Genomic DNA, 124,107 nt, shown 5'->3' with positions numbered 1-124,107 from the left:
CCTTTCAGTTAGAGCATGTTAGAATGGCTGCATCAGTTCACAATCCCACCAGTTGGAAAGTACAGTATGAGATTCGATTTTTTAATGCCAAAAGCAGCCGAAATTCACCGAGAATTGTGGGAACTGTATGGTTCAAGTGTAATGAGTGGTGAAGGAAAACTACAGCAATGGTTTGCGTTCACACACAAAAGAGGCAAAAAGTTCAAGCGAAGCGTATCTGTTGCCAGTTATTTTCTAGGACCAAAAAGGTGTACTTTGGTAGATTTCATAGAGCCAGGGAAAAGAATCACATTGCAGGCGTACTGTGTATGTATTCTTTACTTTGTAACTGTTTTTCTTATACAGGGTCCGTTCTGAAAGTATCCGAACTTATTTATTTGCAAACAAGTTATTGATGACAATTACAACTGCTGTCAATATTCTTCAATGTAGGTTCCTTCAGCCTCAATACAGCGAGTATAGCGACTTTTCCACTGTTCACAGCAGTCCTGCAAGTCCTTGACTGACACCCTCTTTAATGCTGCGGTCGTGGCAGCTTGAACCTCTTCAATTTATGCAAAAATCTTACCCTTGAGCACCCTTTTGACCTTGGGAAACAAAAAGAAGTCAGCCGGTGCCAAGTCCAGGCTGTAAGGGGGATGAGGCATCATTGCCATGCGTACGTTGGCCAAAATCTCACCTACCAACAGCACTCTGTGAGCCGGCACGTTGTTGTGGTGAAGCACCCACCTGTCGGCGATGTCAGATCGGACGCACTGGACCCTCTGTCGTAGACGCTGAAGCACTGTTTTGTAGTAAGCTGCATTCATGGTGGTCCCAGCAGGTACAAACTCTTTGTGTACGACCCCCTTCGCATCGAAAAAGACAAGGCGCATTGTCTTTGATTTTGACATCCTGGCCTTCTTTTGACGAGGGGACGTGCGGGTGTGCCATTCTGAACTTTGTCTCTTGCTTTCGGGGTCATACTCGAATAGCCAGGTTTCATCCCCAGTTATCACTCGGTCGAGAAACGTTTCGTCACCATCCAAACGTTCCACAATTTTGCGGGCAATTCGCACACGACACTCCATTTGATCGTCCATTAAAATCTTCGGAACAATTTTTGCACAGATTTTGCGCTTTGGTAACAATTTCAAAAACTTGCATTTTCGCCAGTCCCACCTCCTCTCCAATCATCTGGAGACTTAAATGCCTGTCTTTGTCTAACAGAGCTTTCACATGGGCCACATTTTCCTCCGTTTTTGATGTGATTGTTGTTCGTCCTCCACATCTCCCGTCCTTCCTTGAACGCCGTGTGCCATGTGTAAACTTGCATGTTGGACATCACTTCCTCACCGTAAGCCTCCCGTAGCATGGTTAACGTCTCTGTAAAGTTTTTTTTCAATTTAACACAAAATTTCACAGCGTAGCGCTGTTCCAAAGTGCACTCCATTTTCACCAAATCCACCAACTGCAAATTCTCGACACGACGTTTTTTCCGTGTACACAACACGAGCGATTGCACCTCAACCACTGCTCGCAGGCAACTGAGCAAGGCCTTGTTTTGAAGGTTAAGATCCCCACTGCCACCTGGCACAGCTTACCTGAACCCTCAACTGATTCTCGCGCCGCCATGCGGACAGTTCGGATACTTTCAGAAGGGACCCTGTATAATCAAGTCAAAACAAGATGTGCCATACAAAAACATTGATGTGTAATGCTACACTTAGAAACATGATAATGCTAGATCACACACTATTGCTCGCACACACTAGACAATTCAGAGGTTCGGATGGGAACGTTTTGATCATGCCTTGAATAGTCTGGACCTTGCACCTAGTGACTGTCATGTCTTCTTACACGTCAAAAAGTGGCTTACATCTGAATCATTTGAAGAAACAACATGTTGAAAATGGCAGAGTTGGATTGGCTGAAATCCCAGGTGGCAAACTTCTATGCAGAGGGTATAAATAAAGTTTGTTCCATGGATCAAAAGTGCTTGGAACACAATGGTAACTATACTGCTGGACAATGAAAACCGGACACTTTAATATTTGACATCTGAATTGCAATAACAGCTCGCAGGTATATTACAGAATGTTCGGCAGATCATGTAGTACCATATGCACCATTCATAGGCTCGGACTTTGTTTATGCATTCGTACTTAATTCAGTTTCTGCAACATTTAGTTAGCCCTTGTACCAGAGCTTTTATCGACCCATTGCGTTATCACAAAAAATGCAAGTGTCCGGTTTTTTTTGTCCAGCAGTATATATTAAAAAATGTAGTGATTATATACTTGTTTGTAACCACTAATACAGTGTTGATGCATTCTTTTCTTGTTTGATATAATCAATTGGCCCTTTCTTTTGAAATGCACCTTGTATTAATCTGTTTTTCGTTATTTTTTTAACAACTTTTATTTATTATTTTTAAGCATCGGTATCTGTATTGGTTCAAAGTTGTATTGGCTTAGCCCTAAACAAAACCTTATGCAGTACTTTATTGTTGTAGGATTTATGGGACAGGACTGTGAAATCAACGTAAATGAATGCGTATCAAATCCTTGTCAGCATGGAGGAACCTGTTTGGATGGTGTTGATAGTTACATTTGTCACTGTGAGAGAACTGGGTATGTATTCTTTACTTTGTAACTGTTTTTCTTTAATCTTATATATAAGGGTAAATCAAATATTAATGGGAATTTATTTTTCATAATTTATTGAATCAAATGCAAAAATATATATACAAATACAAAACAAATGCAGTTCTTTTCTACATAGTTCCCTGCAACTGAAATGCACTTTCGCCACCGGATAGGGAGTTTGGCAATCCCATTTTCCCAGAAAGTCTACAGACGTGTGTGCAGCCAGTTGCACACGAACTCCTTCACTCCTGTATCATCCTCAAAATGCTTACCTCCCAGTGCTTCTTTCAGTAACCCAAACAAATGATAGTCACAGGGATATAAGTCTGAACTCTTTCCCTTCTTTCTCATAACAAGCCAGGAGCCTTTGGAAGATTTCCAGTCAAACATAAATGTGCTCCTCAGTGAGGAGGCGTGGAACCCATATCGAAGAGATTTTTTGGTAACCCAAGTTGTCATGAATGATTGTGTGAGCACTATCATAGCTTATGCCCACTGCAGAAGAAATTTCACTCACTGTTAAGTGACTGTCACCTTCAATAAGGTTCTGAAGACCCTGAATGTTTTCCTGAGGGACACTTGTCCTTGGCCGCCATTGATGTCTTTCATTTTCCACAGTTTCTTGTCCTCCCAAAATATGTGCCATTCATAAACACAGGTCTTTGAAGGGATGTACTTCCCAAACTGAGCTCGAAGTCTCATCAAAATTTCAGCTGGTTTTTCTCCTTCATTTGTAAGAAATTTGATAATGATGTGTTGTGCAACGGACGTGTGTACCTGTTGCTCACTCATCATGCTACTGACTGATTTGGAGAATTGGCAAGGATTCCAGGGAGGAAACAGACTCTACACACCCCCACCATCATCACCTCAAGGCTACAGGGTTATACCACACTTTCCCTGGCCGTGCAATAAACATTCCCATTTATATTTGATTTACCATCATATATCTTAGATATAATCAGTTAAGGAATATAAGCTACCTTGGTAAGTAAGTGGATAATGTTGTACAACATACAATCCTACAACTGGCTTTCCAAGTTTGAACCGTGGCCTAGGGTTGTGTAGTATTAATTAAATGTTGGTATACAGTCGATATCAAAACTATAATTTCAATTATACCTAAAATATCAATATTAACAGTATCAAAATATCAATATGGACAGTATCGATGTTGACAATAATATCTAAATCTTTCAGTCTGACATTTGAATTGTTTTATTTGGGGAAACAGAATCATGCTGTTCTTTGGATGTGCCCAAGTGAAAAATGGAGCCCCACAACACAGTGGAGTTGTTCACTCCATACAGTCTGACCAGGGAAGATGAGACTAGCCGGAAAGTTTGATTCCAAATACAAGAGGGGAAGCAGCTAGAAGCACTTGCAAAACTATACTGTGGTATTCCATAATTTGTAAACATCTGTCTTTGCATTTGCTGGTGACGTTAGTACTCCTGAAACTTAATTGTTGTTCCTACAGCAGACGATTTTTACGAAAACCACTTCCTGACTCTCATACTCTTGCTGCGGTCACCCCTGTTTTGCCACTCAACATGTCCAGTTGGCACATGCCCACTTCTATCCATTGTCTAGACTATGGCTGCTGGACAATAGTCTGTTTATAGTTAGGGATGTGAAGCTTTTGTTTTAAGGATAAAACCGAAAAGTTGAGGAAAGTAGAATATAGCGTTTAAAATGTATTTGGGTAGGTTATGGCAGCAAGTTTTTGGTGTTTTGAAATCACAAAATAATGCAAATTATGCCATTTTTTCAGAATAGTGAATTTTGCACTTTAATGCAAAATAAAAGCCATGAAATATGTAATATAAACTGGAGATAATACTTCTTTTAAAATAGTTACCTGAAGCAAAATGAGTTAGTTATTTTTAGTCTAGCTGCTGAAAGTTCCATTCAAAACAGATTGTCATGCTTCATTTATTGCACTCCCTGGCATGAACAAGGCCACTCAGTAACTTAGCCAAGCAAACCTGTCTTCACCCCCAACCCCATTCCCAACCTTCCCTCTTCCACACTTTACAACATTAACCTCCCCCGCACACACCACTTCACCAATCACAGTTTTCAACAAGCCTGGTTAGAGAACCAAATTTATATGGACCTACTATATCTTCAATCTGAACCTAGCAACTCTACAAGTTGAATTCACTTCTGTTTCCACCATTTTTTTGTGTCTGAAGTTGCAACTCGCACACATTGAAATTTTAATATTTTCCAGTGTCTGGTGTTTCCTTCTTATTTTACCGTATATACGTTTCCAATTTTCCTTCTTATTTTATATACACAGTGAATCAGAAGTAATACAGACACAAACTGAAATGGTTGAAAGTAGACGATAGTAGAAGCAAAAAAGTCTCGGGGTTGGTCGTAAACGAACTGCTTGCGACATAATTGTGAATGTATGCTTACGATCTGCCACATTTTTTCAATGAGATAGCCATTTCTGGAGACAGAGATACCAAAAGTAAATTATGATGAATGACACAATTAATTTATATTACAACTAGCAACTTAAACACATTAAGGTTTTCCAACTTAGATTAAGGAGATAACGAAGACAATAAAATTAATAACAAGAGTGACTGGCATACAGAATTGTGTTATGTAATAATGTGTATTGTTTCAAAGTTCAAAGACTATGCATTACTACTGTGAAACTTGTTACTCACTGGTCTCTAAAAATATTAAATATATGTACAGTTTTGTAATAAATCCAATATCCAAAATTAAGTTCAACAAAATTAGGAATTGTTATAGCAGTTTCTGCAACAATGCCATAGAATAAATATATAGATAATATTTGAAAATAACATTAGTATTCTGTTTTCTATCTTTGATTATTTAAAATTTTTAAAATTATAAATATTTGTTCTACAGGTACAGTGGTATGAATTGTGAAGCCAACATAAACGAGTGTGAAAGTAATCCATGCATGAATGGTGGGATTTGTTTTGACAATTACGGAGGCTACACGTGTCAATGCACCGGAGGGTATAGAGGACAGAATTGTGAAGTGGTAAATATGTTTCTTGCAAATATAAACTTTAAAATGTACTTCCAAAATTTGGTTATTATAAGAATATTCAAATTTCAATTTTAAATGTTATTACTTTTGTATCAGTTTTAATATTATAAAAGCATGCAATGAAGATCTGCTGGTGTACGCAAAATGACTCCATGACTCTACACAGAATTTAATACATTGTGGATAGAAAATTCATTGAAGTGACTGGATATCATGCATACATTAAAACAAAAACCAGTAGAGTTTGATGTGGATACATTTTTCTGAAGATGATGAATCTTCTCTGTGTAGACAAACTTCTCAATATAACATTATGTAATAAATAATAATAGTGAAAGATGTAATTTGAGGACTGGTATTTGAAAATGACTAAGTCTTTTGACTGACTGACTGACTGACTCCTACATTTTATACTGATATGCCTTTTCTTTTCAAAATAATTTTAATCTCCTTAAATCGTTTTATCACTTGACTCTTATCTCAAACCACAGTGCACCCAAATTCATGATGAAAGCTGACTTTTTATTTAACCCATTAAAGCAGTGGTCCTCAATCTTTTTCAATCTGGTATCCATCTTGAAGGATATTACACTTCATGGGACCAATAAGCATGGGTGCTAGCAGAATTACTTGTAGGGGTGTCCACCCAGTTTATAATTGTATTTTTGCTAACATCGAGTACATTAAGAAGCCCTCTTTTACACTTGCTTAAACATATTACACATATTTCATTCTAGAAAAGTAAATATGTAATTTAAAATACTAATTTTCTCTAGTCTAGCATCTAACTAAACATGCATGCTGAAATTGAACACATTTTTTTTTTACTCACTGAACTAATGTGAGGTTTGGGGCGGGGCTACCTTTCCTGTATGTTGTCTTGTATGTTGTAAGCTTAAGTAGTAATTCAGAGTGTACGTCAAGTCTATTTCTGTACTTGCTTTTCACTTGAATCAGAGATAAAAATCCCTTTTTAACACAAATATGAGGTGGAGAATGGCATGAGCAACTTTAATGCCTTACCCAAAGATTCAAGTTACTTACCTCTTATCCAAAACTTTGTTAAGTCTGAATCTAAAAATTTATGTCAGGGCTTGAAGATGAAGCACGAACACTTGATTCATCATCACTCCCAGAACAAACAGTTTCACTCACTTGTGCTTTTTTTTTTTCAATGTCCAAAATTTTAGCCACTTACCATGCTAGAAACTTCAGACAGAAATTAACTCAATATCAAATGAACTGGTCACTCGTGAGTTGTGTTGTGGAGTCTACAATGAAAAGTTCCTTTTGAATCCTAGAATTCCATTGGTTAAAAAAGAAAAGACTGTGACTGGTGTGTATACCTAGGTATAATAAAAGTGTGTTTTCGTGGCTTTGTGTGATTGTTGTTGCACTGACATCAAACATTATAGCTGTAGTGCACGTGAAGGAGGAAAGAGTGCCAATTTCCAGTGAACTCTTAAAACTGCCAAAATTAATTTGTTCATAGGCAGTTAGTTTCATAATCCAAGCAGTCTCGATAGCAATACGAAATGATGACAGTTGACACCTCTTGGCAACCACAAACACACCGGTCGGAAATATCAAGCAACACCTTAAGTCTACATGCATGTGACACACAGATAATTAAGATATCATTGCTGCAACCGAAACGAGGACCATGTCAGGGAGCATAGCCCCATTCCAGTTTGTAATCCAAAGTTGGTTGGGCAGGTCTGAAACTGGAGAAAAAAACACCTTATGAAGAGTACATGTTTAATAACACAAACGTATACTTGGATACATAAAAAACATTCCCTGATGCACAGATGACAAGGGATAAATATGCATGAACACAACAACGTCGTTGAGTCATGATGCTGCTTTCTCAAAAGCAAGTGTTGCCAACACCTATTTCCCACTTTAAACTGTAGGTCCAGTCCCGATTAGCCTTACTGTGCATAAAGTGGACTTAAAACAACAAATCAATCCAATCCAACACCTATTTATTTAACAATTATCATTCACAAAGATGTCTTGGCTGCCATATTGGATCCAAGGACATGGTGGGAGCCAACAGTGGGTGTGAATTACAACACCTTTTCTTCACTCATTACACTTACTTCACACAAATCTCTGTGAATTTCAGCAACATTATGACCTTTGGAGTTAAGAAATTTAATCATGAACCATACTTCTCAACAGGCAGGATTGTGTTTTCTTGCAGCCATTTTAACACACCATTTTAACACGATCTAACTCATAGGATAACCAACAGCTGACTAGCAAAAATATGACTCTTAGATCACCAATGGACCAGTTGATATTATTGCACAGGCATGATCGGATCACTGTTGCCAGTCACTTTTTACAAATAATCAGCCCTTTCTTTTGAAATGTGCCTCATATTTATACATTTGAGACTGCTTTATATGTAACTCAGTTCTGTATAATTCTGTTTTGTACGTAAATTGTAGGTCCCAGCAAAATATAACCTAAAATCATATCAATTAAACGTTATTTGAACGTAATGCATTTATACGTAATTCTGTGTTATACGTAATCATTTTCATGAAATACAGTTGATTTGTACGTAAACAAGCTACAACAATGTCACAGAAGTATACAATTCTTGTTGTTACAAAAACACAAGGTGAGTTTTAAATACTGGACAGGATAGGGTGGTCATGGAGGCAGTCGGTCTAGAGTTGCAAGAAAGACGATAGTGGCATGGTGGTGTCACAGAGAAGGCAACGAGAGGCAGCATGGAATCAGAGGAGAAAAATTTGCTGCAGTTGTTCAGAATATGAGATGCATTTTCTTTAATATGTAATTGCGATAAGAGAGTACACGTTTAAAAGATGCCATGTTCTGTAATGAAAACCGAAAAGCAACAGGAAAAGTTACATGCTTGACCAGAAAGTAAAATTTACATAGGATGGGAAGTGGACGTTAATCCACATAGAACTTAAACTGAAATAGCTACAGACTTAGGCATCGCTTATACCACACTTTGCACAATTACTAGAGGCACATATATTTGGTAAATAAAAAGGGAAATTTCGATACAAAAACCAAGTCAATTTCGGGTTCAAAAGCGGTAAATAAAGTAAAATTTTGCTGTTATGGTGGTGAAAAAGCGACATATAAAATTACATTATGGTTTTAAAAATGTGAATATAATCCCAAATTTTATTTGAAAGTCGCTCTTACAACACAAAATAAATATATCCCTTCTAATAGCACATTTGTCATTACCAATATTAAGTATATTCCTGAATAAAGGGGTCCATTTTTGCTTCTCAAATATTAACAGCAGAATTAGTCAATTTTCCATGAATTGCATAACTGTCAGGATAATTCTGACTTCAGAAAGTATCGTGTTGGTAAATAAACTCTAAATTTCGTTTTTTAAGAGTCTATTTCGCATTTTGCAGTTCATTTCACATTATTTTGTGACAAAACAGGGTAGGAAAATGCACCTTGCACCTTTCAGAAACATGAAAAATTAACATTAAAATGTGTTATTTCATATTTCGTGTTTTCATCAAAAATGAAATATGCATGCCTCTAACAATTACTCATTAGTAAAGGAAATGCTATTTTAGTCAAATTTTTAAAATTTGGTAGTAAATCAACAAAACGAAGCCATCAACAAGAGGGAAGATATGCAGACTTGGAAAAAGTGCTTCTTACCTGTAAATACATAAATGAAACTTTTAGATTCATTAATTTACCACTTTATGACCAAAATAACCTGTATTACATGTATCTTGTTCCTGAAAATAGATAAAATTGCAGTATTTTAAGTGATATGACATGGTATCTAAATCTGATTTGTAAGTAAATCTCACTTATACTTATTATTTTCTCTTCACCTTGACATACATATAACTCAGGCTCATCTGCAGATATATCAAATTGCTAAAATGAGTAATTTCACCGATAAACTGATACACTGATATACCTGTATCAGCCAATACCAATAGGGTGCTGAGGAGTATAAGGGGCGACCTTCTTCTAAGGCGTCCAAAAGTCAACCTCACTTCCACGCCGTGGACATTTTGCAGACGAACGAGGCTCTGGCAACTGGCACTATGGCCAGTATAATTCTGTGTCGCTGTCCTGTGTTTTGTCATTATATGTGCTGAGTGCTCCTTTACAGCCTCAGCTTTTAACCAAAGTCAGAAAATGTTAAGATTTTAGTTGTACGGCATTACAGTTATGCCACTTTATATGGTAAGGGGCTGGACATCGTATAGTGTGACGGGTGCAAGATAGCCTTAGTGCTAACACACCCAAAATTTTAAATTGAAAATTAAAAAAAAAATTCAATAGGGTGCTGATTAATCTGTCCTGTCCCTAATATAAATCCAAGTCTGAAGAAATGAACACTGTTGTAAGTTGAACAATTACCAAGAATTTAAAAATTATGAAACTTTTCATTACAGAGTTTAGACGAATGTGCATCTTCACCATGCCAGTATGGTGGCGTATGCATAGACAAAGGTGGCTATTATGAATGTCACTGCCGCCCAGGATATTCAGGGATCAACTGTGAAGTCAACATCAATGAATGTGAAGGAGTCACATGCCCACCAAATTCCATGTGTGTGGATGGAATCAACATGTATCATTGTGTATGCAAATCTGGATATCCAGGTATGTTAAACTGCTAAATACAATGAGGTAAAGTCCAGCCCCACTTAACCTGTAACTGACACACGAAAGAAAGTTACACTTAAGACACACCTGAGATCCTCGATCCACCTCTTTATTTTATTTTTTATGTACAGAGAAAGTAAAAAAAAATACAAAATATGTACATGCTACCTTGAAATGCATTCATTGGAAGTTCTAACAACAGTATGTTCATTATGATAAAAAAAAATATATATTCACATTGAAACAATTAGGTACCATTTTGACAAATATATTTACTGCATGACAAACTTAAACTCAAGAATTAGTTACGTCAATCTCTCCAACCTTCATATGTGAAATGCTCCAATGTGCCAGTAATTAAATAGTAATATCTGTTAGGGGATCATTCAAGATTGCAGGATGACCTTTTCCTTCACAATGCTCGAATGTAGTTTGTTGGATGTAAAAATCATGTTAACACAAAAAGTAACACTAACAACACACTTGGGTCCGGGAGACCCAATGTTAGTTGCTTTTGTCACATTTAGTACCCTCACAACGTTAACCACTCCACTGGCTTGGAGAGAACAATGAACCAGGAGGGTAGTCTGCCAGTCACGTCATTGCTGCCAACCACTTCGTCTGTAAGGCAAAACAAATTTCCATCAGGTCCTTAGGAGCCAACTGTGTCAGTTAATCTTGGAAGGGCCAAGCTATTTTACACCCGTGGAGAGCTAAGTGGGGTACAATTTGGACCCCCAACGAATTTTTATATATGTTTATGTTTTGTCTTCAGTCTGCATATAAAATATTTATAAAATCATTGTTATAGGCTTTTAATACACACAGGAGGTTTCACAAAACTCTAATACACAATGAGCTAATTTGTAAACATCATGAACGTAACTTCCTTATACTCAGTAATAATTCTCTCAGAAATCATATGAACAATACAATGTGAAGAGAATAAAGTTGAAACATCTTTGAACATGCTTATTACAGTTGTAAATATTTGAATTTTCATTATTTTTGCATAGAATAGTCTTTGCAAATCAATTTGTACTATGCAGAGCAGGTGGAATCTGTATTTCTATCCTTGCTTCTTGGACAAATAGAACCTTTACCCCCATTTTCTTCCTGTTAGCTCACTCAATTTTATCTGTTGTCTTATTACTCCAAGAGTTGCCACAGCTCTCATATCATGTGCATGTAGATTAGGAATTTCGAGAAAGTTTAAAAAAATGTTACATGAAGTGCTAAGTGAGGCAAATTTTATACCCCAGCGAAGAAATATTCTCTTAAAACAGAAATTGATATTTTGTTTCAGTTGAGACTTTATTGCTCTATTTCTCAATTATTTTAAGTCCACTATAAAAATTACCGACAAGCAAGAAACACTACGTTAAGAAATATTACAGAAAATTACAGTTGCAGGACAAAATGTACCCTGCTTGGCCCTCGATGTGTTAAGGGGATAAGATTACAATTTCATATAACATGCATATTTGCTTCAGTTCTGTTAAGTTCTCGTGAGTATTAGAAAAAAAGAGAAAAGTGATTTGCAGGTTACAGAATTCTCCTCACATTGCACTTGTAAGCAATCTTTAAGTCGATTAGTAAGCTAGATGAAGCTCATTGGAAAATAAAACTCTCACTTTTCAATTTTAAGTTTGCACTATCTAGAGTAATGAGTATTTCATGATTTCAAATGGATGAAAATTGTGTTAAGAATATGTTACTGCATATAAATAACACTTTCTTGCAGCAATTAAAATTTTTTGGTGTTATGGCATTTGCAAAAAAAAAAAAAAAAAAAAAAATATCAATGTCCCTATCTTTAAGTATTCAACATGCATGCACGAACAACAGAGGCGACACGAGAGACATGTCGCTTTATATTGAGCCAATCAACAACAAGGTTTCACATCATGTGAAAAATTGACTGTTATTAAGTTACATTTTTTTAATGTTCTGATTATGTTATATGTAACATTGGTATTCATTTTAAGGGTGGTTTGAATTTATCACTTTATTTTTTCCCCCAAAGTTCTTTACAGCTTTCACTTGAAAATTTTGATTTTCTCAAAATTTCATAAGGGGCTGTAGCCACATCAGCTCCCCCAATGCATGAATGGAAAGAATAATGGTTGAGGAAGAATTGGATGTTACAAAAATGCAGTTTCCTCATCAAGTATTCGTTACTGTGTTAGGTATCGTATTGTATGGAAGCAAAATGTTTGAATTCTAGCCAAAGTTGTTTTTTTAATTTAGTATTTCTTTTCTTTTAGGAATACCTCCAAACTGTACTGAACTCAATTTGTGCGAGGAAAACTCTTGCTTAAATGGTGGCACTTGCATCAACACAGGAGGATACTACAACTGTTCCTGCATGCCAGGATATACAGGTTAGTTGTCATTCATAATATATAGTATCTGTGTTTCAGGATATGGACTTTGCATTAATGCTAGGAATGGGGTAGGGCTAGTGTTGGGTGATATATTGCGATATTGAAAAAATATCATCCAGGTGATATCAACTAGACGATATATTGTCATGATATTTTGGTGATATATATCATGATATATATCATGTCGACGATATATCATCATGGTATTTGGTGATATACGAAGGAGAGTAAGTCATGGAAAGCCAGTAATAATTCGACATTCGAAGGATGTATTAAAAATTTGTTATATACAACTGAAAGAGTATCTATTATTTATATTTTGTTGGTAGGAATCATGAAATAAAACCCAAGCAACCCTGTAACATACACATTTATTAATGTACAAGTTACAAAAACCGGTCTGACCCTGTGACATACACATGTGGACATGTTACAAAAACTTGTCTGATTATGACAACCCTTCAAAAGGTCAGACAGGTTTTTGTAACTTGTACATTAATACATGTGTATGTCACAGGGTTGCTTGGGTTTTCTTTCATGATTCCTACCAACAAAATATCCATAATGGATACTCTTTCAGTTGTATATAACAAATTTGTAATACATCCTTCGATTGTTGAATTATTACTGGGTTGCCATGACTTACTCCCCAACCCTCATATATCATGGAAACAATATATTGCCTATGTCACGATATGGAAAAGGTATTGTATTGTCTGCAACGATATTTTCTGGATGATATATCATGATATCAAATTTCCAATATTATCCATCCCTGATTTCCATGTGTTTGTATCAGTAAGTATCAAGTCAAATTTAATCACCTATACTAGCCAATACTTTTGCAGATTGGGAATTTTGCTGGGTCTGCAAAAATGCTGTGTGATATTTTTCAGAAGTCCTGGGGCCTCCCTGATGATTTAATGGTAACTTCATCACCTTGTAATCAAGGGCTCCCAGGTTTGATACCCAGTGGAGGCATAGTGCTTTGGATCCCACTTTAATCTGTAAATCCAGTCCCAATTAGCCTTTATGTGTATAAAGTGGACTTAAAATAACAGACAGAAAAATTCCAATAAATAACTATCTGTAATTATGAACATTTTTAACAAAACTGCTCGACTGATATGGTATAATCACAACTAAAATCTATATTTTAAAGATTGTAAATATTGTGAGTTACTTTAAATTGTTTTAATTTCCAATTGTAAGAATTTGTATGGATATTAAAAGCAAGTAGTTACTTTACATATGAAACTGATTTATTGATGCTCTGTTAATCCTTAACCAGTTTTGTGGATAAATTGAGAATTGTAATATGTTAATATACAGTGCTTTTCACGCTCGAGTCATCCATGCCGTGCAGTAAGAGCACGTCTGTCGGCAAATTTTGCATAACTGGAACTGCTAGCTATGGAATGAAATAAACTCATACAATTACATTACAAGAGTGTTAGAAATGTTGTCCTCCTGAATTCACACATTTACACAAAATGTAATTTTTGCTAACACGTATCAGTTCCTCATCCGAAATTGTTTCAATATCTCTCCTGATATTTTCTTTAAATTCTTCTAATGTATGGCTTCAGGTTTAAAAGCTTGGTAGCTCACCATGCAGATGTAATGGAAATGTCTGTTTCTTATGCGAGGTGCCAGAGGAATTTTTGAGGAGTATGTTCCAATTGTGCTCCAACATCATGTAGTTTCTCCTTTTAGAATCCAACCTAGCTTACTCGGGTTTGAACTCGGATCATGTAAGAAATTAAGCACATGTCATTTCACTCTTCGCTTCTTGTCAAGAACAGACCTCGTTTCCCTATATATTTGTTCACAAGTTTTTGACCACTGTCTCAAAACACCTTCTAACTTCTCTAAAATAATTCGTAATGACATAAGAGTCGTACATAAAAATTTGTTATTTTTAAATTGTACGTGTAGTGTGGCATTATCAGACTGCAGAAAGCACCAGTAATATGTAAATTAAAACAAAACAATCTAAAACACTTGTTAACACCTTAAAACTTCACAAACATGTGCAAAGTGGATGCCAGCTATCTAATGAACTGACTCGACAAGTGCCAAGGTCAGCATTCAGCTGTTGTCCAAATGCTGGCAGATGTGCTCTGACTGCCCGGCATGCTAGCCACTGCTCACAGACAGACGACTCAACCGTGAAAAGCACTGTAGTATCTATTTCCTTTAATACAAGATAAATGGAGATTTACAGTAGCTGGTAATTCAAGTACACCTACCTTTATCCATGAAACTTACTTATAATGCTTCTATTAATTACTGTGACACTGGGGAACTTATTGCTTTACTAACAGATACATTAGTATTTTGTTTACATGGATTCAATATACTATTGCATTTTACAAATAATAATTTGAATTATGTACTTGGAGTCCACCAAAATCAACTTATGAACATACCTCTGTACCACAGGATAGTCATGAGGTGATATGGTAGAGTTGAGCCAATACCTAGATAGGAATATAAGATATGTTTAAGATAAAAGTTATGATGAAATGAGGAAAATACCACAGCTTCATAGTGCCACATGTTGAAAGTTAAAATTATGATGTTTCACATGCTGTTTGAAAAACTGGACCAAGCACCCTTGCAACTGTCAATTCTGGATGCAGAATAGATTAGATGAAGTTCAATATGAGAAATGTGCACCGTTCTGCAAAGATCTGAAATATACACACAGTGCAGGATATGCATAAGAAATGTGTTTCCTGCCTGTTCCATTTATATGGCAGAGTGGTATGCTACCCTCAATGCACTGGACTTTGCTGACGTCAATGCTCTGAAGAAAAGCCTGAATTGATTCTACCAGTGTGCTTCAAACACTGGAATTGTCGAATTCCCGGCATCCGGTATTGCAATGTATCTTTCGACGGCTCGTGTCCTTATTTGCCAATGCTGATGCCTGCAACTGCTGGGTCCCTAGTCATGTGTGCATAAAGAGGAATGAAGCAGCTTATGCTGCCACCAAGTCTGCTGATGCAGATGGCGATGTTCTCATCCACCTTCTGCCAGCAAGCGACCTGCAGAATGTTTTTCATTGTTACCTTCTTGACACTTGGCAGGAAGAGTGGGATGTGGTAACGGGGAACAAGCTTCACACTAGTAATCCCACCAAGGGGGCATGGTGTTCCTCGTCCCGTCCTTCTCATCGAGAAGAAATTATTCTTACTCGACTGCATATCAGACACAGCCATCTAACGCATGCTCACTTGCTGCAAGAGCTGTACCCTCCGATGTGTCGTGTTTGTAATGCCATTTTAAATATTTATTTATTTAGCAAAGATCCTTAACAGAACAACTCTTGGCATATTGCTGAATGTGCCGATTTTGCTTTCCTCAGGTAGACTTTTAATCTTTCCAGCTGTTTGTCATCTCTGTTGGGCAATGACAACATGTTATCACATGTTTTTTAGCTTTTTGAGAAGATCTGATCTCTTCCACTGTCCGTGAAGAATCTTTTGGTATTTTTTTTAAAGGTCGTTTTACAACCTTGCACTTTTTTATGTATAAAGAAGTTTTTTTTTACCGAATTTTTGCATTTTTATTTTACCAAAAATATGTGCCTCTCGATATGAAAATAAAGTACAATGTGATGAAAACATTGTCTCGGGCTCACCAGGTGAGTTGTGGAAAAGGTTCCAATCTCTCAAGAGCTAATGTCACTCTCATCTTCAGGGTAGAAGTGAAGATGAGAGTGGCATTAGCTCTCAAAAGCTTAGAATATTTTCACAACTCACCTGGTCGATAACCCAAGAAAATCTTTTCATTGCTAGGAAAGCTTCAAGACTTACTTAACATGCAACCTATTGATAATTTTTCCATGTAAAATTCAGAATTCATAAGAAGCTTGCATATACCAACTGTCTCGTAATAAGCATGAGCTTTTGCATTTTTTAAAACATAACCTACTTTGAATGATGCAATACCATTTAGTGTTCATGAACCAGATAACAATTTATAAAGCAGTAAACAGTATGTTTATAAAATAGAAAGGATTTTCTTTTTAATTTGTGCTGAACAAGTTTCAGCCTTTGGGTGTTTTGTCATGTAATCATACTCAATCAGTTCAAATATTTGAAATCTGTAATATGAATGTTGTTGTAAATCCTGTACTTTTGTTTACAGTGCTGTTGTTTAATCTGTGTTAATTTTTAATTTTAAATGTAGCTTTCTTTGATAATTTTTGACCTTGGACTGAAATAAGCATGAACAGCAATTGTCAGAGATAACTTATGCATTATTTTGACATGTAGGGATAGCAGAGATAACTTATGCATTATTTTGACATGTAGGGATAGAATAGATGTAATATACCATTTTGTTTGTTGTTATAATTATTCTCCAGAAAATCTTAAACTGAGTTGCTTCTGGTAGGTATATATTACAATGTGCAACTCAATTTTTTTCACTATATTTCAAGGAAATTCATGCACTAACATGAGGTAGTGCTGCGTGCTTGTTTGTTAATTGTACATATACTGTTTGTGTCTGTTTTCTATGTAAGGTGTGCTTTTGTGCGTGATGCTTTTGTTTTGTTTTGTTTTGTTTTGTGTTGTTTATTTGCTTTCTTGCTTAAGTGATATGGCTGGATCTTGAACCTGCATAATTTTCTTTTCCATCACTCTGGTCATTCAGAGAACTTGGGGTGAAACCAACTATGAGCTGGAAATTGTACACGATGCCAAGAGGGCACACATTGAGACAATAATGATAATAATAGTAATAATAATAAAGCTAACTCTCTGCTTTGCACTGTACAAGGAGGGCACATAGTTTTGTGCAGGTTGGGGTCAACACATTCTTGAGCTCTGCCATACTACAGACAGGGTGAGGCAAAATTCCAGCACCACACTTTTAATTTGAAAATGACTTGATGGAGGACAATGAAACTTCGGATATGGATAATGGGGGTGGTGGCCATCTTGAAAGCTTCCACTTTGGAATTACCTTCATATTTTCAAATGGGAAGGGGATCATGTGACACATCATTTAAGATGTGCGTTTTCTCAGTTATTTTTCCCCTAACTTATTTAATGAGAATATTTTGACAGTTGAGGTTCACATTCACACAGCACAGTTCATTGCTAGAGGTCCTGGGTTCGGATCCCAACCTGGGCATGTGCATTCTTTGTGAGTGTGCCTACAACAATTTCATATCATCACTCATCCTCATCTTCGCATTTAGCCAAAAGTGGCACAAAAGCAAAGTAAACTAAACCAAATCAATCCATCAAACAATTCCTTGAAATAACAAAATTTCTTACTAATATATTAATTTGGAAAGATTTAAATTCCAAAGTAGTAACGTATAAAAGTTAACTAGTGGCATGCATATTTAATTTTTGACAAAGACACAAAAAGTGAAATAACACATTGTAATGTTAATTTTTCATGTTTTTGAGAGGCATCAGGTGCATTTTGCTACCATGTTTTGTCACGAAATAATGCGAAATGAACTGCAAAATACATAATAAACTCTTAAACATGAAATTTGAGGTTGATTTACTGATGCAACACCTTCCGAGGTCTGAATTATCCTGTGAGTTATGCAAATCATGGAAAATTGATTAATTCTGCTGTAAATATTTGAGAAGCAAAAATGGACTCCTTTACACAGGAATAAACTTAATACTCTAATAACTATATAAACGTGCTATTGGAAATGAAATGTTAATTTTGTGTAATAAGTATACTTTTTAAATCAAATTAAGGTTTTCATTCACCATTTTAACACTGAAATGTCATTTTATATACTGCATTTGATCCTGAAACGTGCTCATTTTTTGTACCGAAATGTTGATCTTTTATTCACCATAAATATGTGGCTGTAAAGATAACTAATATAATCAGAAGACTTTAAGGTCATGTGGTTTGTCATCAATGAACAAAGATCCATCTTGGAAATCTGGGAACTGATTCAGCAAGCATGTAATTTCATAGTTAGTTTCATCTTTCATTGTTTTTCATTCTGATGTTCTGATTGTGAAATCTGTGACACAGCACATGTATTCAGTGTGCTAATTATAATAATTAAATGGTAAAAATTTAAACTAGAAGAGTTTTGAAAGAGACACCCTGTATGCATCATTCTGAAAAAGTACTTTCATCGAAGAAATGTAGTTCCAAGGCAGGTTGAAGGTCCAGCTAACCCCTTAATGCAGCATGTTGACCTTCTGCTTTGTGTTGATGCACTCGTGATCTTTCAAGGTGCACGTTGTGAGAAAAGCATAGACTGGTGCATTCCGTCACCTTGTAAAAATGGCGGGACATGCACTGGCAGTGCTGATAATTATTCCTGTGCATGTCCTGAGTTCTTCACTGGGCCAACTTGTGAAAGGCAAATTAAGTGTGATGATTCTCCCTGTCAGCATGCTACTTCCTGTCAAGATTATGTAAGTATTTGCAATGTTTTACAGTTGTGAATGGAGTTCCTATATGCTTGCATGTGTGTTGATATGTGCACAAGGTGCTAATATAAAGGTTTCAAATATTCTATGGTAGGGAATGGGTGGAAATTTTTTTTTATACGTAATATCTGCAGATGACTAACGTGAAGTTAATCAACAAAACTTGGATTTTGGTATCTACACATATATTTGGAGATTTTGCATTTCAGAGAGAGTATCAAATTATCCAAATTAAATGTGCATAAATCATAATAATATTTGGTTAGTAGAATTTGCAGCAAAATTTAGTATATGTATACGGTGCTTTTCGTGGTCTAGTTGGCTGTGGCATGGCTGCTAGCACAACGGGAAGTAAGAGCCCGTCTGCTGGCAAACTGGATGCAACATCTGTGTAACTGGAACAGCTAGCTATGTAATGAAATAAGCTCGTACAACTACATTGACAGTTACCATTAAAATGAGTACGTACCTTGTTACAAGAGGTGTTGGAAATGATGTCCTCCTTTCTTGCACTGACCCAACATTAATTTCCCATTTCTTTGATACTCTTTTACTTCCCTCCTAAAAAAAAGTTTTTTGTTGAGAAGCAAATATCAGTTTTGGCCCTAAATTTCAGCTATTTGCATTAGAGATGGTAGAAAAATGTACAGAACATAAAATATACTGAAAACAATGTTTTTACCCCAGCTTTCTACCATTTTTCTTAGCTGAGTTATCATTATCATCGCAACTGCCTGCAAAGGCCAAAAATGCTGGATAGCCTTAAACAAAAATGGTCGCCATTTTCAAAGGAAGACAAATTATAAATATATATTTTTTTTTCTTCAGTTCTAATACAAAATTTTTGCTAATGTTATTATACAGGATGATCATTTATACTAAGGGTTGGGAAAGAGATAATTGTTTGCAAATTGTTCATCTATCTCTATCTTCTTTTTGGCTTTATACAGTGGAACCCTGATTTTACATTTTCCTGCCTTATACATTCAATCTTAATGGACCCAAGAGAGCAAAATGTTACAAAATTTTCCTCTATTTTACATTTTCCTGCATTCTAAGGTTTTTCAGCTTGGTCCCCTGAAAAACATAAAATCGACGTTCCACTGTATTTATAAAATTTTCACTTTCACTTCTGAATAGCTTTATGTTTTTTCACTATTTGTTTTGTCATTGCTTTTGTGTGTTCTTATCTGGTGTTTGATTCACTTTCTATTCAGTGCACTGTGTTTGTTTTAGCCTGGGGGTTTCTACTGTAAGTGTGAGCCAGGTTGGATGGGAACAAATTGTGACCTGGATGTCTCTGAGTGCCAGTCAGACCCTTGCCGCAACGGGGGCAATTGCACCGATTTAATCAATGCCTTCTCTTGCCAGTGCCCATTGGGCTTTGAAGGTATAGTGTGCTATTTTGTTTTTATGTACAGTGTGTAACAAATATTCCATTCTTTCTTTCAGTTGTGTATCAAGAGTAATCATTGATCATTCATATTAACAAAATTGGAATGCTATACACTAACATAAGGAGTTTTTAAAAAATTGTGTTTTTTTTACAGTGTGTTTAACTTTAATGTAAAATGTTTCTCTGTATAAAGTGGTGTGTGTGCGTGCTTATATCTGTGACCACTGTCACCAGCTTCACTATGAAATAATAAGTTTGTGTTTTTAATCCTGTTTATCTACTTACTTCTCCATTGTTACCTGATCTTGAATATGTTTATAGTTTCTTGTAGTTGAGGGGTTCTGGATTTGTTCCTCAGGGGTGCATTAACGTTGGTTCAGATCCCACTTCAAATTATAGGTCTGAGAGTCTCCCTGATAGCATAGTGTTAATGTTGTCATCTTGTCATCAACGGGGGTCCTGGTTCCAGTGGTGGCCCAAGAGGACTAGGTGGGGATCATAACCTTCTACCTTTAGTTCAGTATTCCTTAAAAAAAAAAATGAATGTCAAAGGCAGGGAAAAATGCAAAATGAGGGACGACTACTACTAAAAATATATGTATATTTCCCTCCTTTTGAAAATCCTAGGCATGCGAGTGCCTGGTTTTATGCATAGTGGAGGCTCATAGTGTTTGGATTCCACTCTTAACTGTAGCTCCAGACCGGATTAGCATATCTGAACATAAATTGGACTTAAAAACAAAGTTTTGAAGAAGGAGTATTGAAATTTTATTGGTTGCTGCCTTGTTAATCACATAATATCCGATGAGGTTTTCAGCAACACTGCCACTTCAATGGATGAATGTATAGAGTGGTAAACTCATGATCCTATGACTGCAGGTTTTGGGTTTGAGTCCTAGTCCAAATGTTGCAAATAGCCAAAAATGTCTCAAAATTTTTTTAAAAAAAATATACAAAACAAGTAAGATGGATGAGATGCACCAATTTTTATACCCCTTTCTTCAATGGACACACCTGAATCAAAACTAAATTTCTATGTAGTACATCTCATGTGTTTGCCAAAACAGAAAGCAGTGTTCAGCTACACACTGGGGGATACTTGACACCACCTATTTCATCACCAATCACCTTAGCAAATGATACAAAACAAGCAACTAGACAAAGTAACATATATGGAATATGAAGAATAATCTCTTATTTCCTCTATTGTCTCCCTGATGGTGCAGAGGTAGTTCATCACCTTCTAATCAAGGGGTCCCAGGTTTGATACCTGGTGGAGGCACATAGTGGTTTTATCCCACTTTAAGCTGTAGGTTCAGTCAGAAATTAGCCTTACTGTGTATACAGTGGACTTAAAACACTAACTCAACAATCTCTTATTTCCCAGAAGATTGGCCACGCATTAACAGTATAAATGGTAAATGTGATCTATATGAACAATTATTACTTCTTGTTTTTTAAGTTATTTTGATTTTATTATGTTACTAACATCTACAGTGTACAAAAAAAGAAGAAAGAAACTGAATTACCTTTATGTTTATTCACATTGCCCTCATTTTATTAATCTTTAAAATTATTGATTTTTTCAGTTATGATATAAAAAATGAAGGCATTAATTCAAAACTGTACATTAGAAGAGCATTTTTTTTCCTTTCCATGTTTTTTTTTTTGTCTTCACAGTTTTGCACCTGATGAGCGTTTAAAAATAGGCGATGAACCATGTACAATGATTTTGGCTTCGTTATTAAAGCATTTGGTTTTATTAACCACAAAACAATATTTTACACAATCCGTGCATTTGCCTTCATTCACATTACCGACATCTTACCAATCAACAAAACAGAATATACCCTGACAACGTGCAAGTTGTCTTGTTCTTCTTGAGAGTGTAATATAAACCTATCATTCCTCCACAGAGTACAAAAAATATTATAATTGCACTTTAAAATTCAATGCAAAAGATTCTCCTTGTCACTACATCGTATAGGAACCTTCAACATTTAAAATGCAGGTGTGTAAAATAAACTTACATTACATTGTTGAATAATACGTAAACTGCATTAAATTTTGGAAAATTTGCAAACTGCGTTACATTGTTGAATATTACGCAAATTGCATTACATTGTTGAATATTACGCAAACTGCATTACATTGTTGAATATTACACAAACCACGTTACATTGTTGAATATTACGCAAACCGTGTTAAGTGATAAATAATGAGCAAATCGCGTAGAAGTGATTAATAAAGAGCAAACTGCGATAAAAGTTAAGAATATATGAACTGTAGTTTCTACAGCAAGTTCCTTTTTTAGTCCACCAAAATAATCAAGCTTCTGTAGTTTATAAATATTATACTCTGGTGTAATGATCACCATTCTGATGAGTATCACTTCGATTTCAGTACATGTATAATTGTGACATTATTCTGGATTGGCAGTAAGCTGTTAATGCCATTCTTCTTTATCAATTGAAAGCAAACAATATTTTACCTAATAACGATGTAATAATAGTTTGATGAAGCAGTTTATGTACTTCCATTTTTTCCGTTAGTTAATGCACTCTAATCACAGAACACAACAAATAGTAAAAAATCACAAATAATATCCAACCTAATAAGTTTTTCCCTCTGCTCATTTCAGAGTAGCTTTGCCAATACTTGTAACTAATTGAACAAATAGATAATGTTGTGTTGTTAGTAAGGACTAAGTTGATGATTCATTGAGCAAGATTTCTTCACAACATTGACATCTCACCGAATATTTTGATTAATAACCTTCTTCGAAATTTCCGGGACAAATTCTCAGGTACATAACCCACGATGAACTTTGTGACAAATCCTGTCTTCCAACCCATTTTTCGGTCGATTCTTCCTGTAGCAATGAAGCAATGTTCTAATTGACAAACCTTGTTGTATATCCAAATAAATTGTGTCCAATCCTGACAGTTCTGTCCGCTGAACCATGATTCCAAAACAATAAATTCATTTCACGTGCTAAGGTTAGTGTAATCCAAATTTCCATAGCTGGTTCAAAACTTAAATATTAAATAATCCTTCTTTTATCCATCCTACCAACTGTGCCATAATGGTGAGCGTTTAAAAATAGGCGATGAACCATGTACAATGATTTTGCCTTCGTTATTTAAGCATTTGGTTTTATTAACCACAAAACAATATTTTACACAATCCATGCATTTGCCTTCATTCACATTACCGACATCTTACCAATCAACAAAACAGAATATACCCTGACAACGTGCAAGTTGTCTTCTTCTTCTTGAGACTGTAATATAAACCTATCAGCACCCTTCTACCCATAAATGCAACAAACCAAGGTACACAAAGTGCTCAATTTTTATCACTTTCACCACCCTTCATATTCGTTCTGTCATAGACGTCAGCCTTCAACCCAAAGACACTTGCTGCTCCTTGAGTCTTGTATCTAGGCACATTTGCCAGATTTGTGGTGGATTTTACCTCAGAATCACTCCTTATCCAATGAAAGCTCTTGATTTCACCATTATCACAGGACACCACTAATGTCAACAACTGTTTCTAAGCAGTCATTATCTGCCCACTATTCCCATCAGTCAACACATCTCTTCTCAAATGTTGGGAAAGATTCTACATGTCAGTTATGCACTGTACCTTATTCCCCAAACTCAACCTAGCTGCTCATTGATCATCCCAACTTAAACCCCTTTTTCCTTCCTTCTCTGATCCCAGTCGCATATTTCCAACATTTTTCATTCCACCTACCCACCATCCAGGAAACAGATAAACACTGGTGAAAGCACCCCTTTGTCTAATACCTATTGCTTTCTTCTCCCCTCACTTGGCTTCACTGAAGTACAAGGTTGTCCGTTTTTTGGTAATTGAAAATGCAGACAGACCAAGAAATATGGAAACTTTCATTTTGTGTGGTGTTTACTGTTTCCTCCCATTTTTATCCACCTCTCTAACTCCTTTCCTTTTTCATGCATATGTATGTGTTTGTGTGTGTGTGTGTGTGTGTACATCATATGTATGTATGTATGTATGTATGTATGTATGTACATGGAATATACAGGGTGTTTCAATTTATCTCAGCCCCTGATTTGTGCTTATGAAAGTCAAGCTATTGGTGACTTCATTGGAGATGGCGCCACAGTCTCTCTAATCCTTGCGTGTTCTTGGTTTGGTTGTTGGAGTTAAAGGTGTGTCAGCAACAATTCATTGCACAGTTTTGGGGTCTGGAAACCATGTGCAAAGTCTTCCATTCAATAGTTGCTGAAGCAAATGAAAATAACAGGAACATTGTTGGATGTGCATGAAGAAGGACATGCAAAACTGCCAGAAGCAATGGTGCAGGCAGTGAAAAACAGATTGCTGACCTCACCAAAGAAGTTGTTGCGTGGACTGTAGCAGGATATGGGAGTTTCCACAAGCACATGTCAATGGGCTGCCAAAACGTAGGGAGGTGTGTGCTGTCATGCCTTGATGCTTATGGCGACCACTTCCAACACTCTCTGTGACATCACCATGCTTCTCATACACCAAGATATGTCCGTAGCAAATTTCATTACATTATGACCAATAGTTTGATTTTTGTAAGTGAAAATCAGGAGCCAAGAGCAAGTGAAACACCCTGTATATAATGTTAAAATTAGACCATTAAGGATGTTCATATATTGGGATATAGTTTAATTTTTGGATGCCTGCTGGTGCATATGTTGCACTAACATGTGCACAAGGTCCAAACTCCTGTGAGTCCAATGTATGGATCAGCACCACATGACTGCATTTAACATGTAATTTCTCAAAAAGCACAGATGATATTTCAGTTGTTTTCTTTTCATTTATTTATATTCATATAAATGCATGATATACTCAAATTTCAACACAATAGGAGTATTGGAAGTTTGTTAAAGCCAGTTTTATTTTTTATTGGTTAAGAATTTTCAAATACATAGGATTTTTTAAAACAAAGAATGAGGAACTATTCATCATAGCGAATTGAAGTTTACTTTATTTTGGATTGGATGGCTTATCCCATGATGTATTGGCATGTATGATGTTTTTTTAGCATTGGTAATATTTTTTTTCCTTTTTCATAAACTATTATCAACACAACTTCATCTTTTCCACTGCCCCTTCCCCTTATCTCCCCTCCAGACCTTCTGGTTCAGTATCTCATAATCTCTAGCAACCAACCACCATGTAGGTGAAAGCAAGGTCACTAAGTCACTTCACATCTACAGGGAGAGTCTGTGGAATGGGAATGACTTGCTGAAACCTTGCCATTTTAGGATTGTCTTTTTGTTAGTGTTTTATATTATGTATGAGGGTTGTTCCAAAAGTTTGTGGACTGAGATCACTATTCGGAGTCCGAGTCAGTACGAGGGTTGGTGTGAGTTCCTTTTCGAAATAGCGCCCTTCACACTCTTTACATGGATTCCAGCGATGCACTACCTTCTCAAACACATGTTGCAGACCATTTTCTGAGAGTCTGTGTAAGGTAGTGGATGTGACAGCTTTCACTTCCTGATCCGTGCTAAACTTCCTTCCATGTAACTCTCTCTTAAGTGTTGGAAACGCCCAGAAATCTCAGGGTGCGAAGTCTGGTCTGTATGGAGGATGGTCAATTTTCTCCATGCCACATGTGGCTTAGCGGTATCCTGCAGGAGAAACCATTCTTCATGAAGCAGTTCAAGTCTTTTTTTGTGAATTGCTCCCTTAGTGACATCTTGCTACACCAACATTCAGTTTAGTTGCCAATTCACGAAACGATAAACGTCTATCTTCTTTCAACAATGTCTCTGCTTTCACAATGTTCTCATCGTTCAATGATGTTGATGGATACCCACTTCTCGCCTATTCCTGCACATTGCGTTTACCTTCCTTAAAATGCTTCCAACACTTGAATACGGCTTATCTGCCCATTTCTTCGGCACCGTAAGCTTCTTTGATTATCTGAAACATTTCCTGGCCACTTTTGCGTAACTTCACACAAAATTCAATAGCAATCCTTTGTCTGTTAGTTATCGGTAAATCATTCTCATCCGCCATTGTAATACACTCTGCAGTTCGACTTTTATAGCGAGCAAACAAACAACAGCTGCATGTTGGTTCACTCGTATATTAACAAAGCATACCACAGGCTATATTCATGTGCAACAATCACAGACTCGGAATCAAGTCTAGTAGAAGGCTGGGGCCATACCTGATCACGTGGTCCTTGACGTCAGGCATGACGTCACGCGCGGACAGATCGCTCTACGCTCCGGTTTCGCAGCCGAATCAAAGCAGTAATTATGAACAAAAAAGAGCCGTAATTATGCCCAGAAGCTAATTGGGAGTGAATACACAGACTTACTTAGGATCCGACATAACGTATGTCCTTACAGTTGGATTACACAGCCATTTACGCACACATTTTATCGGTAGTTTATATGTCGTCACATTCCTCTGTGAAACATTAGGTTTCATGTGAAATTGCGGTTAATACACCTAGTAATGCATTTTGTTAGGGCAGAAAGAAAAATATATATGTTGAATGCGTAAAATAATTTTGTTAAATAAAGAAAGGCAGAAAGCCAAAATTATGGATAAGTTGAATATGTAAAAGAAAACAATCTCGTCTATTGCTCTCTTTTAGGAGTGAGAGAGGAGCTGTTTTCACTTAATTTCTTCAAATTTGGTAACTTTGCTTCGACTATTGGTATTTATTTCTTAATTAATTTTCCTTATTCAGATTACAATTCTGAGTCTTATGAATCTTTGAACTACACAGGGAGGAATGTGAGGAAGTTCCGTGTGTATTATGTAACACACACTTTAAAAAACTTTTCACTGATCGAAAACTTGAGACATAGAACTGAAGAAAGTCGAGGGTCACTTTATATACTTATACGTATATATAATCAGTTGAATGTCGAACAGGGGTGCCCACAGGCGGGTATGTGAAAGCTGGTTGAGTCCACTTAACTTTGGGGGGGGGGGATTGTAATGAAAATTTGACTGAATAAATAATAGAACAATGGAGGACGGAAGTTGAACTACGTTGTCATTTAAGCATCACTCGTATATAAATAGCAAGTTGTGTATTTTGAAGTGTATGGTAGCCTGATGTTGTGTAATGAGACTACTGGTATCGCAATCCACTAACAAGTCTCGTTAGATGCGATGTGTTCAGTTATATATTGTCGCCCGCTGTTTTTATTTTTTCATCGGAGATCACGACACGTCACAACACCTCACTGAAGGCATTGTGAACTGCAACACCTCACAACCCACCAGGGTGCGAAATCATTGAAAACTGGTGAGAGGGAGAAAGTTTGTAACCTACAACCCCCCTCCCCACAAACATATGTGTGAATTATACGATGTACATATTTGTAACTTAACTTTTAAAGTTATTAAAAGTAAAAATAAATTACTCAATTAAAATAATTATTGTGATTATTAATTAGAAATTAATTTGTTACTTTCATACATATCAGATAGTGTAAAGCAGCTAACTAATTCCTTTATTAACCGGTTAAAGATGTTAATAAATTATGGCAGTTGAAGTGGTTTTATTATGTGTAAGTTTTTGTTTAGTTTGTGCACTATGTTAATATAAATCAGTTAGATTTCATAGTTATTATTGTTTTGCATTCTTGTTTTACTTTTACTGTGCGTATTGATGTAGATTTGTTAATGATCTCTTGAGACAGAAAGCATTCAACACTCACAACTACACTAATTTGTGTGTGTTTTCAATATTATTCTTAGTAAAGTATATTTGAAATTAAAAGTAATTGCTTATCTTTTCATTGTTATAACAAAAACTCTTTCCCCCGGGAAATTTTTGGTGTTTTTTTTTTGTGGCCAAGATTGTTGGTGGGGGGGGAATCCCCCTCGTCCCCTCCAGGATTTCGCACACTGAACCCAACAATCCAGAAATAAAAGAAGAAAGGAGCGAAAAGAACAAAACAAATCAGCCTTTCCACGTTTCTTGCCATATGGGGTAAAGACTCAGCTGGGTTTTGTCCACCCAATGACGTCACACCCGCGGCAGTCGCGAAAAGAGGCGTGTCTGACCACATCCTTTCCTTCTAGTAGTCTTGACTCGGAATACATAGAATCGGCGCAGTGTTGCCAATCCATGAACTTTCGGAACCTCCCTCGTAGTTGTATGAGTTTTCATGAGTTCTAAGATGACTAAAGAAAAAATGTCCTGAAAATAAGGATGCAAGAATATTTTATGATTGGCAGTTGCATTTAATTTACACTTACATGTGCAATTTTACATGTGATAGTTGAGCCAACCACTCTTTTAATCTTTAGCCACCCGAGCCTCTTTCACATGTAACCCCCTTGCTGCCCGAGCCGATTTTAAGCAAAATGCAGAGTTTTATAAAAATGACTGTAGATTGGATTGCCGTAGACAGACAAATGATATATAGTTTTACTCGGAATGAACCATAGATTCGGACTATATAAAATTTATGCACATTCGGCGTATATATGGAGAGAGGGGGGAGGAAACTGAAAATTTCAAAATTTTTGAAGAAAAAATGGGGGTTTCACCCCCCCTACCCCCCACCCAGACAAAAAGTACAAGACATTGTAACAATACACATGGAAATAATCGCTGGAGTGTTGGGACAAAACGACATGTCTGCATGCTACTGACTCAAGTCTCGAATTTCAACAAAATGTGTAGTTACCTTCAAACAATTGTAGATCGGACGCTAATTGCCATAGACAGAAAAATGATATATCGTGTTACTTGGAATGAACCATAGATTCGGACTATATAAAATTTATGCACATTTGGCGTATATATGGAGGGAGGGGGGGATGAACTTGAAAATTCAAGAATTTTTTTGAAAAGAATGGGGGGTTTCGCTCCCCCCATCCCGACAAAAAGTACAAGACATTGTAACAATACACATGGAAATAATCGCTAGAGTTTTAGGAACACGAAAATAATTGCACTATTATCGTATGACCAATAGAACATGACTTGTACCCCCAAAACACATGTCTGCATGCAACTGACTCTTTGAGAATATACGTAAGTGCACATTTGGTCAAAAAGTCATTGGAAAAGAAGTACAAATATGATGTCTTTTGTTCTTACCTCTGCTGCTGCTGCAGATCACATTGCAGCAACTTGAAAAACATGTGCTTGGCAACAGAGACCTGTTTTCGTCTTGCTTTTGAACTTTTCTTTGTAATAGCGCAATTTTCCTCAACCCCTCTTCCCCCTTCCCCCCTTGTGGAGACGCGGGGAAAATTCCTTGTGACCTTGAATACCGAGAAGCAAACTTTTCACCCATCTAGTTTCCAGTGGTGGAAGAAAAGAATTGCTAACAAATCCGGCCTTTGTGTGTCTGAATTATTTTTCCTTGTTCGACACCAAGATGTGCAAGAGTCATAATTGTTTAATATGTGTGTTAACAATAATGTAAAAGAAGAAAATCACAAATCCAGCCAAAAGTAGCGACATTATAACGTAAAAACTACAAGCATGCTAGAGGATCTCGATCGAGATGCTGAGGATGCAAGGGGTTACATGTAGGATCTCTCGATCGAGATGCTCGGGATGCAAAAGGTTAATATTTTTTTCTTGGGGAAAGGGGGAGGCTGGTTGGGGAACAGTGAAAGAAGAAGGCAGACTACCATACTGGAAGAATGGATGTTCACTTTTTCTGATCTCTTCCATCATCCTCAACTGTGGATGACTACTGGGAAAAGTGCTATGTAATCATTGGAAAGTTCCGTTTGTAATGTTCTACACTTATTTTTTTGGTTTATTTTCCAGGAAAAATCAAGAATCATATCACCATGTCACCATGAGATTTGCTCATGTTATTTCATGTGATGTTAGAGATCTGTGCTTTCAGATAATTGTAGGAGATTGACTGTCATAAATCTTTTTTTTAAAAAAAAAACAATCAATGGAATATTGCAACATGAATTAAGTTTTCTGATCTAACATTTTCAAAAAAGTTGATTTTTTTTATTTGATTTAGTTTATTTTACTTCGTGTTTTTTGTGCCTCTTGGCTAATTTGCGAAGATGGGGATGAGTGATGAAATGATGAAATTGATGAATGGACATTCACAAACAAACAAGCCCGACCGGGATTCGAACCCGGGACCCTTGGCGTCGCAGCGCGATGTGCTAACCACTCGGCCACAGGGTCGGGCTCAAAAAAAGTTGATGACACTTTACATATCATTTGTTTGTGTTGCAGTTTTACTTTTTCTTCATATTCTGTAGTACAGAAGTAGTATTATTTTATATTTGCTGTTCATGTTTATATTTATTGTGCATAGCTTTTAGGCTTTTATGGCATATTTGCTAGTTTTTAGCACATATATATCCTTTGTCTAATAATAATTGCTAGTAGAGTATATTCATAAGGCAAATTAAGTTTTCAGTGGGAGTTAATCATGTTTCTTGCCCTTAGGAAAAACATGACATGCACTTTAAAATTCTATAATATTCAAATAGGTAGAAAATTAGAGCTGAAATGAAAATTATAAAATCTTGTTTATACCTGTGCTTCCTTTCTGTATGATTTTCTATTTCAGTCTCAACATTTGATTAATACTAGCACAGCAAATGTGTTATGCTTGTAGTAGTTGAGAAGAAAATGTTACTGGTTCATAACTTCTAGTTTGTGCACATGTAATACCATGCTTGAAAATATGCTCATTTCCTACAAGCCAACAAGATAGAGCAGAATTTTGGACTTCCTTTTCTACATGCATCAAAATATGTAACTACATGACAACCTTTGTGCTCTCTTTTATTTTATTACTGCATTGATCCTTGCCTTATTATCTATTAAACAACGTGATCATTTTTCATGTGATGGTATTTGAAAATGTTCAAACCTTGTTTTTCAGGAACTATTTGTGAAATCAACATCGATGAGTGCTTGTCAAATCCATGTCAGAATGGAGGAGCATGCGTTGACCTGGTAAATGGATACAGCTGCAACTGTAGTTCTGATTTTATGGGTGATAACTGTGAAAGTGAATACAACATTTGTTCATTTTCTCCATGTTTGAATAATGGCACGTGTGTGAAGAAAGCCACCAAAGGAGAATATTATTGTGAATGTAGTCCTGGTAAGTTTGATAAGTATGTGAAGTTGAATATTTAATTGCAATATTTTGGGGCATACATATCAGTTCATGTACAGTCACGGACACTTCTCGGTTGTAACAATCCCATTGACTGGCAATGGGATCGTTACAACCAAGAAGTGTCCATGACTGTACATTGAATAGCAAGTGGTAATTAAAAAGCTCTTATCAATTTTGTGAAACAGCTTTTTTTTCAGTATTGAGTAGTCCTAAACATATGATCTTGGTCTTGCTTTGAAGCTCTTTGCAGTTATTTTTAAACCATTATCACTGTATACTTATATTGCGAAACCAATTTTGTACAGATTGATATTCAGCAGAGTAGTGATAAAACTTTTAAATGCTGACAAAGGCAAAAATTTATTATATAAAAAAATATACACTAAAAACGTGATGTTTCCACCCTCTAACAGGGTATTCTTGAATTGAATTTAATGTGAATCTTCATCTGAAGAAGACCCTGTCAGAGGGTGGAAAAGTTATGTTTTTAGTGTATATTTTTTTATGCAATAAAGTTTAGCCTTGGTCAGCATTTTAAGGTTTTATTAACATGGAAACAAGGCTTAACAGAGTAGTGATGTGTTTTGAATGTGGGAACATCACACACACTGTGGGATCTGTGGGCTTCACTGCAAGTAGAGTAGAGACAGTAGACACAGTGAGTGCAAATTGAATAAGCTACATTTTACATTAACTCATTTTTATATAGTAGTTCAGTACATGAAGGACGGAAAAGGGTGTCGAGCTGAAATAATTTATAAAAAGCTAATTTTTTCAAGGTTTGCTCTTTGTTACTTCCCAAATGAAATCCCAAACGTCCCCTAAAATCCCACGTGTGCATCACCTCCAAAATGGCGGATAAAGATGGTGGCCTGGCTCGCAACACATGTTGTCCTTTTTTCTTTAATAACTTTCGATAATTTAAAGCTAAGTCATTCCTGTTTTCATTATTTTACACAAGAAATGTTGTGGGAATCAGATTATATATTAAAATATCCAGAAAATTCATATTTAATGGTACTAACAACAAAAATGTTACTTTATTATTTCCATACAATTTCATTTCTCCACCTTTAAATATAAATATATATAAAATTGAGACAATAATGAAAAATGTTTGAAATGGAATCCGTAGAGATTTTATCTGACTGCAAAACAATGCTCTTGAAAATAAAATTTAGCTTATGATAAAGTAATAAGGGACTATTTAACGAGACACGAGTGGAGCTGTTTGTTGTACACCCAGCTATGCAAATTGCACTTTTTAAGAGGCCCACTCATTTTCTCTTTTTATAATGTAGGAGGAATATTCTCTCCAATAATATTGCTTGGTAGGCTTAATATGTGTAGTTTGTTGGTATCATATCATTCATACTACTTCAAGATAACCCGCTTTCATTAACATGCATTAGCTCTTATAGAGCAAGTAAAGAAAAATTTTCGTTGTAATCACATTCGGAAAACAAACACTAGGATTCTTGGTGCATGGAAAAATGAACTCAAACTCTGTCGAAAGGTGTGTCTAAGAAGAGAAGCATATGGAAGCATCAAACCTCAGTACGATTTATAATTCTCTTCTCTTTGCTTGTGAAGAAAGTAAGAAAACGGGACAAGGTTCCTGCATGGTAACATACATAGTGAACATAAATTTTGAATATTGTAGCTTGAAACATATTGTACTTCAGGCTTTGTGCTAAATACATAAGCATTTTTAATGAGATTTACTTTTAATGTTGTTTTATACAAATGATTTTTTTATCACCCTGTCTCTGAACTGCCCATCCCAATTTTTTCATCAGGCATTAGTACACGCTCTGAGCTACCTACATATAAAATTGGGGGGAAATTGAAAGGGGGGGGGGGGTGGCATTGAATGAAATTTATTTTTCTTAAAAAATACATAAAAGTGTCTGACTACCATGCTCAAGGTCCCGGGTTCGATCCCCGGCCGGTTCAAATCCGGGAACTTTTCTAACGGTAGAAGTGGCCCCGGCGCCCACCCAGCGTCGAATAACATGGGTACCTGGGGGAAACCCTGGGGGGTAAAGGTGGTTAGGGGCGTGATGCTGATCACATCACCCCCACTCACGACCGGATCAAGAAACTGTGGGGCGTTACCCCCACACCCCCTATACGCCTTCATGGCGTGGTGCTATGCACAGGGGAATACTTTACCTTTTTTACCTTTTACACATAAAAATACATGTTTATTGATGCACTCATCTGAAACACTATTTAAATGAAAGCTTATACTATTCTGAACAAAAGAAAACAAACTTGAAGTTTCTACGGCAAACCCGAGGGAAGATACGATCGTTTATAACCTAATGCATGTCATTCAAAGTGGAGCCGCATGTGGTGTACATGGAGATCTTAAAAAGTGCGTAACTTCTGAACCCCATGACCAATTTTAAAAAAAGTTGTCATTTTTGTAATCAGCATCAAAAGTATTATAAGCGTACCAAATTTCATCAAAATCGGGTATGGTGGGTGACATTTTCATAAAATTATGGATGATTTGACATGGAATGACCCGAATCGTGCCAGTGCAAAATCACAACACAGAAAGGCTGTGATGATAGATGTGAATGAAGAAAGGTCGGACAGGTGTGTTCGAAATTTTGTTACTACTGTCAAAGAAATTCTTGTTCAAACATGCCAGTTGCTGATGATTCTGAAGATGATGAAGCTTTTTTGTAACAAAGGAAAGCTGGAGGTGGATCATTCTCAAGATTATTACATGTAAGTTTTAATATTTCAGTATGAATAACATAAGTTACTTTTATGTAGTATGCATGTATAGTGCTTTATCGTAAGCTAAATTTTATTTTCAAGAGCATTGTTTTGCAGTCAGATAAAATCTCTACGGATTTAATTTTGAATATTTTTCATTATTCTCTCAATTTTATAGATATTTATATTTAAAGGTGGAGAAATGAAATTGTATGGAAATAATAGTAATATTTTTGTTGTCAGTATCGTTAAATATATATTTTCCGGATATTTTAATACATAATCTGATTCTCCAACATTTCTTGTGTAAAATATGAAAACAGGAATGACTTAGCTCTAAATTATCAAAAGTTATTAAAGAAAAAAGGACAACATGTGTCGCGAGCTCGACCGCCATCTTTGTCTGCCATTTTGGAGGTGATGCGCACATGGGATTTTAGGGGACTTTTGGGATTTCATTTGGGAAGTAACAAAGAGCAAACCCTGAAAAAATTAGCTTTTTATAAATTATTTCAGCTCGCAACCCCATATTTACTTGGCTATAGGTCTACTGGCTAATTTCTAATTGGAGACCAAACTCAAGTATCCATAATTTTTAATTCTACAGTACTTCGATTAAATATCACCAATTGGCTCTCAATATTATTGCATTAACCTTGACAATAGTCACAACATGTGCCTTTCTTCCAGGGTTCAGAATGTTGCAAATCATAAAGTACATATTTGCCAATTAAGCAATTCTGATCTGTGCAAACATAATGGAAATTTTGTGTTTTGTTCTGACTCTTTTAAATGCAGGAACATGGACTATTTCATTCTTACTTAATACCAGACATTTCTTTGGACAGTCAGTTTTACACTTCAGTAGCTTGATGGCAACTGGAAGTGTAAATCAATACTTGATGAAATTAATGAGAGAACAACCACAAAGGATACAGATCCAGGGCTTCTGGCCATGCAACACAAATCAAGTTTTGTTCCTTATGCTGTCAGTCATTGAGGTGGAACTTAGTGCCTACAATATGGTGACATGAAGGTTTCAACTTACAAAATACATTGCACTGTGAAATGGTGTGTGGTCTTAAAAACCATATAAATGTTTGTGTTTCATGTACATTAGTTTTGGCATCTGTCAGGGACTGAACATAGATCCTTGACATTCTATGTTGATGCCCTACCAAATTAGCTAGAATACCAACAGAGGAATTTGATGGAGGTTAGTCTGGCAGTTCAGAAAGTGCCAATTCTAGTTGAACCATTATTTTCACAACTTTTGTGTTAAACTATTACTTCCTTTGTGTGCCATATACTATGAGGGTGATTCAAAAGGTAAGGTAACAAGAGCTCTCACTGGTATCATATTCCTCCTGTTCTTCGAATTTCCCATGAGACTTGCAGCTGAAGAGCACACCACAAAAAATTCATTGTCAACTGGTTGAGGTGTACGGTGCTAATGTAATGTCATGGAAACAGGTGTGGGTTTGGTGCACTGAATTCGATAATGGCAGGACAGCAAGATGAACAACAATCCAGTCGGTCAAGCACATCCACCACAGATTTCTAATTTGTGTCATATACAGGAACCAGGTGATTTCCAACTCTTCAAACCATTGAAGAACCACTTGGGTGGTAGGCGATTCACAAGCGATATGGAAGTTCAATAAGCCATCTTGGCTTAAGGGACTTGATTCAGATTTTTATGTCGGCATTGATGCCTTGGTGTACCATTGGAACAAAATGTTTGGACAAACATGGTGACTATGTTGAAAATTAATGTACTTTTTGAATCACCCTCGTATATCAGCCAGAAACATTCCATGCAGTTTGAATGTTATTACACACAGTGCATGAGGAATGTAATTTTGTGCATAAGATTGTACACAAGTCTTGAAATTATTCTTGCATTATTTTTATTTTTACAGGGTTTGAAGGCTTGAATTGTGAAAACAACATAAATGACTGCCTGAGAGTAACATGTGCTGACAAGAAGCAATGTGTGGATGGTGTAAATGGCTATGAGTGCCTCTGTCCAAAGGGCTACACAGGAGACAATTGCTCTATAGATATTGATTACTGCCTAGAAAATCCCTGCCAAAATAATGGAACATGCAGAGATGGGGAAGGCAGCTATTCATGCATCTGCCCACCAGGATTTACAGGTAGAAATGTCATATTACCATTTAATATATTCATTATTAGGCACACAGGAGATGTACTACATAGAATTTTCAGCAAAAAATGCAGGCTCGACCAGGACTCAAACCCGGGTCTCTGGCATTCTGGGCCATTGCTCTACCACTGAGCTATCAAGCCCGCCTGACCTCACTTGATTTTTCGCTGTTGCTGTTTTACCTATGTGGAATCGTCTCTGCTAGTGCTACCGCAATGGGATCTGTTGCCTTTGAAAGACTGTAGACATCGACTTTTGCCTGGTTCCTCCCAACGTAGAGATGTTAATTCATTAAATTAGGCACACACAGGAGACTCGAGTTCTGGTCGAGCCTGCATTCTCTGCTGAAAATTCCACGTACCATTTAATATTTTGTTAAATTTTAAGTTTTTACCACTTGTTAAAATTACTAAAGCAGTAGAAGGTAAAAAAAAAAGGTAAAGTTCTCCCCTGTGCTTAGCACCATGCCATGAAGGCGTATAGGGGGTGTGGGGGTAACGCCCCACACTTTCTTGATCCGGTCATGAGTGGGGGTGATGTGATCAGCATCATGCCCCTGACCGCCTTTATCCCCTAGGGTTTCCCCCAGGTACCCATGTCATTCGATGCTGGGTGGGCGCCGGGGCCGCTTCCAACATTACTAAAGCAGTGCTAACTATAATTCTGGGTTTCACTCTATCAATGTTTTGAGCCCAATATGCATGCTCAGTGCACTGTACTTTTAATATCTTGTGATGATGAGTCTTTAAAGTTCATTCCAATCACAATTTATGCCCACAGATAGGCTAATGGGCATTTCACGTACAGTTTAAAGTGCAATCAATTTGAAATTAGATTATGTTGGTAGATGGAAGCACCAGTGGACATAAAAGCAGCATGAACGTGAGATCACTGCATGCCAACATTAGTTGAGTGAAGTCAGCTGAAAGTGGTGTGAGTGAATGTGAGAACAGCAGCATGCAGCTCTGCATTTTATGTGGACCAAAGGATTGGCCATGGATAAAGCCACATATTTATAATGAATAAACGATCATGATTTCAGTACAAAAACTGTATATTTTGGGATCATAAGCGGTATATAAAATGACATTTTGGTGTTAAAATGGTGAATAAAACCCTAAATTTGTTTCTAAAACTATACTTATTACACAAACAACATTTCTCTTCTAATTGCACGTTTTATGTAGTTACCAGAATATTAAGTTTATTCCTGTGTAAAGGAGTCAATTTTTGCTTCTCAACTATTTACAGCAGAATTAATTAATTTTCCATGATTTGCATAACTTGCAGGATAATTCAGAGCTCAGACGATGTTGCGTTGGTACATAAACCCTAAATTTCATGTTTAAACATTTATTTCACATTTTGCAGTTCATTTGGCATCATTTCATGACAAAACATGGTAGGAAAATGCACCTCACACCTTTAAAAAACATGAAAAATGAACATTACAATGTGTTATTTCATGTTTGGCGATTCCTCATCCCATCCTTCCTGCCGAGAAGAAATCATCTTAACGTGGCTCCTAATCGAACATAGCAGTCTAACGGATTGTCATATGCTTCAAGGACTTGACCCTCCGTTGCACTGTACTTGTGACATTGTTTTAAGTGTTCGGCACATTCTTCTTGAATGTGCCGATTTTACTTACCTCAGATAGTATTTTAACCTTACCAACGATTTGTCATCCATGTTGCGTGATGATGACAGTGTTTTAGCAAATGTTTTAAAAGTTTTTAGAAGAGCAGGTCTCTTCCACTGCTTCTGAGGTAGTTTTTAAACTAGGCTTACGTTTTTTGATATGTTGTGTTTGCCCTTTGCAAGTCCATTTACAACTTGCATTTTTAACATTTACACCCACTTTTTACTTTTGAGGTAAGGGTTTTACATAAGGGGATATTTCCCCTTATAAATTGAAGGGTGCAAAATGGCCGTGCGTTCCGACACACACACACTTTTAAATCAATCGATCAATCAGTCAATCACATTTCTTGTTTTCATTAAAAATTAAATATGGAGGAAGTGCCTAAAGAAATGTGTTGTGTATAGTGATAAGTATCTGACAGAAAGGGCATTCAGCACTTCAACAATGGATGAATGAACTTGCAGGCTGATATAATGATATAGAATTAATTTAATATAAATATAGGAATTAAAAGTTATTTCTCTACAAATAGTGGCATTAGACAGTACACAAAATCAGTTCATCAAAACTGCATTGATGTAAAAGATCACAGTTTTTGGAGATAATGTCCAGCATAAGTTTATCTATTCAATATGGCAGTAAAAACTTCTTACGTCATGTGCCGGCAACATACTTGTTAAAAACCACAAGAAAACACGAACAGCATGATAAAAACAATTTAGGGATTCTTCCAAGCTTTCAATACCATCTCGGAATCATCATCAGGGCTGGTCGAGAGACAACGAAAGACAAACAAATTTATCTATTCAAATCAAGATTTACAAATATGCAGGCGAAAAATATTAAATTTGATTTCTTAATTTATTGGTTTCCTTTAAGATGGAAAGGGAGTATGTTATACATCCCATAAATTAAACTATGTTACACCTTGTAATCTTTTTAATGTGTTTTATCCTGTACAGGTCCCTCTACAATGTGCACTTGTAACCTTTGTCAAGGGGTTCTTTGTCCCTTTTTAATTTGAAGGTAAGGGTTTTAGATAAGGGGATTTTTCCCTGTATGCTTAGAAGGATGCAAAAGTGGCCATACATGACAGATCACTCAAAAATTTAAAATCGGTCAATCAATCTTGGTTGTGTGACATATTATGGTTAATCTTTTCAGGTGTTAACTGTGAAAGTGATATTGATGAGTGTAACATCACAAGGGAACTATGTAATTATGGAATCTGTCAAAATGAAATTGGTAAGTATTTCTGGAGGTTCTCTTCTGAAGGTCTTCTCTTTAGTCCTATATTATATTATTTACCTTCTTCTGATAACTGTTGTAATCCTGTTTGGAATGTACTTCTAGTTCTTTGGTACTATGATCATCCTTTTTTTTTTAATTGTGGTTTGAAGAGCATGTGTACCTTGAATTAACAAAATGCTCAGTGGCATGTCCAGGATTTTTAAAAGGTAGGGGTTATGTGTACATTTGTAAGTAGTCAGTCCTCATTTTGCCATATTTGCTGCCTTTGACATTTTTTTTTTTTTTAATACCTGACCAAAAGGTGGGGGTTATAACCCCCACCAACACCCCTTGGGCACGCCACTGAAAGTGCTGATAGATTCTTGGGAATACAGGAGCATCAAAGTGAGCATGTATCTGAAATCAGATTAATGGTGAAAAGAATATATCTTGAATTCTTATGTGGTATCTACACAATGGAGTCAAATTGAAAACTTTTTGACTGCCTGTTTTTCACAAAATTGAATCCTTATTTAAATATCTGCAAATGGTCTATACCCACATTCACCTTATGATTAATACTGTGGAACACCCTAATTTTATGTTCCAAAATTTTACATTTTCCCACATTACATATTCAATATTAGTGTCATCAACATAGCAAAATGTTATAAATTTTCCCAGATTTTACATTTTTCCGCATTTTAATTTTTTCACCTTTTCCCCCCGAAAAACGTACAAGTCTGTGTTCCACTGTATTAATAAGAACAAATTTCTTCAATGGCTGAAAGTCTTTAATATGCTTGACAGCGCACACATCTTTTCCAAATATCAATAATAATTGGTGAAGTTCTTATTAATATTAATTTTATTAAATTCTTATGTCGGACAATCTTTCTATGAATGAATGAGGAAAATGGCTGTTGGCATTTAAAAGATATACTAGCAAATTTAATTATGTATCAAGCTGGAGATAGAAATAATTGATTTGCACTTATTTTGAACTTAATATTCAGTACCTCTCTGATTTATTGCAGTATTGGGTGCAAGCCATCGATTAGCATGTCATGAGTCACAAATCTTGGAATTATGACATTGTGAAAAAAATTTCACGTATCTTCTCTCCACAATATTAGTAGGCTGGGAAAAAATCTCTTATACTTGCCTTACTAATTTCTGGAGCTTCCTATATAGAATCAATTGACAATGTAAAGTATTATAGATATCAAATGAGAGGCATCAAGACATTGAAGTTTAGCAATTACAATATCAAATGCAAATTACCAGTTTTGGCTGATGTTCATACAACTGAAATGAACTTCATGATATACCTAGCTCGATACATATCTAATTTATGCCAGTGAGTTGATTCGAACACTAATCTGCAATGTCATATGATCCAATGCTTATGTTCACCTGTGACACTTGCCTAGTTACATGCCTGTGTTGGCAGTTTTGTAAGCCATAACCAAAGATTCAAGTATAAGTACACACATAGACACTTTGACTGGATTTTGTACACACTTCCAATATAATTCATTCAGTCAGATCTTCATAACAGGGAGTAACTGTGGACTGGTTTGAGAGCTCCTTCTAAAATATCTGTTTTTGTTATTTTTCTTTAAGACTGCATTATCTGTTTTTATTCTCAAAATTATGTTAATTCTGCAAAAACTAGTCCAGTATAATCCTAATACAGAAGTAATAACACAAAGAAGCAATACATTGCACACAGTATTTAAATGCCCTGTTTTATTGTGTTATAATCAATTGTTAATATTGGAAAGTAAATTGCAAAGATTGCCAAAAGAGATTCTAGTATACCATATCTGCAGTTTTTGTTACTAGTTTTGCACACACAAACTAATTATTAATTGGCATTAAAAGCATTTGAAATAGTGTGCTAGAAAAATGTATGTACTTTCTGTGTTAGGATTATTATTTGTTGTGCATCTATGTTCGTAATTATTGGATTTGGTATGTTTTTATCAATCTTTAAATACATTACTACAACATGGAGGGAGATTGCATGGTGTGTAGTCATGTATTTGTTAGTATCAGGTACAATATACATTCTCTGTGCAATGTATAGAATGACATATTTGGAACTCCGAATGAGGCAAATTGCATTACATGTAGGACTTGACATCTCAAGAACTTTTGTTTTCCTTTCCATCATCATGCTAAAATTATTTATTCTGTGTACAGTTTAACTTGAGCTCATCTGCTTGCAAAATCTTATTTACATTGGACCTGTACTTGACATGCAATATTTCAAGTATACATTTTACAAAATGATTTGAATAACACAACTTCCTTAGTTTTCTGAGCATGGAGCATATACGTAAGAGGAAGACAGAAATTTGTCACATTATAATTGGACATAAATCTTCAAAGTTGAAGTGCATGTAAGTTAGCAAAACATACCTTTGTTTTTTAGATTGAACGTAACTAATGCATCGCGAACATTTTCACACAAGTCTATACAATTATGTGGCTGAGAAATCTATACAATCTTTCCATTGGAAGCTAAGTACGATTGTTTTGTCTTTTGTATCAGATGTCAATGCAAACAACTTTCTTTACGAATCAAATTATTTCCACTTTCAGATGAATGTGGAGGAAAGTTTAAAAAATATATAAACCACAGTTGTGAGTCTTGCTGTGGGTAAAATCAAATTAATCACTTTTTAAAAAAAGGGCAATTACAGCTGTAATCTGAATTCACTCTTCCCCCATCGCAGATAAATAGCCCATGGAGTGCCAACCAATCTTTTCTTGGGTAGTCAGAGCATCCAGTCCAATCACCGCAGTTTCTGGTTTTCAGTTTTTATGGCGTCAGCTGTTGCTTTTCAAAAGTTCCCAATATTCCTCACAATGTGAGGTCACTGTCAAGATTTTATAGGTCCCACCAAGAATCGAACCCATGACCACTCGATCTCCACTAAAATTGCATCACTTTGCTCAGTAATGCAAATAATTTCTTGTGCAACAAATACCAGTGCTGCTACTCCCACGTGACTGTGCATACTGGATTTTTGCCAAAACCACTTCTGTGATCTATTTCTGCGACAATGCACATCGATCCTTGCTAACATCACTCACCTTTGCAAAACATTTCTCGCATGACAAATGCCGATCTTATTAAACCTGTGTGACTGTATGTGTGAGTTGATCCTTGCCAAAATTGCGCCACTGTGCTCAGTAATGCAAAATGTTCCCGGCACGATAAACTGTGCCATGCCCAATGGGCGATTGGTGGATTTCGCAAACCCCCTTTGGCCCAGAATTCCTTTAAAAAGAAAGTAAGGGTATAAAATAAACTCAATCAATCAAGCCAGCCTGATGGCAGACTTGCCAGCTTTTATGCAAGAGCTTACCATTTCACAATGCACATTTCACAACACCTCAAATCACTCCATCTCCTGTACATCCATACTTCTTTCAACTGGCTCTGTCATAGAAAACACTATCAAAGAAACCAATGCCATCATCCAACAGAAACCAGAACTGAACCTAGGTAATGGACAGGCACACCCAACTTGGCATCCCATCCTTCAAAATATCCCAGACCATGAAAAAAAAAATGCAGTTCTTCTGCTCGAACTCCCTCCACTCTTGCAAAGAACAGGAAGGACACCACACCGAGCAACACAACGCAGCAGACAGCCTAGCTCCCAACCACCACCCGGCAATGCCACCTGATTACGGAAAGCAGAAAACACAGCAGATGACACAAGCCAGGAAACACACACCAGTGCCGCCAAACTGAAGAAAATGCAACGACCACCACCTGGGAAGTAACAAAAAGTGACCATCTCTGCTCCAGACGCCATACCCTTAATGAATGAAGGCAGTGTGTGTGTTTTTTTTTTTTTTTAAAAAAAAAACAACCCAATTATGCAACATGGAAACATGAAACTTCATGTAGGTAATAAACTACTTAATGTTATGAAAGTCATGAGAAAATAAGAAACACACCAAAAGTGATCATTACTTGTCTGATACCTCTCTTTATTCCATTATTGTTTTTAAATTCCTTGTATGTTGCAGCTTGTCTATACTGAGTTCCAATTATGATTCAATGCATGGGTGTGCGTGTGTGTGTGTCTTGTGTATGCAGATGTAAATATGTGTATATGTTATTTTAATAGGGAGGAACATTTTTCAAATGCAAGGTGTATGATTTTTTTTTAACAGTCACAAATTCACCTTTTTCTTTTTTGGCTATCAGGAAATTGTTTTTTATCTTGTTCTTTGAGTGTTCTTAACTGTTAAATAAAATACTTTTATCTGAATGATAATATCATCAAATATTGACATTGATGACTTTCTGAAAATTTTGTAAAAAATATTTATTCTCAATAACAATGCATCACTTGTTACAATGCACCAATATTTCTTGTTCTCACTTTAGGTAGTTACCAGTGTTTCTGCCGGCCAGGCTTTTCTGGGGATCACTGTGATCTTGATTTTGATGAATGCCTTTCTAGACCTTGTCTTAATGGTGCTGAATGTAAAAATGAAATAAATGGATATAGTTGTGACTGTCAACCTGGATATGCAGGTAGTTAGAGAATAATTGTTGTTTCTATAACTTTCGTTTATCGTTACAAGGTTCCAGACAGAAATACATGGTAAGGAAAAGAGAAAACGAGTGTTGTATTTGTGTTGTTTCTGATGTACAATTAAAAAGATTGTTATTCTTAAATAAAATATCTAAAGACCAGGGCTCAAAAAATCCAGGTCGCCATGGCGACTAAAAGTTTCAGCCTGGCGACTGTGATCTTTTGCTGTAATATGTACGAAATTTTGATGATTCTAAGTTCAAATCGCAGTACAGCGTAAGTTAGCAAATGTTCTTTTTATCAACGTTGTGAACATTCCATAGAGTTAGTAACAATTTCTTACCCTTTGTCCCCAACACCCCATTTCCTGCTTTCTCAAATAATTTAGGGATGTTTTGAATACCGTGATGCTCAACATCTTATACAAAGTGTTACAAAAGTCGCGCAATCCCAACTTTGGAAATGTATTTCATGAAAACTATAAGAGATATTTACACCGGGTTTTCTGCATTATAAAGCGTCATCCATTGAGATATTTTTCAATGCTTAAAATTATCAGTTCACTCTGTACAGAAAATTATATAAATTAATAACTGAGGGAAAGCAGCGTTCAAATGTTTCCAGAAATGAACTTCTGAGTAAAAAAATATGTAAGAAATTATCGAAGGATCATAATTAGACATTTGATGACTGATGCCATTTCAGTCTGTCATTTGCAACCAATATTGGTCATGTGCAACATTCGATTAATTTTTGACTGGCGATTTTATGGGTTGAGTGAAAAGTGCCATTTTTGGGACATATCTCCATATGTGGCAACACTAGCAGGTCGAAATATTGCCAACAGTCACATGCAACATGTGTCCTAAGTATTGGCTATACATTTAGGTGGAAAATCCAGATTTTGTGCAGAAATTGGACTCTTGAGATAATCCTAGGCTGCCCCTGGTTACATTGTTCTCTTCACTGTGCCTGTTTTTTTAATTCATTGGAGCAGCGTGTGTGCATTGCTGAAGAGTATTTTACTACTCATTCTTACACTCATGTGCAAGAGGTTTCCCAATAAAAATGCCCTGCTTCTGCTGTACCTCACAAAGCAACGGTTTTACAAGCAGTCAAACACCAACAAATGATTCCACAAATTGTTTAAGAGTTGGTATTTATTGTTGAAAATCAGTTCTCAGATGTTTTTATCAAATTAACCATGTATTTGAAAATAATGTAATTGCTTTTATTTAGATAAATGCTAACATATATGTATGAACCCAGTGATAGCCTACAAGATTAGTTTAGTGCATAAAACCCGGTGTTAATATCTCTTACGATTTTCATGATATACATTTTCAAAGTTTGGATTGCGCGACTTTTGAAACATACTGTAGTATGCACAATTGGTAGTAGGTGGTTTCCTGGTGCCTGGTTTTCAGAGCTGGCACCTAGCTTTAAAGAAAATTTTTCGAGCACTGCTAATGACATTGTTGTGCAATATGCAGCATTAAATGAAAATAAATAAAACAATTTTTAAAACACAAAAGCTGAGTTAAGAAACTATTTGATTGTAGAAATAGAGGTTTGAGCTTATTTTCACAAACCGTTCAAATTTATTAAAAAATACCATATTTATATGTGGGCTGTTCAATAAAGAATGATCATAGTTTTGTTATTCACATAATTTCTTGCACTGAAATTTAATTTTATGTTATGCTGTTAGCAATACTAGTTTCATTGTTTTGACATCAGTTGTGGCTCTATGACAGCCCTGCAGCTTGAGACATGCTCACACTTACTCCTATGGTAATAATGGAGGTAACACTGCACTGAATGAACAATATGCTGCATTGAAATTTTAAAATAGTCAGGTGAGGCTTTCAATGCAACAGAAGGTCTATGGAGAGTCTGTTCTTCCCTATAGCACAGCTTGAAGATGGTTCGAAATGTTAAAGAGGGGAGAAAATCAATTTCAAAGGAAGGTGGATCCGGAGCTCTGGTCAGTGCTCTTACGAAAGAAAATATTACCACTGCTGTTGTCATTGTGAGAGAAGATTGCTGACTAAGTTAAGAGTACTTTCAGAAATAATGAAAATTTCATTGGGAGCAACCCATATGTTGGTAAACAGAGAAATTACACGTGAGATGTGTTTTGGCACTGTGGGTTCCAAGACCATGTTAATACACGGCTGCACATCACAAATATTGTTTCTGAATATCTCACAAAAAACGATGTAAAGTACGTATGTTTCTTATTCTCTCTTTAGTCCAGATCTATCCCTATGCTACTTTTTTATTTTCCTCAATTTGAAGAAACACAGTCACGGGAGGCATTCTCCTTCATCAGAAGTAGTAGCGAGTTCTTCGGAGGCAATTCTGAAGGACTTATCAAAACACAGCTTCCACGGTGTCTTTGAAAACTGACAAAAATTCTGGGACAAGTGTATTGAATTCAATGGGAACTACTTTGAGAAAGACAAATCAAAATTATGAGAATTAGTAAAGGTATGTTGTCAAAAAGAAAAACTTCATGATGATTCTTCATCGAACAGCTCTCGTATATACAAATATAAAAGCCATGCTTTTTTGGCCAAAATTGGATGAAAAAGGTGAGGTGCACCTTACATTCAAGAAGTATTGTTTGTATTTAAAATAATGTGACTAACTACTGGATAACTAATGACATAATTGACTCATCTTGTCCTTGTCACTCTAGCTCAAGGCTTCTCTGGCCAGTGAGAAGTCAATGTAAACAATGATGGAGAAATAACCACTGCTTCAACCTCTTTGTTCCTCCCAGTACCATTATCACAGTAGATGCCAGCTTAGGAATTTTCAACAGAAATTTTCATCAGAAATATTTACCAATAACCGATATTCTACCAATCAGATATAAAATTCCAAATGGTTCTTGAAGAATCTAAATGGTTCATTCATTCCTTAATAAATGTGTGTTTGCAGGTAACTGCAATTCAAAAGAAACTGCATGTTTAGAGGTTTACTTTTAAGAAAAGTAGGGCATGGGGATTGTATGTTTATATCCATAACAAAATGGCAGAATATTGTACTAAATTAAAATATGTTTATTGTATCAGATCGGTAAATATGCCTATATCGGCCGATACCGATAGAGTACCGATTAATCTGTCCCATCCCTATATTATATCAAGAAGTCTACATCCACTTTATGTTCAGATAGACTAATCTGGAATGGACCTGCTATTTAAAGTAAGATAAAAACCACTGTACCAGTTGCTTCCACTGGGGATCGAACCAGGGATGCCAACATAACACTACACCACTGGCACATCAGGCTTTACTAACTGCTACTGCAGTAGCCACAATTAGCCACAAAGTACAGGAGTTTATTTGCCGCTCACATGTCCAACTGGTCACCATAAATACAGTGAAGTTAAGCACATTCAACTTCACTCACTACTAGGATTCCATGCTCACGTGACCCAGTTGTCTCAAGTAGTAGTGCAATCTGCAATGCAGTCATGCCAGCAATACCATTAATCCACTTAGTGAGCTGCATCGTCACCATTTTGTTTTGCGTTCGTGTGAAATACGTAGACATTAAAGTATCAGGGGGATAGCGTTTTGTAGTCTCTAGTTTCTTCACCATTTCTTGTGCTATTTTGGTGCATGCTAATCTAATAAACCATCTCATCTGGCACATTGAAGTGTCCAATTTTTTTTATATACAGTGTGTTTTAAAGAACGTATAACTTTTAAAGTAATAGGTTTATTAACACGAAATATTGTTTGTTACACAGAGGAAACTTTGAAATTAATGTTTGATGTGGATCTCCAACTGGGCACCATTCACTTTCAAACATTCTCGCAATCTTAGTTTCAATCAGAGCATTGCATTCTGACGGTGCTCGACCGGAATGTTGTGAATCACATCACATATGTTGAACTTCAGCTCATCAAGATCTGTCAGTTTCTGTGCTTACACCTTGCCAAGTCCCCACAGACAGTAATTGCAAGGCATAAGGTGTGGTGACCTTGTGGGCCAAGGTGTGGGTGAACTTTTTCCTGCATCGTCACAATCTTAGAATCACGTGATCACCTGTACGTACGCCATTCAGCAGTGTGGGCAGAACAAAATTGTGAATTTCCTCTGTGTAAAAAAAAAAACAATATTTCATTGTAATAAACATTTATTTAAAGTTATAGCTTTTTAGAATCCTGCAGAACTTTTAAAACACACTGAAATCTGTACATGACACTGCCTTCAAAATGAGTAGCTACATGTGATAGGCTCAGTAACAGTAACTGCTAAATAACAAGTTGCTGCCACTAGCAGTGGTGAGTAGAGTTGTCTTGTGTGACAGTGGCTTTACTGTATTTAATTGATTATTCTGGTATATGGTATTCAGTTTTTTTTGCACACAATACTTTATTTTAAACAGGCTTCACCAATTGAGCACTCATATGAATGTTTATGAACCACAGTGTTGAAGAGCATGTGTTGTTTGTGTGTGTGTGTGTGTGGGTGGGTGTGAGAGAGAGAGTATAAATACATCTTTCAGAAGAGTATGCTTATTACAATATACAGTACTAATGAATAAATTCAATCATTGCTTTAATAGACATTAACATAATTATTAATTGCAATTCTAGACTCTTTTTGTCCATAAGGAAGGGAATCTCTTGTTTTCATTAGGTATGTGAGGAAAATATGTAGTTCATTTCTAATTTATCTTAAAGTACATATTTAAGCATATACCAGATGTAGTTAAAATATTTACTGCCATATGTATGTGATATCCTGTTTCGTCTCCTGATATTTAATATATGTATATATGTGCATACCCTGGGGAAGCTAAATCCACAACATTCGAAATATTAATGAATCTTTTCATTTCACAGGGAAAGATTGTAGTATAAATATAAACGAATGTGAGTCAAACCCATGTATGAACAATGCAACATGCATTGATCAGATCAATAACTTCAAATGTGTCTGTCCACCTGGCTTAGCTGGAGATCTGTGCGAGATCAACATTGATGACTGTGAGGTAGGTTATGCTTACAATTTCTTTGCCCAAAATAACCTTCTAACCAATACATTTGCATATCCTCAACTTACTTGTTATAATTTGAACTAAGTAATGAAGAGAATTTATATCTCAATAAATTAGTATGTGATACTTACTAATTTCTCAGAAATATTTTAGTTTTTGAATCTGTCCTCTGGGGCAATTCGCACATTAAGGAGAAATGAGATAGATTGCAAACGCTTGGAAACATTGTTAATATTTAGTTGCCATGGAGCGCTTTAGGGGGCAGCAACATGCATTTTATAAAAATAACGATTCTCACCCAATATTTAATTAAATTTGCACTTGGGACGTCTCTCATTCTACCATGTTATAATGATGCCGGTACAAATGATGCACAACAACATACTCATCATAGTGCTTCCAGTGTCAAGGCAGATCATGTGTACCTGGTGTAGCAAAGGGTAGCGAGCAAGACACACGTGCACCAGTCAGTTAGCGAGGATCCTCGCCAATCGTTAGTTCAAGAATAATTGAATGTGAAAACATGAATGGTCACCATTTGTCCAATACTCTTTTCCACAAATCAAAATTTAATGTTTAAGCTTTCTTTTGGTAATAAATATATCTTTATACAAAAAATTTAAGTATTTATTTTAATAGTTTTAGAAACTAAAATATTTCTGAGTTGTATTTGATTAGTGGAGACCGGATTTTAAATGTAAAAAATTTCCTCTAAAAAGAACAAAAAAAAGTGAAAATTATTGCCAAGAAAAGGGGAAGAAGAACTTTAATTTTTTTTGCACTCCACTAAAAATACTATTTTAAATGAAAGCACAATATATATCATTCATATATATATTGTGCTTTCATATAAAATAATATTTTTACTGGAGTGCAGAAATAAACTGGTCCTTTTTCATTTCTTTTTTTGAAGGTAAAGTACCATGAAATCTTCCTTGAAACAGCTTACCACATTCCATAGCTTGCTGCCAAATTGTACCTGGGTTCGCCATTTCGCTAACACTCAATACTCTTTATCACTGTCACACAATTAAGTTAAAAACTATTCTAAATAACTTTACAATAAAAGTCTAAATCTAGCAGATATGTATACTTTCAACCCAACAAGCATGCCACTTACAATGCGTTTGTTGCTACATGAGTCCAGATCGCATTGTTTCAACTATCGCTGCAACGTACTCCCATCATTCATGGAGGGGAGGTAAATTAGGAGGTGCTTGTTCTTTCTTTCCTCTAAACTGCACTAAATAGACAATTTTTAAATGTTTTGTTCAGGGAAAAACAGTCGTACAAAATATTTGATATCTTGTCAATAAAGGGATAAAGGAAGATGATTTTTTAAAAAGGGGGGAAGAAGAATGTAGGCTGAAAAACTAGTCAATGAAGGGACCAGAAAGGAAATTGTGTTTAAAAAAGGGGAAAAGGGAGTGTGGACTGAAAAGGGGGAAAAAATGGAAGTCAAAACCGTGTAATCTTATTGGTGGAAGATAATTATCAACACTGTTGTTATTTATTCCATGATCCATGTTGAAAAATAAAAAAGGATTTCCCTTTAAAATCCGGTCTCTATTGATTACACAAAAATGTATCTGTATTTCTCAGTTTCCTATGTAACACATTGTAGAGTGTGTGCACAGGATACATTTGTGTCAAATCGAATGGACACTCAAAATCAAAATCTCAGTATTCAGTAAGAAACACCAATATTTACAAAACTTTCTCCACCACATGCTTCCCATCAGACAAAGGGTTGTGCCCTCTAACACAGTGAATACTAGGCAAGAAAAACATGAATGGGAGTATACAAAACTTGGACACATAAACACAAGGTAGTTAACACTAAATAGCTTCACCAGTGAAACCATGGGCTTGAAATTTGAGAAATCCCTGGGCCTTGCTGATCTTGAATCTGCCAAGGACTATGTTGAATGTTCTTGATGAAAGCTGAGCTTGTATTGCTCTTGACAAGGGCTTCTTCCTTCAAACCCTAACAAAGATGGGATATGCCTGAAACATTTCCAATCCTCCTGGAACTATTAACTTTATCTTCCTGGATTAAACACGTCACTGGAATTTGTTACACTCTCAGTGATGGACGCACATTTTCACTACTGTCAAAGAAAAAATTGTCATTTGTCTGTTACAAGGGCACATTACAGTCCTCAGTGTCCACTTACTGGACAATGATCATCCTAGCCCCAGCGAAGGTTATGCTTCACATCTTTGTGTGCAATGACGTGTTAGCAGTAAAGTGAATGTATGCTCTGAGGCTCTTCAAGCCTCATATAATGGGTACCTGGGGATAAAGGTAGCCAGAGCATGGTGCTGATCACATCGCATCCAAAATGGCAGAGATCAAGAATGTGTGGGGCCCTACCCCCCCCCCCCCCTTGCCCCCCACACACACATCCCCTAAATGTGCCTTCATGGCACTGTGCTCTATGCACAGGGAACTTTACCTTTATGTAGCTTTAAGCTACGTTATACCAGGTGTTTCTGTAATAATTGAGGTATTACAACATTTTTTTGCAAGTATTGAACTTACGTTAATGAAACCAGTCCAGAATGAATGAGGAATGCAAACATTTTGTGATTGTATGTTTTGTTACGCTGAGAGTTCACATTCCTGCTTGTCAGTGTTTTGGTCGCCAAGATCGCCCGACCTTACACCATGTGACTTCTTTTTGTGAGGTTTCACCAAAAACAGGGTATTTGTCTCACCGGTGCCGCTTGATATCGCAGACCTGAGTGCATCATCACAGCGATAGACACTATCCACAGGCCCATGTTGATGCAAGAGTGGCAAGAACTGGACTATTATGTTGATGTGTGCCTTGTCACCCGTGGTGCACACATTTCTAGGTGTGAGAAAAGCTGTTTGCATTCTTCATTTATTCTGGACTTGTTTCATTCATCACCATCATCCTTTGCCGTTTCCTGCCTCTGGCTGGATCGGCATAGAAGTTAAGCATCTCCATTTCTCCTGGTCTTCCACCACTCCTCTCTTTCCATATTATTCCAATTTTGTCCTCATCTCCTAACACTCTCCGCTATCTGCTCTTTCCACCAACATCTTGGGCTCTTACTGGTGGTCTTTCTGCGTCCATCATCTTCATGTGTCCTAACCATCTCATCTGTGCCTGATCTATCCTGTCCTGAAGCTTCACCACACCTATTCTCTGGCAAATCTCCTCATTCCTTATTCTATCCCTTCTGGTCTTCCCCAATATACTCCTTAAAATTTCATCTCCACTGCCTGCATCTTTCTTTTGTCTATCTCTGCCATTGTCCAAGTCTCTGCTTCATATTATTGGCACATAGTATGTGTTTTATATTACCTTCTTGCATTTCATAGGCACATCCCTGACTTTACCTGCAATAAGTTTCTGAAACACATGTACTTGGGTAAGATATGCTATAGTTATTTATGTGCTTGCAATATTTTTTCCCCCCAGAGCTCCCCATGTCAAAATGGTGGCATCTGTTTTGATGGAATTAACAGCTACACATGCAACTGCTCAGACACTGGTTACAATGGAACTCACTGCGAAGTGAACATCGATGACTGTGAAAGTATGCCTTGTGAGCATGGTGGCGAATGCATTGACAAAATTAAACTCTATGAATGTGAATGTTATAATGGATATTCAGGTGAGATACTTTCAATTCAGTATTAAACTAAACAGCTTATGTGTGAATATAAGGGCTGAGTCAATTCCACTTTGAAATAATTATGATAATTTTACCAGTTCCTAGTGAGATGGTGAGGGCCTCCCCGATAGCGCAGTGGTAGCATCATTGCCTTGTAATCAAGGGGTCCCAGGTTTGATACCTGGTAGAGGCACATAGTGGTTCAGATCCCACTTTAAACTGTAGGTCCAGTCCCAATTAGCCTTACTGTGCACAAAGTGGACTTAAAACACCAAATCAATCAATCTTGGTGATATGACAAAGCATATAATTTGTGGATTCAAGTATACTTGACAATAACTTCTCAAACTGAATACAGTGATCAATTCTAATATTAAAAAAAAACAAAAACATTTTCAGCATGGCAAAAGTAAATTTCACGTAAGTAATTTTAAACCACGTTTACTGCAACCATCATGAAAAGTAAATATGTTGTAAAAATCTGTTTATGTAAGATAAATATATTGTATTATTTTATTTTTCTCATTTTACATCACTTTCCTGCTTCTTAAGACTGATTATAATTACAATGATGAGGTTGAGTGAAGCACACAAAGAAATGCTCATGCCAGGACTCTAATCCAGAACCTTAGGTTTATGCAAATATTGGTACCATCCATAGTTTGGCACCTTGGGCAGTTCTCTGATTTTGGCCAGTCCTTTGCCAGCCCTTGCCATGCATTTACTTCTGTATAGGGTATACAAAGTATTCTTCCATTGTATGAACCACATAAGATATGTCTTGTGTTTGACATAAGAAACAAAGGCTAATGAAATCATACAAGAAAATAAAATTGGTACGAATTCCATACATTAAAGGGATTTTTGAAAAATATCTAGGATAATAGATTTTTTTTAAAAAAAGGATGGAAAACATGTGAAGCTGAAAGAAATATCTGGAATACCATCTATCTAATACAATATAAAAAAATATTACATGGATCATTTAAATTCAGGAATACAGTGAAACCTCGATTTTACGTTTCCAGATTTTACATTTTCCCACATTATCAGGTGTGCCGGTTAATAATTCTTAATTTATCCGAAAGAAAACAAGTCTATCTCGGGAGAAAGGTAACAAATGCTTTATTCAAAGTATGCACCATCGCTAGCTATACATTGTGCCCATCTGTCCGTCAAATTGTGGATGCCCTTCCAGAAAAATCGTTCATTTTGAGGTGATCCAGTCAGCAAGCCATTCTTCGACATCTTCGTAATTGTTGAAGTGTTGCTGGGAAAGTGAGTGAGACATCAATGATAACAAGTGGTAATCTGAAGGGGCTAAGTCTGGTGAGTATGCCAGGTGGGGCAAGAATTCCCAGCCAAGTGCAAAAATTGTGTCTCGGATGCCTTTCGCTGTGTGTGATGAGGCGTTGTCGTGCTGCAAAATCACTTTTCCGTGTCTTGTTGCCCAATCTGGGTGCTTTTTGATCAATGCATGGTTCAAATTAATGAGTTGTTGATGGTAGCTAACGGCATTCACTGTTTCACCTGGTTTCACCACACCCTTCTGATCCCACCAAATGCACAGCATTGTCTTCCTTCCGAAGCGATTCGGTTTTGCGGTTGACGTTGAAGGTTGTCCTGGGTCAACCCATGACTTTTTGCATTTTTGGTTCTCGAAGTAGATCCATTTTTCGTCCCCAGTCACTATCCGATGCAAGAAAGACTTTCTTTCATGCCGACAAAGCAACACTTTTCCATTTGTCTGTAGTTCAGATGATGTGGGACCCATTTTCCTGCCTTCTGGATCTTTCCCATGGCATGAAGACGATCAGATATGGTTTGGCAACCAACATTTAACTTCTCTGCCAGTTGTTGTTGCATTTGCATATCGTCTTTGTCCAACAGTGCTTGCAATTTGGCGTCTTGGAATTTTTTCGACTGGCCCTGGCTATCTTTGTCTTTCAAGTCAAAATCACCAGTTTTGAATCGTTGAGACCAACACACACAAGTGTCTTGCGTTAAGACATTGTCACCGTACGTTTCCACAAGGATATGATGGCTTTCACTTTCTTTTGATTGAACAAGAAAAGCACATGCTCCTTATTTGGTTTGAAGGTCAACATGTTTCCCACACAAACCCAATATCACGATCACTCGCACTCGGTTGCACATCCACGGCATTTGACAGGTACTGTCCTGGCAACACACTGACGTAACAGTTGAGACTGTGCACCAACCCTTGCTTCCAGCACCATCCAGCAACGAAATTAAGAATTATTAACTGGCACACCTGGTATACATTCAATCTTGATAGTCCCAACATAGCATAATGTTATAAAATGTTCCTCAATTTTACATTTTCCCACATTTTATGTTTTTTCAGCTTGGTTCCCTGAGAAATGTAAAATCAAGGTTCCACTATACATTCATAGTGTTTGGAACACAGCTGTAATTACAAATATATGGAACAAACTAAACATCCTCTGAATGATCTCCCTGGGGTGTGGTAATACAAACAACAAGTTTGTAAATTTTACAAACATGGTTTGTTATAAAATGATTGATGTGCGGTTTATGAATCCATACATGTATGTACTGTTTGACCATCGATCGGAGAGCTCCAGTTGGCAAAGTGCCAAGAAAAAGGGAAAGGTCTTGAGGGGAAGGTAGGTGGGAGTACGCCATTCTCGGTTGCACGTTGAACGGTGTTATCAATCTGCGAGGATGCTTATCCACCAGAACGTAACTAACGAAATTGCGGGTTATCTTTGCCATTTGCTTCACTGTGAATTCTCTTCACAGTCGCCTCTGATATGCCAGCGATTGCACTCGCACGTTTTATAGCCTGCAAAATTGGAATCAGAGGGTGGCATTCTAATGCTTCTTTGAATGTGCTTGCATTCGCTGTTTGCACTCGCTGCGTAGTGGTTTAACACCAGAACGTTTTGACAGTCCTGCCTCCATCATTACAAAAGCATATACAGAACTCAGCACAAACACACTACACACACGAACAAACTTCACGTCTTTCCGCGTTTTGTTGCAAACATGCCGCCCCATGACCAGAGCACTTCCAAATATCTTATGTGTCAATATTCTCTGTTTGGCAACATTGCTCTCTTTTCCCACATGACACTCTAGCTTCAGAGAAGCGGCTCCATGAACTCCCCCAATTTACGAATGGACTCTGCTACTTTGGTCATGCGCAGTAAACTCGGAGAGCTCTCTGATCGCTGGTCAAACAGTATGCATGCATGCATGCATGTGTGTATAATGAATAATATATCCTGTTGTTGTCAGTGTAGGCATCCATATAAGAGATCTAGTGAAAACTTCTAGCTCCTAACTGATGCATCTTCCATGGTTTCCATGAATTTTCTGTTAACCTTGTACTAAATAAATTGATAAAATAACAATTTATTTTTCATGTGTACAAATTACTTGTGCACTTTGTATAATACCTGTATAAGAAACTGTTTGAAAACGTTTAGTGAAATACTAGGAATGAGCTGATACCGATATGAATGGTAATGGTATTGGAAAGTATTGGTTTGAATTTTTTCACTGATACCAGCTAATACTTTTCCAGCATCTTGGTATTTTACATGTTCTTAATTATTCTGGAAAGTTTTCATTTGTTGTGCAACAATTTACATGGTGTGATTAAATGACAGTTACATTAATATTCTGATGTCAATCTTGAATATTTTGAAGCAAAATTGTGGTCAACTGATGCATATGATTGAAGTCGATGTAATCACATTTCAATATTAATCAATATTTTTGAACAACTTTTAATGGTTACAATTTTCAAACATTAGTATCGGTGAGAACTGGAGACAATATCAGTATCAAAATGGTGGTATCAGCTAAATCCTGGTTAATAACAAATGACTAATTTATTATTATAAAAATTACTGAAATGAAATATACCTTTATAGGCAAGTGTTGCAGAAAAAGTTAATAACTTGTTTTCGTGTGTTTATTAAAAGAAGAAAATAGCAAAACTTCTTCAGCATGGACATTGTACACTCTGTGCCACTGTAGGTAGGATTTCAGAGTCTGAGAACATGCCCTATAAGCTGGACAGGAGTGTACTTTCATTCAGGGTTAAATGTCTAGAAACCCATAAATTATATTGGGTTCCGTGACAGGACTGGAACCTTTTTTCTCACACGATTTAAATTCAGTCCAAGTAGCATATTGTTTCATAGAAAAAAGTTTCCTGGATCGCATTTAAATTGGTCTGGAAAAAAGGTTCCTGGACTGAATATAAATACTTCACAGATAAAAAGGTTCTTTATGGTCCAGAACCTATTTATGCTTGCTGATTTTCTCTCCTGGACCAGAATTGAATTTATTTAAAATTCCTGGACCTTTAACAACGCTGCTTTTATTCAGGTATTTGTTACGAATAGTTTTCCTTCTTTCATCATGCAATTAGATCAATGGAACTGGTGTTGGTCATGTGAGTGGCATTTGTAAAAGTATTCTTTTTTATATTATTTCAGGTGAAAACTGTGAGCACGATATCAACGAATGTGACTCATCACCTTGCCAATATGGAGGAACATGCTTAGAAAAATCCAACAGCTCTCTCTATTCACTTGGCTATTTTGGCTCCGACAAGTTCAATTATGCCAATGCTGCTGGATACAAGTGCCTTTGCGTGGTCGGAATAACTGGTACAAACTGCGAGATAAACATCAACGAATGCGAGAGCAGCCCGTGTAGGTTCGGAATGTGCAAGGACAAAATAAATTCCTATGTGTGTGAATGCGAAGAGGGTTACGAAGGGGAGCACTGCGAAATTGAAATTAACGAGTGTGAACGTTTCATGCCATGCGTTCATGGCGAATGCATCGACAAACGGGCTAATTACTTCTGTGACTGTGAACCAAATTACGGGGGAAAGAATTGCTCTGTTGAGCTCATTGGTTGCCGAAACAACACCTGTGAAAATGGAGGAACTTGCACTCCATACTTGGAGAATGAAATGGATCATAAATTCAACTGCTCGTGTAGGAACGGGTTCTTTGGACAAATATGCGAAAAGATCACGACAATGTCACTGAATGGGTCCTCCTACATAGCCGTGAACACAAGCAGAGATGAAGGCTACGAGTTGCAGTTCAGGTTTAAAACTACTCTACCCAGTGGTTTGCTAGCTTACGGTCAAGGGCAGACATTTTATGTTCTCGAATTGGTTAATGGAAAACTCAATTTGCACTCAAGCTTGTTAAACAAATGGGATGGAGTCTTCATCGGATCCGAGCTCAATAATAGCCAATGGCAGAAAGTGTTCGTTAACATCAACACAAGTCATTTAGTGTTAGCAGCCAATGAAGAGCAAACAATATACCCAATAACTATTTTAGAAGGAAACAATGCAAGTTCCACAAGCTTTAACAGAACTTATCTTGGTGGGAATGCCTCGTCTTTAGGACAGCTTGTGCACGGCCCTCATTCATTTGTCGGTTGCATGGAAGATGTTGTTATCAATGGCAATTGGGTCGTGCCTCAGGCTAGTCCTGGTGTTGACAAGCACACAGTACATGTAGAAGTAGGATGTCCACGAACACCACAGTGTGAACCCAATCCATGTCATAGCGGTGGACACTGCATAGATCAGTGGCAGAACTTCAGCTGTTCCTGCGAACGACCGTACCTTGGACACACCTGCCAGTACAGTAAGTATTTGGAAGTCTGTTAACTATTAGTATGTGAATATGAAATAGGCTTGTATATTTGTTTCTGTATAATGGGGAAAATCAAGTAATATGGGAGGATTGCCTTGTGCTGAGAGGGGGAAAGTACTGAATATGTCTCGCTGCTGTAGTTCAGAAAGTCTGACTTGTCCCAATAGAGTGCATAGCTCTCTTTATCAATATGTTGTAACTAAAAATTAATAAAAATATTCATGAAAAATTACGGCTGAGCTGATACCGATTCCAATGTGTCGGTATGTATTGGTTGAATTTTCTTCGCTGATACCATCCAATACAAATGATCTTGAGCGGCCAAGAGAAACAACTCATTTGTCAAGATTTGTCCTTTTCAAATGTTCGTTCACTTGTGACTTAGGGATCCAACACAGGACTTTCCATGTAGATTTCCGAGAAATGCTGTACCCTCCTGGGGAGCAGATGGCAAGGTCAAAGGCAGGACTAAAGTGCTGCACCCAGACGTGACATGAAGGCAATGTCTGGTGGTCAGGTCAACTCTATGTGGAAATAAAAGAAACCATCGCCAATTCTTGCTTGCAAACTGGTGGGGTAAGAACGTGGAAATTTTCAAAACCAGCATTATTATCATGGTGGGCTGATTCTGGAGTTCTTGGGAAAGGGATGAATGTCACTTAGGGGAGAGAGGGTTGTGGACTCTCTTGTAGAAGTATTTTCTGTGACTGCCCACTGACAGACACTTCAGCGACTTGTTTTTAATAGTTTTGCTACTTTGGGTTAATTTAGCGTATTTGTGAAAGCAGATTGCAAATGACAGAGAATAATGGACAGCAGGGCTTAAACAGAGCTGGCCAAATGAGCATTATTATATATCTGTATTTGTATGTATTTTTACATTGTTTTCCTGCCTTGCCAGGTTAACTCAAATGGCAGGAATGTTGTATACATAAAATTGAATCAGGGCTACTCATAGTAATGCACCAATTTTTCGGTGCAACTGCAACACTTTAAAAAGGCTATCAACATTTCAAAAACTTCTTCTTTTTTTGCATCCTCTGGGTCTACATGACAATAATTTGGAAGTTATTTAATGTCATTAATATAATACGATGAGCTGTTATTACTCTGTAACTAACCTTTGTTATTTTAAACTGAAATTATGCAAGTATTGGTATCATTTGAAATCAGTCAGGGTATCGTTATCGGCAAATGCTGGTATCGGCTCAGCTTTATGAAAAATGTATGCGAGTGCCCAACCATCTGTTTCGGTAACATCATTACAAAACATGCACAACAGGAAAAACAAGCAAATTATTTCTGCACTTCAACTGGTGGTAACAGTTACGAAAATATGGAGTAAATAGTATGATTGTTTAGCAAAATGTCCATTCAGTACACAAAAAGTAGTCACAAAAATTTCTTGGTGAGTGCCATGCTATACTGCTCACATGTGTAATGGTGTTATGAAGGAACACATGAACGTGGTGTTGTTATATGGAACAAAAGTGTCTACAATAAGTTTTCTACATTAAGAAATTGGGACATTTGTTTTGAGAAAACAGGGTTCATGAATTCTAATTCTACATTCCAGGCTGGAATTTTTTTTGTTTTCAAATTAAATGTTACTTGCCCCACAGTTATGCTAGCTGTTTGAAATTAAAAATTATTAAAAAATAAGAAGGTACTCACTTTTCAAAAATGTAAAAAATGTTATTTAAAAACATTAAATAATGGCATTTCCATTCTAGATATTGAGAAAATGGTATAATTCAAATGAAGTGTAAAAATCATGCACTACTTTTTTTTATTATTCCAGGATTCATTTTACTCAATTTAGTCCCAGTTTATTGTAATTTATGAGATACTTATTGAATTCATTTTAGTTCACTTCACTCTTAATTATAATGGAAAACTACAAAAATCTATCATACTTTTTTAAATTTAAAAAGCCAATTTGTTTTAACCTTGGTTTAAACCATGGTTTAAACCAAAATTTAGAAAATGGCACAATTTTACACCAAATTACATACTGTTAATAGGAATATTGAACGAAGTAAAATGATTTGGAATTTTATTAATAAACTGATACAATTAAAGACCTATATCCATCAATATTGATAAAGTATAAGTCCTCTAATTCATAATATATTTTTGGCCTCCCCGATGGTGTAGTGGTAACGTTGTCGGCTTGTAATCAAGGGGTCCTGGGTTCGATACCTGGTGAAGCCACATTGCACAGTGGTTCAGATCCCATTTTAAACTCCCAATTAGCTAATCTGTGCATAAAGTGGACCTAAGACATTAATTCAAATTCAAACTAAAACTCATAATAGGGTCAACTGGGGTAATTGTGAACACTGGCCAGTACAGACAGGTTATTACTGATATGACCATTTTTATTATTGATTATTGTGATGTATGTATTTTTCTTGGAGCTGCTGATATTTGGACATATTATTCCACTTTATGAAATTTTACAGTCCGTTTTTCCAAAGCCTTTAAAAATAAGTGGTTTTCAGTTTTCTCAGTTGTTAAAGACTCTGGTATGTGTTGCATTTTGTTGTAGTTCTATTCAAAAATTTTGGTGTGGCTGGTAGCTTAGGCTTTTGCCTTTCACACTGCAGACATATTTTCCCAATATTTTGTGTGGTTTAAGAGTTATTCCCATTTAAATTCTCTTCTTGGGGTAATTGTGAACAGTGTTTTGGGGTATTTGTGAATGCTGAATGGAATTGTCACATGCACTATACTTCAGTTATACTTCAGATATTGATGAGGTTGAGTACACAGAAGGTTCTGAAAATGTAAAACCAGGTTGTTACATTCTCCACAATTTTTCGGTAATGTAAGGAAAACAAGTGAATACAGATACATTTGCTGTGTCCAAGAATGTGACGACGAAGAAGGTGAAGTGATCATGAATTAATTGACTGTAGTTGATGATAATGGAACAAACTTTACACCTATATGGCATTCCATTTAATGACACCATCACTGTGTTACCAGACCCGGAAACAAAATATTTTCAGAGAAAACTGTGTCTCGTATTTCCTGGAAGGGTAGATGTTATGCAGAAAATATGATATACAGTAATATGATTTTTTTCAGTCACATTAGGCTACTTTTTTCCCTTTGTTTTATTAGTACAGGAGGCTACTTGTAAGTTTTCTTCAAACAAGGCACAAAGTTCAGTTAACTCCAGAGAAAAGGAAAAATGAAATGTTTCTTACAACTGTTTCTTTCCCATATTTATTTGTACACTTGTGTCCTGTTTATATGTTTGGAGAAATATCAAAAAGTAAAAGTGTCTTCATTTCCCCCATTTAAAGTAATGGTAAAAAATCACGGGTATTTGTGAACATAGGTACATTGAACACTTACTGACAATGTTTGTGCACATCATTGATCCACATGTCATCCATTCACAAATACCCCACAGATACACTCGACAGGTCTTGTAGAAAGGACATACCATGTTCACATTTACCCCAGAAATTGATAATCTCCCAAAACATGGAGGAGTAATTGTGAACATCAATTTATTCCGTAGTTATGCAACATTTCAATATAATTTTTTTATTGTATCAACAAAAGAGCATATGCATTCTGGTTATCCATAAAAAAAGATTTTTAACAATACACATTCTGAGTTCTGAACATTCAAAGTACAAATTTGTTTTTCGCGTTCACAATTACCCCAGTTGACCCTATATTTTTAACTCTGTTGTCTTCAGCAATTTTAGTAGTGTCTCTTATATAATTCTTTTGATTTTTCTTGTCTATTAGATCTAACGGCAGCAACATTTGGGCATGAGAACACCACGGACAGTTTTGCTACTGTGTTAGTGAACGAGGAGGCACGGAGGGCTGTCAGAAGCATTTTGGATATATCCATGTTCATTCGAACTAGGAAGGGCACAGGAACCATTCTGTACCTTGGTTCAATGCCAGACAGTGTCTCCTTCCAGGATGAAACATTAATCGAAGCAGAGTTAGAAGCCGGAGAACTTCTAGTCCATTTGCAGTTTAATGCCACCCCTGAGAAATATCCTGTAAGTGGAGTAAAATTGGACGATGGATACAATCATCTTATTCAGGTACGATGCTTAATGTTTGGCAAAGCCTAATTGTGCATAAATCTATAAAGAGTGTAAAAGCAAGTAAATGTATACAGTAACTTTTGGGTCCATTCTTCTAGATTGGTATCCACCCTCCAGTGGATCAACCTGCCCTGTTATTACCCCTCAAACAAACAAGATAAGTAGCAAGTGAAATCCTCTTTTGACCCAAATACACATTTCAGCTGATGCAAAAAAACAATATATATACAAATAATGAAGGAGACAGTAAACACTTACCACACAAATAGAAATAATTCAATATTTCGCGATCTGAGTCGCATTTTCAAGAAGGTAGATAAAAGATCGACGACACTGTGAGTAGAGGCACAGAATACTGACCGTAGCGTCTCTACGGTCAGTGTTGCCAGAAACAGTTGAAAGGAAACACGAAATACTTTAGCCAGTGTTTACTGTACGGTGGGTGGGTAGTTTCGGGGAGGAGAGGAAAGAGTTACTGGTTGGCTAGGTTGAGTCCGGGGGGTATAGTGGCGTGCATGCCTGCTATATAGGCCCTTTCCCATCGCCCGCGGAAAGATGTGTCAGAGCGGGGGGGGTAAAAGGTGGATGATGCCAACACGGAAGCAGTTATTGAAGGTGGTGTTATGGCTGTTGGTGTGGATGGCAACTGTGAAATCGGAGTTTTGGGTGGAGGAACTGTGATTATTTATCCTTAGATTCAAGGGGGTGGAGGTTTCGCCTAGGTAGAAGTTGCCGCAGATTTGACAGATGAGGGTGTAAATTAGGTTGGATGAGTGGCAGGTGCCCTTAGGGTGAAGGGTGAACTCACCTGCCGCTGTAGGGATCAGGAGGGTGGGGGAGGTGATGAGTATGGGGCAGGTCTTGCATCTGGGTTTGTTGCACCTGTGGGCTGGGGGAAGGGGTGCGGAAGGGGTGGGGGTGTTTCGGACCAAGATGTTTTGGAGGTTGGGGGGGCGACGGAAGACGACCCTAGGTTTTTCCCGAAAGATGTCTCTGGTCTCGGGATCACTGTGCAGGATGGGGAGGAGGGAGTGGAGGGTATGTCTGATTTTCGTAATGTGAGGGTGGTATTGGGTGATCAGAGTTGGAGGGTTGGTTTTGGGTTGTTTGGTGCGGTTGTGGGAGTTAGCTCTAGTGATTTGTTTGTTGATGAGGGTGGAGGGGTAGCCACGGTTGGTTAGGGCTTGGTGCAGGCGTAGGTTGTAGTTTTGGCGGGATGAGGGGGATGAGTTGAGGCGCTGGCCTCTGAGGGCAAGGGAAAATGGGATGGCTTTTTTGGTGTGGTAGGGGTGTGAGCTGGAGTAGTGGAGATACTGGAGGTGGTTGGTTGGTTGGTTTGATATGTATGGATGTTTCCAAGTGGTCTCCCGCAATGTGGATGTCCACATCGAGGAAGGTCACTTGGTCTTTGGAGTGGAACCAGGTGAATTTGAGGGTGGTGAACTCATTTAGTCGGTTTAGGAATGTTGTGAGGGAGGGTTTGCCATGTGTCCAGAGGAGAAAAATGTCATCAATGAATCTAAGCCAGAGGAGTGGTTTCAGTTGCTGGGAGTCAAGGAATTCCTGTTCCAGCCTGCCCATGAACAGGTTGGCATAAGAGGGGGCCATGCGGGTACCCATAGCTGTGCCACGTATCTGCAGGTAATGTTGGTCACCGAAGCAGAAGTTGTTGCAGGTAAGTACAAGGTTGGCTAGTTACCTGCAACAACTTCTGCTTCGGTGACCAACATTACCTGCAGATACGTGGCACAGCTATGGGTACCCGCATGGCCCCCTCTTATGCCAACCTGTTCATGGGCAGGCTGGAACAGGAATTCCTTGACTCCCAGCAACTGAAACCACTCCTCTGGCTTAGATTCATTGATGACATTTTTCTCCTCTGGACACATGGCAAACCCTCCCTCACAACATTCCTAAACCGACTAAATGAGTTCACCACCCTCAAATTCACCTGGTTCCACTCCAAAGACCAAGTGACCTTCCTCGATGTGGACATCCACATTGCGGGAGACCACTTGGAAACATCCATACATATCAAACCAACCAACCAACCACCTCCAGTATCTCCACTACTCCAGCTCACACCCCTACCACACCAAAAAAGCCATCCCATTTTCCCTTGCCCTCAGAGGCCAGCGCCTCAACTCATCCCCCTCATCCCGCCAAAACTACAACCTACGCCTGCACCAAGCCCTAACCAACCGTGGCTACCCCTCCACCCTCATCAACAAACAAATCACTAGAGCTAACTCCCACAACCGCACCAAACAACCCAAAACCAACCCTCCAACTCTGATCACCCAATACCACCCTCACATTACGAAAATCAGACATACCCTCCACTCCCTCCTCCCCATCCTGCACAGTGATCCCGAGACCAGAGACATCTTTCGGGAAAAACCTAGGGTCGTCTTCCGTCGCCCCCCCAACCTCCAAAACATCTTGGTCCGAAACACCCCCACCCCTTCCGCACCCCTTCCCCCAGCCCACAGGTGCAACAAACCCAGATGCAAGACCTGCCCCATACTCATCACCTCCCCCACCCTCCTGATCCCTACAGCGGCAGGTGAGTTCACCCTTCACCCTAAGGGCACCTGCCACTCATCCAACCTAATTTACACCCTCATCTGTCAAATCTGCGGCAACTTCTACCTAGGCGAAACCTCCACCCCCTTGAATGTAAGGATAAATAATCACAGTTCCTCCACCCAAAACTCCGATTTCACAGTTGCCATCCACACCAACAGCCATAACACCACCTTCAATAACTGCTTCCGTGTTGGCATCATCCACCTTTTACCCCCCCCCCGCTCTGACACATCTTTCCGCGGGCGATGGGAAAGGGCCTATATAGCAGGCATGCACGCCACTATACCCCCCGGACTCAACCTAGCCAACCAGTAACTCTTTCCTCTCCTCCCCGAAACTACCCACCCACCGTACAGTAAACACTGGCTAAAGTATTTCGTGTTTCCTTTCAACTGTTTCTGGCAACACTGACCGTAGAGACGCTACGGTCAGTATTCTGTGCCTCTACTCACAGTGTCGTCGATCTTTTATCTACCTTCTTGAAAATGCGACTCAGATCGCGAAATATTGAATTATTTCTATTCGTGTGGTACGTGTTTACTGTCTCCTTCATTATTTGTATTTATCCGCCCTTCTGGCACCATTTCTAACCCTATTCCTGTGTGTATATATATATATATTAGGGATGGGACTGGTTAATCGGTACTCTATCGGTATCGGCCGATATTGGCATATCGGTAAAATTACCGATTATTTTACGATCCGATATATCGATAAATATTTGATAATTTAGTGCAAAAATCTGCCATTTTGTTCTAATTTTTATGGATAATCTCCATGCCCTAATTTATAAGAAAGTAAATGTCTAAATAGGCAATTTCTTTTTCACTGCAGTCACCTTGAAACACATTTATTAAGGAGGTCAACGAACCTTTCAGGTTCTTCAAGGACCATTTCTACTTTTATATCGGATCGGTAGAATATCGGTTATCGGCATTGGTAAATTTTATATCGTTACTTATCGGTATCGGCCAAAATTTCATATCGGCCCATCCCTATATTATAATCTGTGAAAATTTTAATACATTTTAATTTATTGGGAGCAGCATTTCGCATTTAGTGGCGAAAATATACCTAGTTTGAACCCCCAATCCGTGAAAAAATACCTTGCTTACCTCTCCCTGAAAAAATATTATCCGGTTGTCCATGTATATCATTGGCCTCCCTTGTTCCTTTCAAATTTCTGAATATGTCTTTGTTGTGCTAAAATCATGCCAAAATAAAGCAAGTTGCCAGTATTCTTCAGTTTCATCATTATATTATCATAGATGACTACTAAAATTTGATTTTGTGACTAAAACATACATGCATGTTTCATTTTTTGGTTTGTTTTCAACATTGCACCCCCAAAATTTCATTCCTTGACCCCCAACCCCCCAATACCCCTAGATGATTAACCCTGGTGCCGCCGCTGCTTGGAACAAACGTTTAGAAATAAATGCAACCTTCCATACTGAAATGATGCAACAAGCAGCATGTGCCACTTGTTGCTTGCATGTCAGTCGGACTGGGTTGTTTTCTCAATAGCATGCATTGTGTTCTATTGGTCATGCATGCACAGTAAATGCTTTTTTAGACTGGAGGTGCCTGTCACCCTTCACTTATTGCTTTAGTCTGAAAGCTGCCTTAAATTGTACCTAAATGGTACCAAAGATTTCTAATTGCTAATTTCTAGAGCCACTTATTTATGGTAAATAAAATATCAAGATATCAGTACAAAAATATTTTGGGATCAAAAGTGGTATATAAAATGGCATATCGGTGTTAAAATGGTGAACAAAACTCTAACTTTGATTTATACACTACACTTATTACACAAAATTAACATTTCACTTTTAAAGCACATTTAATAGTTATCAGAGTATTAAGTTTATTCCTGTGTAAAGGAGTCCATTTTTGCTTCTCAAATATTTGCAGTAGAATTAATCAATTTTCTGTCATTTGCATAACTCACAGGATAATTCAGACCTCTAAAGGTGTCACATCGGTAAATAAACACAAAATTTCATGTTTAAGAGTTTATTTTGCATTTTGCAGTTCATTTTGCATCATTTCATGACAAAACGTGGTAGCAATGCACCTCACACCTTTCAAAAACATGAAAAATTAACACTGAAATGTTTCACATTTCAGTTTTCATGAAAAACGAAATATGCATGCCCCTTCTAATTGCATGTTGTATTCTCACTTTTTATGTAAGTTAACTTATGCTTTGTTGACAAAAGAGCATATCTTTCCATCATCTCTGAAAATTTTCTTATTTTAACGTTTTGGTATTATAACAGGTTGTTCGGAATGTGACGTTGGTTCAAGTAAAAATAAATGGAACGGAGTATTTTAGAAAGACCATCAGTGCTTCAGGCCAGCTTAATGTGGAGGTTTTGTATCTTGGAGGCATGCCACATGGGAATCCCCGTTTGTTGCGACAAGTAGACGACATGGAAAGAACTGCAGAGACTGCTCTCGGAAGGAACTACTTCAAGGGAATCATCCAGGATGTACAGGTTTGTTTTTTGTTCAATCAAAATAGGTGATGGATAGATTAATTGTCTGGTGATGGGGTCGTAGAATAGGATCAGAACTTGATGAGTAGTATAGTTGCACTACATGAGGACTAATTCCTCTTACTAGGAATTTTCTAGTAATGATATTAATGGAGTTGAATAACGCAAAAATGAAAAGTAAGCTTATCAGAGTAAAAGAAAATTGGTTTGTTCTTTTCTGTGCAGGTTTTCATATTAAAACGTAGCTAACTCTTAGGTCAAAATCTGAAGGCTACAGTTGTGCCATGGGCTAACTTTGAAACAAGCAGTGTGCTCCAGAGGTAATATCTGGCCCCACTCTCCTGAAATACACAAAATCTGGTATGTGGAAACTTGTTATATTTGACAAGTGATGTGCACATGAAAAATATATTGTTCCAAACCTAACAAATATTTATTTGCATGCTTTATTCTTCAAGTAGATTGATTTTTTAAAATACCATTTTGCTTTTTGTAACAGTGGTATGAGAGCCAGTCAATAAAAATGAGAATGAATTTACTACTCACCAAAGATGTTAGGCAAGGCCCAAGTTTCGAAATAGTTGCTCTCGGTTTGAATGCAATTAGCCCACAGGTCTGCTGAACTTGAAATACATACTGGAACCCTTCCTTTGACATAATCTGCAGAACAGCTCTGCCTTCTTCACAAGTCCAGTCAAGTCAAAACATTTTACTATTAGTTGCAGTTTCAGGTGAGGGGACTAAAAATTCGATGGAGAAAGATCAGGGCTGTATGGAGGGTGGGGTACACATTCAATATTTTATCTTGGCCAAATAATAGTAAATATCATGTGGTCTAGCATTTTCACAATGGAGATACCAACCTGATGGGTACACCTCTCGGCATTTTCAGGTTCTTCAAAACAGTCTCTTAATACTGTCCAGTAATTTGGTACACTTCATGTTAGTAAACCATTTTTTTGGGTTAAAGCAAAGTAACCGTTATTACCTTTCCTGCCAAATTAATGACTGTCCTACTTTAGTGTCAGAGAAAAGGGTAATTTCCAAAAGGTGCTGGCCTATTTGCCTTCCATATCATACTGATGTAGGCAACTTTCATCATCAGTGATGATGACTTTAGGTATGCTGAAGTAGGTAAAGGTTAGGTATCTGCAATCTGATGCTGAAGTTCTTTAAGTCATGCGCAAGTGCCCATGAAGATGATTCAATAAAATATGTATAGCATTCTGCAACATGTCATTCATGCCACTATATTGTGAAAGGTTTATATCCAGATCATATGTAGCCAATGTTGTTTGGTTTGTGCAGCTTACTGCTTTACTGTCACGTGGTACTGATCACCACTCTGATACTAGCCTTAGAATTGTATTGTAATAGGGGCTGTATTTTGTCATCGTAATGGTTTATGTAATTTCTTCTAGATCACTAATGGATCACATGTGATGGTTGTTGAGTTCTTCAAATTGGACGTGCAAGATCTTGAACTACCTCAATCATTTGGGAATGTGTCATTTGCAGAGGGGTCCATATTGAAAGGAGTTGTTTCCGATAACACCTGTGTTTCTAATCCATGCTTTCACAATGGCTCCTGTGTTGTCACGTGGAATGATTTTGAGTAAGTAGATTTGTTATGTTATTTTTTTTACTAATCTGTAATCAAATCTCATTAGCCTAGTTAATAGATTTTGTGATTGTGTCTGTGTTGCAGTTCAATTCTACAATTTCTCTGACTATTTATTTATTTTTTATAAAGATGTTCTCACTTGTCTAGACTTAAAACCTAAATCCTACAAAACGGACAACATTTTTTAAGAACATTATATTTTGCATTTATATTCAAAAACCTTAATTTTTGCTTCATTTCTAGAAGAGGTAAAAAACAAAAGACATTTCTAAGATAAAGAAAATAGAAAATTAATAGTGCTTAGAATTGTAGTTCTAACTAATATATCATCCATCATCTTGTCATTTTCTCATAATTTTGAGGCTATATTCAATACAAGTTATGGTCTTCTGTTTCACCCATGTTCATTGATTAATGGTATCCCTTGCATTACTAAATCTAAAAAGATAACATTTTGGTGCAATTTTATTTACCCTGAAGTAGCAACCTTGAAGTTCAATGAATTTTCTCTCATTCAGGACTAATATTAATACAGTCAACTCTCGATTCAAGGACCTTTCACAGTTCCCGGGAAAAGGGTCGTTATTTTGAAGGGGTCGTTATTGGAATTTGCACCAATTTTCAGCTTAAATGGAGCTCAAACTGACACAAAGATTCATAGGAGATAGTAACACCATTTATCCTGGTAGTTATACAACCTGTAATGCACAGGATGCATATTGTGAGAAGGAAAATAGAACATGAAAATGTTTTTAAAAAAAAGGAATTTAAAATAATGTTACTTTCTTTCAATTGTGCAGAGTCGTTGCTTTTCCAGGAAATTTTTACAATTCTAGTTCATGAGAAACCCGTTTGCACTGAGACCAATGGAAAGGAAAACAATCTCTCGCTTATTGCAAGCGAAACTCAAAGAATCTTGACACCAGTCAGACTGGTGCCAGCAAAAGTCGAGAGATAATCATGCAGAATGCATGTTGGATTTTATACGGGTCTACTGGAGCATTGTCTGTTACAAGATTAACTGGTAAGATTAGATCTCTCTGGAGAAACAACACAACCTCTCTACGCACCAGACAAAAAAAATAAAGGCAGGGCTGTAATTTTCGTTCTGGTTCTGCTGTGTAAAATACATCGTAAAAAAAAGTCACTTTGCTTTGCTTCAACCAACTTCATTCACCCTCCTCCCCATTCAAGGGAGCAGTCCAAACTCCTTCATTGACTTCTATTGTAATCCAGCATGAAAAAGGAAACGTGCAACTTGACATCTGTTTTCACCCAATGCGTATTCTAGGACACTTCATTAAACAGGGTCGGTGTCTATAATCATTCGGGTTGGAATTGAATTTCACTTTAAACTGTATATTTAGTCCCGATTAGCCCATCAGCATAAAATGAACTGAAAACAAGCTTTATGAAACTGTGCATTTTCACATATCAAAATGGTAGATCGTTATTTACTCTCACGTTAATGGACGATTTAATGTTGGATTTAGGAGTATTCTCGATGTCAAACACCCACCTATCCTAACGTTTTCCCCTTGAATAATGTCTTTTTAATCGTCTCAGCGACAATTCCTACATTGAACACTTTTTTTTCTCACATGAATTTGAATTTGAATTTGAATTTGAATTTAAAATTTTGGGTGCGTCAGCACTTAGGCTATTTTGCACCCGTCACATTATACGGGGCCCAGCCCCTTATCTTTACAAAGAACAACTCTAACGTTGCATAAGTAAAATCTTAAAAGCTTAAAATGTTCTGACTTCCGTTAAAAGCTGAGGCTGTAAAGGGTCCTCAGCACACACAAGGACAAAAAAACAGGACAACACACACAAAATTATACTGGCCCGTGTGCCAGTCGCCAGAGCCTCGTTCGTCTGCAAAACGCAGTCCAGGGTGTACTAACGTGGAAGTGAGGTTGACAGTTGGGTGTACTACATGGAAAATCACCCCTTACACCCCTTTTCTCACATGAATGGTTCTGAAGAAAAGCGGATGCAAATTTAATTTACAGATTTCCTTATCAGAAGGCACAGAACATGAAGTTATTTTAACTCTTGTTTTCCTTTCTGGAGATCGCATTTATCCTCAAATCAAAACAGCTTTGCGAGATTCAAAACAATAACTTTTTACTTCGCACTGGATGAGTCATTGCTGTTATCGGCAAGCAAGAGCTTTGCAGACGCTAGACAAAACACTGGTGCCAGCTGCATGTAAAAACAAGGAGACCAGCTGGAAGTTCGAGCAACAGGTGGCGGAAGAGAAAAATCCCTGCATTTTAAAGATAACGCAACTGTCAAGGACTGAACTTTTAACAGCATTGAAAAGAAGAAAGAAATGACCCTTGTTTTACGTTTTACCATGCAACAGACAATAATATGGGCAATATTTCCTATGCAGACAACATCATCATTAAAAAAAAAATTTAAAAAATCCGTGCACACCAGTGGCGGAGAATGAGCTGGGGAAAGGGGGGAGGGTCACTTTTTTTTTACTTGTTCTATGGTTTTTGTTCGTTTTCAAGAATATATCCAGAACTGGTTACCCCATTTTAGATGTCAAAGGAAAGGAATAGGGGTGGGTCCTTTTCCACCCTCGCCTGTAATCAGCCCGTGTGCACAAATGAGCAAGAAAATCGTGGCTGAAACAATCAGCATCGCCACCCCCCACCCCCACCCCCCACGTTTGCTGACAGGAAAAGAGGGAGAAGTCAGTCAGCCAACGGAACACTCTTTTGGCAGATATTACGACCAACACAATTAGGAAAACATATGAAGTGGGAAACGGGAGTTATGATGCATGTAAGATCGAAGTAAACTTTTGTGGAAACCCATATGACAACGCATTAAGCGGATTGACGATCTTTAGTTCGCCTATGTGGTTTTGATTATCTAACAGTTTCGCTTTTTTATGAAGTGTTGCAGGGAACAAAGAACTCGCTTTGAATGAAAGCGGTTACCGGAAGTTGTCAGCTACAAGGCCGAGAGTTGCTCACTCACGGGAACCTGCTGAACTCTAGGTCAGAGCTGGACAAATGGGTCAGACTTCCAGGCGCCACGCATCTGTATTTTCAAACATTCCTGCAATCTTATCTCTCAAGGTGGTGTATTTATCGATGAAAGAGCTTGACCTGCCATACACATAAACAAAGACTGCAAGTTCAGCAGTCATTTCAGGCTGCTCCCCCCACCCCTCCTCTGTGAGTTTTCAGCAGCTCTTCAGCAGCTCTTACTTAGGACAAGGAAACAAGTCAAGTCGATTTAAAATAACATCTAAGCACATTCGATCTTCTCTTCTCGCGTATCCAAGAGCAAGCCTGGTGCGTTGGGTAGGGGCTGTCGGGTGCAGGGTAACATTGGTGCGCTTGAGGGAGGGGAGAGCAGAGGTCAAGTGCTATTGGATATCACTCAAGCATGGTGTGGTGGTGTCTATTTTTAGTTCAGACCCAATTGTGAGCGGTAGAGCGCTCGTAAAGGGAATGAGTGAAGAAAAAAACAATGCATTTTGCAGCAGATTTCCGTCAATTTTTCAACTTTTATTCCAAATTTTTCTAATTTTTTCTACATTTTTCATGGTTCCCGGGAAAAGGGTCATTACTTCGAGAGGGTCGTTATACCCGGTGTTGTAGAATCGAGAGTTCACTGTACTTTTTGTTAAAATCAACACAATACACACACACAGTGAATCATCATTAGGGTGCTACTTGCTGTGCCTGACACAGTGAAGACACAGCAAGTAGCGCAGCAGAACTTCAACCACATCCACTTCATCGTAATTTCATGACTTCAAGATGGAATCAAAAGCTTGGAAAAAGTTTTAGTGTGTTTTTTATCGTTCTGTGTTTATTTTAACAACTATGTTTCCTGAAAAGATTCTCTCAAGCTATTGACCAGGTGAGTTGTGGAAATAGTCTGGTCGATAGCCTGAGAAAATCTTTTCATCATTCGTTGCCAAGAAAACTTCATGACTTACTTTAAATGTTTCCAGCACATGATGTGAGAAATTTTTTACTGTCATATTTAAACTTCTCTTCGAGTATATTCTTGAACATTTTTAAATTTTAATAAAATATTGAGTGAAAGTGAGTGGGTGCCGTTTCTTACATGACAACTTTCATTGTAAAGTATTTTACGCTCCCTTATGTATTTCTGAAAGCTCTGCAATGTGTATTCAAATTCTGTCTCATGCTGTATTTCAGATGCAAGTGCCCACGGGGATACAAAGGAAAAATTTGCGATGAGATGGAGTTCTGTCAGCTGCAGGAATGCCCTGCAGGAAGTAGATGCCACAATCTTGAAAATGGTTTCGAGTGCATTGCAAACGCAACATTCAATGGGATGAATTCTTCACTGCACTATGCTCTGAGCCCAGATAGCAAGACACTGATGGACAGCTTGGAGGTGACGTACCGCAGCATGACCGGCGGCACTGTCCTGTACATCAGTAAGGATTCGAGCTTCTTTGCAATATCGGTTCACTCTGATCAAGTTACCGTTTCGTGGAAGTTTGAAAACGAAGAGAGCGTGTCATTTAAGAAGGACGAGCCGGATGGCGAATGGAGCACCGTAATTGTGCAGTTTGAGAACGGAATCAGGGGAGGTTTCAAAAACAAGGACATTGCCTTTTCGAATAACTCTTTTTCGTATGAAACCTGGCGGGCTCTCTTGGATGGAAACATCATTGTCGGAAGCGGCGACTCAGATTTCTCTACCGGCAAGCAGACTTCCTATTCTTTTGAATCTGGGATAACGGACAGCGGCATCACGAATTTCAATTTAGAAGGGAACGATGTTGACATTCATGGTGCGGAGCATCTTCACACTGACCACTACAAGGGCTGTTTGGGGGAAATACGAATCGGCAATCTTCTTCTTCCTTTCTTCTTGCAAGACAAGCTTGGAACAACTAACCACACGAGGGACTACTTCTATATGATCGCTGAAGTAAACAATTACGTTGATATTCAATGCATTCTGTGTTTTGATTACGAGTGCCAAAACAATGGAAGCTGTCAAGATCCGACGAATACATATCAGTGTACCTGCCTATCAGGATTTGAAGGACAATTCTGTTCAATAAACATTAATGAATGTGAGGGCAATATATGCCAGAACAATGCAACGTGCATTGATGGCATTGCAAATTATACTTGCAAGTGTGAACTTGGCTGGGAAGGTTGGCTGTAAGTATGCTTTTATTATTATTATTTGTTGTTTTTCCTTTTTAATTTCATTTAACAATTTTTTCGTACTTGGTTTTAAAATCTGCATTTGTTTATTGAGATCTAGCTCTTAAAAAATTCAAGGAATGTGTAATTATCTCACAACATTGTGAATGACATTGTACACAACACTCCAAAAGTGTTTTTATGAAGTGCAGTTTACGAAATAATTTTACACAGCATTAATAATATTCTGCATGTGCCTTTTAATGACATGTTAACCTTTGTGGCTGTGGTTAGCACACTGCACTACAATGCCAGGGGTCCTGGATTCAAATTCTGGCCTGGACATGGGTATTCTTTCTATGTGTGTTCATCAATTTCATATCATCTTTGCAATTAACCAAAGTGGCAGATATGTGAAGTAAAATAAACGAAATCAAACAAACAACTATCAATGACATGATATGCATCACAATGATTTCTTAATTAATTCATTTGGGAAAATGGAAATTTTCAAATGAATAATGTTGCAAGAGATAAATTATTATTATTATTATTCCTTATTATCTGCCCTTGTACTTTTTTTTGTTGGAAGCGAATTTCTCTGCAGTTATGAAAAAAATACTGTGATAAAATGTATTTACAGTTCTAACAATATTTGAGTATAAACATATTTAGTCACTATCAACTGATTAGTTAATCCCTTTCCAAGTACAGTGATTAATGTATATACATTTTATATTTTTTCCCAGCTGTGACACAGAAATTGATGAATGTGCATCGAGCCCCTGTCAAAATGGTGGAACTTGCCATGATGAGTTGGGAAGATTTGAGTGTGTTTGCCCGGAGGAATACACAGGAGAGAAGTGTGATATGTTAAAGATTGTGACATGTGAAAACAAGCCATGCAAGAAGGATTCAATTTGTGAAGATACTCCTGGTGAGTTTGCTCAAGGAGTCCCAGGTCAGATCCTTGGTGGAGGCATGTTACGCATTGGCTTGGATATCAGTACATTAAAAAAAGAAAATTAAGCATGCTATCCAGCATTAGGTTTTTTGCATACCAGTCAAGAAATTATGCTTATGGTCAAGTTTTTTTACAATATAGTGACATTATATTCTTATGCATGAAGTTTTGTAAAGTTATTAAAATTATGTGGTCATTCTCCATCCAGGATGAAGTCTGAGACATTGATTTTTACATGCATTAATAATTAAAGTAAGTCTAAATATCAATTTTCATCTTAACCAGCCTTGTGGTAGAGGTTTTTCATTGAATAGAAAGATCTATTTCTTCATTTCCAACTATACCTAAATAGGAAACGATTAAATAAAAGGCCAAGAAAAAAAAAGGGTCATGAAAATGTCAAGAATTTTGGATTTGTTATTTGGGTAGACACCCTGATACAACAATTACAGAGAAACTTTGTACTCACTGTTTCCACGAAGCTGTTGTTTTGGTATGTTCTCATTTTGGAGCCCACTGCCACCATCCTCGTTCGAACTTGTTGCATTGCTGTTTGGCACATTTCTGTTGTTTTTTGTTCCTCGATTTACACTGGGTGCTACAAGCAGACTCACGGAAACCTTGAGTACCAAAGTTTCTCTGTAATTCAGTGGTTCCCAAACTTTTTCGTTTCACGGCACCCTTAGTGTTTCAAGATTATCCCCGTGGCTACCAAGTCAGAATGTAGGCCTATTTAACACTTTCAATGCTCAGTCAGTGTGGTTAGTTTGTTTGCCTTAAGTTAAAAAATAAACACATATATCAAATTCAGAAACATTTTATGTGTAAAAAGTACTAAATAAGCACATATTTGGAACAATCATATCATTTCAGTGAAAATATTGGAACATTTCGCGGTGCCCCTGTAAGCTAGCCACGGTGCCCCAGGGTGCTGCAGTGCACACTTTGGGAACCACTGCTGTAATTATTAACTACTGAGTCTCACATTCCCATAATATGAAGTCTGCATACAGTTCTGAACTTTCAGATACTATGCAGCCAAAGAATCTATGCAGAAGGTCTGAAAAAATGCTATTAAAATGGAAATTTTTAATCCATGCAACAAGCTTGATTTTTCATGTGAAATTTGAGATTTTTTTCACCAGTGTGTCAACAAAATGTCATTTTCTTTACTGTTTTCAATTCAAAATGTGCTCAATGTTTGTATCAAAATTTTCATGGAACTATGACTAAGTTAGGAAGAGCACATTATTTTGTTTTTAAATCATAGCTTATACTGGGTGAGTCTTTTAAAAGAGGCCCCGTGGAAAATGTGCTCCTTGCTTGTAGGCAACCCTGGTACACCGAAGAGAAGAGCGGGGCAGAGAACAGTCCAGGATATGTCATGTCATGTTGTTGAATATGCTTGGCACTGATAACCTGGACTGTTCTCTAACCTGCTCTTCTCTTCGGTGTACCAAGGTTACCTACATGCAAGGAGCGCATTTTCCATGGGACCTCTTTTAAAAGACTCACCCAGTATAAATGAACTTGAACCTCAAACAACAGTTGATAGATTATTTATCAATAGCCTAGGTCCAAAACAACCTTTTGTGAATGGTGATCAGTAATGGAGATTGAGAGGCAAGTAAAAAATTATATAAATTATTTTCTTCCATGCATGCATGGATTTTTTTCCCAAACTTGTGTTCAAATAGGCCTTCTGTTCCAATAAAATAAAGAACAACATTGCAATCTCATTTTTTTTTTTTTTTTTTTTTTTTTTTTTGTTATTTAAAAAATTTAAAAACTGTACAATTTCTTTTAGATCCATCTAATGGGAATAACTTCACTTGCATCTGTAGTGAAGGTTTTGAAGGCACTTACTGTGACATTCCATTTTGCAACCACTCCGGTATTTGTGAAAATGATGGATTCTGCAATACTTCCCAACCGGTAGGAATTTCTTGAAAGTTGCATGAGATTATCATAACTAAAGATATGTATTATTTTAAGAAGCAGTTTTGTTATAAGAGGTTATCCAGAAAGAAAGGAACATTTTGGTGTAAAACACAAATGACATGTGCAAAAAAATGTAGGGTACAGATGCTGTATACCTTCCTCGACTTTTCCACACATTTCCCATACCTTTTCAAGCACTTATTATAGCTTAATACGAGTTTGTTGATACCGTCATTGTACTCGGTTGCCACAAATGTATTCAACCATGTTGTGACAGCGTCTTTCTGTTCAACAGCCGTAGCAAAGTGCTTTCCATAAAGAAGGAACATTCGACTGTAGCACACAGCACACTCTACCTACACCTCCGCAGTGTGAGCCCTGAACATGTGCGACAAAATTGAGAACCCTGCCAAGTGCAAGGTGCAGAGTGTGATAAGCTTTCTGAATGCAAGAAAAGTTGTGCCGGTGAAATTCATAAGCAAATAACGAAAGTGTACGGTAATGATGTGATGAATGCCACTTTGCCATGGCTGATGGCTGTCACTACATGTTTGAATACATTGGCAGAAACAGAGTACAACAATGGTATCAACAAACTGGTATTGTACTATGATAAGTGCTTGAATGGGTATGGGGAATATGTGGAAAAGTGGAATAAGGTATGTAGTTTCTGTACCATCATTTTTTTTCACACGTCATTTGTCGTTTGTGTTTTACACTAAAATGTTCCTTTTTTTCTGGTTGACTTTCATAATTGGGTAATTTTATTTCAATATTTTGTATCATGATAAACTTCCTGTGTCAGATCGGGTACCATTCTGCAGTACCATGGGTCCTAGGCTCAAATTCTGGGTAAGGCAGGGACCTATGTTTGTCCCATCATCCGTTTCATCAATTCACAATTCTTTCTTTAGGGTTCTCACATGCCTGGAGAATGTGTAAATCTAAGGGAAAAGCTTCTAATTGATAAATGCATCCTAATGAACCACATTGGGGGAGAAGAAAATACTCCACCCTGCTGATTATAAGTACCAATAACTACAACTGCAATAACTTGCTTTACACAAGCTACTTTGATTGATTTGGTTTATTTTACTTTCCTATTCTGTCACTTTTGGCTAATCGCAAAGATGAAGATGAATGATGATAGGACGAAATTAATGAAGGGACATTTGCAAAAAACACCCATGCCCACCCACTCTGGAATTCAAACCACTAACCACTCTGGCATGGAGGCTGGCTACACAAGCAGCCTTTAAGATAGGCTTAGATGTGTGTTTATTTTGCATTACACATTAAAGTGTGAATATATTTGGTTGTTCTCTATATAATTTGTGTGAAATTTTATTTTGTCAATTGTAATAGCCTACTGTTTGTAAAGGTGTATTGAACTTCCAGAGAACCTGTAATTTTTGTACTTTAATTCTATAGTAATATCCATTTCATGATCTTCCATGCACTGTTTGTAGATTTTTCGTGTGCTTGATGCAGTGTTGGAATCAACAAGTTATGAGCATAGTAACAAGTAAGAGGTAGTTTTTTCTGTTTGGGTTTTTCCATGAGCAGGCTCCTCACATCAAATGTTGGGTGCAGGTGTCAATTACAAGAGTGAGCTTCCTGGTGAATACAGTTGTGTAGCTTTCCATTTTAATAATAATAATAATAATAATAATACATCCAGTTAATGAGGTTCAGCATATGCTGTTAGTAACTGTAAAAGTAGTTTGGTTACTTTTTTTAAATTACCAATAACTAGGAACGTGAAGTTTTCATTTTATTTTTCCATAAATTTTGATTATTTCGGCATTATTTTTTGCAGTTTAGACCAAAATTTGGTGTTATTAGTTTAAAATCTGTGTTCTTTTTACATGAGTTTCTACTATTTCTTCTATGCTTAAGTTTTCACGTTGCTTAAGTTCTGGAAAATTTAGACACATTTTAGTTTTAATGACAAAAGAAAAATTATGGCTCACCTTTGTGAGAAATTTCTTGCATTTGGACAACTAATTCATCTCATCAGACACTAAATACGAAATGTTTGTTGAAGGATTTCACCCAAAACCTTTGAACACAATCAAATTTCCACTTTTCACTCATACGATAAATTTTTCAATTTTTTTTCTTAAATTACTTACAGTTTACAATTACAAAGATGGTGTTTCACATATCATAGTAAATGTTCAAAGCAGTAGTGGCGATTGGGTGCCAAATCTGGGAAGGGGGAAGGACAATTTACTTTTTCTTGGTTGAGAAGGCTTACCGTTACAGGCTATGGTATTGGGCACAAAGTGATGGGTGATAGAGACAAACTGCCCCTTGCCTCCGCCACTGGTTCACTGTATTCACATTTAAAAAAACAAAACAAAAAACTTCTAAACATAAATATTGCATTTTTTACCCAATAGAAAGTTTGCTTCAGCAAAGGGTTCCACAGTTAGAAGGGTCTATCTTCTTTCTCTCTTTAGATCTCAATGCCTTCAATGACAGGAAGTTGCCACTTTGTTTCACCCACTTTACTTTTCTTCTCTTTGCGCCTCTCATTTCTGTTGTGCTTAAATGTCATTTTATTTCGCAATTGCAGTGTGTACAAAATAATGCAGCTCTGTCTTCCCTTCTGGGAAGATCCCCGCAGTGAATTGTATTTCATTACCAGGTCAATGAACTGTCAGTGATGTCTGAGACAAACTGCAGTAAAGTGTGACAATCTTTTTGGAATCAAACTTTCACCAGCTGAAATAGAAGTAACAGAACTCATAGCGCTGTACGTAACTGTCTTTGAGAGGTTTTATCCCCAGTTTATATTGCATATTTCGCTGCGTTTTTAACATTAAAGTGCAAAATTCTGTGTTATTTTGGAAAATGGCATAATTTGCATTATTTCGTGATTCTGAAACGCCGAAAACGCTCCTTAACCTATCCAAATATATTTTAAACACTTTATTTTGCTTTTCTCGACTTTTCAGTGTTATCGTTAAAACAAAAACTTCACGTCCCTACCAATAACTGAGTTACTTTCTCGAATAACTACCTGTGACTATAACTCTGTTACTTTCTCTAGCTTAATGTGATGTGGGATATTAAGAATCAAAAAAACTTCTCATAACTCATAAAAGCTTTTATTCGTTTTTGCTCTTTTTAATGTGTTAGTCATATTTCCTTTATACCCTGTGCTGTGGATAAGTTTTTATGGAGATATTTCATTGTCCTTATTGTAAACATGTTTTCAGTAGGAATAAATAACTTTTTATTTTTAGGTCCCCTTTTGCCAATGTGCAATTGGATTTAAGGGCCGTTCATGCGAGACTAATATTAATGATTGTGCATATGAAAAGATACCACTGTGCAAAAATGAAGGGATGTGCATAGACCATGTTGGGTACCATAGATGCGATTGTTCTGGAACTGGTAAGTTGAGTGATTTAGAAATGATACAGTGACTCGTAAGTACTTACTTAAATTGCAAAGTGATACTATACACTTGCTCTCGGCCCCTGATTTTTGCTTATAAAAATCAAACTATTGGTAATAATTAGAGCTGAGCCAATAACACTTTGGACCGATACTCTCACCAATACTGATGCTGATACCGATACTTGTATAATTCCAAATTTAAAATAAAAAAGGTTATATTCTATATATACTTATACATACATAGAGGCACATATTTTTGGTAAATAGAAAAGCAATATTTTGGTACAAAAACAGGAGTCAATTTCAGGTTCAAAAGCGGTAAATATAATATAATGTCACTGTTATAGCAGTGAAAAAGCTGTACATAAAATAACATTTTGGTTTTATAATTGTGAATATAACCCTAAATTTGATTTAAAAACTGCTCTTACTACACAAAATAAACAAATCCCTTTATGTCATTACCAGAATATTAATTTTATATTGCATGAAGTGGTCAATTTTTGCTTCTCAAATATTTACATCAGAATTTAACAATTTTCCATGAATTGCATAACTCGCAGGATAATTCTGACTTCAAAAAGTGACAGGTCCGTAAATAAACTAAATTTTAGGTTTAAGAGTATTATGCAATTTGCAGTTCATTTCGCATTATTTCGTGACAAAACAGGGTAGGAAAATGCACCTCACACCTTTCAGAAACATTGCAATGTGTTATTTCACATTTCGTGTTTTCGTCAAAAACTACATATGCGTGCCTCTACTTATACATGTACATAAATATATAAAAATCAAAGAAGAAGAAAGGAAACACTCATGAAAGAGTTAGTCTACAGTGCACCAGTGGATTCCCAAGAAGAGTTGAGAGAAAATTATGACAGCCGCCCAATACATAAGAAACAGAGTGTCAACATGAGTGACTGTGTCTGAAGTACGCCACAGGCTGCATGCTTGCATACGTAACCGGGGAAGCAATTTGAACAGGATTTGTAGTTTTTGTAACAGTTAATTCTGACAACCTGGAATCATGAGACTGGTAAATAACATTATTATTTCACTTATTTTCGTTCCTTTATTTCTCACAACCAACAACTTCTTTTCACTTTACAAAGAGGTCTACAACGTGCCTTCGCTTTTTATTCAGATTTTTCCCCCAACCCGTGTGCCAGTTGTCAACATTTGAATCTTTTTGGAGAGCTTTTCTGTAATTTTTACGCTAAGTGTGTTACCATTTTTTTGAGTAATTCTCTTCGATTTCAATGATAATTTCCAAATTTCTTCATGACGTGTGCTCCAATGACTGTTTCTTTCTGTGGGTATGGGAATTTTGGGCATGAATTTTTTCCCAGTATTCACTCATTCGTCAGCTGTTAGCAACATGTCGATTAAGTGCCCAGGGTGTAGTAGTTTTTTCACAATTAGTAGTTTTTTGCTCGCAAGTCAAAATATGTCACGAAAATCTACAACTGCAATAACTCGAAACCCATTGATTTCCGACCCGCGATGCATAGGGTCTTAATGTGTTCTAGTATTACCTCTTTCCAGGAATAGGTCGAATTACCAATCACCCTGTATGTACATACACACACTAATAATGAAGGAGACAGTACACTTACCACACGAAAAAAAAAATGGTTTCATATTTTGCGACCTAGGTCGCAATGTCAACGGAGAAGAAAGAGATTGTGGTTACGAAGAATAGAGGCGCAGAATATTGACGGCAGCATCACTACCGTCAGTGTTGCCAGAAGCAGTAGATAGAAAACAAAGTTACTTTCACCAGTGTTTACTGCAATGTGGGTGGGTAGTGTCGGGGAGGAGGAATAAGGGTTATTGGTTAGCTAGGTTTAGCCCGGGGGGTATATTGGCATGCATGCCTTATATATATATATCCTGTGGAAGGACGTGTCAGAGTGGGGGTGGGGGATAAAAGATTGATGATGGCCACACGGAAACAGTTGTTAACCACTTGCCTGACCCATTATTTTCCCAAAAGTAGTCCATATTTTACACATTTTTTTAATTGTGTGTTTGTAATGTACCGATATCGGCAATTAAGGAACAGTAATGAAATTCTATTTTTGTTGTCAAATAAGGTTACCAAACTATTCAAAAAACCTCCATAATTATCAACCCGAGTTAACTCATACATACATGGAAAGTACTACAAATGTTTCAAAATAGCATATAAACTGTGGAAAATAAAATGTCTTCACATTTTAATGTTGAATTCCAAAGAGACAGATCCAACAGATGAAAGAAAATCTGTTTATAATACTTTTTGCCACGCTTCGTTGGTGTGGCGTACGAAGCAAGATGCTGATCAACATCACGCATTTTGTTGTTGTAATAGACCACCACTCGTGGTTTAATTTTTGCTTTGTGATGTTGTGTTACAGTCATCATTTCAACAGAATGGATGGTTGACAACAATGTCACATCCTTCTTATCTTTCCATTTCATGACTCACTTTGCGGCATTGCAACCCTACTTCTTCACCTTTCTTCAATTTGGCTGTTCTTAGAGCCTGTGGTAGATCTTTCCTACTGCGTTTCAGTGTTCAAAAACATCAGTCTTTTTAGAAATCAACAGATCTGCAAGTTGTGGTGAGTTATAATAATTGTCCATTGTCAAACAGTACCCCTTTCCCAACAAATCATATACCAAAGCAAAGATTTTGGAAGGCGACTGTACACCACCACAACTATCTGTATCTGTTTCGTCAGTACACACACTGTCCACTGTTGTATCACTTTCACTCACATCCATTTCCTCCTCCTCCTCCTCCTCCTCTGTAAGTTTTGGCACTACACTCACTCAACGACCACAAGTACCACTGGAAAAGTGACAACTACGTAGTGTGATGGGAATCCGGTAGATGCCAGCAAGCTATCTACACCTTCCATCTAGTGGCCAAAATGGGAATTAACACCTTTTAAAGCTCAAACGAGTCTGTCCGGGTAGGCAGAAAAGTGCACTGCAGTTGCACGATTTTAACGAGATAACTCGGGTAAATAATATGTAAAGCAAAAACAAATTCCGAGTTAACTCGGGTTAATCAGGCAAGTGGTTAAAGGTGGTGTTATGGCTGTTGGTATGGATGGCAACTGTGAAATTAGAGTTTTGGGTGGAGGAAAGGTGATTATTGATCCTTAGGTTCAAGGGGGTGGAGATTTCACCCTGGTAGAAGTTGCCGCAGATGTGGCAGCTGGATGAGTGGCACGTACCCTTGGGTGAAGTCACCTGCTGCTGTGGGGATCAGGAAGGTGGGGGAGGTGATGAGTATGGGGCAGGTCTTGGACCTGGGTTTGTTTCACCTGCGAGCTGGGGAGGTGGTGTGGAAAGGGGGGAGTGTTTTGGACCAAGTTGTTCTTGAGGTTGGGGGGGGCAACAGAAGATGACCCTAGAACCCCGAATGATGTCCCTGGTGTCAGGATCACTGTGCAGGATGGGGAGGATGGAGTGGAAGGTATGTCTGATTTTCTGTTGCATTCCTTGTGCCGAAACATGCCTGCTGAAACTCAGTCGGGACAAATAAAAGTCTAAAGTTGGAAAGAAAAAGGGGGGTTAGCCCAGGTATTTGAATTTCCATGAAAATGCTATGTACTATGTCTGAGACACGTCCACCACTTTCATGGGCGATGACCTTTTTGACTGCGGGAGGTCACTAAAGAGAGGGACGTCCGCAAACACCAAAGAAAGTGGAAAGATTACCAACAGGTGCACCGTTGGCTTTCGGGACCTCATTGGGGTTATTGTTACATGAGATTACATTTGTACAAACAAAGCCTGGTACACTTCGAAGAGAACTAAACAGAAGCAGCGAACTCCTATGGGGATAATTTCACGTTACGCTTGATTTGCAAGATACTTGACCACGAGACTTATCTGCGTACAGATCTTTGTGTCACGCACTTGCTGTCCCCAGAAACTTGAGTACAGGTTCACTTAACAAATGCACATCTCTTTTTCATTTTTTTTTTTTTTTCAAAACCAAAGGTAAGTTGGAAAAGGTGAACGAAACTTTGAAATGGAAAAAGGCAATTGGTTTTGGCCGTGCCTCTAGTGACTCAAATACAATGGTATTGGCTAGTATCGGTGCAAAAATATCAGCCGATACTTACCGATAGCCCCGGCCAATAGTGATACATCGGTATCGGCTCAGCCCTAGTAATAATATAATGAAATTTGCTACAGACATACCAGCCCCATCGTTCCTGGGGATAATAATAATAATAAAAGAACCAATTTCATCTTTCGATGATAATAGAGATAATCTCAACCTATGATTTCTTTATGTACATGTAGACTTCTAGTTTGAGAATATTCTTTTACTCATCTATGAAATGGTCTATTAAAGAAGTAGAGTGATGAATTTTGAGAACATACGAGGTGTGGCTAGAAAGAAACTGGACTGTTGCTACAAAATCTTTTATTGGTTATTTTGTACAATACGAATGTTATCCCCTTGAAAGTACTCCACTGTACTATCGATACACCGCTCCATACAAATCTTCCATTGCTGGAAACCATGTTCATGACCTCCGTTGTTTTTCTTTTCACAGATCCTACGGTCATAAATCTGGTTCCTTTCATTGCTAATTTGACCTTTGGGAATAAAAAGAAGCCACACGGAGCAAGATCTGGTGAATAGGGTGGATGTTCTAACACTGGGATCCCATGATTTGCCAAAAAAAAAAAAAAAAAAGCCTTGACTGACAATGCTGTGTGGGCAGGAGCATTTTCCTGATGAAGAATCCATTACTTGCTTTGCCACAAATCAGGTCATCATCTTCCTACTCGCTCACAAAGGGTCGTCAGCACTGTAATGAAATAACGATTGTAGGAAGGGGTACATATGATCAAAAACACTAATAATCTCAATGACAATTTATGCGGAAATCTTTATTCTTCTTGGTACAACACAGTAAAACTCAAAAATCCATCTTCTCCAACCAACATTCCAAACTCAACAAGACTTACCAACACTGCAAGACTGCAAGGACATCTGCCGACGAACACAGGAAGTAACACCAGTGCAAGGACAACCGCGTCTACTCCGTCTGTCCTCGACCAGCCCTGAAGATGACTCCGTGAAGGAGTCGAAAGCTTGGAAGAACTCCGAAGTGTTTTTTATCGTGCTATTAGTGTGTGATTTTAGTGTTTTAACAGAAATAATGTTGGTTGACAGTTTGACCTTTGGGTACCCAATTCGAATCAATTCACCAACATTTGCAATGTTTGATTTTGTTTTTGACGTGCAAGGCCGTCCAGAATGCAAGTAATCTGCGATCACTTCTCGTCTCTCTTTAAACCTTTGAAACCCCTCAAACACTTGCGTGTGCGATAAACACTCATCTCCGTACACTTCCTTCAACAAACCATAAGTTTCTGTGGCGGATTTTCCAAGTTTCATAAGAAACTTCACATTGATACGCTGTTCCACTTTCACACTTAACATTTTTCCGACGGAGCACAGATGTACGGTTCACTTCATCCACAAGCTACAGCGGAACTGACTACCGTGCACCCTGGGCAATCGCACAGTCGATAGGCAGGATATCATGTTATACACTCATGCACCGCTTGAGCTTGACGCGGTTGCCGTTTGTCGACAGCAATATCAATCTGTTTTTTTTTCTAGCCACACCTCGTATTTACTAGTACGTATTTGTTTACAACTGACCTGGCACCGATACCACTGTGTCTTTCAATTCATACTTTCTTCTAAAGTCTAGGTGTCTCGAAGGGACCTCAAAAACGTAGAGTGATAACTTGCAGTCTCTAAATATCCTTGAAATTTTGCAGAATACAGAATTTTCTGCATTGTTGTAGGGAGAAATGGATTTTTTTGATTAAATGATTCACTCCTGTAGAATTATGAGTATTTTAAAGTGTTTTCTTTGTTAATCAGTTTGGATAAGAACTTTTAAATTACTGTGCATTTCTTTTGGTTTTAAATTATTGGTTTAAATGAGGCGTTGAATGCCTTCTTTGTAGGTTTCACTGGGGAATCCTGCGAGATAGATGTGGACGAGTGCCTGCATAGGCCATGCTACAATGAGGCTGAATGTGAAAATCTTGAAGGAAGCTACAAATGCCATTGTCCCTCTCCATATTGTGGCAAAAACTGTGATATGTTAAGTATCTGTGAAAAGGTAAGAATATTAAGTTATATTTTGTTATGAAGACTTTATTTTGTGTAGTATTGCTTTCTCTGGTTATCTTTTTATCAAATAAAGCTTAGAAGAAAATACGTAGAACTTATAATCAGTGTTGTTAAACATCCAGGAACCCATACAGTCCAATGGGTTCTATTGGGTTCCGTAACAGGACCAGAACCTTTTTTCTCACACAATTTAAATTCGGTCCAAGTTGCATATTGTTTCATTTCAGTACAGAACTTGGACCTTATTTAAACTGACCCGGAAAAAAGGTTCCTGGACCACATTTAAATTGATTGAGATACCATGTTTCTGGACCAAATTTAAATTCAGCCATTAAAAAAAAAGTTCATGAACCGAATTTGAATTCAGCCAGAAAAAATGTTCCTGGACTGTATTTAAATTGGTCCAGAAAAAAAAAAAGGTTCCTGGATCGAATTGAAATACTTTGCAGATAAAAAGATCCTTTACAGTCCAGAACCCCTTTACACTTGCTGATTTTCTCTCCTGCACCGGAATTTACTTAAAATTCCTGGACCTTTAACAACCCTGCTTATAATTGTACATTGTGTGTAATATTTCAATGCATCAATATTTACATGATTTCCAAGAGGATCTCTTTATACAGGATTTGTTTTGAACAAGTCTATGTTAATGTTGTGGGGAATGGGGGCAGTTGTAACCTTCCATTTTTAATTTACAAATCCCTTTTATTTAACAAGTATGTATTTTTGTTCTCACATAGATAATATTAGAAATTGAATTAGAAATGCTTTATTCATGGGCGAAGTTCAGCCTGTGGCTGCTCTACCACTTAACCTGCAAAATCTAGTACAATAAAAGGAACAAAATATAATTACTACTAAAACATAAGAATTCCATTTCATTTTCACTTCTAAATATTTCAGTACTAATTAACATTCTAAAAAGATAAAAACAATTGTACTCCTTCACACACATCAAAGTAATTATGAATTATAATGAATTAATTATAATTATGTATTCAGTAATTAACACTCTAAAAAGATAAAGACAATTTTACTCATTCTCACACATCAAATAAATTATGAATTATAATGAATGAATTATAATTATGCATTCAGTAATTAACTCTCTAAAAAGATAAAGACAATTTTACTCATTCATACATCAATATGTTCGTCTTGGGTTCAAATCTGCTCATTTTTTGGTTTTGATTTCAACGTAAGGATGCTGAATCTAGTCATGTGTACTGAGGCTCTGTCCCTGGTCATGTAGAAGTACTTCTGTTACTGCCCTTTTAAAGTTGTATGTCACACACGAGGTAGCATCTGGTGGCAGCGCATTCCAACAATATCCAGAAGCAGCTTTGAAGGATGACAGGAATATGGATTTTGAGAATCTATCCAGATGAAGTTCCTTAGTGTTGAGTCGTGTAGTTGTGTATGTCGTGTCTAAATTAAAGTCTGTCGTATAAGTATGTCGGTGTTTTTGTTTGCAGAATTTTGAATATTGTACAGGCCATATGGAGTTTTCTGCATCCTGTCATATTCAGCCAATTAACGTCATTTAAGTAAGGCAGTATGTGATCTCTTTGTTTCAAGCTAAATGCAAAACGAATACAAGAATTCTGTACTTCTTGTACAATTTTATCATTCTTTTTTGTTAAATTAACACCATAAACAACGTCACAGTAATCGAAAATTGGAAGAACGAGAGCTTGCATAAGATGCAATTTAACATCAGTCGAAAGTAAGTGCGATGATTTATAGAGTGATCAAAGTATACCATAAGCTTTTGAACTCTGAGACGTTACGTGATTTTGCCAGTCAGGTTTCTGATTAAATATCACACCTAAGTTGTTAACAGTTGTGCCGTGTGGGACCCTCACATCATTAATATTAATTGATAACCCATTTATTTGAATTTTATTTAAGGCAGCGCTAGAACCAATTAATGTAAAGCAGCATTTACCGGGGTTAATTACAAGACCATTATGTTTACACCATTTATATATAGCATCAAGGTCACGGTTCAGGAGACAAATTGCTGGTTGTGCACTTTTGGGGTCTACTGGCATCATCAGCTGCATGTCGTCTGCATAACAATGAGGTACGCTGTGTCGGTCATGCAGAGGTAGGTCGGCGGTAAAGAGGGAATATAGAAAAGGGCCTAGAATACTTCCTTGGGCAACCCCTGAGGGTATCGTAAGGGGATTCAATGTAGCTCCTGAGGGAAGCATCACGGATTGCACTCGCCCAGTAAGGTAAGACCGGAACCATTTTATTGCGCCCGGAGAGAAACTAGTAACTCATTTTCGAAAGGAGTAGTTGATGGGATACAAGATTAAACGCCTTGTACAAATCAAGCAACACCAAGACTGCAGCCTTACTTTCGTTTAGCGTTTGTAAAATGTTGTCTGTTACTTTCATGAGTGTCGTTGCGGTGCTGTGGGAAGGTCGGAAACCAGACTGTACTTTAGGCAATATTTGATTTTTGGTAACAAAACTTTCTATCTGCTTGTACACTGCTTTCTCGATAACTTTTGATAAAACAGGTAATATACTACCAGGTGTGCCACTTAATAATTCTTAATTTCGTCGCTGGATGGCGCTGGGAGCAAGGGTTGGGGTGCACATTCTCAACTGTTATGTCAGTGTGTTGCCAGGACAGTACCTGTCAAAATGCCGTGGATGTGCAATCGAGTGCGAGTGATCGTGACATTGGGTTTGTGTGGGAAACATGTTGACCTTTAAACCAAAAAAAAAAGGATCATGTGCGGCATGTCCTGCTTTTCTTGTTCAATCAAAAGAAAAACGCGAATCAAACCCATGGTATCCTTGTGGAAATGTACGGTGGCAATGTCCTTATGCAAGATGTGTGTGTGCGTTGGTTTCGACAATTCAAAAGTGGTGATTTAGACTTGAAAGACAAAGATCGCCCGGGCCAACCGAAAAAATTCCAAGACGCCGAATTGCAAGCACTGTTGGACGAATGCAAAAAAATGCAACAACAACAACTGGCAGAGAAGTTAAATGTTGGTCGCCAAACCATATCTGATCGTTTTCATGCCATGGGAAAGATCCAGAAGGTCCCACATCATCTGAATGACAGACAAATGGAAAAGCGAAAAACTGTGTGTGAAGTGTTGCTTTCTCAGCATGAAAAAAAGTCTTCCTTGCATTGAATAGTGACTGGGGACGAAAAATGGATCTACTTCGAGAACCAAAAATGCAAAAAGTCGTGGGTTGACCCAGAACAACCTTCAACATCGACCGCAAAACCGAATCGCTTCGGAAGGAAGACAATGCTGTGCATTTGGTGGGATCAGAAGGGTGGGGTGTACCATGAGCTTCTGAAACCAAGTGAAACAGTGAATGCCGTTTGCTAACGTCAACAACTCATCAATTTGAACCATACATTGATCGAAAAGCATTGATTCGGCTACAAGACACGGAAAAGTGATTTTGCAGCACGAAAAAACCTCATCACACACAGCGAAAGGCGTCAGAGACACCATTTCTGCACTTGGCTTGGAATTCTTGCCCCACCTGCCATACTCACCAGACTTAGCCCCTTGGGACTACCTTGTTTTCATCAATGTCTCACTCACTTTCCCAGCAACACTTCAACAATTACGAAGATGTCGAAGAATGGCTTGCTGACTGGATCACCTCAAAATGTGAACAATTTTTTCTGGAAGGGCATCCACAATGTGGCGGACCTTTGGGCAGAATGTATAGCTAGTGATGGCGCATACTTTGAATAAAGCACTTGTTGCCTTTCTCCCCAGATACACTTGTTTTCTTTCGGATCAATTAAGAATTATTTACCAGCACACCTGGTAATTTGTCGTAAGTTGTTCATGTCGGTCACATGTTGTTTCTTCGGTAGGGGCAGGATTCTAGCCTCCTTCCATGCAAGGGGAAAGGTGTTCTTATCTAACGAGAAATTTATCAAGTGAGTCAGAGGTGAAAGAATGTGTTGAAGAATTAGCTTTATCATTTTTAGGTTTATGCCGTCTGTGCCACAAGAATTGGAACGGATTTTGGACACGAGTTGTGCAATTTCTACTTCTTTGACGGGTCGAAAGAAGAAGGTGTCGCCGTTTTCAGTAAATGAAGTTGTAAGGAAGCGTTCGCACTCTTCGAGGATGAGATCGGTTTCTTGGTTAGAGGGACTGGCGCTGTCAATAAAGTGGGTGTTTAACAGATGCGGATCATTTAAAAAGTGTGGGACACTCGGCTCCACCTTTCCGTAAATACCACATTTCTTTATCTCTTTCCACATTAATTTCGAATCATGGACGTTTCTATTGATGTGGAACGAGGGGTAGGCTTTCTTCTCCTGTCTTATAACTAGGGACACTGATTTATGGTAAATAAAATTCATGAATTTCGCATTTAAAAAGTTACAATTTCGGTATATAAAAGCGGTTAAAAAAGATCATTTCGTTGGAAAAGCGGTAAATAAAAGTCAAAGTTAAGTAGTCTGCACCTACCTTTTATCAGTTAAAGTGTACACTTAACATAACCTCCTCATTGCATGGTTTTAAATTGTATCTCTGGTTGGTCATTATTAGGGAGACAAATTTATGGTAAATAAAAACTGAGGAGAGCGGCAAATAAAATGTTATATCAGCGGTGGAAAAAAAAAATTGGTACACACTTTTTCATCATGAGAGGAAACATCATACAAAAGAGCTATACATTGATAAACTACTTCATTTTTATATACTGCACACATACACAAGTACTTAGCTGTCCAACCAAAAAGAAAACAGCAACACAAAATCACTTCATTTCTAAATTGCATATCTCAAGTGATTTATTCATTGTATGTATTTAAAGGATATCCTTGCTGTCCATCAAATAAAAACACATGTTGAAAATCACATGATGATAAACAAAATTCATTCATGACTGAACACAAATGACACCATTGTTTCCCTTGATGTGCGGGAACAGACTAATCTTATCGCTGCTACAGCTAGCAAGTTCAATGAAACTGGAAGTTGAGTGGAAATTCGGGGGAAGAAAGGAATGCAGCTTGACAGGGAGCGAAGATTTCGAACTGAGATTATGTACATGGGAAATCCCAATTTGCAGCGTCTTCCTGATGTGATAGAAGATAAAACGTTTTTCAGCTGCAAGTGGTAGGAAACTTTAGGCAAACGTTTTGTTACAAATCGACAGTTTGCACGCACAACCTCGATTGCCGGTTTTTGCTTCTTTTCTACATAATTTGACGATATTTCACGGTTATTTCGCGAAAAAGCGTTCATTTCGTGGAAAAGCACACATTTCGCATTACTTCGCGAATAAAACTCATCCATATTTCATCATTGGGGGTGTAGTTACGTGCAGAATGTTCAAAATTGCATCTTTTTTTCACATTTCACGATTTCGCGCATGCGAAAATTCAATGTCCCTACTTATAACCGACGTGGTGAAATTCCGCAGTTCTTTATAATAATCCCAATGTGTCGGATTGTTTGTCAGTTTATATTTTCTGAGAGCATTATCTCTAAGTTTCATTAATAGTTTGGTATTGTCGGTTATGCACGGTACTTTTTTCTTTGTTATTTGTGCGTACGTATAGGGGCATGCTTATCGAAAATAGTCTTAGTACCATTATTAAGAAAGTTTACTTTTTGGTCAATACTCTCTAAATGCTTAATATTGTCCCAGTGAAAATGTTTGCATTCATTTCAAAACTCTCCATATCAAACAATGAGTAGTTTCTGTACGAAATTATTTTGAAACTTTTATCGGGTTTTTCAAGAAGGATCGTGATTTTTAAGTCAAACAATGGTCTGAATTGCTTATCGGCACCATTACGTCAACGGAGTGTACAATGGATGGATCATCTACAATGATGACGTCCACTAATGTTTTAGAGGTTCTTGTGATTCTAGTGGATTTATGAATGACTTGCGTCATGCCGAAAGTATCGACTATTGATTTGAGGAAAACTGTTTCTGGTTTATTTGGTGATAAATGATCGCTATTCATGTCACCGGCTACAATTAAATTATCCACAGTAGGAAACACGTGCACAATGTAATCTTCAAGAACTGACAACCTAGTATAGGGGATATTTGGGGGTCTATATGCGGCAATTATGCCAAGTGATTTGTTATTTACTTTCAATGACGCACATAGTATTTCTATGTCCTCGCCGGGAGCAACATTTTCGCAGTCAAGCATCTGGGCAGGAATATCAGCACGACAGTAAACAACAATGCCACCGGTGCGTTTGTGGACTCGATCCTTTCGAAGTACCGTGTAGCCTTCGACGTGGAAACTGGAAGCGTCATCGTTGTCTTTCAGCCAACTTTCTGTGACGATTTGCTTTCGAGAACAATGTGTCTGAACTCGTCTATTTTCCCCGAGATGGACCTCATGTTTACTGATGCGATTGTGAGGCACTGGTGGGGAGGGATCCGGTTGGGAAGTGTCGGGAGAGACAGGCAGTCGGTGAAACCATTATCTACTTTCCTGGAGGTCAGGGAAGAGGTGAGTTCCAGATGCGCCGTTCGTATATCAGTGAGTGAAGGAACAAAGCAGATACATATATTAATGATATGAAAGAGTGTACTTACGTTGAGAGAAATCTTTGTGGGTGTCCAAATGAGCAGCTCGAGCATAATTACATATAATGAAAGATGAACAATACACACACACACGCACATACACGAACACAAAAAGTTAATTTTCATTTGCCGTTTCTTTAACATGGGTAAAAAGTTATGAAAAAGTTTCACATTGAGCACTAAAAACACACTCATAGTTTCGTCTTTGGTGACGCTCACATTATGACCGCTTGCACGTGAGAAAAATCAATTCACATTCAGTTTCTATAAAATGTTTCCCTTCTGGCATAACTACCACAATCTTTCCATCGATCGTGTAGCACTTGTTGTTGCCGAACGTTGCCTTGGTGTCTTGGAGAAGCCTTTGCCTCTTTGGAGTCAGCGATTCCGTCAGTAGGTATTTGCTCCCCTTGAAGGTCTTCTTTGCTTGCCACACAGCATCGCGATGTTTATAAGAGATAAATTTTATGATCAAAGGATGATGACCATATGCTGAACAGAATATGTTTGTCTTACCTGGAAATTGAAACATTTACATGTGTGCTTCTGCTGACATTCAGTAGACTCCTGATCCACCCACCTTCCTTTTTGGTGTTTTGCTCTCTGTCCCAATCTGGAATTTAGCATCAGCTGATCAAATTTATAAAGATGCATTTTATGTACAACTGCCATGGTGGGAACATAGTATGAAAATGTGTTGTATTTTGTGTGGATTTAATGCAATTTGCATTAATTTACTATGTAGACCTACTCGCTGCGTACAAAATTGCCAATGAGTAACTCTTAAAACTCATGTCTAACATGTTTGAGGAATTCATGTGATGTGTTGTTGGCTTTCAGGAAAATCCCTGTCAACATGGAGGCACATGTAGAAGCAAGTGCGAAGATGTACCAGATTATGAATGCATATGCACGGGTCACAGCGGAAAGAACTGTACAGAGGTTAGTGTTGCTTTTGCATTCGTGGCTGCAGCATACCATCCCTGCTCACAACATCAAACCTTAAAATGCCTTTTTACGTGCCTCAGTGGTCAGCTGGAGTCCTGTCCTGTTGTCCCTTAATCTCATGCCATTCATCTTCAATGATCCTAGATGTTATGTAAAAAATATATAATACAGGGTGATGCAGAGCCAACTGACACATTTTTAATGGTCAAAGATAACATATGAAAACAGGGACAAATAAGCGAAACCATCCATAAATACATCCAATATATATTTATTACCTGTAGATTACAAGCTTTTTTTATTGAAATCTATATCAGGAAGATGGCCTCCGTAGGTACTTGTGTCAACAGCTGAAACTTCATCAACAATGGCTTGTTTGAGTTCTCGAATAGTCTAGTCACGATACGCCTTCGAAACACACGGTCTTTCAATAACCCCCACAGGAAAATATCTTGTACACTAAGGTTGGGCAGACAAGCGATGTCACCAAAGTGAGAGATAACAGTTTTGAACACAGCTAATACATTGTTGTGCATTTCAATTCACCGTTGTGACTGTATGAAATGGCATCCTCTCCTTTATTGTTTCCCTTCTCGCCAACCACAACAAGCTATCGTACCTACAACATATTCAAATTTCAAATGCAGCAGTCAGCTCTGTGACCCTGTACATTCCTTAATTTTCTGAGTATATTGTATTTTCTTGGGAAAAGGTGCAAATTAAAAATTAAACAAAGATGCTTTATTAGTAGTTTGGAGAGTCCTTTCATGAAGTCTGGAGTAATGTTGACCATTTCTACTTTATCTGTTTGTTCATTTCATACACTCTCTCACATTTTAAAATTGTGCATCTTTTTGTAGGTGTCATCACTTTTGTAGTATTTAAAAAACACAATCACATTTTTCTTGTATTGGTTGAAATATGGAATTCTTCAGAATAGGCATTCCAGCTCACATCATTAAAAATTATGTGATTAAAGAGAGAAAAGTTTTAAAAAGTTTGGTGGGTTGGGAGGCTTTGTTTATTGCAAAAGAACATTGGAAGAAACTAAATAATGACAATAACAAAACAAACTCACTATGAAGTTAAGTGTATAGAAATTTCACAATAAGCACTCCAAAAAAAGGATGTTTTCACTCAGTGTCAATTTCACAAAACTTAAACTTCCACAAAAATTCTTCTAGTACAATATATATATAGTAGGGATGTGAAAGATATCAGTACTCTATCGGTATTGGTCGATATACTGATAATATTACCAATCCAATATACGATATATATCGTATCTATAAATATCTTAGATTTATTGCAATATTATACCATTTTGTTATAATTCTTATGAATCAAAACATAATCTCTATTCTGTACTTTTTTAAAAGTAAATTTCTAAAAATGCATCTTCTTTTGCATTGCAAAAGCTTCGTTCATCTGGTAACATACATTTATTAGAATTCCATATTGGATTGGTAGAATATCTGATATCGGTATTGTTAATTTTATATCGGTACCATATTGCTCAAATTTCATATTGGCCCACCCCTAATATATAGTGGATGAAAGGAAGGAGAACCACAAGAGCTAAATAACAAGTAAAAACGAAACACTCATCAGACACTGGAAAATTTGAAATTTTTCATGGTTGCAAGTCACATCTTTAGTAGTAGAAACAAAGATGGTGAAAACGAAAGTGCGAGTTTGATTTGCAACACTGCCAGGTCTGTATCAAAGTAGTAGTGGTGGTACAGGAAAACTTGGTTCTCTTGTCAGTCTCGTTGAAAACTTGAGTGTTAGGGTGTAGGGTAGTGTGGGTGGGGGGGGGGATGGTTGGTTGGGAGTTTGAGTGAAAGGGGAGTGTGTTAGGGGTGGATGTGGGTTTGGTTGAGGAAGTGGCTTTGTTCACACCAGGGTGTGTGGTTACACTCATGGATAAACAGGTGAAAAATCGCTACTCGTAAGCAGTTGAAAGGAATATTGTAATGCCTGGTATGGACAGTGAAGGCCAGGTTTTGGATGGAGGAGTGGTAGGTAGTTGTTGTTCCTGAAATTGAGGTCTGTGGATTTTCTCCCCAGGTAAAAGTCACCACAGATGCTGCAGGTGAGGATGTGTAGATAAGGTTTGAGGTGTGGCAGGTCCCTTTCGGGTGGAAGATAAATTTGCCATTGGCAGTGTGAATCTCGAGATTCAGAAATGAATCTCGAGATTCAGAAACATAAAAAATTTAACATACTTATTTCAATATGCACTTTTGTGGTGTGTCACTTGCAAAAAAAGGGAGATGATCGCTTGGGAGATGCTTGATTAATTCTAGATTTCAAGAGAGAGAGTGGTCATTTTATTAAACTTTTAAAACTCATGATGACTATTAATTTGTTGACTGATACCAATATAAAATTTACCGATACCAATAATAAAATTCCAATCAGTTCATCATGTATTTTACTAATTGAAACAAGCTTTTGCAATGCACAAGAAGCTGCACATTGATACATTACTTTAAAAAGGATACAATGGATAGTATATGTTTATATTGATAAAAATACAACAAAATGGCACAAAATTGCAGATTTTTATAGATATATCAGATCCATAAAATTAACAGTAATTTTACTGATAAACCGATATGCCTATATTGGCCAATACCGATATCTGTCCTATCCCTAATTTTTTGTTAATCTTTAAATGATTCAGGTGTGGTGATTGTGTAATATTGGAGGTCAGGGATGGTCATCTTTGACCTGAGAGGTCCAAGTGAGAGGGGAGGGAGAGAGTACTTCAGTGTAATTTACTCCGAAAGTAATTTTTAGTTTTCAACATTTCAATGACCTTGTGGAGACACATTGTACAGTGGTTCATATACCACTTTAAACTGTAGGTTCAGTCCCAATTAGCTTATCTGTGCATAAAGTTGACTTAAAACAACATCAAAATTTCAAGGAAGGTCCATAATCACATGATTATTAATAAGATGTATATGGAGCTATTTGTAAATGTTTAGTGTAATTTTTCATTGTTCACCTTGAATTTTTGGAAAATTTGCCTTGAAAACCTGTAATTATACTTGAATTTTATCGGGGTCATAGAGTATCCACCCTGTATCAGACGGTATCGTTGATTAAAATCCAACTGATACAACTGGTATCTGCTGATATCCAGTACACTAGTATAGAGCCTTGCTTTTTCAGGGAATAGTGCGGACAAAACTTAAAATGCAGAAAAGTGTAAAATTTAGGTTCCACTGTACATGCTAAACCTTTGTTATACAGGCTGCTTCAGTTACATAGTAAGTGGAGACGTCTTTATATGCCAAGGGAAAGAAAGAAGCATACGAGGTGTGGCAGAAAAGTAATGAGACTGATTTTCTTTTAACTATGAATATTATTCTTTTTACAAATCAAGGTTATCCCCTTCAAAATAGTTCCCTTGGGCAGCTACATAGTGACAGAGGCATTGTTTCCATTGTTCGTAGCAGTGCTGGAAGGCTTCTGCTGGAATACCCTTCAGCTCATCGGTTACTCTCTTCTGGATATTATCCAAAATGGTGCCCTTTCATGTGGTTTTTGATCCAAAGGGAATAGAAAGAAGTCCCAGGGACACCTGAGGAACCACAGGAATGCTTTTTTTCTGCCAAAAATTCATTGATGGACACTGTCCTGTGACATGGGACATTGTCAGGATGCAGCATCCAAGTGCTAAAATTTGATGGACGGTAAACCGGTTCAAATTTTACTTTCTGCTGATCATTCTCATAATCAATCAACAATCTGACCTAACAAGAGACCTCTCTCTTTCCACATTGTCAGCTGTTTTTGAGGTTGAAGGTCTTCCCGCATGAGGTTCGTCTTCCACTTGTTCTCGGACTTCTAAAAAGGGCTTGTGCGCTGGATAGGGAATGTTCTCCATAAGCCCTTTGTAACTTTTTATGAGTCACAGTAGCGGATTCACCAAGCTTTACACAAAATTTGGTGGCAAAATGTTGCTCAAACTTTTTGCCAGTCCATTTTCGTAACGCACCTCACAAACACACATTGACTTCATCCACTCTCAACAATCACGTAGCAACTGTAGCAAGTTCAAAACAGTACTGAGTCGAGGGCAGGGGTCAACCTAACTGCCATTGGAAGGGGAAGGCAGCAGCATCATTGATTAGTGTGCAGTGTTGCCAGTCTCATTACTTTTTTGCCACACCTCGTATCTTTATTGTGTTGCAAATTAATGATCTTGTGTCACTTTCTAATATTCACGTATATATTTTTTCCAGCCTCCTCAACAAGCAGCAACGGACCCAGTGGAAATCGTAATAATAGTTGCGCCCATCCTAGCAGGAATGCTGATCATCGCAGGAATAACCCTCACCGTCTTTGTGATGATGGCTCGCAAGAAACGAGCGACAAGAGGCACTTACAGTCCGAGCCAGCAGGAGTACTGCAACCCTCGGGTGGAGCTGGATAACGTAATGAAGCCGCCCCCGGAGGAAAGACTAATCTGAACACATTGACTGCCGTTAATGCTTTACAACCAAAGCTGATGAGTGTCTGCCGAATAGCTTTATGGAAGCTGATAAGTTGACCAAAGTGGATGTACGTATTTTTATGCAAAGCAGCTGAAGAAAGGGTGCTGATGTGTGTGTATGTGTGGGATGAAAATGGAAATGTGTGAGATGAGCCTATTGAGTAGAGTGCCTTTATTATGTACTTATAGTCTCTAGTAACGGAAAGACATTACCTCTTTAGGAAAAGAAATAACTTTTTCATAAGCAAAAACTTTGTAAGGTACAGAGAAAGTTAAATTAAGGCAGGTATTTTTTAAATGCAATTTTAAAATGCTTAGTTCTAGCAGCTGTTATAGCATGTGTGGTTCCTTGTATATTTTTATACATCATTTACAACCTGGCGTAGCCAAACTAATCATGTTGTACATATCCATTGCTCTGAGACGTTGCAATGAAAAATAACAAACATTTGAAATGTTGTGTATATATATAAGTGTACATAATGAGTTTTGAAAATTAAGCATTAGAATGATAAGTTTTCAGGTATGCAAAGTGAATTAACAAGAAAGGTATAAATACTCTACTTCATGAAATGTTTCTTAGCCAGATAATATTTGGAATAAGATTAATTTATGACACATGGAAGCAACATTTGTTCTATATCTTCAGGAACTGTGTTTGCTAACAGCATTATTTTCTTAATTTGTATTTTTACATGATGGAAGTGAAAATGTAAGTTAATCAAAATTAATATCAGTAAAAATATTACCGGTATGTAATTTTTTCTATGAATTCAATTTTACTTACATTTAGTTGAAAAATGTTGGTGGTATTACCTGTAACAACATAGTTTTACCATTTTAAAAAAGAATGTGGAAAACGATTTCTTTATTTACAGAAATTGTTCTAAGAAAAATATTGCCCTTTAGTGCCATGTGAAATCATATTACCAACAAGAAAAGCAAGAAAGACTGAACATTTGTATCAAGCGTGAAAACACCTCACACAACTAAGAATTTCATGAGAATATGATGCCAGGTTTTTTATAAATTTTGTTGTATGTTGTTATTTTTTTTTTAATTGAAAAGTGAACTTTTGCAACAATGCTTATTAAACTATATCTACTGAGTGATAAAAAAAAAGCATTCTAAAAATTTATATTGCAATAACTGTAAACATTATGAAACCTGTTTATTTATCAGACAAAAATAAATATTTTTTGTATTTTCTGGTCTGTTGAGATGATTCCGTCCAGTCTGTATAAAATGCCACTAGGTTATGACAACAAAAAGAAATATGTAACACTTTTAGTGATCAGATAACATGGTGTGTGCTGTTCAGGGAACAAGGATGATATGAAAATGCATTAGAGAACCTGAGGAAGTGAATATTGGTAACACATCTTGTTACAAAGTACAAAATTTTAACTTGTAGTTTGATTCCATACCAGAAACACCATGGAGTATGAGATGAAGCATTAAATTCAAGCTGTGGTGCCTTTGATGGTAAAAGAAATTATGTACTAAAAAAAAAATATTTTTAAAATTTTGAAGTAGTTGCTTTCCGAAGGATTTTGGACGTTATTGTTTAAGGACATAAAATTTAGAACAAGGTAGCATGACATGCTCTCTTATGATATATTATATGACAGCACAATAAATTGTGTGCTATCACTGTAACAACAATTTATTATTGATTCTTATTTTAAATTGTAACTATATTCCTTGTAGGAAAAGAGGAAGCATCACATAGAAAGTTGTTTCCAGAGAGGAAGGGCAGCTGCAATAAGAGATGTATAGAAAAAGAATATTTATGGTATATACATTTTATATCATTTTTTATATATAATTGAAATAATTTATATATAATTGAAATAATAATTTGTAGGTATAACTCTTTAATCTTTGAAATTTTTTACATTTGTGGATTTGTGTGTGTGTTTTGTGTGGAACTGAAAAACAGATATATGAATTTGTCTATTTGTGGGTCGATTTACATTTTGTGTGGTAGCGATACAGTGTCATGTGACAACGTTGTGGACCAATTTCAGCATTCCATCCATTCTGGCAAGTGTGATATGAACGTTAGGAATTTTAAAGTGTTTTTTTAAAAAATTGTGATCAAAATACAATGTAAAATTTATCAAACATATTTTCAGTGCTTCAAGTAAATGTAGACAGCTTACCTGTTTTTAAGTGATAATGAATCCATGTTTGTACAGTTGAAAAAAAAAAAAGTTGTTACACATACATCACAATTATAACGGCATTTTGTTGAAGGAAGAGTTCGTAGCATTTGCAAGCTAGAGACAGAGCAGAAGAGATTTATTCAAAGCAGAAGTAAATGGGTTTGATACCTGTAATTTATTTTATCCAGAGACATTTGTGAGACACTTGCATGTATTGTATTTTTTTATAACTGTGAAACATGTATTATTTAAATGTTGCAAATGATAATTTTGAAGTACTGTTGTAGTTTATTGTAGAATGAATGTATTGCAGTTTTACAAAATATGAAACCTTTTGCACTCAGGGTATCAAGAGATAATAGAAATTCCATCCAAGGGGGAGAAGTCTCTCCCATTTATTCAACAACTACATTGTGCAACATAAAGTATTGTATGTGTTGTTTCCAAAATAAATTATAACATAGTAGTTCATTGTTCATATAAAATTGTGTCTTATTCTAAAGATCATAATCGATTCTATTAGTGTGACCAACTCTCCATATTAACATTCTGTTTTCTCCTGTATATTTACAAACAATCATTAACCATCAGGATGGCGAAATTTTAATTAATTTCGATATAATACAAGTTCGATGAGTCAGACAAAACATTCAACTGCAATATCTTGCTCGCTACTACAAATGTGCAAAATTTGTCATGACTAAATCTCCCGTAAATTCATTGCCGAAAGTTGTTCTCCTGAATTCTCATGTACTATTTAACTACAGTAAAACCTCATTAATCCAGACTAATGGGGGTGATAAGTTGACTGGATCAACTGAAATAACCTAAAAGAACAGTAGAAAGTGCATTAAAACTCAGTTTATAGCAACAAAACACGTTTATTATGGTGCATTTAAAGGCCATAGGCCTAAATACACTATACAGTAAAGTACAAATTCTGCGGGAAACAGAATTTCATCAGTGGTTGACTGCCTTTTCTTTAAGAAGTTCTCTTGTTGACTTCTAGCCACACATAAAACCTTGCATTCTGTTTCTTCTTCTTTTTTTTTTTTGGCCTGTCCAGATTAACGAGGTTTTTACTGTATATGTAAATAACGTCTGCATGTAATCAAGAAGTCCCAGATTCAATACCTGGTGGAGGCACAAAGTGGACTTGAAAGAATAATACAAACAAACCAACCACATGTATGCGACAGTATTTTGTGGCTACTTGATGAATGAGAAATTATTAGGTCTATATCAGACAGAAGGGAATATGTAACACTGCCTGCATTTTCTAGTTAGAATAAAAGATGCTGATGGCTGCTATGAGACTTAAAATCGTAGATATAATAAGTGCTGGTTGTTCGGGAGATTCCAAGTTTACCAAAGTTACAAGTGGCACGTGTTACTTGAAGAACCAATTGAATGCAGTTTATGTAGCACAGGCCTGGTCAACTTGTTTGTGGAAGAGCGCTCTTAGATGCACGTGTGGACTGCAAATCAAGTAGCAGTACTGGAGCCTCCTAAGGGCAGAAAGCAGGGAGTGAATGAGGAAAGTGACTTCTTCGGTTACATTTGTGCAGTGGGAAAGCTCGAATCAGATTCATTAGGAATAGTGCAGTGTGGCATTGACCATGGGTAAAGAAACAGATGGTGGTTCCATAAAAAGAAAAGATCTTTCCTCGGAAGTATTTTAACTCTTGATGCAAGCTGCTCCCCCCCCCCCAATCCTGCTCTGCTGCTTCCTGACCTTGAGGTGTAGCCTACAACTTGCCTCCTCCCCCAGTTATGCTCTAAAAAAAAACTCTCACTGCATATTTTCAAATGTATCAGTTGGTTATTCACAAACTTGCAAGAATGCTGTATCTCCAAGTTTACACAAACAGCAAGAAGTGCATCAAACTGTAATCCATAAGCAGAGAATTAGTTGTAGTCCCAGGAATACATGTTTTCTGTGTCAAATTTCCTTTGAGGTAGACCTAAGGTGACCATAAACAACAAAACGGGATATTTTTCATAATTTCCTGAAGGAAAAGCATGTCGGCAAAACGAACATATTTTCATATAAAAACTGTTTTCTTCATATACACTAGACTCGCTAATCTGGCCATTCCTTGCACATATGGGTACCGGATTTGCGGAAGTGCCGGATTATTGAGAGTCTGAAATTACGTACTACTATGTAGTTTAAGCACATAGGGACTATACAGGCTGTACTTTACGTGTTTCCTTTTAGAAGCTATAGTATGTACTGAACTTTACTGTAAGAAAGTCACAATTTCAAATACTGTACGTATGTATAGCATTGTTTAACATTTTTAACTAAAAACATTGTTGAACACGATAATTTATTGTTGTGCACGTCATTTCTGCTTGAGTGACTACAGGCCGGATGTGGGCCGGACTACTGAGAGGGCGGACTATTGAGGGCCGGAGTAGCGAGAGTCTAGTGTACTTTCATCAGGATACTTAAGTTTGAAAACTAATGAAATAAATAAACCTCTAATATAAACTGCACTGTAGTTGAATATGAATGAGTGAATGTTACTATGCCAAAGTTCTTAGCAATAGTAGAGAAGGTGCTTGTAGTATTTCCACTGGGAAGTCATTGTCACAGAAAGCATATTTTGGCTTTTACGTGTAAAAAAAAAAAAAAGAATGGGACTGACTCAAAAAGAAGGGACTGTCCTGGCTAATATGGGACATCTGGTCACCTTATGTAGACCAAATTTTGTAAGGGTGTGTGTGCGTGTGTATAGCAATAACCCACCTTCTTCCCTGGTGGAGGGAGCCAGGCGACAGCTGAACTTTTAAATTAATTAAATACCTTCTTATATCCTTGTAAAATCCTCTTATACCTACGGTGCTCGAATTCCAGTAGCCACCTGAAGTTTCTGTGGTGAATAAGACAGAAGTACCATATTTACTCATGTATAATACCCACTTTTTGCCAAAATATTTGCCCCCAAAAACTGTGGTGCATATTATGCACACAATACTTCAGAAAACTACTCAGGTTTTCACTATGTCACTGCATATAACATGTATATACAAGGGTGATTCAAATGAAAACCTTAATTATTTATTATGAGGCAAATGAGGAAATACAGAAAAATTATACATACATGATTTTTCGACATAGTCTCCATGACGTGCAATGCATGTATTCCAGTGCTTCGGAAGTTCATGGACCTTGTGAGAAGAATTATTTTGGTTGTGACTGTAGCCACTTGTGCACCGCGGTTTGCACGTCTTCATCACTTCGGAAATACTTGCCTCCCATCGCCTCTTTGAGCCATCCGAACACATGAAAGTCACTGGGGGTGAGGTCTGGTGAATATGGTGGGTGTGTGAGACATTCAAATTTCATATCCTGGATTGTCGCAACCGTTAAACGGACAGAATGCGATCGGGCATTGTCATGCAGTAACAATACTCCTGAAGTCAGAAGTCCTCATCGTTTACTCCTGATTGCAGGATGAAGGTGATTTTGGGAGCAGATCTGCATAAGACGTACTAGTCACTGTTACTCCCTTTTCCATGTAATGTTAAAAAATTACCCCATTTGCATCCAAGAAGAGAGTGAGCATGACTTTTCCTGCTGATGGTTGGGTGCAGAATTCTTTTAGGTTTTGGCGACTAGCTATGGCACCATTCCTTGCTCAATCTTTTTGTTTCAGGTTGGTGATAGTGCACCCAGGTTTCTTCTCCTATAACAATTCGTTCCAAAAATCTATCACCTTCGACCTGGAAACAAAGCAAAAGTTCCTCACAAGCATTGACACGATCGTATCTCAATTCAGCAGTCAACTGAAGTGGCACCCATCTCGCTCACACTTTATTGAATCACAGCACATCACAAACAATATTGTGTGCTGAACCAACAGTAATATCCAAAATGGTGGCTATTTCCTTCACAGTAATATGTCTGCTTTTCTTCACAAGCTCTTCCACCGTGTCGGTTTTTTTGTTTGTCACTATGTGGTGTGCCTGGCCCAGTCGCAGGACGTCCTCCACAGAAGTTAAGCTGCTTTTAAACTATCTACACCACTCTTACACTTGCTGCAGGGACACACACGAATCACCATACTGCTCTTTCATCGTGCGATGAATTTCAAGTGGTTTAACACCTTTACTACTAAAAAATCGCATCGCAGATCGCTGCTCTAATGTGGCGCATGTCGACAATGGGGTGGCCATCTTTGCACCGACATTGGTCATTGTTTGATCATTCTTTCAACCACAAGGATAACTCCTGCCAACATACAAATCAATCGTACAACTTTTCAGAATTTTATTGCACTTTCAAGGTTTTCATTTTAATCACCCTTGTATTAACAGGCGCAAATGCAAATTACTACGTTAGATTTCATTAGTAATAATAATTTTAAAAAAACACACTGTAATAGTAAAATGGCAATTCCCCATTATTTTTCACTTTGTTACAAAACATTTTGCTTTACAGAGATGAAGCAGCACAGTGCCGTTCTGGCAGAATTCGAGTATGCACCTCCCATCACAGGATGTATATTAGTGGCATTGGTTGGGCGAGAAATAATAGAAAAGAACTTCCTGAGCATGGAAACCCATAATTTTGATCTTGCTTTCTTCTACTACAGAAGTGAAAGCTTTGGGATGCTAAACACATATCTCGTGCTTTTGTCTCCCCCATCATCATCTCTGAAAGCATAACATGGTCATGGAAACATCCAGTATTTAATATATTGTAGAGATATGGAGACTATTAAACCGAGAAAACCTCGTCATGTTAATATTCACACTTGTTTATTTCCTGAACTTGTCCGACCAGCGAGTGATCCCAAGAATGCGCTAACTTGTAACTTCCGTAAAACAAGGAACTGGAAAGGCAAACGCGTGGATCTAAACAGGATCTACCGCGTTTGAAAGGTTTAACAACCTTTCGACGCCTAGAATGATAAAAGCAAGCTCCGTCCCGGAGCTAGCTCTCTTTTGATTCTGACACTCATCGACGCTACATGGATAACTAGTCCGATTACTTAACAACACTTTACACTGCTGAACTACGACGATGGAACACGGAGTTACCGCTGCCTAGCATGCTAGAAGGCGCAAGGGATCGCTTGGCTTGGTGAACTGAGGGTCGCTGGATAGAACCTTGGAACTGTCACGATTCGGTCTGCGAGAAGCATTAGGACAAGACATCACACACATCTACCAGGTATGAACAAGCGTGAATAACCTTACACCAACTTTCCATATCTCTACCCTCCTAACGGAGCAGGTTCAGCCATCAGATATTATTAAGCTCTACCTAAATGTTTAAATGAAACTTCCCTGTGACCTCAGAGCCCAGGTAAAACAGGCTTACAACATGGTGGAGGTGCTTCAGGCCCTTTTTGCAATTAAGTACCCTCCTGTACGAATTGCTTTACATTAAATTATTTTCTCCCCCCTCCCTCCCACTTTGGGAGCATTTTTAAAGTAAATTTTTAGTAATTCCAATTCATACTCCCACAGTACGCTTAAGCAGCGATGCCAATCCTAGCATAATGGTGCTAAACCTAGCATAATTTAACCGCCATTGGCACCTAGCACCCTGTGTTTGGCATAACAGCCAAATCTAGCATAATCAACAATCTTCTGAGTCTGAGCGTCGTAAAATCGTAGAAGAGGGTGGAGGAGGCTCACTCTCTGGTTTGTCCTTTCTCAGCACCGACGCAAGGGGTCAGCCATTTGTGGTGCCTTATTTTCCAGAGGAATATTTATGAGAGGAAATCTTAGAAAGTTGGATTCGCAAATAAAGCTAATGTGCCGCCTTTCCTTGTCGGTGAATTTTGTGACAATGTTTCAAGTCGAATGTTAGTAAATCAATTTGTCTTCTGCTGGTGTTCGGTTCGGTCCGCATCTTGCCATTTTGGAAACCGTTCTGTGCCATTGCCCGTTGCAGAAAAAAGCGTTTAGCTAATATTGTTTGTATGTGATTTTAATTTTTCATGTGTATTTTTTAGCATGAGTTTAAGTGTATCTGTGCTTCTTTTTTTCTGATTCTTTTTATTTGTGTTTGTAAATATATTTGGAAGAATTTCTAAACATGAGTACTAACACCATAGAAAAGTGCTAACACTCTTTGGGCGCATCCCTATACAATGGTACAAAGTACCACTTGCCTGGAAACGAAACAAGTCAAGATTTCGTGTACAGTAAGAGTGGCAGATTTTTATTTGTTCTTTAATAATAATAATAATAATAATAATAATAATAGTATTGATAATAATAATAATAAATGTTCTAGCACCATTGAGTACCATTTTGGCATAATTTCACTGTTGAATCAGCACTTTTCGCAGCTGAGAGGTTGGCAACGCTGCGCTTAAGATGCGTCAGACCCAGTGACAATTTTGTGTATTACCCTATGGAAAACAACCCCTCTTTTTCTTTTATGCCGAGCCCCCCCCTTTTTCAACAAAAATCTAGTTCTTCTGCATAACATGTATTCAAGCATCATTCACACAGGAATGAGAACACTTGCTTATACTTATTTGACCAGCGATATATTAATGACATTAATAACTGTATACCCATACTTTCATTTGTTCTTTGGTCAGCAAGACGAACCTTCGTTTATGAATACGTCACAGATAGCGTTGCACGAACACCTAGATTCCTCCCTCGACCAAATCATAGAGTTAGCAACTGCAATCACGGCAAATCCAATAAATTCACGACCATTATCCCCAATTCCCTCCCCTCCACTAACACGGTTAAGGTCTGCTAATCGAAATTATCCTCAATTTGTCCTTGGACTACAAACACCCAACAAAAACCAACCCCAGCCCTTAGCAAGTACCCCAGGTGAAGTTCCTACTCCCTCTAAAGGTACTAATAACTCTGATCACTTAACTGTAGAAATTCCCACGACTAACATGGCCACCTCAATTCCAACTGCATTATACCCGGCACCATTTAGCGGAAATGACCCAAAATACATTGACTCATTTTTCCTCAAGTTCCAAAATGTAGCACACGCCTAGGGTTACCAGACGTCCGGATTTTCCCGGACATGTCCTACATTTTAGCCTTATGTCCGGCGTCCGGGAGGAATTTGAAAAATATCATAAGTGTCCTACATTTTGAGGGTCACATAATATTAATTAGGAAAATACGTAACAGAAAAAAGTCATGCAAATTACAAGTCTATGGACTGCGCTTCCAAGCTCAATAGTGAAATTTATTTTGATTCAGTCATTGCACAAAAATAATAAAGTTTGTCCTGCTATTAAACAAATGGGAAAACGGAAGTAATTAATGAACAAAGTCTTGGGACCATATTCTGATAACGTCACTGTTCAATGCCTGAGCAGAATTTCTTGCCTTAGGGTTTAAACTGATGGAACAAGGTGTTGCCCATTCTTATTCAATATTCAATATAATTTGATTGTAAAGCAGGGGTATAGAGAACAAAGTTATTCAGGGTGTCTGCCAGTCGAGAAAGTCATGGAAGTCAAGAAAAAGTTAAAATCAACAAGTAGGTCAAGAAGTCACAAAAAAGGCAATAATTTAATCTTGTGGTAAAGAATCTTTGCTGTTGATTGGTTTATTTAGTTTAATTTACTTCACTTTTTTCTGTCCCTTTGGCTAATCGCGAAGATGAAGATGAATGATGGTAAGATAAGATGGATGAATGGATAGTCACAAACATATAGGGACAACCGACACAATCCCCACATAAGATTATACTGGCTGTGAGTCCAGACGCCAAAGTCTCGCTTGTCTGCCAAACGCAGTTCAGGATGCATTAATACGAAATAGCAGATCTAATTCTCTTCTTGAATTCAGCTTCAGTTTTCATCTTAACTGGCCCTTTGGTAGGGATTTTCATTAAATAAATATTTATTTTCTTAAGTACTAATTTCCAACTTTACCTAAGTAGGATCTAGAAAAGTCCAGAAAAAGTCAAGATTTCTGGATGTATTATTTTGGTAGACACCCTGTTATTGAACTAAAAACTTCCCAAGAGGAAACCATTTTAAATTACAGTAATTGCCGAATATTTGTTTGACATTACAGGTCATAATTCAAATGTTGAGAGAGTATTTCATTACCATCAGCACAACAGACTCACGAGAGAATTATTCTTTCATAAAGTCTGTAAAATGTTTGGTATTGGTTCCTATAATTTCAACGAGTTTGACTGTCCACTCTAACATCAATATATAGTTTGACTAAACCTGAAATTATGATAAAAATTGTCTCCTCTGAGAAGTACCACTTAAAACAAGTAGTAAGAGGTGCATTGATTACTATGATTGCAAGTTTTAAAATTTTGCATTTAAACATTCGTTGGGAAATATTTTTTTAAAAACTGAAAAGTGTCATTTTTCAACTACTTCCTAACGTGTTCTATAGAAATATGTATTATTTATTGAGAATGTGTTGCGTCCTACATTTTGACTTAATGTCCTACATTTTGGGACAGCATGTCCTACATTTCCCTTACAGCGATCTGGTAACCCTACACACGCCGCAGGATGGTCGGAAGCTAAGCGTAAAGAGATGTTACCTTTATTTTTGACGGACACCACTTTAACTTATTTTCATGACATACAGAAACGACCCAATTTTGTAGACTTGACATACAGCCATATCAAAGACGAGCTAAGTACGCTATTCAAGGGATCTTACCTGTCAGCAGATCCCGTACAGATAATACTCCAAAGAAAACAACTGATAACCGAACCGATCCATACCTATGTTATTGCTAAAAAGGCATTAGTCCAGCAATACTTCCCGAACGCCACTGAAGAACAAACTCTCTTATATCATCACGGGACTGCGAGCCAAGTACATTGGCTGTTTAACCAACAAGCATTTTGCCAGAACAGAAGAATTAATTGCCCACCTACAGAATTTCGAACGCCAGCAGTCATTAATTAATTCACGTATGTTGGAAGAGAAATTGGAAATTGATCAGGCAATCGCTCAGGCGAGCTTGCCACAGACATTCGCCCTGACACCACTTCACAGCTGTTCGCATGCACAGGTCTATTCCCCCCTCCCCAGTAATTCTCACAACCCGACTCAGCAGTTTGTGTCATACAACCAGTGTCCATCTCCTTTCCTCCCACCATCGGCACATCAAGTCCAAAGTTTACAATCAACACCCGCTCCGGTAATTCCTTCCCAGACCATGTATCAAGTACCCTGTTTCTCAGCGTCACAATCTGGCATGTATCATGTACCGAGTTCTGACAGTGCCCGCTGCGCGGCGCCACCAGCCGTAGCCAGAGTATAACTCGCACCAAATGCCGCCTCTGGTGACGAAATAAACAAACTTTCGTCACAAATCTCGACCTTGGCTTTGCATTCAACCGAAGAAATGAACACAGCTTCTCTTTTCAATCTTTGCTCAAATGTGTTAGAATTTGCGAAAACGGCTAATCAAAACGCACATAACAGAGGTTTCAACAAGGGGAATAATAACTCCTCTTCTTACAGGAATAATAATAATAGAGCTAATCACAGAGGTAATTTTCGATCGAACTCTCGAGGCCAGTTCAGAGGTAATGGTAACAAGAGGTTTCAACGTCGAGATCAGGCTAATCGCGACGATGCAAATACCTCAGCCTGTAAGTTTTGTGGTCGTTATAATCACGAGAGCGACAACTGCTTTTACAAGCCACAACGAGACAGTGCTTTAAACTAAAATTGTCTTCGACTTGCCGGAACGAAATCGAAGATAATACCAGATTAGATAAAGTTCCTATCATTGAAAGAAATGGCCTATATTTTATTAATAGTAGCATACAAGGCAAACAGGTAGATTTACTTATTGACGTGGGTTCCCAAATCTCAATTTATCCTTCCCACCTTCTCCCTACTGAAAGAAAAACATACAAGGTACAATCCACAATCCAAGGTGTGTCCGGATCGAAACTGAGTGTGTCTGAAATTGTAGTTCTTCCTCTCATAATTGGAAAGCGTAAATATTCGCAACCATTTAGAATAGTAGATTCAACTAACGTCCCTCCCCTTTTAGGAAATGACTTTTTACGAACGCAGAGGTGCGAAATGTCGTTAAAAGACAACACAATAACACTTTATCATTTAGGACGTACTCCTAATTATAGTATTTTAAGATCAAAGTACAAGACTCACCAGCTGTCCCATGACATATTCACTCAAATTGAAAATGCAAATGTGTATGAGGGAAAAGCTACCCTTTCAAACACAGTTCAGTTAAGTCCACGAACAGAAACTTATATCAATTTGAACATTACCACTACGACACCTAACACCCCTAAGCCTGTACTTTTTACCCCATCTGCTTCCCTTATGGCCCAGCATCCAGTAGTCCTTCCCAATGATACAGTAAACACTCAGTCACCTGTAATTCCCAAAGATAACCCTATAGAAAAGACTAATCTTGACAAGAAAGATGATGATGATGATGATGACTTATTTTTTCATCAAGTATTTCATGCACAAGCAGCAGATTTTGATATTAGTTCAGAACAACATAAAGACCCCTATTTCAGAGACATTATTGACTTATTAGAAAACAAAGACAAACCTAGTAATCCTAAACTAGAAAAGCTTTCGTATTCTTATGTACTCAAAAATGGAGTCTTATACAGGACTAATAAAATCAAAACTGGTAATAGAGATAGACTTTGTATTCCCCATGCATTAAGAAATCAAGTTTTCGACCTTATTCATGCACACAAAATGAATGGAAGTCACCAAGGTGCTCAAAAGACATATAATTTAATGCTTATGCGCTACTTCTTCCCTAATATGAAGAAATTTGTGTACGATAAGGTTAGACATTGCATCCCTTGTCAGATTTCAAAGAAACCACAAGGTTCTAAACCGCATACGCTGCAAACATTTCAACCAGCCAAATTCCTTTCCAACGCATTCATATTGACGTTTGTTGTCCATTAGTCTCTTCAAAAACGCACAAATACAAATATTTCCTATCAGTAGTCGATAGTTGTACAAGATATGTAATTACAGCTCCTTTGGCTAATCACGATGCACAAAACATAGCAACAGCTTTAGTTGAGAAAGTCTTTTTAGTTCATGGCATCCCGGAAACGATCTATTTAGATCGTTCAACACCCAATTCAAGTTTACTCTTACGAGAGTTAACCAATATTACAGATGTACAACTAAAATATGTAGATACTTGTGCCCATTTCACGAATGGATTAGTTGAAAGTTCATTTAGTTACTTGAAGAAAGCTATGAGAGTTTTTGTGTTAGAAAAGAAGGCTTCGTGGTGTGACTATTTAGCTAGCGCAGCGTTCAGCCACAACGTTACAATCCATTCTGGATCCCTCCAGAGCCCGTATTTTACTTTATTTGGCTACAACCCAAGGATCTTAGCTGACGCTGTCCTTCCTTCGAACCCCGACAATGTTTCCCAGACAAATGCACAGAGACTTGAACTCCTGACTTCCATACGTAAGACAGCACATGACAACCTGCATAAGCGTTACGAACAGCAGAAAAAGTACGTAGACCGCACTTCTAGGCAAATACAGTACTCACCAGGACAACATGTATGGATTCTAGATGCCACCCCGACTCCAGGTGTGTCAAAAGCCTTTGCGTCCTCTTATAAGTACAAAGGAACTATTCTTCACAAAGTTAACGAGAATTCCTACGAAGTAACTTTCATCGACGGCAGAAGTAAACAAAAGACTGACAATATTACTATTTCTAGACTCAAAGCCCGCTACGACTAGTGCCATGATAACCCCACTAACATTCATTAACACGCCACTCCGTTGTCACTCGCTTTAGCCTCCTCGCTCCTTGTTGCGTACATTGCACATGCTAGCATCATGATCCAGCATTTTCTCACGCTCATCGACTCCCCCCCCCCCCCTCTTTCCACTTCCAGTGCTCGCACTGCATTTCTGCGTTAGAACGAACTCATTTTTATTTTTAACAAGATTAGGATTATAGAATGCTATCTCAATCGTCGGAACATTTATAATACATCTCTTGCCTAATAATTAATTTTTTTTTTACAGATATTTTAATGTTATTTTATATTTTGCGATTAAACGCATGGTAATAGTCAGAACATATCACTTAGCTGATTTGACTAATAAGTACTTAGTGTGTTTATGATTCTAACTAGCAAATATTTTTTTTTCCCCATTTGCTGGTACATATACGCTCAAATGAAGAAAAAAGTACAAAGAAAGAACTAAGATAGAACAAGATCAATGATTTAAAGAACAAATGAACTGCGTAGAACTTGCTTGAACAATTGGCTTTTTGGCCATAGCAATTTTATTTTATTTACGCTCAGGTGTAACGCGAACTGCTTCTTTGAAAGCTGCAATGCACTAAATATGTTAATAAAGCATATAATAAATATAGGCAAATGTTCCCACTCTCTCCTTTAATTTTATAGTTCAAATATTGATAGCATACAACATGGTATAGCTCATATCCCATGAAATTAAAACCTACTCTATTTTTCAATGAACTATTACACAAATCTATTACTTACTCTTTCTCACTTCTTTTTCAATTTTTTTTTTAGAAGCAAATCGAAGGCGCTTAAACCTTTGTCCACAATACACGTAAAATTCTTGCAATTGCTTTTCTAAACGACATTTACACATATTACAGAAGGAAATGTCTCGTAATCACTTAGTTTGTTCTATTATCGCTGAATTCCCCTTTCTTTTCTCATTTCATTCCCCGCTAAGCCGACTATTCAAATCCCCCCCCCATTCCCCCCCCGGCGAACTTTCCTTACAACATGGAATTATTCCACCTACTCCCCCCCCCCCCCCCCCGTTGCCCCGGCGAACTTTTCTTCAGGTAAACCTGTTAATCATAAACAGGCCCCCTTCAAAACTCTACATCATATAAGTAATAACGCCCCTTCGCCGTCATTCAAATTAGATATTACCTCCCCTCCCCCCCAAAATAATTCACCAGTTTTAACTGAAAGTCCTTTTTCAATTGATTTTATAACCCGTCATCATTTATTGTAACTCTGCTCCACTACCTTTAGCTTTTTTTTTCCTAATTTTTCCCTTTTTTGCGCTTGTTTCATTTTCTCATCGCCACGGATGCTACCGGACCCATGACGACCACTGGCTTGTACCATCGAGCGACAGACCTAGGCTCATCGCAGAGACCGACGACGATTTTGTGGAATTCCAGCACCAAAGGACCCGTTCCCGTCTGGACCCCATGGCTGATCTTTCCATCTTCCACGCCGCGACCCAGATGTGGAGCGCTTTACTCAGGACGTTTCTTGCCCCGAAGCGCCATCGAAAATTTGACTTCCAGACTGACCTCCCATGACGATCTACATCGACAAGGCCCCGCCCACTGAGTGCATTGTGCTCTTGTTTCCTGACGTCATATGATGCATATGTTATTTTTCATCGGCTCAAAGTGTTCCGGTGCTCAGCTACTTCCACTACCGTATGGCACACGCTATTAGTACACACGCATGTCCTTTACAGTGCCAAAGTTTGTGCCCATACTGGATTAGAGATACGTCTCTTTCTTTTGTGTTTTTTTTATCGTCAGCTGCACAGAACGTCCAGCTAATGGCGGCATGCAGTTTACAATGTTGCCAAGGTAACATACCTCAAGGCTCCGCCCAGCATCGCGTATGTTATGCCGAGTGTACTTTGAACTCAGCAAACAGTGAATACAACCGCGTGCGGTTTCCGGCGGTTCTTCACACTGTGCTGACATGTGTTTTTTTTTATTATTATTGTGCTGTCATCACTCAATCAAAACTAGTTCAGTGTCACACTTATGTAATTATTTGTATCCGTGCCTCAGAACTTAGTTATTTGTGCTCGTACTTTTTGAGTTTATAAGAGGCTATGACCTACAATTTAATTTTTTTATTCTACGTGTTTTTATATTTTTTTTCTCAACGGTGTTTGGTGCCACGATATGATATGACTATTCTCGTGATTTCAATTTTTTTTTACGGTGATGTGGTTCTTCTAGTGATTGGTTTACTGTATTGGTTTTCTACGAGTTTCATATGTTAATAAAACACAATTTTTAAATATAACCTACTCCGGACGAGGTAGTCGACCATCACAGAGTGGTTCGATTATTTCAACAAGGGGAATGTAGAGATATGGAGACTATTAAACCGAGAAAACCTCGTCATGTTAATATTCACACTTGATTATTTCCTGAACTTGTCCGACCAGCGAGTGATCCCAAGAATGCGCTAACTTGTAACTTCCGTAAAACAAGGAACTGGAAAGGCAAACGCGTGGATCTAAACAGGATCTACCGCGTTTGAAAGGTTTAACAACCTTTCGACGCCTAGAATGATAAAAGCAAGCTCCGTCCCGGAGCTAGCTCTCTTTTGATTCTGACACTCATCGACGCTACATGGATAACTAGTCCGATTACTTAACAACACTTTACACTGCTGAACTACGACGATGGAACACGGAGTTACCGCTGCCTAGCATGCTAGAAGGCGCAAGGGATCGCTTGGCTTGGTGAACTGAGGGTCGCTGGATAGAACCTTGGAACTGTCACGATTCGGTCTGCGAGAAGCATTAGGACAAGACATCACACACATCTACCAGGTATGAACAAGCGTGAATAACCTTACACCAACTTTCCATATCTCTACCCTCCTAACGGAGCAGGTTCAGCCATCAGATATTATTAAGCTCTACCTAAATGTTTAAATGAAACTTCCCTGTGACCTCAGAGCCCAGGTAAAACGGGCTTACAACAATATGCATTATTTTTTGTAGATACTGAAAGTGCAAAACTGGTCAACAAAAAGAAGATAAGTATATATTTTGCTTATTAATTTTAGTAATCAAATTATTTCAGACCCTTAGGATTTTCCTGTAAATACATTCTTGAAATCCACAAATTTTACATTTCTGCCTCAAAATTCAATAACAATCTAGATATTACACATCTGTCGTAATAATATTTTTCAGTTTATGTATTATTTAACTACTTGCTTTTAAGAAAGAAAAAAAACAATACAAATAGATGTGAAATTTCCTCCACATTTTGCCACCACTTCTTTCTCCTTGTCGCTTCTTTAAGTTATAACGTTTCACTTAACTAGGGTGACCAGACGTCCTCTTTTATCCGGACATGTTCTCCTTTTTAGGTGTCTGTCCGGTGTGCGGGTGGATTTTATAGAAATCTGTAAATGTCCTCCTTTTTGAAAAGAGCATAGTTCATAGCAAATGTGCTGCAGAGAGAATACTTCCAAACCTAAAAACCATCACTTGGAGCACGTTAAGTATTTGAGCAATGCTCACCGAGTATCTGGAAGCTGAATCTCCACCACTTTGCCCGAATAAGTCATCATTATTTTCCTAGCTCGTTGCATCACTCTCTGAGCGTGGAATGCATGTTCAGGGTGGCTCAAAAAGTAACTTAACACCCCCGATACAAGGCCACTGCAGCGCGCAACATGGAAATGGTGATGACCAATCATTGCCAGGCCAAGGGGGAACCACATTGACGCCACCCGCACGGTCGACGGCCATCTTGAATTCAACTTCAGAATTTTAAATGGGAAGGGGGTGATATGATATATCAAATCAGGCTAGAATTTCACGAGAAATGCAATGGTGAAGGTTTTTTCGACGTATCTTTAACCAGTAAAAAGTTATGACTGAATTCTTGTACGAATTTGCTCCTTTTCGAGGTGTTACAAAAATGCCTTAAAATTTGTTTAGCACATCGGTAATGCATCGAGATCAAAGTGATGTCTAGGGAGAGAAGTTTGCATGCCATTGCACATGATTTTAATCGGATACATCCATGAAGAGCTGCGCATTATGAATGCTTGTCGCGAACAATTTACAGTGTGACGCTTCCATTGAATTAAAAGTCCTTCACAATGACAAGGCTAATGTTTATGTTCATAAGGAAGTTCATAAACAGAATATGCGATCCTTGTCATCTGATAACTAACTTTGGACAGAAACTGCTTCACAACGTTCCCATAGTGTTCTGGTGTTCCTCCCTATTGAAAAAAAAACTCTGTAAAAAGTACCTTCTTCCATAAGCAAGGATGAAAAAACTGTTTTGTTTAACAAATCCAAGTACCCCTAAGCATTTAAGGTTCCGTTGATGGAAAATTGACTAACCAATCGTGGTCCACACAGCATGCCACGCCATTAACTTACCAGCACTAACCATTCAGCTTTGATCTGTCGAAAATGGGTTATCAGATAAAAAGCATGCAATATTCTGTTTATGAACTTCCTTATGAACATAAACATTAGCCTTGTCACTGTGAAGGACTTTTCATTTAATGGAAGCGTCACACTGTAATTGTTCGCGACAACCATTCATAATGCACAGCTCTTCATGGATGTATCCGATTAAAATCTTGCGCAATGGCATGTGAACTTCTCTCCCTAGATGTCACTTTGATCTCGATGCGTTGCCGATGCACTAAACAAATTTTAAGGCATTTTTGTAACACCTCGAAAAGGAGCAAATTGGTACAAGAATTCAGTCATAACTTTTTACTGGTTAAAGATACGTCGAAACAACCTTCACCATTGCATTTCTCGTGAAATTCTAGCCCATTTTGATATGTCGCACGACCCCCTTCCCATTTAAAATTCTGAAGTTGAATTCAAGATGGCCACCATAACTGTGCGGGTGGCATCAATGTGGTTCCCCCTTGGCCTGGCAACGATTGGTCATCACCATTTCCATGTTGCACGCCGCAGTGGCCTTGTACCGAGAATGTTAAGTGACTTTTTGAGTCACCCTGTAGTTTGTGCAGTTCCTTTTCGAGTCATACATACGTGATGCAGGAAAGCGTAGTGAGAATTTTGTTTATTAAATAATATTTACTTTTATGTAAAAAAAAGAAGCGAAAGTGTAAATTCAATTAAGAAAATATGCAGTGACGTGCGGTGACGTCGACACTTGGGGTAGCAGTCAGTGGCGTGCTCAAGGGGGGGGGGGGTTCTTCCTAAAAGAAGAATGTCAAAGACAGGAAAAGATTGCAAAATGATGAATGGGTACTAAAAAAAAAGTACACCTAACCCCCACCCACATTAATTTGACTCTAAGCCAGAGATCCTGGTTTCGAATCTCGGCTTGGCCATGGGTATTCTTTGTGTGTGTCCCTTCATCAATTTTATCGTATCATCTTCGCGATTAGCCAAAAGTGGCAGAAAAGCGAAGTAAAATAAACCAAATTGAACAGTCAATCAATCAATGATTTGATTTCATTCTTGTTACTTAGCGTCGCTTTTTTTGTCACATTTGGTTAATTGTGAAGATGATGCGATAAATTTAATGAAGGGACAAACACAAAGAACACCCATGCCCAGGTCGGGGTTCAAACCTGGAACTCCTGGTGTCATAGCACGCTGTGATAACCACTCCACCACGGTTGGTTGATTTGGTATTTAAAGTACACTTTGTGCACAGAAACAAAACAGGTAATAAAACACAACACACTTTTTTGTAGTTTCTTCAATGATATTCATTTGACTTTTTGAGTTATGAGATACATTATTTCATTATTCACTGCAACACATAGGACAAGAATGTGCACTCATCACGGGTTCGAATCCTGGCTTGGATTGTTCATACGAGGTCCCTTCATCAATTATATCATATCATCACTCATCCTAATTTTTGCGATAACCAAATGTGGCAGAAAAGCGAAGTAAAATAAACCAAACCAACAACAATATGAACGCACGTTCTCTTGCCCAAATAAATACATACGTACCGTGCGTCCATTTCGATCTGCAGCCGAGAGATCGGGAGAAACGTGGCGGGCGGCGCTGACGGAGGTACCGACATTTGTGGCCTGTAATGCCTGCATATTTTTATGGACATATGCAGACATTTATATAAATATTGCAAAACTAGCACTAACCTGTGTTATAAGAGTTGTTCAAAGTGATGTCCACCTACACGCCTGGGAATTTCTGTACAAATTGCCTACACACGTCTCGACACGAGTCTGTTTTCACGTAAGTGTCATACATAAAAATTCTTTGTTCTAACGTGAACCTTGCGGCTGGCATTCCAATCGTCTGACTGACACAACACACATACACACTGCAATAACACAAACAAGTAACGGCAAGTAACCAAGAATAACACTCTTACGCACAGTACGAAATTAACACGCTCTTGGTTTACATCTGCCTGCCACTATATTCACAGCTCTGTAGTCGCGAAGGAACAAAAAACTTGAGCTAGGAGATTTCGGATTGCAAGGAAGCTCACGAACACCATTAGCTTTTAACGGTTCGTCTGCAGCGTAATCTTGATACAGTGTTGCACATTCGAAACCTCCAAACGATCCCCATCGACACAAAACTCTTTCAAGGATATAAACTTAAGCAGGACGTTACTGGTCAAAACTATGATTAAAATGTTTTACAGAGTATTATCTGTGGCTGTTAATATAATTTCTAAAGCGTATTTATTTGTGTATATAAGGGTGGAACTTGGAAGAATTACAGAAGAACTTTTGCGTGTTATAACACAGGTTAGTGCTCGTTTTGCAAGATGTCCACAAAAATAAGCGGGCATTACAGGCCTCAAATGTCGGCATCTCCGTCAGTGCCGCCCGCCACGTTTCTCCTGATCTCTCGGCTGCAGATCGAAATGGATGCACTGTATTTATGACTGTTAGAGGCCAAGAGTAGTATAGTTAAATAAAACTACTAAAACGAGAGTGAGAGAGAGCCTGAGCACATATTCGTAATTTAATCATTATATATTCCATATTTGAAAAAGAAATAGAGCATAACATTACTGTCTGCACATAACACGTTCCCATTTCATAAATAATAAAACTACATCCCATATTATACATACGTACATATTGTACAACGTGTAAAAGGTTGTGTAAATACAGAGAACATAAGTACTGCAGAAAATTTTACCCTGAGTTCTTTAGAGGATTTACAAAAAAAATCTATGAGAAACCAATCCCCTATCTGTCCTATAGGAGATAGACTGGGGGACCTGAAAGCCTGGGCTTTCAACCATTGCATGGCAAGGGGGGGGGGGGGGTAGAGGTAGAAATCTCCCTTTTCCTTCGGCCGGCCGTTTCTACCTGGAAACTTGTCAGGCGGAGGAAGAGCGAGCTAGGGTATCCAGTCAACTTTGCCCGCGGATCACACCGATGGACGAGAAGCGCGTGGAAAAAAAAAAAGTGTTGCAGATGAACTGTTGCTTTAACAAGACAATAAATATTGTGATTTGAATATAATTCGAGATGAGAGATTGATTGATCTATCTCTGCTAGACTAGCTACTCCTCACTGCACGTCACTGAGAATATGTAACTTTTAAGTAAGGAAGAAACGAATGTGAAAGTGGTTGCCATTTTTCCCTGCTGTTGAAATAGTGTTAGAAATATTCACGTCATTAAAATCATATTTCTTGTCCCAATCTAAACTATCTAAACTTTTTATTCAGTTTTCTAGAAGTAGGTAAGCAAAGCTTCCCAAGTAACCACAACCATTGGGCCAACATCAGTTTTACGTGGGAAAGGTTGGATTGTCGTTGGTCTTACATTGGGCCAACGGTGGTTGCCAACGTTTGCACAACCATGATAAAGTGAGTCAAAATCAGTTTTAAAAACAACTTTCTCATGTTAAGACAGGCAGCAAGGAATATAGAGTTCTTTACGCCGAACCTGCCCGGCGTCCGGCCAGGAAATGCATTGAAAAAAATGCTAGAATGAGTGTTGTTAGTGGAGCGTTGCAAGCGAATAGCGAAAAATAGCTACAACCTTAGTGACAATGAAGTTCGACCAGTCACAAATATAGGAGTGCGTTGTGAAAGAAGGAGGCTGAACATATTTTATTCAGCAGGCTACATGGAACAAAGGAAAACATAAATTTCCGCTGCAACGCAGCAATGTATGGTGTCCACACAAAATAAAACATTTTCGTCCATCTACACGTGACATTGAAGTTCGACCACTGTTAGAGGCGATCCTGTTTACCATGGTGTGACGCCGCCCTGTCGGCAAATAACTGTGGCAATGCGTCGGGGCATGCTGCGGACGAGTCGTTCAAGGTATTCCACATCGATGCGGTGCCATTCCTCCTGCAGGCAGGCGATAAGAGCAGCCACTGTCGTGGGTCCCATCTGTTGCACACGTCGCTTAAGAACACGCCACACATTCTCAATGGGCGAGAGATCGGGACTCGATGGTGGCCATGGCAGAGTTCGCACGTGATGGCGAGTCAACCATTCTCTTGTCAGCCGCGCTCTATGAGGCCTGGCATTGTCGTGTTGAAAGATGAGACGCCGCCTGTGGAACAGGTGCCTTCGCACTGTGGGAAGATGCCGCTCCAGTATGCGTGTATAGGCGTGTGCATTCACAATGCCCTCACAGACGTGTAGTGGGCCAACCCCAGATGCCGTCATGCATTCCCATACCATCACTGACGCAGGTTTCTGTACCCGACGTGCATAACATTTTGCTTCATTCTGTTTCTCCTTCCAACAAATGACTGTTTTCCGTATTTTCCCGTACACAACATTGAAAATGCATTCGTCCGTCCACAAAACCCTGTTCCACTGCCGAAATGCCCATCCCCGGTACATTCGTGCCCACCGTAGTCGATTGCCTTTGTTCAACATGGAAAGGAAGGGTTTACGTTTCGCCTTGTACACTCTGTAACCGCATCGCTGTAGGTAACGGCGAATGGTTCTGGTTCACACTTCAATGTGAAAGCGTTCTCGAGTCCACAGTCGTAATTCGGCCACAGAAACATGATTGTTGGTCTGGATATAGCGCCTAAATATCCGTAGGTCACGCACGCTCAGCAGGCGTTTTCGACCCGGGGCCTTACCTGGCTCTGTAGTACCCTTATTTTGGTGGTGTTTGATGATGCAGTGGACGGTTGACTTGGGTAAGTTCAGTTGGCGCCCTATTTCCCGTTCACTGAGTCCATCCCGTTGCAACTCCACCACTCTTCTCCTCACAGTGTTGTCAATAGGTTTGCCCCTGGCCATGGCGATGATGCACTGCGGTTCCTCGGTGCACAGCACGCGCTTATATACGGCGGACTCCCTTATCGTGTCCGTGACGTCATGCTTCCGTCGAATGCGCCACTATCTGGAATTTTCCGTATGGGTCTGGTGCCTGGTCGAAGTTCAATGTCACGCATATAGTTCCCCGTTTTCGTTCTTTACGTGACCTTGGGTGCAACATGCTGGGACAACGATTCTTGCCTGCTCACACGCCTCCTCTTACACACATCGTCACTTCTGCGGGTCACCCATTCTACCGCCTATGCCTCTGTGCATTTAATCACGTATTCCTTTCTGGTTGAACTTCATTGTCACCAAGGTTGTATTTTAATGCCATGAAGGTCAAACAAATATGAAATTAGTGAAGTTTTACTTTATACTTACAGCATTTACGCATTTTTGAAATTTTAAATCTGGGAACGCCGGGCGTATGGGCGTTCTATAACACTACGCCACTGCTTACAGGTATTATTGTGAAGGTGGTTGAACGTTATGTGCAGACTAATTTCCATGAAAGGTGGAAAACTAAGTAAACTCTAGAAGGATTTTGGGTTACCACTTGAAGGTACCTTGACAACAATGATACCATATCAATGAGAAAATTCTGTGTATTTTTTTTATTTTCACAAATAATTTGTACTATTGCTTACGTTTGGCCTCACAATAAATTATGTATGAATCGGAACACAAACCTATCTATACTCTAAGTTTTCAGTACGTTGGTCCAACATGAAACCATACGTTAGCCCGTGAAAACCACGCGTTGGGCCAACATTGGAACCATGGCCAAAATTACCATTGCCCAACGATATGTTCTTATGTTTGACCAACCACTTTTGGTTACTTCAGTTGCATGTTACATTTGCATTCACCTATGGAGATATTTCATTCTAAAAATAAAAAATTGGAAAAGGAACAAATCTATATGCTTCAAATTATAGACTGTAGACATATAGTGTTTCAGATTCCACTTTAAACTCTGTCCCGATTAGCCATTCTTTGCATAAAGCAGACTAAACACCAAAACTCAAATTGTAGATATTCTTAGTTATTATTGTCAAATGTTAAAGAATAGATCAGGATATTGCATTCTTTGCTTAAACGTAAGGGGAAATAATTGAGAAACATCATCGGAGAAGTATTTGTGAGCAAAGTGTTAATAAAAATATTTTTCTTTTACATTGATTAAATTAAGATTAATAGCAAATGTATTGCGATTTTTTGCGGTGTCCTCCTTTTTCGCCATCCTCTGTCCTCTTTTTTGAATGTATGTGTCTGGTCACCCTAAACTTAACAAATTTCAAATGCAATCTTAAGGTCGAATCACACGGAACTGGAATTCCAGTAGGAATGCCTTAGTTGACACTGAACTGGCTACCTTGGTGGGAATCATGGCCGCCACGCTGGCTACTTGACTGCTTTTGAGGAATAGGCCATGTTCTAATTGCAACTGGCTTTCCTTGACTGGATTCCGTGGAACAGCCAATCAGAGCGAAGTTTGCCCACGCAAAGATAATCTGAGAGTTTGGAAAAGGAAAGTATTTTGCTATTTGTCTGTGGTTTCTGAGTGTTTTTTTCTCTTCCGAATAAAAGAAGAAAACTGAGATGATGTGCATTCGTGTCTAGTTCATTAATATTTAGGTATTTATGCAAAGGGATGAGATTTGTACGTGACAAATGAAAATGAAAAATCTTCATTATTACAAGTGTATTAAATGTTTGACATAGTAAGTTGAACAAAATATTTTTTTTATGAATGAATCCTGGGAATCTCATGCATGAATATACGGTACATACCAGAGTTCATTAGAAAGCATGTTGAGTACACCTTGATTGTCATATTTTCTTTCGAGTCAATTTCTAGTCCATACTTTTATTTTTTAATTTTTAGTAACAGCAGTAATTTTCCTACACTCTTCAAATCGCTTGTCCATCTTTTTAGATTGTCTGCTCTGTAGAATGTCTTATGGCAACAAAAGTATACTGACACAATAACAAGTATCGTGTGAGGTGAAAACTAGCAGATGGGTAGCCAGTCCAGCACCAACTAGGGCATTCCTACTGGAAATCCAGTTTCGTGT

The 124,107-nt window shown here is 37.7% G+C and overlaps 2 protein-coding genes and 1 non-coding gene across 4 annotated transcripts in view; 2 read left to right on the top strand and 1 right to left on the bottom strand.

Annotated features, from left to right (window-relative positions):
• LOC145977860 (protein crumbs-like) overlaps positions 1–506 on the top strand; it is a 147,118-nt gene extending 146,612 nt beyond the window's left edge. Inside the window, exon 6 of the mRNA XM_083110184.1 lies at positions 433–506. Within this exon, the coding sequence (XP_082966310.1) occupies positions 433–506 (74 nt within the window). The remainder of the gene's footprint in view (positions 1–432) is intronic.
• A 1,992-nt stretch (positions 507–2,498) lies between these two features.
• crb (cell polarity complex component crumbs) lies at positions 2,499–101,503 on the top strand. Of its 2 annotated transcripts, XM_083109905.1 has the most exons (23): positions 2,499–2,612; positions 5,523–5,661; positions 10,104–10,314; positions 12,585–12,701; positions 18,945–19,129; positions 20,381–20,534; positions 31,427–31,651; positions 36,325–36,561; positions 39,382–39,462; positions 43,865–44,014; positions 48,885–49,033; positions 52,495–52,690; positions 57,187–58,365; positions 62,146–62,456; positions 67,334–67,552; positions 68,974–69,167; positions 73,376–74,359; positions 75,094–75,281; positions 77,116–77,243; positions 80,504–80,654; positions 86,661–86,818; positions 94,239–94,340; positions 98,606–101,503. In XM_083109905.1, exons 1-23 carry the CDS (start codon positions 2,500–2,502, stop codon positions 98,831–98,833), a joined length of 5,799 nt encoding a protein of 1,932 aa, XP_082966031.1. In that variant the 5' UTR covers position 2,499; the 3' UTR covers positions 98,834–101,503. The 2 variants fall into 2 exon arrangements, with proteins under 2 accessions (XP_082966031.1, XP_082966032.1); XM_083109906.1 differs by lacking the exons at positions 18,945–19,129; positions 20,381–20,534.
• Positions 36,645–36,715, bottom strand: TRNAS-AGA (transfer RNA serine (anticodon AGA)). Its single transcript has one exon. It is a non-coding gene; the product is annotated as a tRNA-Ser (tRNA).
• Positions 101,504–124,107: the final 22,604 nt, after the last annotated feature.

This window comes from Lepisma saccharinum, chromosome 23 (assembly GCF_977018435.1).
Source record: "Lepisma saccharinum chromosome 23, izLepSacc3.1, whole genome shotgun sequence".
NCBI classification, from domain to species: Eukaryota; Metazoa; Arthropoda; class Insecta; order Zygentoma; family Lepismatidae; genus Lepisma; species Lepisma saccharinum.
This window is presented reverse-complemented; position numbering and strand designations above follow the sequence as displayed.

What these genes read in the sequence shown, in the direction of transcription:
- crb (XM_083109905.1), top strand. Translation starts at nt 2,500, where the DNA reads ATGGGACAGGACTGTGAAATCAACGTAAATGAATGCGTATCAAATCCT. An exon ending in CTGTCAACCTGGATATGCAG is followed by an intron (nt 44,015 to 48,884) that starts GTAGTTAGAGAA and finishes TTCATTTCACAG; the next exon opens with GGAAAGATTGTAGTATAAAT. An exon ending in ATGCGATTGTTCTGGAACTG is followed by an intron (nt 80,655 to 86,660) that starts GTAAGTTGAGTG and finishes CCTTCTTTGTAG; the next exon opens with GTTTCACTGGGGAATCCTGC.